The following is a 121,896-nucleotide window of genomic DNA, read 5'->3' on the forward strand; positions in this document are numbered from 1 at the left end:
AAAACATCCTTATAGGGAGAGAAAATCAAGCCGTTCAATTCCTGTTGCCACAGCAATTCTCTGCCAAATAGAAACACCCACAGCTTTCAGTGTGATGCAGCACTCAAGTCACAACTTTTCTTGGATTTGCAGGCACATATGGCTGCTGTTTTTCATGATGTGAATTGACTGAATCGGGGAAAAAAGAGATAAACAATTCAAACAAATATTTTTTTCCTAATATAGTTTTCTATGCTGTGCCAAGCAAATATGAACTTTTCATATAAGTGTAAAACTGTAAGAACTGTAAGAGAGGGCTACTCTCTGAGAGAACAAAGGAAATCAACATTTGAACCAACTCTTGTGCACCATTCGAGACGCAAGTCTCACCTCAGAATCATTCTAATCTACATCTCTTTCCCTCTCCCCCACTCTCTCTCTCTCTCATGCTGAGATTTCCTGAAATTCATCCAAAATATAAATATACATGTCTCAGTGCGACTAGTACAAATGTCAGGTTAAAGTTCTTAATAGTTTCGAAATATCTTGCACACAGAAGGGTGTGACTTGCCGGCAAATGGCCTCCTGTTCTAAAAAGGTGTAACCTCTGAATGCAAATTTCCATTGTTAGCACATGTTTCCATGTGAAAGAGGTGCTGTCTATATAATGAAATGCAGGAATCGGGGTGTTTTGTAACTCAAAATTAGCCTGTGAATGCTGAGAGTCGCCGATATATCATTAAAACCTTTTCATTTATGGAGTCAGATGAAAAAACAAGATATGTATTTCATTTAATCAAAATTACTTTGCCACACGGAAAGACAGTAACACGCAGAGACCTTCCCCGCTGATCGGATGCCTCCATTGGGCTGATTGAGCGCGGCCTTACAGTAAGCATGTGGACATACAAAATAATACCACTCCTGAAGCACTAAAAGAAAGTTAGTGAAGTGTAAAGGAACGCTCACACTACACTTTTTCTTCCATTGACTTCAGACGCAACGGAATGCAAGAAACAGGAAACGCAAGCTCATCCGAATTTCATTGGATTCCAAATTTTCAAGTTTGGTGAACTCTGCCCGGCGAATTCATATCACACAAAGACACGTGGCCATGAGAACACTGATATATCCCGCGTGACTTCTTAGCTGAATTAAAAGAATGCAAATTTGAAATCTGCAGCATTGCATAAAGTTCAGTAGACTGGATTACATTGTGGTTGTAGCTCTTTATTGTCATTGATGGTTCCATGAATAACCTTTAATGGAAACTTTCCATTCCACAAAAGGTTCTATATAATGGAAAAAAGGTTCTTTAGATTTGAAAATGTTTTGAAAACGCCTCGGGTTATGACTGTAACCCTTGTTCCCTGAGAAGGTAACGAGACACTGCGTCGATGACAACACTTTGGGGAACGTCGCCCACACGGCCGCATTAACAATAGGGCTAGGCGGGGCCCATGATTGGCTGTGGAGCAGATTGACTACTTGCCTTACCACGCCCCCCACAAATTAGCCCTGTTATTCAGTGGCGCTTTGCCGTATATTCCATGCATTATCATGGAATCATTATCATTAATATTATAGTGACCGTTCGCAAAGACCCGCCTTTTTTAGTTACTGTGTGACAAGCCAGGCGGCTCTCACGAGTCACGCACATCATGTTCTCACTCACGCAGTGAAAAATACATCGCGGGGCAAAGACTAACGTTACAATGAGTGACTACGCGCCGACATACAAGCTCAGAGCAGCTTACTGTTGATATGAAACAAAGTCTCAACTTTCAAATATTGTCATTTAAGTAATTTAAACAATACCGTTTTTCAAGTTCAAGTCCACTGACGTTAATCTACTGACAGTTTTGTTGTCGGACAAAATTGCGTATTCGGCGTTATGATTGGTCTGGTCGCTTGTCAATCAAACCCCCGTGGGCAGCAGGGCATGGTGAATTGAAACGTCACGTTTTAATTTGATATAGGCTACCATTCAAATACATTTATTCTATATTTAACTTGTGAACGACCGACCTGCTGCTGCACAGGCCTATCAGATGATGGCTGCCTGCGCCTTATTAGAATATACGCAATCATTCGCCTCCACTCTTCACTTCATTCTAGACTATTCTTAAAATTGTCACGCATTATCTTCGTCTAAGATAGCATAGATAAAAATGTCATCTTTTAAAAAAAACATGTGCGAGTGGGGCTCAAAAAAGGAATGTTTTAAAAGCTAAACAGCAGAGGAAACATGAGCAAAACAGGAACCAATTTTCGGTAAGTTTGATTATTAACTTGATGGATGTATGATATTGTTTTTTGTGTTTGATCAAACTCCATATTCGCCTAAAGGGCTGGCGATAATATATCCGGTAGAAATATGTAAATTTTGCTGCGCCATCATGATGTAAGTTTATAATTTAAACGCGTTTTTAAGCATTGTGGTTTAGATACAAATTATTTTAAACTGCTCAGGCACAGCAAGCAGCGGGAGAGAATTCATTTTGTAAATGCTCGTTTTGAGACCATGGTGAACTTGAGACGGTTTTGCACAGCGGCAGCGCACTTGAGTTCCGACCCTGAGGTCTTAAAGTGACAGAAGCTGCTAATAAAGCTGCTGTCGCCATTTGTGTCAATAATGTTAATCAAACATCAGAAAGAAAGTAATTTACTGCCCTTGATTGAATCACTTTTGTAAAATAAATAAGAATGAATGTTGAATTTATAGTGAAAACTATGTATTGTATATTTGATTACTTTATACAATATAATATTATTCAGTGCTTTAAGTTTTTCAAGTAGGTCGATTTCTTATGTGCCTTTGTTCTATTGTTATTTGTGACTCTTGTCATCAGTAAGCTTGAGATTATTTTCTTAAGCTACTATTATTTTTTGTGATATTGAAATTGGTCACAAGAATTATGAAATTTTAGTTTAGAAAAATTTTGGGTTTTTTTTTCTCTCTATCTGTAGTTGGTGACCTAAAGTGGTGGGGGGGCCCTGCAGTAACTCATAGCCCCGGGGCCCAGTGAGCTCTTAATGCGGCCCTGGTCGCCCAGCGTAGCGCCTCTGAAGCATGAATGAAACTAAGCCAATCGTGATTGGTGTTGCGTCATGACGTAACGTGTGACGGCATACACGGAAGCCACAAAGGGACGCCGGCACACAACAGCATTAGCTTCTGTGATGAAGCAAGTTGCTCCCAGGCAGGGGAAGGCATGGCGAAGGAACACAGTTTCTCGTTCCCTTCTCAGGGAACAAGGGTTACAGTCGTAACCATTCGGCACTTTGGGGAACGAGTACCCAATAAGCCACAACGAGCCCTGCCTGTCCCAGTGTGAAGCTGCGCACAGGCACACTTAGGATGAGAGCACTAGAGTACCTGGCGTAGAAGGGATGTCCAGACTGTAAAATTTAATAAAAGGATGGCTCTAGAGGACTCCATGCCTCTGGTTGAATGAGGCCTCACGGCCAAAGGTGAAGGCAAACTGCGCACCTGATAGGCCATAGATATATCCTGAACGATCCAGTTGCTGATGGTCTGTTGGATGCGGGAAGCCCCTTCTTGGGCGACCCGAAACACACCAGCAACTGGTCTGACTTCCGCCATGAAGAGGACCTATGAACATAAATCTTGAGAGCTCTGACAGGGCAGAGTAAATTAAGTCTTTCTTCAACCGCCGTCACGTGAGGTGGAGGATGAAAAGCCTGCAGAACCGTAGGCCGTGACACATTAGATGGCACTTTAGGCACATAGCCTGGGATGCAAGATAGCCTTAATATCGCCTGGAGCAAACTCCAGGCACCCATGAGATATAGAGAGCGCCTGAAGATCTCCTACTCTCCTCGGAGAAGTAATGGCTAATAAAAAAGCTACTTTGAGGGAAAGGTTCTTGGCCTCAGCCGACTCCAGAGGTTCGAAGGGGGCATCGACCAGCCCTTCGAGAACCACCGCTAGGTCCCATGTGGGAACTCTGGTACGAGCCGCAGGTCTCATCCTCCAAGCACGGAGGAAACATACGACCAGCTGATGTCTCCCCAGAGCCCATCACCTAGAGGAGTGTGGAAAGCCGCAATGGCAGCCACGTACACCTTGAGTGTGGACGGGGTAAGACCAGCCGAGAAGCGATCTTGGAGGAATTCCAGCACTGAAGCCACCGGGCAGTTAACTGGGTCCACCTCACGCTCTGTGAAACGGTGAAATCATTACATTTTAGGCCGTACAATTTCCATGTGGAGGGAGCTCTAGAGCTGAGTATGGTCTCGACTACTCCTACTGACAGGCCAGCCTCTCAGTACTGTGCCCCCTCAGGGGCCAAACCCACAGTTTCCATAGCTCTGGCCGAGGGTGAAATATTAAGCCCTCTGCCTGCGTCAGCAGGTCCCTCCTGATGGGAATCTCCCATGGAGGGCCGTCCAGGTGCGATATTATGTCTGAGAACCATACTCGGGCCGGCCACAACAGGGCTACTAGCAGTAGACTTACCCTGTCGCGACGGACCCTCTCTAGAACTCTCGGGAGCAGAGGGATCGGGGGAAATGCGTACAGACGCAGCCTCGGCCACGTCTGCACCACGGAAACCGAACTGCAGTCTGTACCCCTTTTGAATGGTGTGCAGGACCCAAGGAGAAATATTCGTTAGATTTTTCCAAGGATCTAAATATTTTTCCAAAGGAACCAACCTCTCGAGGCTGGTGTCGGGTATCGTTATAGATCCGTTCTCGACCCCCTGAAGCGGCTTTCCGGCAGGGCCAGATCGAAAACGTTTCTCGGTGTGCGGACACGGACGCTGCCTGACTGCAAGCATGTGGGGCAGACAGTGCAGCATGCGTTCGCTGGAAACCGATGTGTCCCGAGGCGCACTCGGCGGCGGGATACCAGCATTGTTTTCTTGTGGGCTCCGCGAAGGAGACGACCTCGATAACTCCGTCGCTGGTTGGGCAGCCCAAAGAGATCCTACATTTGTTAGGACCTCTTCCCCGAAGCCTTTTTCGCCTGCAGGATGGCCCTCAGGTCGCCCTGCTTTTTCTAAGGCTTCAGTTGAGAGCGACGCTCTCCTTTTGGGCCTGTCTGTAGGCAGAGGAGCTGGTGGATGGCTGCGGCTGCCCACTGGGGGAAGACTTCTTAGACTTAGAGCAGCGAGGTAAATACAGCTTAAAGGCTGCAGACTGTTTTTTCGCCTCCTAAAACCTGTCGACGACAGCGACCGAACAGGCCAGAAGGTGAAATCGGTTTAGCCAGGAGAAACAGATTTAGCCATAAATGTCTCTCCTTAAATGACCACCATAGCCGCCATGGAACGGCTGATAGCGCGGGCCGTTTCTTTGGTGACTCGGAGAGACAAGTCTGCAGCCTTGCGCAACTCCGCAATTTCTTCGGGAGTTGGTCCCTCGCCCTCATATATGTCTTTAAAGGAACACTCCGACTTTTTGGGACTTTAGCCTATTCACCTTATCCCCCAGAGTTAGATAAGTCCATACATACCCTTTTCATCTCCGTGCGTGCTATAAGTCTGTTTGACGAACCCACCGCGAGCCTAGCTTAGCACAAAGACTGGATGTAAATGGTTGCAGCTAGCATACTAATCCAAATAAGTGACAAAATAACGCAAACATTTTCCTATTTACATGTTGTGATTTGTATAGTCACAGAGTGTACAAAAAACAAAGTCACATGAGACACAGACATATTTTAACCGTATAAAAACTGGGAACTATATTCTCTGAAGGCGAAGCACTGCTACATGGGCGGAGTGATAACCGCAGCACCTGAGACGCGCCCTGGTGAGTTCATTCAGAGTTTGGATACGGTACGTCTCAGGTGCTGCGGTTATCACTCCGCCCAAGTAGCAGTGCTTCGCCTTCAGATAATATAGTTCCCAGTATTTATACGGTTAAAATAAAATATGTCTTTCGTCTGCGCTTCCTACCATTCACGTGGTCAACTGTTGTTTAGACGGGCCACGGCACGAGAGACAACCTCCACCAGCTCCTCATATGCGGGAACATGGAGTGGCAAGTCTTCTCCAAAATCCCTGCCTTGATGCTGAACACGTCTAGTTCCCCGGAAGCAGACAGCTCCGCACGAGGCGGAAGAATATCGGAACTGGCAGAGGATTCCTGAGAAAGTGCCTCAGCAGTCTCAGGATCCCCTGCCAGATTCTTTTGCGAGCCCCATGATGAGCGCCGCCGTGGCCCCTCGAGAGCTGCCTGCGTGTGCTGCGCACCCAAACAGACACAGACTGCACCCGTGATGAAACGAGGGCAGGGATGCACACACCGCTTGTAGCTCTGACTCGCCATTATATATATACTGTATATATGTGCTTTTGCAACTGACAGACAACACCAAATAAGACACACACGACATAGAGCGCTTGCTGAAGAACAGAAAGCTAACGCTGTTGCGTGCGGGCGTCCCATTGTACTGTATCTTCTGTGTATGCCGTCACAATTTACCTCATGACGCAACACCAATCACGATTGGCTTAGTTTCATTCATGCTTCAGAGGCGCCACGCTGTGTGACGTTCCCCAAAGTGTCGTTATTGACGCAGTGCAAGTTCCCTTGAAAGGGAACAGCTTTTTAGCTGCTCACTAAAAAGTTCTTTGGGGAACCAAAAATGGTTCTTCTGTGGCATAGCTATAAAAGCCGCATTTCAGAATTTTTATTTTTAAGAGTGCATTACAGTATATGAAACGTCTCAGGTTACGTATGTAACCCTGGTTCCCTGAGAGGGAACGAGACGCTGCGTTTGAGACGCGGTGGGAACGCTCTGCGTGATTGCGTCATGAAGCACGTGTAAAATCAGTCCAATGGAAGCCCGATACGTCATGGGTGACGTCATAGACCAGGAAACTATAAAGCACCCTTGAAAACAGACCGCGACAGCTTCTGAAAAAGTCTGAAGGAAGTCGATCAGGGCATGCAGGAAGTATGGCAGGCAAACGCAGCGTCTCGTTCCCTCTCAGGGAACCAGGGTTACATACGTAACCTGAGACGTTCCCTTTCAAAGGAACTTCGAGCTGCGTTTGAGACACGGTGGGAACCCCATACCCACTACACCATAGTGACAAATGCCCGTTCTGTGTGAAGTCCTTGCGCACACTAAGAAGCAAGCAACCTCGCCCCAGGAGTGGAGAGGTCAAGGTCATAAAACCTGACAAATGTATGTGGAGAGGACCAACCTGCCGCATTACAAATGTCAAGAAGGGAAACACCTGAAATTAAGGCCGTAGAGGCCGCCATACTCCTTGTAGAATGGGCCCGTACAGCCATAGGTGAAGGCTGACCGGCCGCTTCATAAGCCAATGATATAGCCTCGACTATCCATTTGCTCATAACCTGTTTAGATGCAGGGCACCCTCTTCTGAGTGACCCAAAACATACAAATAACTGCTCTGACTTACGCCACAGGGCAGCTCTGTGAACGTAGGCATCCAATGCCCGAACTGGACATAACAGGTTCAGTTGTTCCTGATCTGGGGTATTAAAAGGTGGAGGATAAAAGGCCTGCAACACTATTGGGCCCCCAACATTAACTGGGACCTTAGGAATATAACCCGGTCTAGGGTATAGAAATGCTTTCACCATACCAGGTGCAAATTCCAGACATGACGGAGCAACCGACAGGGCATGCAAATCTCCAATTCTCTTGATAGATGAAATAGCAAGGAGAAATAAAGCTTTCAAAGTGAGGAATTTTTCTGAAACCTCTACAAAAAGCTTGAAGGGAGCCAGAGCCAGACCCTCAAGTACAATGGCTAAATCCCAAGCCGGTGGTCTAGAGTGCAGTGCAGGTCTCAACCTCAATGTACCACAGAGAAAACGAGTAATCAGAGGATCTCTCCCAATAGAAGTACCCCCCAGAGGGGTATGATAGGCCGAAATAGCCGCCACATAAACTTTTAAGGTGGAAGGAGATAATCCAGCAGAGAAACGGTCTTGCAGAAAATCGAGAACTGAACCAACAGGGGAAGTTAACAGGATCTAACTGACGCTCACCACACCAGGTGGAGAATAATTTCCATTTCAGTGCATACAGTCTTCTCGTGGAAGGAGCTCTGGAATGGAGAATGTGTCAACGACCTCAGTCGAGAGACTGGATTCTATGAGCCTGGCCCCCTCAGAGGCCAGGCCCACAGTTTCCACAACTCCGGTCGAGGGTGAAATATCGTGCCCCCTGCCTGGGACAGCAGGTCCCTCCTGAACGGAATCTCCATGGGAGAGCCGTCCAGAAGAGACAAAGTCCGAGAACCAAACTCGAGTCGGCCAGTATGGGGCTACTAGTAGCAGATGAGCCCCTTCCCGGCGAACCCTCTCCAGAACCTCCGAGAGCATAGATATCGGGGGAAATGCGTACAGGTGCAGCCTCGGCCACACCTGCACCATCGCATCCAGTCCGAGAAGAGCTGGCTGCGTGAGGGGGAACCATATAGAGCAATGCGTTGTACAAACGATGTGAAAGGTCGACTTGACTTTAGTTAGACCAAAGTTCTCCCTAAGAAGCTCCACCACCTCGGGGTGAAGTCTCCAATCCCCTGGGCCTCAGCCCCTGCCTCAACAGGATATCTGCTCTGATATACGAGACCATCAGTGTGTTGTCCGCCATTCGCCGAGCAACCACTCATGATCGCCCCCACTTGTGAGGGAAGCATCCGTCGATAGCAATATGCGTCGACAAGAAGCCCCCAACACTGGGCCTGGGCGAGGAACCAAGGTTCTTCCACATGACCGAAGCACGAAGGCATAGCCGCGTGACCTTGATCATGCGAAAACGTATTTCCCCTCGGAGAAAACCCCTTGGTCCTGAGCCACCACTGCAGGGGTCTCATGAACAGAAGGCCAAAAGTAATACGTTGGACGCAACTGCCATGAGACCCACCCGTCTGAAACTGTTTCACAGTGAGTGACTGGCCTAGATATACCCCATTACGGCTGTAAGAATTGCTACACCTAGAAAAGTGGTCCTCGGAGCACACTCTTCTTGGCGTTGAGAGGCAACCCCAACATCCTTAATGAGACAGAACGACATCTCGATGCCGAACTGCCATAAACTCAGATTGAGCTAGGAACAACCAATCATTGATGTAGTATAATACGCGAATGCCCTGGAGTCTCAGAAGAGCCAGAGCTGCATCCACGCATACTGTAAAGGTGTGGGGTAATAAACCTAGGCCGAATGGAAGAACCCGATAATGGTATGCTTCGCCCCCGAAAGCAAACCTCGGGAACCCCCCTCATCCTTTTTCGGAAACAATGAAGTAATGGCTGTCTGCTGGGAGGAGGAACCCCTTCTACAGCTCCTTTTGCAGAAGTGACAGTACTTCCTGCTCCATAACCAAAGCCTGCTCGGGGTCCACCAATGAGAGGAGGACCCCTAGAAATCTGGGCGAACGAGAACCAAACTGAATTCTGAAACCCTTTTCTATAGTGTGCAGGACCCACTGAGAAATATGTGGCAGTAGTTTCCACGCTGCCAGAAATTTACTAGGGGAACCAGTCTCTCAAGACTGGCCTCTGGATTTGTTTGAACAGTCACTACGGCGCCCTGAAGCGGCGAACCGGCAGGGAACAACCGAACTGACCATTCTACGACCCTCCTCGGAGGATCGTATGGGGATGCTGACACCTCGGTGCCCTGAACGGCGAACCGGCAGGGAACAACCGAACTGGCAGCGCTGCAACCCTCCTCAGAGAGTTGCACCCCAGAGGAAAAACGATTTCTCAAAACCGTCCCTTGGTTGAACAGTCACTACGGTGCCCTGAAGCGGCGAACCGGCAGGGAACAACCGAACTGACCACTCTACGATCCTCCTCGGAGGATCGTATGGGGACGCTGGCACCTCGGTGCCCTGAACGGCGAACCGGCAGGGAACAACCGAACTGGCAGCGCTGCGACCCTCCTCAGAGAGCCGCACCCCAGAGGTCGCCGAGGAGAAACGATTTCTCAAAACCGTCCCTGCCCCGGAGGAGACCTCAGAAGCCTGATAGCCTCGTTTTCTTGCGACAGGACTTCTTGTCTAAGCTTTATTAGAGATGATGACAGTCCTCAGATCTTGCCTACCTCTAACTAGCTTGGTTCCTACGACCCTCCTCGGAGGATCGTTGAAAAAAGCAGGCACTTCGGCGCCCTGAAACGGCGAACCGGCAGGGAAACCGAACTGACTGCTCTTCTTTTTTCTTATTTGAAGGCTCGTTTGGGGACACTGACACCTTGGTGCCCTGAAACGGCGAACCGACAGGGAAACCGAACTGGCAGTACTGCGACCCTCCTCAGAGAGTCGCACCCCAAAGGGCGCTGAGGAGAAACGATTTCTCAAAACCGTCCCTACCCCAGAGGGGACCACCCTTAGAAGCCTGATCGCCTCGGCGTCAGGGCTTCTTCTTTGTCAAAGCTATTTTAGAGATAAAACAGTCCTCAGATCTTGCATGTCTCTAACTGGCTAGACTGCGACCGCCACCCAGGTACCCCTCAATTGCGGAGGAGCCCGAATGGCGACGCTCTGTTTTGCACTTTGTGCTGAGAGGAGCTTAATAGGCCATCTCAGGAACATAAGATTGGTGAGGAAGAAACCTCTGGAACGCCGCTGAATGGTTTATTTCTTAGTTTTCTTGAAAGCGGAGCGTCCAGAAGAACAGACATAATTATATCTTTATTTTCCTTTATCTTTATATCAGAAAAAACGTATATATATATATATACATATATATCACTCTGCGGCCACCAGCAGGAAACAACCGAACTGGCAGCGCTGCGACCCTCCTCAGAGAGTCGCCCCTCACATTCATCCATGTCCTTATATACTCTACCCACCAGCGCTGCCTAATAAAAATGTATTCATTATTAAGATGGCTGGTGGGTAACGTCGGGGTTAATAACGATAACGCCGACTCGGGAGAGAGAAAGCTCGCAAGCGTCTCTTTAACCCGAGGCAATGTCATACTATGATACTTAATACCCAAACATTACTATAGTCAGACATCTGGGGATTAAACACATAAAATACAAACCGGTTTATTCCACGATCTCGACACCTCAGTGTGGAGATAGGGAAAAACCACAGTCCCCGACGAGGAGGCTGAGATACAGAGTTTTCCTGTTTTAAGATACAGTTCATCTAACAAACTCTTCTTTATTTTCAATCTCATAATGTTCAGCTGGCCAGTAAATATTTAACTGGCAACAGCACTAGATAAAACCTCCTTTTTTTCTTTAAAAAAGCTCCTCTTTATTCAACAGAGTTATGAGCTGGAAAATGTATTCATTGAAAACTCAAACATCTGCCTTTTTTATAAAGATTTGTATTTGTTTTGTTCTCTTTCTTTTTAAACAAAACACTAACGATACCAATTCCTCGGAACTGGAAATCGCAGCACACTAGATCTGGCATGTGAAAGCTGAGAAAGGGCGGAGCCCGTCCCAACCCCCGCTGTCAGATCCGTTTTCGAACCCCGAAATACGAGCCGTCTCCGAGCCTCGGCAACAGAGAGACCCGCTCGGGGAACGCGAACCGAACCGTCCTCCTCGAAGAACGCCCGGCGGGAGCGGAGCGTCCTCACGGACAGCTTCTCGCAATGCACAGTCAGATCCCTCGAGAAATGACTGTTGCATGCTCCACTCCCAAACAGCAACAAAAAGCTGATGTGTGTCCCCACCCGTGATGTAACGAGGGCAGGGAACAACACAACGTCTATAATATTGCTTTGCTCGCCATAATGATAGATAGTGATATATATATTGGGCTTGACAAACAACAATAAATAGACAAGGACAGAATCACAGAGAGCGCTTGCTGAAGACAACAGAAGCTGTCGCGGTCTGTTTTCAAGGGTGCTTTATAGTTTCCTGGTCTATGACGTCACCCATGACGTATCGGGCTTCCATTGGACTGATTTTACACGTGCTTCACGCAGCTCGAAGTTCCCTTGAAAGGGAACTATGTTTTGTAAAAAAAAAAAAAAAGATGCTGCATAGTGTGACATCAAATTATGACCATTACAGTGTTGGTAGAATTTTGCAAGCTTAAATTCTAGTTTAATCGCAGTTTAAGATTTATTTAATCTGGCACTTTTCCCAACAGTAAAATGAACGAGAGCAAAGCGTTCCATTTGCTTTTACAATGAATGGAGGGACACAAATAAATTATGTATGCAGTTTTATTATTTCAAAGCCATTATGCATTATGGCCTGGCTTCTCAGACAGGGCTTAGATTAAGACAGGATTAGGCCTTAGTTCACTTACTACATTTTAGTAGCTTTTATAAACATGCCTTAAAAAACATGACTGGTGTGCATCTTGAGACAAAACAATGGCACTGACATATTTTAAGATTTCCAATAATATGAGACTGTGCAACAGTTTTTACTGAATAAATAAAAATATACATGCACACCTATACTGTACATGGGCCTTTGTTAACTGATGAGATTTGAGTATTTGAGCATTAACATTTCTTAAACCTTGTCTACTGAAATTATTTTTCTTACTATATTCAGTATTTAGTTCAATTATGTATATTTCCATTATTTATTTAAAAACTATTGGATTTTCATTTAAGTCTTGGTCTTAGTTTTGGACTTTGGGCCTGAAATCTTCTGAAGTGATGTTTTTGAGTTAACAAGGCCCTTTTCTACATGTTAGCTAAATAATGCAGAACTTTAACAAAGATTATTTTAAGAGAACAAGCAATGTTATCGAGAAAACCCAGCCTCTTTCAATTAACATATCTCTGATTTACATATGTCTAAACTCATTATGGTTATTTGGTTACTTTCGGTACTAATTCCAATATATGCCTATATTTTACAGCTAAAAATTAATGTGAGGATTGCTTATGAAGGAAGGTCTTACAAACTAAATTGTCACTGTATTTATTTTTTCTGATATTATCACATACTTTATTGCATGATATATAAAGTATGTTTTGATATTGTTCAGAATTGCCTCGTAATGTCCAAAGAGTACAGCTAAACTTTCTGTATGTCCAGGTTTTGCTCCAGGTTTAAAAGTTTGGGTTAAAATGCCCAGAGCGGCATAAACCCACAGGGATATTTACAGTCATCTGCCAGCTTTAAGAGCTTTCTTTCGGGTCTCATTCCGTCTGACAGATGCTCTTTTAATTCCTGTGGCTCTATCTCCCCAGAACAGAGCGAATCCTTCTGCTGCAGTCAGCGGCTTTGGCACCTCATTTACACTTTGAACCCCCTGCAGTAAGTCTCGACAGGTCTCCGTCCCGTCCGCTCAGATAACTCTGTCTTCCAAGCTATTGTCTACTAACTGATTGCAAATCCTCTGCAGGATATAAGCAAAACACTCTTCGGTCCCAAGCACTATATCTTCATGCAATAATTGAGAGAATGTTAAATTAAACATAAATGTCCCAAATTATAAAACAAAACAAATAAAACAATTGACTCAAACACAACTACCCAATATACAATAGTGGTCAAAAGTGATGTCTGGCCCAGGAAAATTGATTTAGCATTTTTTTTTTTAAAATTAGCACCGCAAGTAACATCCAGCTTATGTTATTAAGCTTATATTATTGTAATATTCTATGTCAATACTGCAGTGTGCAACAAGCAATGCTATCTCACAACCACTTTGTACGTATTTTACGAGGTGGCTAATCCGTACGAATTCATAACATTTTTGCTAAATCTTACATATTTTACGAGTTGCCTAATTCGTATGAATTCGTACAAATGACTTACCCCTTACCCCGCCCCTAAACCTGACCATCACTGGGGTTTGTACAAATTAGCCACCTCGTAAAATATGTACGAATTGCCGTGAGATCAGGTTAGCAACAAGTGTCTCATACAGAGTAATGTTATAACATAACTTTCAACACACTCAAACATATTGATTGTTTTGACCAAGTAAAACAGCGCTGCGTTACCCCATAATTGTAATTCGTCAGATAAAGTGACCTATTTAAGTAGTAATTCAGCACTTGTGGTAAACAACAAAACAAAAGTAGCAGCAGGGGCCGACTGCGCCATGTACTGTAAGCGTAATAAAAACAGCAACGTAAAATGTCCCAGACTCTCGCCCCACCCTGCTTCATACCGCAGCAATGTTAAAAAAAATTATACATTAGCTCATTCATGATCATTATTTCTGCCTGAGTCCCGTCAGATTGCTTTCCTTCGGCTGTGGAGGTGAAGATGACAACTCCCCATGATTCCACGTTCGTTCACAGCGTCATCAAGCTATCGTCCTTTGTTATCGTTTTGAATAAGCGACTTCTAACAGCGAAACTTACATACTGTGCCTTTAAGTGAACTTTTTGAAAGTAAATAGGCATACATGACCTTTCAAAAGTTTAGAATCACTATAATATGCTTCCAACAGAAATAAATACTTCTCTTGATCCAAAATAGCATTTGTCTGATCAAAAAAACTGTGCATATTATTATTACTGTTTGATATAAATGTAAAATACAAAGGTTTTATTATTTATTTCCCCGTGATGGCCCCATTTTCAGCAACATTGCTGCAAAATAACATTGTGTTACATAATCATTGAGAAAATCATTCTCTTGTGCTAATTTATTTCTCGTGAGACCTTTTGTATTGTCTAAACACAGCTGTGCTTTAATGAAGTGTTGAAATTGCAATACAAAGCCCCTTTAATCTGCTGAAGTACTGAGTACATTTTGCATTTCAAAAGTTCGATTTTGGTTTAATAAAAAATGGACAAAAAACACCAAACAAATTTCTGTCATTCATCGATGAATTGTTCTTTTAAGAAATGAAGGCTATTTCCATATGCAAGTAGCATAGTGTCTTTGAGGAAGAAAGCAAACTGAATTTTATCAGAACAGCAAAAGAAATCAGATGCACACTTGTAAGAAGACAAATACATCAGAGTCTCTAGTTTGAGAAACAGATGCTCCACAGGCAGCTTCACTGAATAGAACACTCAATAAGTAGAAAAGGGTTGGATGGGTTTGAAGATATGACATTTTTTGTATGTTTCAGTGTGTGTTTTTTTTGTCCATTCAATTACAGTCAGTGGTGTCCAATGTTTGGCCCCCACCTTTTATTAAAGGGATAGTTCACTTTGAAATTAATTTTTGGTATGTTTTAGCTTACCTCAAGGGCATCCAAGATGTAGGTGTCTTTGTTTCCGCAGTAGTTTCAATTTTGATATTTTTAGGTCAAACCGTTCTTGTCTGTCAGTCATATAATGCAGGTCTATGGTCATCACCTCAAAGAGCATGCACAGAGAAGTCCAAATTAAACATGATTTAATGACTCGTAAATGTAAGTACACATTGATGGCCTAAGACACGAAACAAACGGTTTGTGTGAGAAAACGAACAGTATTTATATCGTTTTTACCTCTTGTAACCACAGCCACGTCCAAGTGATCTGAGGGCGTGGGCGCTTCGGTCTGCGCAAGCGCCGGAAAGTGCCGGAAGTTTCCGATCAAATTGATGCAATTAAGGTCATAATCGTGGTAAAACATGTGGCGTATGCTGATTTTAATCGCAATAAAGATGTAAAGACTTTAATCGCATCTATTCCACTGTGACCAAAGAATGCACGTGCTTGTGGCTTAAAAAATAGCGGTAGGCTATTTAAAGGTGCTATATGTATTTTTTAGCGGGCTCTATCGGTGATGTTTCAGATTGCAACCAATTTTTACAAGAGCGCTCGTGCTCTTGCGCGTGCTCGAACACAAGAGCGAGCACTCATGGTACACGGCCACACTGAGACTTTCAACACACCGGAGAAAGCATCCCACAACATGCTGGAAACTCATGTAAACTCCCACTGCAACGTTACAATAATAGGCTACTTTTATCAGCTTGACGTTGAACTAATGCTCCATGCTCGTACCATGATAACGTTACATTTGTGGTGTTATCTAGCATAAGGCATTTCACTAACTATCACAATCAACAATGTCAACATAGGTGAATGTATAATATGATAACGAAAACGGCTAGTGAACTAGACTGAACAATTTCAGTGTAACAGTAAGATCGTAGGAAGTAACATTACTGTACTGAACGTGTCTGGAAATGTGTATTATAAACAATATGATAGTAGTGGGATGAGTGGCGTTAGACAGTAGATCTAGTACATAAAATAAAAGTTACATCCTAAAGCACCTACTTTTTGTTATCCTGGAACAGTCTTTTGTATTCATTTCATGTCTCATATATGTTGTAGTTTACCTTGCTATTTCATTACAGTTTACCATTATTTCAGCATATCTGAAAACTTGTAATTTATCATAATAAAAATAGCGGAGGTCTCTCCATAATTCAAATGCTTTGCCGATGTTGATCCTTGTTTTCGTCCTAAGTCGATCCGATTCACGTTTGGCCTGACGAGCTTAAGCAGATACATTTTTGTTTTGTTTTGTATATTTATGTGGAGTTTGTGTTGGAGTGTGTGTTGTGCTGGAGGCAGGTCGTTTTTTGGTGTTATCAGACTCCATGTCGTTCGCTGCAGTGCCGTCGCATAGATTGTATATAAAAAGGAAAGAGGCTCGGGAGCGCGCATGCACGTCACATCCGATGGATTTCGCAGAAAAACCGACCCGGAGACTTCACATAGAAATAGGAATACTGGCCTTCAGAGGTAGTAGCAAAACCCGACAAGTTGATCATTGTAATGTGTGATTACAACCCCTTCACACACAGGTAATAAAAAAGGATTCATTTTAGAAGAAAAGTTACATATAGCACCTTTAAGTTATCACATTTTGTGGTGCTGAAGAAACTGAGTTAATGTTGGCAAAGTTGTGCGACATGTAGGCTAATGTATATCGATGGTCGAAAACATTGAAATTAAGATATTTTAAGCTCGTCACAGAAAAAAAAAATCAATACATCTATAGAAAATGTTTTTAATTTGACACAAGTTAATTAAAACAGTGGCAAGTAACACACATACTGTATGCGAGTTCATTATTTGTGCTGTGCATTAGGGTGTGTGAATAATGGTGGTAAAAATAACCACAATTAGCGAATAATCAGACAAATGCAAATTGCATGTAAACAGGAGTGAAGAGGTTTGCTCTTGTTATAAACACATCTTACTGGGATCCTTACTCTGTTTATCGAAAATAATCACATTATTGATGCACATGTCACTAATTGTATGTTATCTGTTTCAGTGACACTCTAGAGCACTAAAGTAATTTGACATGACACAACCCATCTCATTAGAAAACATAACTATTTTACAAGTTGGCAATTTCAAAGACTTTTGTATGATTTGATGATCCATACTAAAATAATAAAAACTATGCATTAAGCTCCACCCCTAAATCTAACCCTCAGTGGGGGAAAAAAGCGAAACTGAAGAACAAACTGGTGTGACGTCATTTTGAACAAAATCAGGCCAAAAACAGAGTCCAGTAGCCTGGCATGCCAGACCTACATCAAGATGTTAGGTCTGGGAACTCATCATTGACAGGGCTCAATCTGATGGGCGGGATAAACGGTTGTCTTTCAAATTCTCTCAGCACGCAATTGGATAGCGCTACAACCAATCAGAGCAACGAAGAAGGGGACGTAGTCAGCGGAGCAAGTTGATATATTAAACTTTTACCGTATCCAGTCCATAGCTGTCAACATTGAACATTGAAAATAAGGGAGATTTCCAGGAATCCATCCCCAAAATAAGGGATTTTGTTTGTTTTTTACACGACCCACAAACTTTAAAAATAAAACACTAATCATTAAAAGTCTAAAGAGTTTATAACTAGCCTATGTGTGAGAGAGAAAGAGACAGTATGTGTGTGTGTGTGTGTGTGTGTGTGTGTGTGTGTGTGTGTGTGTGTGTGTGTGTGTGTGTGTGTGTGTGTGTGTGTGAGAGAAAGAGTCATTAAAACATTTTTTTGTCATTAAAATAATAATATCATAGAGAATGTTTAAATACTAATATCAGCTTACGAGGGAAACGGAGGCGGACTAGTGGTGCTTCGGAGTGCTGGAGATGATTCGGAGGTCCTTTACCGATCAGAGCGCGCGCTGACACGGAGTAAATAAAGCCTTACTCGACGCGTCCGCACGAGTGCGGCAAAAATGACAAGTTGATCGTTTCGCCACAGCTTTTTTGTAACAGCGCGCGTGGCGCCGCATCCGAGGATGAATGACTTCAAACCGAATATGTCCGAGCTTGCTCTGACCGTCGCAACTCTGCCGTCATTGTGTTAAGCCCGCCCACCAACTCTATACACGATGTGATTGGCCTGACCAGTTTTTGTTTTTTCCAGCTAAAACGTCTATGGAGAGTTGCTAGACCACACTGGCAGCGAAATGATTTTTGCTGCCGCTAGGGTGCGTCTAGATTTCTAGGCTAAGAGTCCAGTGTTTGTTTTGGAAGATCGAAACAGCTTGTCAAAGCGAATTTTCCAGAGCTGTTCGATCTGGCTGGTAAACACAATCGAACTACCATTGGTCCGTGACGATTACGTAACAGGTGGATATGGCTCTGAGGCTCATGCCTTCTTTGATGTGGAACTCTTCTCCGTTTCATTTCTTCTGTTCAGTCCGTCGAGGTCAGGCGTGAAAACGTGAATACAACGGAGAGCTGCTTTAGAGTAGAAATTGAAATTGGAATTGGAATTGGAATTGAAAGCAACACTGACACTGTGTTTCATGTTTAACCCTTAAATGCATGAATGTTTCGCCAATCATTATTACATATTCGGGTCTTCAGCAACCTGGATCTATATCTAACACGGATGGATCTCTACCTGTCATGAGAGTATAAAACTCTCCTGATATTAGAGTAACAATTACAGAAGAATAAAATAAAGCATATTTTGTTACCTTTTGGAGCTTGGAAGGGTTCAGTTTGAGCAGATGTTTTATACCATCATTGTAACGAAGCAGGCAGGAATGAAGCGGAGAGATGAATCCAATTGCAAGCACATTTAATAATAAAACAAACAAAAGAAACTCAGACTAGGAACACAGAAAAAAGCAACCATTACAACATTAAGAACTCACAAGGACTGAACTAAAACACAGGGCTTAAATACAGAGGACCGGGTGAGTAAAACAAGACACAGCTGGGCAATTAACTAAGAACACAGGTGGAAAACATGAACACAAACGAGGAGCGGGAAAACTAGAAAGGACTAAACCAAATACACAAGATTGGGGGGAACACAAGACAGACAGGAACAAGACATGAACCCACATCGTGACATAGCCCCCCCCCCTATGGGCGGCTCCCGACGCCCATCAAAACAAATAAAATAGTTCAGGAGGGTGGTGACGCGGAGGTGGTCCCGGGGGAGGGATGGAGGGCCAGGCCCGCACAGGGGAACGGGACCAGGACATAGTCATGGTGGACCTGGGCCATGGAGCGTGGGCAGACCAGGCTGTGCAGGCGACCAGGGTGGAGCAGGCAGTTCAGGCGGCCACGGTGGAGAAGACCCTTCGGGCGGCCAGGGCGGTGAAGACCCTTCGGGCGGCCACGGTGGAGAAGACCCTTCGGGCGGCCAGGGCGGTGAAGACCCTTCGGGCGGCCAGGGCGGTGAAGACCCTTCGGGCGGCCACGGCGGTGAAGACCCCTCGGGCGGCCACGGCGGTGAAGACCCTTCGGGCGGCCACGGCGGAGTAGACCCTTCGGGCGGCCATGGCGGTGCGGCCTTCACGGTCCCATCCAGGGTCCTACTGCACCCCCCCAAAATTTTCTTAGGGGCAGCCATGGGGTCATCAACAGGAACAGACACCGGCGCAGGATCAGCAGGCTCTGGCGCAGGATCAGCGGGCTCTGGCCCAGGATCAGCGGGCTCTGGCGCAGGATCAGCGGGCTCTGGCGCAGGATCAGCGGGCTCTGGCGCAGGATCAGCGGGCTCTGGCGCAGGATCAGCGGGCTCTGGCGCAGGACCAGCGGGCTCTGGCGCAGGATCAGCGGGCTCTGGCGCAGGATCAGCGGGCTCTGGCGCAGGATCAGCGGGCTCTGGCGCAGGATCAGCGGGCTCTGGCGCAGGATCAGCGGACACTGGCTCCAGTGTGTGCGCAGCCCACCCACACCACATGGCTGTGGCCATAATGGCCAGTGTTGCCGTCACATACGTGGCGTGAACGGTCTCTGACTGGGAAGTTGTGACGTGAACAGTCTCTGGCTGGGCAGTCGTGACGTGAACAGTCTCTGGCTGGGCAGTCGTGACGTGAACAGTCTCTGGCTGGGCAGACGTGACGTGAACAGTCTCTGGCTGGGCAGACGTGACGTGAACAGTCTCTGGCTGGGCAGACGTGACGTGAACAGTCTCTGGCTGGGCAGTCGTGACGTGAACAGTCTCTGGCTGGGCAGACGTGACGTGAACAGTCTCTGGCTGGGCAGACGTGACGTGAACAGTCTCTGGCTGGGCAGACGTGACGTGAACAGTCTCTGGCTGGGAAGACGTGACGTGAACAGTCTCTGGCTGGGAAGACGTGACGTGAACAGTCTCTGGCTGGGAAGACGTGACGTGAACAGTCTCTGGCTGGGCAGACGTGACGTGAAGCTCTGGCTGGACGTGGCTGACGTGAAGCTCTGGCTGGACGTGGCTGACGTGAAGCTCTGGCTGGACGTGGCTGACGTGAAGCTCTGGCTGGACGTGGCTGACGTGAAGCTCTGGCTGGACGTGGCTGACGTGAAGCTCTGGCTGGACGTGGCTGACGTGAAGCTCTGGCTGGACGTGGCTGACGTGAAGCTCTGGGCTGGACGGAACCAGCGGCGAATGGGGCCCTGGGCTAGACATCACCAACCCAGGGTCGAAGAGTGGCCAGCGTGGAGAGTGGTGTCGGGGCTCCTCTCGACCACCTCCTCTACTGAGTCCTCCACGTGTACCACGAAACTTGACCAACCGGGTCCCCTCAAAAGAGTGGCCTCTCCTCCGCTCGGTGGCTGGAGAAGAGACACTGGCGAACATGCTGCTGGATTCAGTGTTGGTGAGTTCTTCTGTAACGAAGCAGGCAGGAATGAAGCGGAGAGATGAATCCAATTGCAAGCACATTTAATAATAAAACAAACAAAAGAAACTCAGACTAGGAACACAGAAAAAAGCAACCATTACAACATTAAGAACTCACAAGGACTGAACTAAAACACAGGGCTTAAATACAGAGGACCGGGTGAGTGAAACAAGACACAGCTGGGCAATTAACTAAGAACACAGGTGGAAAACATGAACACAAACGAGGAGCGGGAAAACTAGAAAGGACTAAACCAAATACACAATAATGGGGGGAGCCTATGGCCAACTTTTCCACATTGTGCAAAAAGATGCATGCAGTCAGGGAACGCCTGTGCCATCTATGCTCCCATAATGATGCACATAACATGTTTCGGCGAAGAGGGCTCTGAGCTTGACAGGACCAGCGGCGAAGAGGGCTCTGAGCTGGACAGGACCAGCGGCGAAGACGGCTCTGGACTGGACAGGACCAGCGGCGAAGAGGGCTCTGGACTGGACAGGACCAGTGGCGAAGAGGGCTCTGAGCTGGACAGGACCAGCGGCGAAGAGGGCTCTGAGGTGGACAGGACCAGCGGCGAAGAGGGCTCTGAGCTGGACAGGACCAGCGGCGAAGAGGGCTCTGAGCTGGACAGGACCAGCGGCGAAGAGGGCTCTGAGCTGGACAGGACCAGCGGCGAAGAGGGCTCTGAGCTGGACAGGACCAGCGGCGAAGACGGCTCTGGACTGGACAGGACCAGCGGCGAAGAGGGCTCTGGACTGGACAGGAGCAGTGGCGAAGAGGGCTCTGAGCTGGACAGGACCAGCGGCGAAGAGGGCTCTGAGCTGGACAGGACCAGCGGCGAAGAGGGCTCTGAGCTGGACAGGACCAGCGGCGAAGAGGGCTCTGAGCTGGACAGGACCAGCGGCGAAGAGGGCTCTGAGCTGGACAGGACCAGCGGCGAAGAGGGCTCTGAGCTGGACAGGACCAGTGGCGAAGAGGGCTCTGAGCTGGACAGGACCAGCGGCGAAGACGGCTCTGAGCTGGACAGGACCAGCGGCGAAGACGGCTCTGAGCTGGACAGGACCAGCGGCGAAGACGGCTCTGAGCTGGACAGGACCAGCGGCGAAGACGGCTCTGGACTGGACAGGACCAGCGGCGAAGACGGCTCTGGGCTGGACAGGACCAGTGGCGAAGAGGGCTCTGAGCTGGACAGGACCAGCGGCGAAGAGGACTTTGAGCTGGACAGGACCAGCGGCGAAGAGGGCTCTGAGCTGGACAGGACCAGCGGCGAAGAGGACTTTGAGCTGGACAGGACCAGCGGCGAAGAGGACTTTGAGCTGGACAGGACCAGCGGCGAAGAGGACTTTGAGCTGGACAGGACCAGCGGCGAAGAGGGCTTGGTACTGGAAGGAACTAGCGGCGAAGGCTCGGCTGGGCTGGACGGAACCAGCGGTAAAGGCTTTGTGGGACAAGACCCAGGCATGAGGGTCTTCTTGGCCATCCGCGTCGACATGAGCGGTGGGTCCATCACACTGGACATTAGTCTTGGGCGCCCCGAGACCGATCCGGTGATTGGCCTGATGGCTGGCGTGGCTTGAAGAGATTCTGCAAGGGTGGTCTCCTCTTCGGGGCTGTCGCAGAGCCCAACGGTGAACGGAGACCCATTATGAGACAGCACCCACTCGACGAATGCCTCGAAGTTCTCTCGAGGTCCCACACCGGGCAGGCGTGCCTTTGTCTCTACATTGAGGCCAGTATGAAAAAAAACACTCAATGAGAGATCGGGGAAGGAGGTTAGGCACGCCAGGTCGAGATAAGCCGTGGTGTGGGCCTCGAGAGATAGCTGGCCCTGTTCCAGCAAGATCAGCTGCACTGCCGCATCCATCGTTGTTTTTGGGTCGGTTCTTCTGTTACGGATGGTGTATGGCTGGAAGCACGAGGAGACGAGGATACCAGGAAAACAGGATTTAATGAACTAAATCTCAGGAGCATAAACACACACTACTATATAAACGCACCATATACAAACGAGAACCGACAAGGAGTGAAGGAGAACACAGGGTTTACATACACAGAGAACAGATGGGGGAACAAGACACAGCTGGGGCAAATGAACTAGACACAGGTGAATAAACTAAACACTAACGAGGAGCGGGAAACTGGAAACAGGACTGAACCAAATACACAAAGAACGGGGGAAACACAGGACATACATGTAACATTAGTAAGACACATGATAAATATTATTTTAGCTGTATAATACTGTATCAGCCTTGTATTGATTAATTCAGCTTTAAGTGTTTTTCAGTGTAAATCTGTGGGAAAGTATTTGTGAACAACCAAACAGTTATTCAGTGTGATAACCGAATGGGATACTTCAGCAGACTTGCAGTCTAGCTTACGGTGACCATCATGTATTGTGGCTGTAAGTTACATCAAGCAACAAATTCTGGCCCACATTCACGCTCAACTATAGACATGAAAATGTAGATTCAAAATAGATGCATAGATGCATATTCAAATAGATGCATGCAGCAAATGGCACCATGAATAACCAGCTCCAGTGGGTTGATCATCACTAAAAGCTTTTCAGAAATGCCTCATGTGATATTATACGCCTTGTTCAGAAGTAGAGAGAGAATGGCATGCGTCCTCAAAACGTCTTTCTGCTGCCCACATGTCTGGTTCTCTCTCCCACTGCTTGATAAAACTGAAGCTCAGTGGTTATAGAGACTGAAAAGAATAGAAACTCTAGTACAAGCGACAATCAGTCAGTTGAATCTAAATGCTAGCCCAATTTCTCATCCGACCTTCGTGTGACTTTAGAAAAACTCAACAAGATGGACAGTATTTATGTATAGCATCTACCAGCAGTGGTTAACTGGGTCATGCTGACCTGTCAAACGTTGACCCCTTGATCTGATTTGCAGTATTTTTGCTTACCCAAAACAATTCTTTGTAAAAGGACAGGTTCAGAATTGTTATGCCACAGTCTGTTAATGTTGCAAGTATGATGTTCAATGAGCCGTCTTGAGCAGAGGTGGCAGGTTTCTTAACCTTGTGATTTAGGTCACCGTGATTTAGGTCACAGTCAACTCACTGAAGCGGTTTTCATCCGAGTAGGCTCTCTCCGCCATAGGACCTGCAAAGTTTTTTCTCTGGTGTGTGTGTGTGTGTGTGTGTGTGTGTGTGTGTGGCCTGGTAAACCCTACGTTATGGGGACAAAATGTCCCCACAAAGATGGCAATATCCGAAATCCTTGTTCGTGTGGGGACATTTTTTGGTCCCCATGAGGAAATCAGCTTATAAATCATACTAAGTGATGTTGTTTGAAAATGTAAAAATGCAGAATGTTTCCTGTGATGGGTAGGTTTAGGGATAGGGTTAGTGTAAGGGAATAGAATATACAGTCTGTACAGTATAAAAATCATTATGTCTATGGAAAGTCCCCATAAAACATGAAAACACAACGTGTGTGTGTGTGTGTGTGTGTGTGTGTGTGTGTGTGTGTGTGTGTGTGTGTGTGTGTGTGTGTGTGTGTGTGTGTGTGTGTGTGTGTGTGTGTTATGAGGCGCCGGAGTGGACAAAAGCGAAGCGAACGGCGCGAGCGCGCTCAATGCGCGAGAGAGACCGAGTGTGTCCGAGAGCGCGCTCAACAGTTGCGCAAGAGAGACCGAGGGTGTCCGAGCATTAGCTATATAGTTTGTTTATGAATAAATGACACATTTCAGCATTAGACAGCATTATCTATAGCCTATTGGTATCATCTGCAACATTAATTAATTGACATGGTTATACAAATAAAATCTAAAAAATAACCTACAGGGAACGTTCTTTTTAGGTTATAAAATAAAACCCGAAAATAACCTGCAGGGAACATTCCCAGAAAACATCTTTGTTTGACCGGTTGTAAACACGTGCGGCAAGAATTAGGCTTAAATAAAATCTGATGATGACGTTTGCTAAAAATAAACCCCCAAAATATTATATTTTAGTATTATATATTTTTTTTTTGGTACATTGTTCAGTATTATATTGAGAGAGCGCTTGTTAAACTGTTTACTTTTGTGAGGAAGAAAATACTTAGGCTTCAGTATGTCTACTAGTTGTGAAGTTGTGTAACAGTTTTATCATTTAATATGCACAAAGAGTATGTATATTTTTTATTATTATTTATTCATTTTTGGTACATTTCTTAAGAAGCATAATTTATTTTTAAACTTATTTGTTGGCCAGTTGTGGTCTGTGCGATATTAAAGGAGAACTCCGGCGCAAAATGAACCTTTGGTCTAATTACACATTGTTACCTAGTCAACCGTTATCTGAGATTTGTTTGCATGATTATCGAATGTAAATAGTTTTATCTCTAAAAACAGTTTAGCCTATAATGCTAGTATAACGCTAGTATATTGGGCATAGTGTAATGACAAATAAAAATCTTTTGTTAATACCACTAACAAGGCTCAAAATAGCCCCACACTAACACGGTAGCATAATGAGGGTCCCTACCTTCAAACCGAAGCATTGAGAACTTTATCAGTGTCCAGACAGTTTAATAAGAAGATATTTTAAACATACAGTCAACTTCGCGTATACAGACAGGAGCCATCTTTGAAATACAGTCTTTACCAGTCGATCTACGAACGCCGATCCAAGTGCGCTGGTGAGAATGTGAACGAGCTATGAGTTGGGATAAGGTGAGCGAGAACAGCAGGCTTGGATCGGCGTTCGTAGATCGACTGGTAAAGACTGTATTTCAAAGATGGCTCCTGTCTGTATACGCGAAGTTGACTGTATGTTTAAAATATCTTCTTATTAAACTGTCTGGACACTGACAAAGTTCTCAATGCTTCGGTTTGAAGGTAGGGACCCTCATTATGCTACCGTGTTAGTGTGGGGCTATTTTGAGCCTTGTTAGTGGTATTAACAAGCGATTTTTATTTGTCATTACACTATGCCCAATATACTAGCGTTATACCTGCTTTATAGGCTAAACTGTTTTTAGAGATAAAACTATTTACATTCGATAATCATGAAAACAAATCTCAGATAACGGTTGACTAGGTAACAATGTGTAATTAGACCAAAGGTTCATTTTGCGCCGGAGTTCTCCTTTAAGTATTAACCATCTATAATGTTTTATTGTTCTACTATAGTAATGCTAATATTTAGAATATTATATTGAATTTAATAGTCGTCTCTCAAATTGTCCCACAGCAACATTAAAATAGAATAAAATATTATTATAAAACATTGAACACTAATCTACACTATTAAGTGTCCATTTCATTAATTTAACATATTTAATACTGGGGGCATCCAAATTATTTGACATAGGCCTATTTGAATTTTTTTTTTTAAGTAACGCAATAGTTACTTTCTCTGGTAATTAGTTACTTTTATAATGATGTAACTCAGTTACTAACTCAGTTACTATTTGTGAGAAGTAACTAGTAACTATAACTAATTACTTTTTTTAAGTAACATGCTCAACACTGTGCATACGTCATCTCCTTCATCGCTATGATTGGTTTTAGGTCTATTCGCGACATCCGTTGGTGACGCCCCTCTGGAAATGATTTGTCTATGACGCTTTGCCAGACCATAACTCAGTTACAACTGAGAATGGTCTGGTTTTAACCAGGCTAATCCCCACCCCTAAACCTAACCCTACCCATAAGTTATCCCTAAAATCATATGGAAATGATAGTTGAATAACACATATGTAGAAGCACTTAACCATGGTTACAAGACTTAACCTTACATAAACTGTAAACTTGTCCCTCAAATCTGATTGGTTGATTGGAACGTTGTTCCAGGATCAACAAAGATGTTTCACTTGGTGACATCACGTTTACCTTGTGCTTTAAGAGCAGCGTGTGTTCAGAGACAGATTCATAGTGACTCAATTTTAAGAGTCAGCCTCCCATAAGGTACGGTGTGTCTCTACAGCAGTGCTTTAAGTGGGCCGGTACGCACCGGTACTCAGTACCGCCACTTCCAAAGCTCTTGAGCGTACCGCCACCTCTCCGTGCGCCCAGAACGTGCTTTTAGCTTACCGGTACGCTCATTTGCACATCTGTTTTAATCCTTTGGCTGCGCTGCCGCTTTTCAGAGCTCCCTTCACAATGCAAGCCTCCTAATTTGTCCCACCGAGAGCAGAGACTACATTACCCATACACCCTTGAGTTTTACAAGTGAAAAGCGCTTGCGTCGCTTTTGCCGCTGTCAGTGTTAGCTGCTCGGTTAAAATACAAATAGAGCATCACAGTGCGTGCCGTGTAACTGTCTGGTTAAACCCCGCGAAGGTCCGTGAAGACTGAAGATTGTGTAATGACGCAGGGCTAGCTCATTGGTCGCACGTCAGAGGCGTCCGCGCCATTGGATGTGCAGTTGCCGCAGTACAGCCTATGAGCGAGCCAGATGTTCAATGTGTTTTACATATAAGCTTCATTAAATCAGAAAAAGAGTTTCCCTGCACATTCACTATATAAAATTCACTGGAGGAAAAAGTTCGCGTGGCCGTCGTCAGATTTGGAAGTCGCTCAAAAGGCTCTTTCGCGGTTGTGGCTTCAGTCGACTTCAGTGAGGCGCGGTGGTTTATGGGATGAGTAGTTCCTTCGCTCGGAAATGAAAATATGTACACAGTCTTGTACCTTTGATTTTATTTGGATTTTCTCTTCGTTTTTTCACTCGAAATGATATGTTGTATGCTTATGAGTTCAGCCGTAGCTGGTTATCCTCAGACATGCTCTAAAACTCTTTAGATACGGTTTTTCCAAAACGTCAATGGGAGAAATGAATGGGAAATTTACTTCCGGCACCGAAGCTCTCTCGGGCTGTGGGCGGGACTGTGATGCTCTATACCCCAGACAATAACATTTAATTTTGTAACAGAATAAAAGTTTTTTTTTTTTTACAAATGTAATTTTACTCTGTTTATTAATGTTTTTACTCAACATTTGTGCAGTTTTTGGAGGATTTATGATATCTTTTAAATTTCTATAAATAAATAAATATTTATTTAAATAGGCTTTTTACAAAAAAAACCCAGCATTTTATGTCAAATTCACTTTATAAAAGACCCAGATTTCTAACTTTCATTCATGGAGATAACATGGATAATTTTACATGGTTTAATGTAAGATTTTTGGCCATTTTTTGGAAAATGCAGTTTTAAAATAAAATAAAAATCACTTTAACCACTGGATGGCTATAGAGCTTCACTATAGCTATTTGCTATTTGACTAATCAAAATAGTTTTTCCAGTTGGATTCATATCCACATTTTGTACATTTTATTTATGTTCAGTAGCTCTTTCTACTGTAGCTCTTTCTAGGGGTATTTTTTCAATACCATTTTGCACATTTTATTTATGTTCAGTAGCTCTTTCTAGCTAAAGCAAATCCACAAACTAATAAAAGGATTTATTATTTTTTATAAGGTCGTCTGTTGACTGCTGTTTATATAAAACCCCTTCAATATAGTTGTTGTTACCTCAGGGGAGGAGGGGAGTCAGCAAAAAAAAAAAAAAAAAAATAATAATAATAGAGTACCGCCACCTCTTTTGGGCCACTTAAAGCACTGCTCTACAGTAATGTTTTTCTTATCAGAGAATGCTCATCAAACCGTATGTTGAACGGACCTCACTCCAGCCACTTTTGTGGTTCCTCCATCGAATGATCATTAAATATTCATGATTACATACAAAGGCCCAAGACAAGTTATTGCGGCAGAGTAGGTGTACAGAACATAAAATATTTAAATATGAGTTATTAACACAACCTTTACAATGATTTCAATAGCTACATATTTTCAAGAAATCTGTTCATGAACAACAGAACAGTATCCTGAGCTAGTATAGTATTCTTGGAAAGCCATTTGACCAATCAGATTAAAGGAAACTAACTGGATCTGTTGTATAAATTCTCCTAATGATTAGTTCTAAAGACAAGTCTCATAGCTTATTAATCTTCACAGATAGACAAGATATAATATTGAGAATGACTAATGTTAAATGTTCATTTGTCAATAAGAATAAATAGTCACACTGTATAAGGTGTGTTTAACTGCTATACGTACATAAATAATTTAAATAAAAAAGTACTTATTGTGTTCATGCTGTATTGCAAAACACTTGTGCTGCTATTGAGGTGGGATATGGGTAAGTTTAAGGACAGGTTTGGTAGTTTTGGTAGGTTTAAGGGTGGGTTAACGGGTAAACAGTTACAAATGCAAAACATAAAGCCATATGTACAAGCAATAAGTGCATTGTATTAAATGATTAATTCAAATGTTAGTACATAGTAGTTAAAAACCCTTGCTAACATGCAAGCGAACTGTAAACCTCTCACCAACCAATGGTTAACTTTAGCTCTTTATGTCCATCCTTTTTAATTTTATCCTCTTAATTAAAACACAAAGTTCTGGTTTATCCTCTTATGCAAATTTTCCTTCTTTAAATTACACACAAATCAGTTCAAAATGTACTGCAAGAGCAAAGAGCCACACAATTTTGAGCATGACTAAACATCTTTACAACAAGAACATCACGCTATTTCTGCTTCCGTATAGGCTGTTTGTCGACATACAATGCAATACTGTAAAGAAATTTGTCAGATAATGTGGAAAAAACCCATGTCCACAGTAAAGACATTTCATGTGGGTATTTTAGTGTCAGACAGAGGACTGAATCATTTATAGGTGGTATTGTAAGACCATAAAGGCAGTGTTTCAATGTTGTTGAAAAGGTAAATGCTTTTTGACAGAGAGAGCTTTGCGGGGAAGATTGTACAAAACCCCATTACTGCGTTTTAATGGGTGACAGTGGTGCAATTAACTGCATTTTATTCTACCTCAACATTACAAGCAGTGAATCCCCACGTCTCTGATCCTATTAAAACTGCTGGAGTGCAGTAGATTTATACACAGCCGGCCAATCTGTTATTAATCTTTTTGATTAAATCTCAGCTTTGCTGTTTTTCTTTCCCTCCTCTGATCATTGTGGCATTTCTCCAATATACCAAAAAAATATTCAGTAACTGTTTTGAACCCAAAGGTTGCTAGTCAAAGTGTAGAAAACTAGACCACAACTTAAAAAAATGGTGACATAGGCAACTCTAGCAATGCTAAAACTGAAAGGGAGAGCATTTTGAACGAGTCAGCATTCTGAAGACAATAAAAACCCACATTACGGTTCTTTAATCATATCAGAATTATCATTTGATTATTTGTCTTGTCTGTTTTATGTTCAATCTTGCCATTTTGTTTTTTCTGTTTTATTTTCTACTCGCCCATTTACCTTGCGAACCACATCTATGTTGTCAAATAAAACGAAATATAAAATGATCAAAAGTTGTGCTTTGCATCAAATGCAAATGATCGTGTTTATTGACGCCTTCATGCATTTTTAATGAATGTTCTCTGCAAGCGCTGCATGAAATATATCAGAAAGCCTGCGTGTATTCAACACTCACACCTCATTGTAGGCTACTATCGTAGCAGAACGTTTTCCTCCCTCATTAGTGTCTGAGACGCTTTGAAGTAAACTCTTTTTCTTGTATAATGACTGATCGTCAGATCTCATTAGGTCCTGTATAGAGTGACCGCATTAAAATGGATTATTGGCTTTTCCATCCAGCCCCTTGCTGTTGAGTACTTTTAATTAGCCCAACGCATTTCGCCAACTTTCGTATTTGTTCATTTGCTTGCAGTTTCTCTGTGAAAATCTGCTACAAAATACCTAAAAGGCTTCTATTAAAAAAGAGAGAGAGATTTAGAGCCGGATTTGCTAAACAGGGCAAATTTGCGTGAAGCGCAATTCCAAAAAAGCACTGATGAGTGGAAAGTTTTGCGCAATATCTAGTGACGACGTGCAAATTTAAAAACACAGACGCAGCCGGATCATTTCCATAATGACCAACGCAATCTACCAAGAGCAGAACAAATTAGCTGGTTTAAGACATGCTTTTTTTTTTGGGCCGGTATATAATACCAGTAAATTGACTAGCGCAAACCTTAGTAAATCACCTTGTGTGATTTATTTAAATACTCTCCTCCCATAAGGAAACTCATACAAATGCATTTGCAATAAGGTCAGCCGCAGAAATAACCCTGTACGCATTTTCAGAGCTAATTTTTCACTTTAGTAAATCCTGACAGTAGAGTAGTTTTTTAACGCCAAAAGAGGGTTTGCGCTGGCCATAGACAGTATAAGAAGTGGACAGAGCCATATCATTGGAACTCAGTTGAGACAGTTCAAGCCCATTTTTAGCGATTTTTGAGCACTTCCGTTCCTGACGCGCAGACTCAAACTAAGCTTGATGATGTGAGCAAGCTGTCTGACAGACGTTAATCTTCTAGTAGCTGTGCGTGAAAATTGCCAACGTTAATCTTGCAGAGACGGGGAACTTGAGCAAAGAGTTCTTTGGCGTGAGTGAGCAGGAGTAAGGCCCTGTCCACACGGACACGGGTATTTTTATAACCGTGACTTTTTTTACGCGGTCTGGCCGTTCATCCACACGAAAACGCACTGAAACCGAACATTTTTGAAAACCTCTGCCAGGGTGAGGATTTTCAGAAACGCCGGTTACAGTGTTGTCGTGTAGACAGTGAAACCGGGGTTTTTGCCTTGCGACGTCAGAGTGTGCGCCGTTATCCGCTGTGTTTGACGTCAGATTTGCGCTTCTGATTGGCCAACGTGGCTTTACGGTTAAGGGTTATATCGCCGCCTGCTGACGTGGCATGCTCTTGACCGCGCTTGATAGCGTCTTTTTGCGTTTTCATGTAGACAGAGACCGAGCATGTGTGGACGGGATTTTTTTTTAAACGCTGTAGGAAAAACTCCGGTTATAAAAATACCCGTGTCCGTGTGGACAAGGCCTAAGTATTCTGATTAATTATTAATTTGTATAGTATTTATTTTAAAATGTGCTTCTCCCTTGACGGGACGTCCCCCCGATTGCCTGCCAGCTTCTCCTCCTGTCTGTACGGTAATTTCTGTACAGCGCGACAGAGAGTCGAGTGGTTATGACGCAATCGTTAGCCTATTTTTACAAAAACTGTTTCTACGGGGCCATAATGTAACATAGAAGGTAATGGAGCCCTTTATACATTGTCGTGTTTCTTTAGAAATAAATAATGGACAAATGGAGTCTTTAAACGCCTCAGATGTAAAGTTATTCGCTGTCAAAGTGACGCCAAAATGAATGGGAGTCAATGGAAATGCTAACGCAAGTGAAGTTCTGCAACAAGATGGCGGCACCCGGCCGGCTTCAACTTCCGGTCGATGGATTACCCCCTTGGCGCTGGCGCAACCTTTTAGTTAATCTGGCCCTTTCTTTAACTTGGGCTCATTTTTAAAAGACAGGGCAAACAAATGTTTAAAGGTTTAAACTAAGCATTTGTTTCACCAGTACTTCTTCATTCCAGCTTTAAAGGACTTTATACTGACACCTACTGGCCTGGATGTGCTTCACACAAAACTGTTTGTTAATCATTGATTTTGTCAATTTATGTCTGTTTTTCTCCATCTCATACCACATGGAGGAAATGGACATTCTTGGATTCAATCCCAACAAATGTTTGCACATATGACTGTGCTGGTGTGCGGCTTGTTCAAGGCTCATGGTTAGCATGACGTAGTTAGCGCCGTACATGTATCATTTTATTTTCACTATTCTTTTCTTTGTGTATTTGTAAACCTTTTCAAAAGAAAACGGTTATTTTATGTGATTTCAGAATTTGAAAAGATTGAAAGATATACAACATGTGCCTGTTTATGATAATGTGTAGTACTGTAGTACCTCATGAATACTGAATGAGCGATAAATAGGAGAAGGAAGTAGAGGTTCTCACTCCATTACCCAGTCGTGCTATGTAAGCTTATTAACATCGTTCGGCTCTCATTATTTCTTTCATGGCTGAGAGTTTCCTTGTTCCTACTGATGCCACAGCGTTTGCTCTGATTGGCTTGCTGACATGTGTGATCGCACAGTCACTATCTAAAGCGTTGTACCAGGAAGTAATGACTTCTAACAGGCGTCTTTGCATAATTGCCTTTCTAGTGAGACAAATGAAATTTCAGTCTAATGTGAGAACAGGACCAGCAGAAGAACAGTGGACGTGGATGTTTCTGTAAGTAAATCTCTTGACTCTGTTCTAAAACCTTGTGAACTTGTGATCATTTTAAGACGTTATACTGTAGTGATCCTTCTACAATACCAAATTACCACATTGCCATGTCTTTTCAGAGGAAGCAATGCATTTAAACAACCCTAGAGGAAAAGAAGACTTAATTGTATTGCATGTGTACTTGTAGAGTACTTAAAATCTTAAAAGTATATTGTTAAAAAAACTCTACTGGCAGATAATATAATGTGAATTAAATAAAAAGCCACATAAGTGTACTTAAAGAGAGTATACTTTCATGACTATGTTTCTTAACACACTAGAGTACACTTTGAAAAAGTGCCATGAAACAGAAGGATTCACACATGTAAAGTAATCAACAGGTTTATTTGCAGAAGTATGTGATCGCAACGATGGAAGGAGGTGAGTAACTGATGAAGTGTTCAGGATGGATATCTGGATGAGTAATGGTCTTATCTGTTGCAGGTTCTGAAATGAAGATGGGGGCAGATGACTGAAGACGGATAAAGGAAGCAGATGACTGAAGACAAATCTTACTGGTAGGTAAGGAGTCAGGTAAGGAGTCAGGTAAGGAGCCAGGTAAGGAGCCAGGTAAGGAGCCAGGTAAGGAGTCAGGTAAGGAGCCAGGTAAGGAGCCAGGTAAGGAGTCAGGTAAGGAGCCAGGTAAGGAGTCAGGGAGTCAGGTAAGGAGCCAGGTAAGGAGTCAGGTAAGGAGCCAGGTAAGGAGTCAGGTAAGGAGTCAGGTAAGGAGTCAGGTAAGGAGCCAGGTAAGGAGTCAGGTAAGGAGTCAGGTAAGGAGCCAGGTAAGGAGCCAGGTAAGGAGTCAGGTAAGGACCCAGGTAAGGAGCCAGGTAAGGAGTCAGGTAAGGAGCCAGGTAAGGAGTCAGCTAAGGAGTCAGGTAAGGAGTCAGGTAAGGAGCCAGGTAAGGAGCCAGGTAAGGAGTCAGGTAAGGAGCCAGGTAAGGAGCCAGGTAAGGAGCCAGGTAAGGAGTCAGGTAAGGAGTCAGGTAAGGAGCCAGGTAAGGAGCCAGGCAAGGAGCCAGGCAAGGAGTCAGGTAAGGAGTCAGGTAAGGAGTCAGGTAAGGAGCCAGGTAAGGAGCCAGGTAAGGAGTCAGGTAAGGAGCCAGGTAAGGAGCCAGGTAAGGAGCCAGGTAAGGAGCAAGGTAAGGAGCCAGGTAAGGAGCCAGGTAAGGAGCCAGGTAAGGAGCCAGGTAAGGAGCCAGGTAAGGAGCCAGGTAAGGAGTCAGGTAAGGAGTCAGGTAAGGAGTCAGGTAAGGAGCCAGGTAAGGAGCCAGGTAAGGAGCCAGGTAAGGAGCCAGGTAAGGAGCCAGGTAAGTGTTCTTTGAGGGAACGACAAGACCAGACAATGGTGAACTGCAGTGGGAAGAGATATATAGTGCTGGATGATGATCAGGGAAGATTGGTGACAGGTGACAGTGATCTCTGTGATTGGGAAGTGCATGCAGGTGAGGGCCAGGGAGGATGATGGGAAATGTAGTGAGGAGGTGGTGACTACCTGGTGACCGTGACAGATAGTTGATAGATGGCAGTGCTGTGTCTTCTGGTATCAGTACTTAAAGTACACCTTTCAATGATGACTGGTGAATATCACCTGTGTCCATAATGACTAGATGCTTACTTTCATAACGGTCACACATTACAAAAAATGTGGTTGTGAGTCTTAACATTTTAAGACAGTCATGTGGTTGTTATTCTTGTTTATAACTCTGTGTTTGAACCTAACCACATTGTACTGTCAACCATATTCTGCAGCACATATTTTTCTCACTGAACTTGACAACTTGACAGTTTTGTTTGAGAGTAGTTCTCTTAAAAATCTGCTGTTTATTAACAAAGCAGCCCAAACTTGAAATATGACACCTGTCATATTTTACCTCCCCGTGAACCATGCCTTTATTATTATTAAAACCTCTATAGCGTGTGTCCTCCACCTTATTGTACACTCGGTGTGACGGCATCACTGCTCTCTGGAATAATTGGTAGATCAAACCTTGTCTTCTGTGAGCCCTGGTGTTTTTATTTACAATCGGATTTCATTCCTTATTAAGGCTTTGAGAGCTGCTGCATCCAAATCTAATGGGGTTTGGGTCAGGGTTAGGGTCTAAATTTATGCTCGATGAGTGAAAACAGTGTTTGTGTTGACCCAAGAGAGGGTCACTGCATTGGTTGAGGATCACCTACTGAGGTACTTCCTAAAACATTTTAACTACACCTTTATGCGTGGTAACGATAACCTCCTGTACCCAATGCTCACATAAGACTTTCACAGCATTGATTTATAGAGGATGGTCTATGCGTTCACCTCGAGTTCCCTCAACCTTGGTGCTTTCTTTTTAGACAGACTGAGAGCAGTGAAAGTAGAAGGTATGCTAACTTCAAGGACTTTTATGTTTTGTGACATCGTTTTAGAGCTAAACTTTACCCTGTATTTCAGTAAAATAGTTAAGCAAACAGTCCAGCCATATTTTAGTTTCGTCCTTGTGGTCCAAAAAACTGTGCTTTTGTCATTTCATGTCCCTTTTATCAGATCTAACAGGAATAGTTAATCAAGCTAACAAGTATTATGAACAGGATAATGAAGGTTAAAGATTGAATGAAGATTTAGTTAAGCATCACTACTGCTAATACTTAGCATAGAATTATTAAACTTCCATGCACTGTTTGTTCTAGCGAGTGTTGTTGGGAAAGCTAAAATGTAGCAACCTAAGCGACAAGTTACTTTGTAAACAATAGCTAAGCTAAGCTAAAAGCTACACTTCAGAGAAAATAGCTAAACTAAACTACTCAAGGGTTCAAAAGTTTGGGGTCAGAAAATGTTTTTGAAAGTCTCTTATGCTCACAAAGGCTGCATTTATTTGATAAAAAAAAACTGCAATATTGGAGGGATGTTGTTTTCTGGAAACCGTTATCGTTTTTTTAAGGGTTCTTTGATTAATAGAAAGTTTAATTTAATTAAATAAATAAAAGTATCAAATCCTTAAGAAATCTTACTGACTTGACTGTACATAGAAAAAGTAATTTGCTACATTGAAGTCACTTGTGTGATGTATTAAAAACAGATAGTGGCATTTTGTTCAAATACCTCAGATATAATGTTATACCTCTTCTCCAAAAGAGTTTCAAAGTATTCTGAATGATTTGCTTGAGTGAGTGAGTCATTTATGTTGGAAACACTCCAACTCCAACAGTTCAACTGATTAATTAAAACAAAATGAATCAAAAGTGAGTCATGCATTGCCGTATCAGACATTGTTTGTTCAAAAGATTCAAAACAGCTGGCAGACTTGTTGAATAGAGATGTGATTACATTACTAAGCTATTGAACTTAAGAGTTTCACCTGACAGAGTAACACAGGCAAACCAAATCCCATAGACTTTGTGACCGAGAGGTCTTACACTTTTTCCTCCAGAAAAAAAAAAATGATCTCAATTCTAAACACGCCTGCAGCAGCAACTGAGCACAGCAGATCACCAAAAGAACTAGGAATGGATATATATATATATATATATATATATATATATATATATATATATATATATATATATATATATATATATATATATTTATAATATTAGAAAAACACAAGGGTCAACAAAGTAGAGTTGTATGTCAACTATGAAACACCTCAGTCATGTATAATTCAAGTGCACTGACCTCAGATGCTCACTATGGTTCACTGTGGGCTCTACCGGTGTGTCACATGTTGAATCTGATAGCCTTGGACAAAATGGTTCATTTCTGACAAGGCCAAGGTCTGCTGATGGGGTGAGGAGGGGGGTAATCTTTTGTTGTTGTTTAGTGGGTTTCATTGCTCTACAGAGAAAGCAATTTTAGAAAGGATAAAAGAATAATCCAGCACGAAGCAGGGATTATCGCTGTGAATGACTTTATTTCAGCACTAAGCATTGGGTGCTTTTCAAGTGCTTTAGCCATGGAGTCATCTGATTATAGCTGGATGCATATTTAATCTTACAGAGCTTTGAATGGAATAACGGCAATTCACCTGCACAATCTGCATGAGATCAGATACTCGCATGGCCTGAATAACTGAATTTGGCTGAGAACTTCACGAGACACATCATTTTGCATTCCAAGAAATTATTTTCTTAATCAGTAGTCTGTTCTTGGTTTGTCATCTTTACATATGTGTAGAACAAGATAAATGTACTTGATGCAAAATGTTATAAATAAGTCTTATTTTTAGAGAATATATCTCTTTTTATTTCAAGTTTATCCAACTTTACTTGTTACGTCATTGGCAAATTGTTTGTTATTCTAAGTATAAACCTCATTTTGTTTGAGTTATAGTTAAAAATGGCAAAAAGGTAAGAAGAATAAACTTTCATTCAATATATATTCTTTGAAATATAGCCTATATACACACCATCCATTTTATTAGGTACACCTGTTCAACTGCTAATCGCAAATATCTAATCTAAATATCTAACAACTCAATGCATTTAGGTCAAGACAATATGCTGAAGTTCAAGCTGAGCATCAGATTGGGAAAAAAGGTGATTTTAGTGACTTATTTAAAGGGGTCATATAATGGCATTTTTGTACAAGTTAATATGAATCTTTAGGGTCTAAATGAAAACTTTATAATATACTTTTATTAAAAAATTCTCATTAGTATTGCAAGAAAACACTAATTTTACCTGGTCAAAAACAGCTCTGTTTTCAGCACGCCGTTTCAGTACATATGCCTTTAAATGATAATGAGCTTTGCTGACTCCGCCCCTCTGTTCTGCAGGCGTTTTGACACAACGCACTTGGAGTGTTGCCTTGAAAACAGTTGAGGGTATATTTTGGAGAAAGAATGGTAGCGGGAGTCTCTAAGAACACATCTGTGCAACCGTATCTGTGCAAGTCGGACCTGGAACAAGATGACGGCCCCGAAGAAGTTCGACAATTAAGGCTTGAACAGGACGTTTCTGAATGGTCGGTTAATGTAATGTCACTTCTTTGATCTATCTTTGTATGTACTTGCAGGGTAGAGTAGTGAGATACGAATGCTATGCGTTTACTGATGTATACGTTAGTTCGTTGACAGATTGATGTTACAAAATCTGGAGTTGCAGCAAGGACACGAATAGTTGCTACCTATTCTTTTTTCATGAGCAGCTTCTTAGCAAATCCAGCTTTATACTGACTCTCGTTTATAAAGCAGTCTGGTGAGAAATGATTTGCGCAAACATGAACGCATTGACGTTGCTCGTGGGGAATATTACCTTCGAAAACAAATCCCAGCCACTGCGTCTTCAGCGGTTCGGATTTAGGAACATTAAAATGACTGTGTTCATTATTACACCCAAGAACAGAACACCACAATCGTTTAAAGCCATTCTGCTCCAGCGTATCAACAATGACAGACTATGATGACAGCTCGCTCAGGGCGGGTCTGTGTTGAAACGCTGCTGTCAATCAACAATTGTGGGAGGGGCGTCTGATTTAGTGACGTCACAAAATCGAACGGCTCAATTTGAGGCAGGGGAAAACATATAAGGAGATTAAAACAAAAACATTGGATGGATTTTTATCATTATATGATGGTTGTGTACAGGCACTGCAAACACACATTTCAGTACAATCAACTTGTAAAAGTCCATGTACCATTATATGACCATTCATATTTAATGTGGGATGGTTGTTGGTGTCGAGGCTGGTCTAAGTATTTCAGAAACTGCTGATCTACTGGGATTTTCACGCACAACCGTCTATAGGGTTTATAGAGAATGGTCCGAAAAAGATAAAATATCCAGTGAGCGGCAGTTCTGTGGCAGAAAATGCCTTGTTGATGCCAGAGGTCAGAGGAGAATGACCAGACTGGTTCCAGCTGATAGAAAGACAACAGTAACAGATAACAGATAACCACTCGTAAAAACCGAGGTCTTCAGAAGAGCATCTCTGAACGCAGAAGAGCATCTCTGAACGCACATCACGCCAAACCTTGAAGCAGATACAGGGCCACAGCAGCAGAAGACACACCGGTGACACTCCTGTCAGATGAGAACAGGAAACTGAGGCTACAATTCACAGGGGCATAGTATAGGTCATAAACCCCGCCTCCCCATGTTATTCAACGGGACGTGAGACCAACTAAATAATTAAATTACACTTCACATATCTTTTTTCTAAAGATAGTTTCTGTCATTTACTGTAGTTTCTATCACGTTGATGTAATTTCAAGTGTTTGTTTTTAAAATAAGTTTGTTTTTAGTTAGTTATTTGATGCTATAAAAACGGTGCTGTGACATCATGATTGACAGCTGTGATTGACAGCTTCTCTGTGTGAAGTAGTCACTGAAGCACCAACTGACTTTTTTTCATAATGTTGACTATGTGGCCAGTGGTTGTACTTACCTTATTTTAACGAGGTACTGCAATCAGCAGACATCATTGGAGAGGAACGGAGCAGACAAGGCCACTTAAGAAAAGTGCAGGGCGTGTGCTTGCGATTGATTCAACGAGCGCGAGGGCGGGGCCTTGATTTCGCGGCTTTACTTCCTGCTCACGACTGCGCATGACTGGTCCCGAAAACGCTACTGTGCAGACTCAAGTTCCAATATGTCAGCGCCATATCGGGACACTGGCGGCTTCAGTTCTCTCCAATGGACAAGAGCGAAGGGGCGTCGTCCATCTTTTTTTACAGTCTATGGTGCTATCTGGTTCCCTTCACCATTCTCCATTCCTGTAAGACAAAAGAGACGGTTACCATCATCATTCTCCATATTCAAGACTGTGCACTTCTACTCACCCGATCATCCCGTGTTCACCCTGTATTCCCTGTATTCCCTAATAAAACTTTTCTGGATTCAGTTAACCTCTGTTTAAGTGTATATTTCCTGACAGAAGGCCAGCAACTGAAAGTGATATCCAGACTTACCAGCAGACCTATTTCACAAACCCTCTCTCAAGAGGGCCGCCCGATAGAGTATGTCCAGGAGTTTGAGCTCGCCCATCTGGTGCCCTGGAGCGATGGCACTTTGAAGTCTTTTTTTCTGGGTTGGACTCTGACCATCTCTTTCGCCAGGTAATGTGGTCCAAGTATCTCCTTAGTACTAGTTGAGCATCGGTTAAACGCCACAACCTACCTGAGAATTGTTGCTGACCATGTCCATCACTTTATGACCACAGTGTACCATCTTGTGATAATGTGCCATGTCACAAACCTCAAATCATCTCAAACTGGTTTCTTGAATCTGATGAGTTCACTAAAATGGTGGAACAGGAGATTCACATCATGGATGTACAGCCGTTAAATCTGCAGTAACTGATGCATGTCATGGACAAATCTCTGAGGAATGTTTCCAGCACCTTGTTGAATCTGTTCCACGTATAATAAAAACAATTCTGAAGGCAACCGGTACTAGCAAGGATAAAGTGGCTGGTAAGTGTGTGATGTATGTTTGTGTATATATACACACACACACACACACACACACACATATATATATATATATACATACTGTATATATATATGTGTGTGTGTGTGTGTGTATATATATATATTTGTGTGTGTGTGTGTGTATTTAATACTGTGTATATATTATAATTAATGTACTAATCTATTATTGTAGTGTGCTCTGTTCTTGGATTTCTTTAATATGTTTCTCTGCTTTTTTTTACTTAATCTGAAGCTGTGACACACTCCAGCCTGACCGTAGAAAGCAAAGGGTGGATTTACTGTTGACAGCTTCCTCCTCCAATATCCACCATACCCAGTTTGTTAGAGAAATGAGTCACCTCTAAAGGTAACAAGAACATTGCAAAATTGCCCAGGACATTTCTATGAAATTGGGATTTAAGGTGAAAGTAAAGTCATTTCTGTGTTGTTTTTCTAAATAAGTAAGGGTCATAGCAGATACCTCGTCTTATTTCAGTTGTCATAAACATCATTAAATTGCTATAAAGTAAAAGTCTAAGACCATGTAGTAGGCAGAGGATACAATGACAGCTTGACACAGAAAATCCAGTATTTGTGCACGGAAACACGGAATAATTTTTCATCCTGGACTCAAAATGTAATTGAATGTGACATATTTGTTTTTGCATTTTACTTAGCCCCATTTATGTTATATAATATTGTATAGCTCTATATTATATTGCATAACCTATACCTAGGTCTCCAAGCTTTATCAAGCCAAGGACCCTTTGGTGTATAGGCATAACATATAGTATAAATTGAGTGCTGAATTTTAAGCCTGTGTATTTTATGATGACATTAACAATGTACATCAGTAATTATTATTTTACTGTATATACTGTCCATCTTATTTTCATTTTACTTAAAGTGCCCATATTATGCTTTTTGGACATTACCTTTATAGTAGTGTGTAATATACTGTAGCTGTTTGTGAATGTAAAAAGTCTGCAAAGTTTCAGTGATCAAAGTGCATGATAAATGGAGTTATTGTCTGAAGTGCCTGAAACGAGTCGTCAGTAATTCCAGTCTTTCTTCCTACACGAACTTACGTAGGTTTGTAACACATTTGCTTAATGCCAGCCTAAGGTCTACTTTGACCCTCAAATGCTGTAGTGTCCATCTGGCTATAGAAGACCAATCACAGCCGCCTGAGCCATCTGATCAATCACGGCAGAGTAGGCCAATCACAGCAGACTCGGTCATCTGACCAATTAGAGCAGAGTAGACCAATCACAGCAGACTGGGCCATCTGACCAATCAGAGCAGAGTAGGCCAATCACAGCAGACTGGGCCATCTGACCAATCAGAGCAGAGTAGACCAATCACAGCAGACTGGGCCGTATGGCCAATCAGAGCAGAGTAGACCAATCACAGCAGACTGGGCCATCTGACCAATCAGAGCAGAGAAGACCAATCACAGCAGACTGGGCCATCTGAACAATCAGAGCAGAGTAGACCAATCACAGCAGACTGGGCCATCTGACCAATCAGAGCAGAGTAGACCAATCACAGCAGACTGGGCCATCTAACCAATCAGAGCAGAGTAGGCCAATCACAGCAGACTCGGTCATCTGACCAATAAGAGCAGAGTAGACCAATCACAGCAGACTGGGCCGACTGGGCCATCTGACCAATCAGAGCAGAGTAGGCCAATCAGAGCAGAGTAGGCCAATCACAGCAGACTGAGCCATCTGATCAATCACGGCAGAGTAGGCCAATCACAGCAGACTCGGTCATCTGACCAATCAGAGCAGAGTAGACCAATCACAGCAGACTGGGTCATCTGACCAATCAGAGCAGAGTAGACCAATCACAGCAGACTGGGCCATCTGACCAATCAGAGCAGAGTAGACCAATCACAGCAGACTGGACCATCTGGCCAATCAGAGCAGAGTAGACCAATCACAGCAGACTGGGCCATCTGATCAATCACGGCAGAGTAGGCCAATCACAGCAGACTCGGTCATCTGACCAATCAGAGCAGAGTAGACCAATCACAGCAGACTGGGTCATCTGACCAATCAGAGCAGAGTAGACCAATCACAGCAGACTGGGCCATCTGACCAATCAGAGCAGAGTAGACCAATCACAGCAGACTGGACCATCTGGCCAATCAGAGCAGAGTAGACCAATCACAGCAGACTGGGCCATCTGGCCAATCAGAGCAGAGTAGACCAATCACAGCAGACTGGGCCATCTGACCAATCAGAGCAGAGTAGACCAATCACAGCAGACTGGGCCATCTGACCAATCAGAGCAGAGTAGACCAATCACAGCAGACTGGGCCATCTGGCCAATCAGAGCAGAGTAGACCAATCACAGCAGACTGGGCCATCTGGCCAATCAGAGCAGAGTAGACCAATCACAGCAGACTGGGCCATCTAACCAATCAGAGCAGAGTAGACTCTCATCAAGGAGGGGTTTAGGTAGAATCCTTTATCCAACCGTTTCAGAGACTGTGTGAAAAATGATGCTGCAATGTATATTATGAGAGGATTATTATTATTATTTTTTACCTTTGATGCAAGTAAATCTAGTGTAGGTGACCAACAAAACATTTACATTTAGTCATTTAGCAGACGCCTTTGTCCAAAGGAACCTCTAAAATAGTGGCACTTTTATATATTTCAATGTGGGAGGGACAATGAAACATTTAGCCGAACTTTAGCTTCAATATTGTAGCTTTGGTTTAAATGATTCGTTTTTAAATGTATATTTTTTTTTTTTACACCATCTTTGTAGACTTCTGATGTATACAATATTACAAAAGTCTATCTGGTTTTGCACTTTGGAATCTTAACCCTCGGGGGTCTGAGGTGTTTTCTGGGCCCTGGAGGTGTTCTGACACGCCTTGACATTTGTGCTCATTTCTGTTACTTGTAACATTTTCATGGCTAAAGTCTAGGCCAAAGAACTTGAATGTCAATTTACTGTCCACTTCATTGACTCTTGGCCAGTGTGTTTTATATGTAGTGATCCTGATCAGGTGACCCTCTTGTACATGTCCTAGTCCTTTTCAGCCTTGTGGTACATGTTTATATTAATCAGGATGTGCTTGAGGACTGGTTATAATTGTAGAGGTTGTGCCCTCGAAACCTCTGTCTGTCGTTTAATTGGTGCAACGCTGTATTGTGGAGACGCACATTGTACAAGGTCAAAGGTCAAGGTCACCGCTTATTACAAATTCCTTGAAAAGCCTTTATCTTAACTCCCCTACAGTTCCATAGAAACAGTTTACCTGAATTTCTGATGCATTTTTTTTCAGTTGTCCTGGAATCAGAATGTTAAATATTAATTATAATAATAATAGAAATATAATCTCAATATAAGATCATTATATAGAATAGATGTAAAAACAAAATGTTTAATAGACGTTTTTATTGTTCTACAGTATGTGTTTCTGTGGTGAAACCTGAAAAAACATTTCATAGTATTGTGCATGAATACAAAATATAGCAAATGAGAGGGCAACCATATTTCTCAGGCCTGAAGATATCATAAAGATGAACATTTTGCACAGAAAATTCTATTCAAAAACTCCTGAGTCTTTAGTATAAGCAACATTTTCAAAATGAAAAAAAGAGAGAAAAGAAAACAACAAAAACATTATCTACAGGTATGTACAGTGCAAGAACAGAAGAGCATTTCTACAGTGGAATCTCTCAACTAATTAAAAAAAAAGAAGCAAAAAAACTCCTCTCATATTTCAGCAGAAGGGCTTTTTCTCTCGGTAATAATAAATATGTTAGCAGGATTTGAAGTTGGATTGACATTACGTTGGATTGCGGCCCGGACATAATATATTATTAGAAACATAGATGATACAAGAAGAAGGGTTTGTATAAAATCCCATTTTGGAGGCGAAACAGAATTTAAAAAAAGGAAAAGATTTGCTGAATACACCAAAAGTACATTGACGATCATTCTTGAATCTTAAGAGTTTCAAGAAGCTAAAAAGGCAATCTTAGCACGTTACTGATAACATAAACTCCCTTATGGCAGTAGCTTAAATGTGCAAAATCATATTTTAGCATATTAATACTATATAAAAATATGCCATCTAACCACTCAATGTTGACCTTTCTCTAAGATTTTTTTCCCCGCATGGCAGCGCCAATGTCAGTTTTAATCAAATACATTGTTAAACAGAAATATGTTTTTGTAGATACACTGAAGAGTCATAACATAATTGTTTTGTTGAATTGTGTGAGAGGTGTGCAGAGAGGTTACGTAATTGCCCACACAAGCGAACATGTAACTGAAAATTGTGCTGTCAAGACATCAGTTTTGTGACAGGCCATGAATTATTTATTATTCTTCAGCAGGAAAAGTGAAAAACGTTACCTAATCCGACCGCAAACGTGTAATCCCCATTAATTCTAAGGTGCACAAACCTGCTTGTTTTGTTGTTGGGTAAACCTGCAAATAATGTTTCAGGTCACACTTTATATTAAGGATCTTTTATGTAACTACCATGTACTTACATAAAAAATAATAATACTTATTGTGTTCATGTTGTATTGCAAAACACTAGTGGTGCTATTGAGGTGGGATACAGTTAAGGTTTGGGACAGGTTTGGTGGTATGGTTAGGTTTAAGTGTGAGTTAAGGTGTAAGGCAAGGCTCAACAGTGTCATTATAGATGTAGTTACAGAAATTAAAGGGACAGTTCACCCAAAAATGAAAATTCTGTCATCATTTACTCACCCTCATGTTGTTCCAAACCTGTATGAGTTTCTTTCTTCTGTTGAACACAAAAGAAGTTGGTAATCAAACAGTTGACCGCACCCATTGACTTCTATAGTAGGAAAAAAAAATACTATGAATGTCAATGGCTACCGTCAACTGTCTGGTTACCAACATTCTCTAAAATATCTTTAGTGTTCAACCGAAGAAACTCATACAGGTTTGGAACAACATTAAGGTTAGTAAATGATGACAGAATTCGAATTTTTGGGTGAACTATAACTTTAAGATGTAATTACATGCAGGTATTTCTTAAATATAAATACAATGCAACATCATGTAGTATGTACGCAATAAGTGCATTGTATCAAATGATTAATTTGAATGTTAGTACATAAAGACACTTAATATAAAGTGGGACCATGTTTTATAAAACCAAAAGTGATCTGTTTAAACAACTAGCTCGCCCAATAATGTACATTCTGTCTTCATTTACTCACCGTTATGGAAATTACTTTCTTTCTTTCTTTTTGTCTCTCTGTCTATTGATGTCAAACCTAGTGTGACATTACTTGATGTGCCATATTTGAATATGCGCAAATGGGATTGAGATTTGATAATAATGACTTCGACTCATAGCTATATTCAAAGTCTTCCATGATACGGAATTTATGTTCGGAGTTTTACAGCCCCTGATTGCCATTTATTTTTATTGTATGGAAAAAGAGCTACTTGAACATTCTGCTAAACGTCTCCGAAAGTCATAACTTGAGTTTGAGTTTGAAACAACATAGCGATGAGTAAATAATGGCATCATTTTCATGTTGTGCAGAATTATAACCTGCCATCACCCTTCATATTAATACTGTAAAGAAGTGACCATTCGTGCAAGAGCAAACATTTAAAAAACATCCAAGGCACATCATACAAACAATCTTTTCTTTCTCCCTGTCAAATTGTTTAAAAGTTCATAAGACTGAACCAACATTAGGAAGTCCCAGGGGCGTGTCCGTTCACCTCCATGGACGCCCTGCGCTTGTGTCCCGAGTACTCGCCGATGAACGACCCGTCTTCGTTGAACTCGCAGTCCTCATCGTCTGACATCACAGAGCTGTCCTCACTGCTATCGTCCTCGCTGATGTCTCTGAGCAATTGCTGGCTGCTTTTTAGCGGCTTCTCATCATTGTCACTGTCAAACACCAAGAAAAACGAGTCAAATTCAGCTCAGAGTGACTAAGAAGATGATCCTAGTCAAGGCTGGCAGAAGGAGGGGTGTTGGGGAAGGATGCAATCACCGCTTTCTGCTAATTACTAATTGCAAAGACTTCAAGGCCTGATGGAAATTCTCGAAATTAAATGGAGAGAAAATCACAGAGCACCGGACACACCAGCCAATGAGAGGACTGACTTAAGAGACGCTTTTGTGTGCCTGTAGACAAACAGCCTGTCAGGTTACTTTAGTCCCTTAGGAATGATGGGACAAACCGAAATTAGCTGCCAATTTGAGAACAGGCGCACTGCCAGCAAGCAGGTGTCTGTAAGGAGACGGGGGGTCACCTCGTAAGCTCCCAATTACTATGAGATGCCACAACATCTCGGATAGTGATCAAATAAATCCAGACAGAAAATTTATTAGGATAAACTGACATTTGTCCTCTTTTCATTTTCGAAATAATAGTCCTGCTGAGGGACTGCGTCATCCTTTGCTGATTAATTGGTGCAGATAAAGACTCAAATAATTGTCTCATAATCTGTTGGCGCGCAGGCACAAAGACACACACAACGCACACGCAATAAAAATAAATAAATAAAATTACATTTCTGAATAAAATACATAAAAAACAGTAACATTGTGAAATATCACAATATGAAATAACTCTTTCTGTAATCTATTCCTGTGATCAAAGCTTATTTTTCAGCATCATTACTCCAGTCTTCACTCTTCAGTGTCACATGATCCTTCAGAAATCAGTATAATATGATGATTTGATGCTCAAGAAACATTTCTCATTATTATTAATGTTGAAAACAGTTGGGCTGCTTAATATTTTTGTGGAAAACATGATAAACCGTTAAAAGTGCCGATTTTGTCCTGTCCCTGGCTTCCCTATTTAACGTATCCCGGTAAATTCCACATCCTTTTAGGGATTTTAACATCTTTTTTTCTTTTCTTTCTCCCAACTCAGCTGCTTCTCCTCGTTCGTCTTGCTGCATGTTTACATTCGCGAAACTGTCAACATGGCCGCCACGTCCCAGAATGCAACGCGGCGCCCAAGCCCTATAACAACCCATTCAAATATATTTGACGACGGTTTTTATTCATATCAAAGAGACACAGTAACTTATAGCAGTAAATAACTATAATGTCAACTCAATTTTTCTCCCAGTTCACCGGCCACTTACTTTCATGTTTTTCGGGAGAAACTGGTGAATTCACGCGCTGTAATAAATCCAACAGACAGAAATCTCTGAACTGCGGTCCAAATACGGCGCCCATCTCACATTACAGATCAAGATAATTTATAAAGTTTTTTTAAAACGACAAAAACTCACTTACACATATTTGAGAATCGGAATAGAAGATAGTTCATGACATGGTAAGCAAGTTTGTTAATATTTAGAAATAAAAGCGCTAAATAAATCTGTCATACAGCGCTATTTTGGCTGTGGTGAATCACGTGCCAAGCATGACGCGTCACCATGGAAACGGGACACACGATGTTTAGCCGATGCCGTCTAAACATCGGACGATGATATCGTCCATCGGCAAGACCCTATTGCTTACCATCTAATCTACCCAGACCTTAATATGTGGCCTTGTTAAGAGATATTCATTTCGCCTACTACCACTATACTGTATATTTTCATTCAGCATTTCTCTTTCAATAACTACTGACAGATTAGTTTAAATTGATCCCTCCTTTATCTGTCCACCTCTTTTATCTATAATATATTAGTATCCCAGAATTCAATGCACTATATCATATTTCATTTCATCAAATGAACATCATCAATGGCGTAACGTGATAAACCAGCTCTCCTATTCTCAAAAGTGTAATAAATCAGTGGCCTCCTTGTGCAAGCCTGAGTAATGCAGTTTTGAAAGCCTCCGAGGCTCCCGTCATTCTCCACAGCTGGTATGGGACGCACTTCCCTATCTGGTTACTTCAGTTAGCAGATGTTCGAGTGTGTCTGGTGCTGTAACTCCCCAAACAAGGGTAGCGTTCAGATCAGACTCTGAGCCTCTGCTGAAGCTGCATTTCTTTCCTGAGGGAGAAATAAAATGGGTATCTCTGTGTCTAAGTGTAATGAGATGGAAACACATTTACGGATTCGAGATCCTCCATATGCAATTAATACAAGCTAACTGCGCACAACCCCCTTTTGCTCGCCTCTGGTCTTTTATCCACACAGGTTTTTAATGTGCTACTTGTTTGTCACCTGGTTGTGACACAGTGTCATGGGCTCATGGCTATGATTGGTTAATGTTCCAATAATAAATGCACACATTTTATAGGGTTTCCACAATTTCTTACCAACGTATTTTCAGTCATTTCTGATTATTGATGTTCAAAAGTTTGGGATCAGTAAGATTTTAATTAAGTCTTTTGTGCTCACCAAGGCTACATTTATTTGATCAAATTACATTATTACACTATTTAATATTAGTAAAATATTATTTTGTATTTTAATAAAATTTAAATGTAATTTATTCCTGTGATGCAAAACTGAATTTTCAGCATCATTACTCCAGTCTTCAGTGTCACACGATCCTTCAGAAATCATTCTCATATGCTGATTTGCTGCTCAAGAAACATTTCTTATTATTATCAATGTGGAATTTTGTGGAAATCGTTATTTTCTTTTTAGGATTCTTTGATGAATAGAAACTTCAAAAAGAACTGCATTTATTTGAAATAGTACAAACTTTTAAATTGTTGCAAAATAATCTGTTAATTCTGATCATTTTGTCCTGGCTAGATAAAAGCATTAATTTAAAAAATATATTGCTGACTCTAAACAGTAATGTGTATATATATATATATATATATATATATATATAAATGATTATCCCTAGTAAGCAAATGTCTCCAGTAAAATTCTTAAAGAGCAATATTTCACTTATGTAATATTTTTCATCTAATGAAAACCAATACAAAATATATATACATATTCACTTTGCCATGATTTTTCTTTTTTAATTGTATTTATTTCCATGACCTTATCAGGTCATGAAAATATTATTTTTTAGAAATTTTAGAATGTGAAAATTCCCAGACATTAATAGCTATTTTCTATAACTGAGGTAACCTTTTAAAGTTGTACTATCAGCTACACACAATACGACAACTATAATCACACACAACTACACTTTTGCACAAAACAAAGCTGCCGTTCACTACCTGTGTGTGTAGGCTAGTGAGAGCAATGCTTTCCGTGTGGCTCCAAGTAAATGCCATGCATGTAGGGTTTGTTTGCAGGAGATAAAGGCGTTAAGAAAGGATGTTACAGCAGGAGCTCAGTGAGATGAAGAACTTGTGTCGAGATCTAGAACAAAACTAGTGTGGCTCTCTGACCTGTACTCGCAGGGGGTTTCTTCTCCCATGCCGTGAGATTCCAGATCAGCAGGAGACTCCTCCTTTTCCTTCACTGCCAAGAAAACAATCAGAAAGATTATGCATTCCATAATAAGGAGAGTGCTTTGCTTACTGATATTTCTCAGTTGCTTTTGAAACTTCCTGCCTTGATATCATTTCAAAAAGGATATTGTTGTTACTCACAGGAGATCATATTGACATCCACTTGTTTTCTTTGCAAATGCTGAGTTAACATGCAATACCTCACGAAATTGGGAGAATATTTTCTATTTTGCTGCATGGAAGCACATCAAGGACACTGACTTCTGTGTAAAATGAACTTGAATGTAAGATATAGCCTTACTGGTAAAAGCATTTATTCTTTTCAGCTTGGTAAGCTATATATAATAAAATATATTGTAAAGTAGTATATAACAGCCACAATGAAAGATCAAGGTGTTTAAAGATGCCTTAGGCTCAATTGCATACACTCCATAAGGGTTCTTATGCAGTTTTATAATAATTAATTCAGGATGTAAATCTTGAATCCATTAAAAACCTTTCATATTGGTTAAATATACGGTATGTGGAACAAAAAAAGCTGAAGACCACAGTAGGAGCCGATGAGGACAGGCCAGTAAAGCTCACTGATCTCAACATATCCGTCTGACGAAGCAAGTAATAAGTCTGTGGGTTGGTGCGACAGAGCCACACAAAAGCACAAAGCTAAGGTATAGACGCTTTGACTACAGACTACTGTGAGCTTGGACAGGGTCTTGGAAGCTCTGTGTGACCTCTAAAGCTGTTTGTGTCTTACCTGCATACTTGCCGCCTTTGTTCTTGAGCACAAAACAGCCGATGAGGACAAGGAGAGTTAGTAAAGCCACCGCACACATCATCCCCACAAACCACTCCTGGGATCCCGCCGCTTGTTTACTAGACACTGCAAGGACAAAAGAGAGTTTGTTTTTGGGAAAATGTCATTCATGAGCACAATCACACTGATGCCAACTTGAAAACATTGACAAAAACTGTCTTGTTGGGTTAGAAGATAAAAAACAATCATATCCCCAAATGGCATTTTAAAATACGGTTCCTGCGGCAACTTCTGATGTGGGTTGTCAAATGAGAACAATCAGAACACAAAGTCGAGCATTTGTGGAGCATATACATTTTTTATTACTTGTTTGTTTTTTGTGACAGTGGAAAAATATTTAAGTTAATTTCCACATTTTTTATGAATTTTTGGAACGCTTATGAAAATGTCCAACCTACTTTCTGAATTAAATGAGCTGTTTTTGCTGCTGCCTCGCAGCCTTCCTTCTTCTGGTGTTGCGAATAACATTATCTACGTTCTCCCCTTCGTATTAAATTTGCAGTTTCAGCAAATACAGAGTAGGCATCATTGACGAGTAAAGGTCGGACGTCATGTGTCCAAATGTATTCATCTGTCTGACATCAGAAAGTTGTGGATGTACAGGTCCTTCTCAAAAAATTTGCATATTGTGATAAAGTTCATTATTTTCCATAATGTAATGATAAAAATTAAACCTTCATATATTTAAGATTCATTGCACACCAACTGAAATATTTCAGGTTTTTTATTGTTTTAATACTGATGATTTTGGCATACAGCTCATGAAAACCCCAAATTCCTGTCTCCAAAAATTAGCATATCATGAAAAGTGTCTCTAAACGAGCTATTAACCTAATCATCTGAATCAACTAATTAACTCTAAACACCTGCAAAAGATTCCTGAGGCTTTTAAAAACTCCCAGCCTGTTTCATTACTCAAAACCGCAATCATGGGTAAGACTGCCGACCTGACGGCTGTCCAGAAGGCCATCATTGACACCCTTAAAGCAAGAGGGTAAGACAGAAAGAAATTTCTGAACAAATAGGCTGTTCCCAGAGTGCTGTATCAAGGCACCTCAGTGGGAAGTCTGTGGGAAGGAAAAAGTGTGGCAAAAAACGCTGCACAACGAGAAGAGGTGACCGGACCCTGAGGAAGATTGTGGAGAAGGACCGATTCCAGACCTTGGGGGACCTGCGGAAGCAGTGGACTGAGTCTGGAGTAGAAACATCCAGAGCCACCGTGCACAGGCGTGTGCAGGAAATGGCTACAGGTGCCGCATTCCCCAGGTCAAGCCACTTTTGAACCAGAAACAGCGGCAGAAGCGCCTGACCTGGGCTACAGAGAAGCAGCACTGGACTGTTGCTCAAATTTTGCATGTCATTCGGAAATAAAGGTGCCAGAGTCTGGAGGAAGACTGGGGAGAAGGAAATGCCAAAATGCCTGAAGTCCAGTGTCAAGTACCCACAGTCAGTGATGGTCTGGGGTGCCATGTCAGCTGCTGGTGTTGGTGCACTGTGTTTTATCAAGGGCAGGGTCAATGCAGCTAGCTTTCAGGAGATTTTGGAGCACTTCATGCTTCCATCTGCTGAAAAGCTTTATGGAGATGAAGATTTCATTTTTCAGCACGACCTGGCACCTGCTCACAGTGCCAAAACCACTGGTAAATGGTTTACTGACCATGGTATTACTGTGCTCAATTGGCCTGCCAGCTCTCCTGACCTGAACCCCATAGAGAATCTGTGGGATATTGTGAAGAGAAAGTTGAGAGATGCAAGACCCAACACTCTGGATGAGCTTAAGGCCGCTATCGAAGCATCCTGGGCCTCCATAACACCTCAGCAGTGCCACAGGCTGATTGCCTCCATGCCACGCCGCATTGAAGCAGTCATTTCTGCAAAAGGATTCCCGACCAAGTATTGACTATTGAGTGCATAACTGAACATAATTATTTGAAGGTTGACTTTTTTTGTTTGTATTAAAAACACTTCTTTTATTGGTCGGATGAAATATGCACATTTTTTTAGACAGGAATTTTGGGTTTTCATGAGCTGTATGCCAAAATCATCAGTATTAAAACAATAAAAGACCTGAAATATTTCAGTTGGTGTGCAATGAATCTAAAATATATGAAAGTTTAATTTTTATCATTACATTATGGAAAATAATGACCTTTATCACAATATGCTAATTTTTTGAGAAGGACCTGTAGAGAACAAGCTGTTTTACAGCCTAGTATCAAAAAAGGTAGTTTATTCTGGAGTGGAACTTTCAAACATTTCTTTCATAGTAAAATGAAGATGGATTCCTCATGGTAAGACCTCATCAGAGGATCTCAACTCTGGCCCTCTAGGTCCACTAGCTCCAACCGCTGATCAAACTCACCGTTTGTTTAGGTGTGTTTAATTAGGGTTGGAGCAAAACTTCATTATTGTTTAATTAATGTATATTCCATTTTTGTGTAACTTGTCATCCCATGATGGTGTTTTGTACTTTGTTGTAAAGCTACTTGTAATGAACTCTAATTCATTGTGTCTCTTTTACTGCCTGTAAGGTGGTTTTAGCATATTATACAGGTTAAGGTGGTTAGCCAGCATATAATACAGCTACAAAACACAAGAGTAGGATGTAATATTAAAGACCTATTATGCCTTTTTATAAAGTCTTGATTTTGTTTTGGGGCTCTACTTAAATAGGTTCTCTTACGAGAGTATCTCTCGTACTGCGTAATAGCTTATGCTAGGGGAAAACCACTTTTCCACGAGATATTGAAGCCAAAAATTATCCTTAATTTGTTTATTAATGTAAAACGCTTTGCATCAGCAAGCAGACACAGGCGATACAGCTCGCGCGCCTATTGGCTGCTCTTGCGGCAAATGCAGCAGCCTATCGAGAGAGACTCTGCGTGACGTAATGACCAATGGGGGCAACTCGCACCCATATCGTCACGTCCCGCCAGAAAGGGCGTGGTCTCACTCTATAAATATGCTCGTTAGGCTGGTACAAGCTGATTTTCATCTCTTCAGCGAAGCACACGCATCGCTGGATCCGGAGTGAAAAGCCGCGCCGTCGAAGCAAGCTTTTCAGCGGGACGAGCTTTGGAGTCGCTGGCCTCGCGCCTTCAACTGCCGTACCTGCTGCGCTTTCCGGCGTTCTATATCCTTTTATATCACTTTGTATCCTTACTCTGCTGAGAGTGTTTGCTCGCTTACTTGACGCGACTCACACTTCTCATCACAAAAGAGCTGCGTCTTTTTAAAGATGCCATCCTGTGGCTCGTGCCACGCCCCACTCAGCGACGGGGACCGTCACGTCATCTGTGTGTCCTGCCTGGGTGAGGATAACGCGGCCATCGCGCTCGCTGACGGCGGATACCCTCATTGCGAGCTTTTGCCTATGGTGACTCTGAGGACTCGCCTGGCATCATTCTCCGAGCCTTCACCACAGCCCGCCGTGGTGCCACGCCGCAAGAAGCGCCGCGCCCAGCGCGCTCCCGAGCTCTCTCCAGCCCGCCAAAGCTCGCCGGTTCGCCCGCCAGCTTCGCCGGCTTCGCTCGAGTCGCTCACTGACGGACAACGGCCGCCGCCTGCCGCCGCGTCCGTCCACGAGTTCGACGAACCCACCGAGGCTTGTTCTCTTCTGGCATCTGATAGCGAGGATTGGGCGAGCTCCGTGGACCTCCCCTCCGCTAGCGTTTCCTGCCGAACCACTGGTAAGAGAGCCGGCATTGAAACTGAGCTGATGCGTCTGCTCTCTCAGGACGTGGAAAGCATCGGCCTCGACTGGGAGGCGCCCGCGCGAGTCGTCAGGGGGCCAGCATCAAGACCGCGAGCCCTAAAACCGCGCCTAGCTTTCTTTACGTTATAAGAAATCTACCCCGCCCCCCATGGGCGTGCGTCACCGGCAAATGAGAAAAGAGTGTGTTTTAGTCCCCGCCGAGGCCGGACTAATCTCCATTTCTCAAACATTTCTCAGCTCCTAGTTTGAGCGGCTGAAAATGTCATTATTGCAGCAATGAGCCTGTTGTATAACACGCACACCTGCATACAAACGCAGACACACACAAAACTGTGATGACGCTCTCTTATCTGCTTGCGCTAATGTAGTTCTCCCTGTGGCCCGGTGGCAGAACCTGAAGCCTTCGCGCGAGAGACCCGTGTTCGATCCCGGCTCTCGCAGCAGATAAAAATTTAGTCTCGCCGCGGCCAGACTTCCACCGAAACTTTTCGCTCGTTCAGTTCCAGAAAATGCGACTGTTCCAGTGTATTTTGCAGTAAACAAGCTGGTTCCACGGCCCGCTTGCCTGCACATAAAGGCCGTTTCCACGGCGACCCAGAAAAATCATGTAATCATTGTATTTCTGGTTTTCCGGCCACAGCCGATGGTGTTATAAGTGTAATAAAATGCTCACAGCCCAGTGTTCATTTCTACACACAAACACAGCCCGCCACGGTACAGGGCTCGCACAAATGAAATCGACGCATGTCAATTGTGCATTAAATGTAGTGAATGTGCCCACAACCCAGTGCCCACAAACACTACCACGGTTTCTGTAAAACGAAACCAACACAAGTCTTCCTAGCCTCCTAGGAAATCGACGGTGTTTCAGTCTCGCCGTGGCCAGACTTCCACTGAAATTTTCGCTCGTTCAGTTCCAGAAAATGTGACTGTTCCAGTGTATTTTGCAGTAAGCAAGCCAGTACCATGCCCGCTTGCCTGCACACAAATGCTGTTCCCACGGCGACCCAGATAAATCACATAAACGGTGTATTTTCTGGTATTCCGGCCACAGCCGATGGTGTTATGAGTGTATTGAAAATGCCCACAACCCAGGGCTCATTTCTACACACAAACACAGCCCGCAAAGTTGCAGGGCTCGCACAAACAAAATCGCCTCATGTCGATTGTGCACTAAATGTAGTGAATGTGCCTACGTCTCAGTGCCCACAAACACTACACACCACATGTCCCACGGGTTCTGTAAAAACGAAACCAACACGCATTCAGTCAGCTCAGGCCGACGGTGTTTTTCAGTGCAGTAAATGTGCCCGCTGTCCTGCGCCCACATTCACTCACAGACATGCTAAGCCCCACGGGGCTCACCCCGCTCTCTCTCCCTCAGCAAACTGCTCTAAGGGTTTTGAGCGCGGCCAGGCTGCCCGCCGCGATCGGCGCGCCCCCCGCCTCACACACTGTAAACACAGTGTCTGCGTTACAGCACGCCGGAGCTCCCTTGCCGTCACTATGTCTCGGCCAGAGCCCAGATCTCATTCTACCCCTAGCTATTCACGCGAAAGTGTGGGCACAGCTTCCTGGGGTATCAGAATGGGTGCTGAACACTATAAAAAGAGGCTATTCGCTACAGTTCGCTCGACGTCCCCGCCGTTATACGGGCGCGCGTCGAGACGACGGTGAAAACGAAGTATCTCATCTACTTCGAGCCTAGATAGCGAAACTACTGAGCAAAGGTACTATAGAACCTTTATCTCAAGCTCAGAGCAAAGGGGGCCTACACAGCAGATATTTTCTGGTACCGAAAAAAGATGGAGGTCTCAGACCCATTTTAGATGTGCGACAGCTGAACAGAGCGCTTGTGAAACGCCAGTTCAGAATGCTTACGACCAGGAAAATCCTCGCGCAAGTGCGCCACGGGGACTGGTTTATGTCAATAGATCTGAAAGACGCCTATTTCCAAATACAAATAGCGTCCCATCACAGGCGATTCTTGAGATTCGCTTTCGAGGGCCAGGCATATCAATACACAGTCCTGCCGTTCGGCCTGTCCCTAGCACCTCGTACATTCACGAAGTGCATGGACGCGGCGCTCGCACCCCTGAGACTTCAGGGCATGCGAGTCCTGAACTACTTGGACGATTGGCCGATTCTAGCTCGATCACGATCGGAGCTCATAGAACACAGGGCCGCATTACTCGAGCACCTCGAGGAGCTGGGCCTCACAGTCAATTGGGCGAAGAGCTCACTGTCTCCCAGTCAGAAAATGTCCTTTCTGAGAACAGTGTTAGACTCGCTATCCATGACGGCACGCCTGTCACCAGAGCGCGGACTAAATATTCAGCGCGTCGCGAAATCCTTCCGCCACGGCTCGATAGTTCCGCTCAAAAGGTTTCAGGAAATGCTGGGGCTGATGGCCTCAGCGGCCTCTGTACTCCAGTTGGGCTTGCTTCGCATGCGCCCACTGCAGATGTGGCTGAAAGCGCGGGTTCCACCCAGGGCATGGACAGCGGGTCTGTTTCGCCTCAGGGTCGACCTACAGTGTGTTTCAGCTCTGGAACCTTGGAAAATAACCGACTGGTATCAGTCAGGTGTGAGTCTGGGGACCGCTTCGAGTGTGAAGGTGGTGTCTACGGACGCCTCCACCTCGGGGTGGGGAGCGCTGCTCGAGGGCAGACCGCTAGCTGGCCTGTGGTCAGAACGGGAAAAGCTCCTTCACATAAACTGCTTGGAGAAGATAGCAGTCGACAAAGCGCTACAGCGTTTTTGTCCCCAGGTAACAGGCCACCACGTCTTGGTCCGGTCGGACAACATGTCAGTGGTGGCATACATAAATCGCCAGGGCGGCGTAGGGGTCACGAAACCTTCACAGGCACACGGAACGCCTCCTGGTCTGGGCTCAGCACAACCTGCTCTCACTGAGAGCAGCGCACGTGCCTGGTCACCTGAATGTGGGACCAGACAGACTGTCCAGGAACAATGTTCCAGCAGGGGAGTGGTCGCTGCACCCGCAGACGGTCCAGCTGCTGTGGAAAACATTCGGCAGAGCACAGGTGGACCTATTCGCGTCCCACGAAAACGCTCATTGCCCGAAGTTTTTCTCAAAAAGCAAGGACGCGCTGGCTCATATTTGGCCCCGCTGCCCCCTATATGCTTTTCCTCCTGTCTCGCTCCTGCCTCAGGTGTTGGAACGAATCAGGGAAAACGGATGCCCAGTGCTGCTCGTAGCTTCGCTCTGGACAAACCAGACGTGGTTCCCTGCCCTGATGCAGCTGACCAGCACTGCCCCATGGCCTGTACCATTGAGGAGAGACCTCCTCTCTCAGGCGGAGGGCTCGATTTGGCACCCTCGCCCGGAGCTGTGGTCCCTGCACGCATGGGCCATCAACGGGTACCCGCTAGCCTCCCAGAAGGAGTGTTAAACACGATCGCGCAGGCTAGAGCTCCGTCTACCAGGCGGCTCTACTCCTCGAAATGGTCTGTTTTCTCTGCATGGTGTCAAGCCCAGAGTTTTTCACCTGTGGAATGCGGGGTTTCGGAAGTGCTTTCCTTCCTTCAAGGGCTACTGGATAAGGGCAGGACCCCATCCACGCTCAAAGTATATGTGGCGGCCATAGCAACGTTTGCAAAACCGGTGTCTGGCCAGTCGCTGGGGAAGAACGACTTAGTCGTGCGTTTCCTTAGGGGAGCTCGGAGGCTAAACCCTCCCAGGCCCCCTTCAGTCCCGACGTGGGACCTTTCCACGGTCCTGGAGGCCATGAAAGGCGCCCCGTTCGAGCCAATCCAGCTGGTGGACATGAAACACCTGTCGTTCAAAACAGTGTTTCTCATGGCTCTCGCTTCAGTGAAGCGCATAGGGGACTTGCAGGCGCTTTCAGTAAGCGCGTCATGTATGGAGTTTGGGCCTAATGACTCGAAGGTCATTCTCAAACCTAAGCACGGGTATGTGCCGAAATCCCTCAATACACCGTTTAGGGCCCAGGTAATTTCCCTGTCCGCCCTTCCGGTTCTCAATGAGGAGGAGGACGCGAGTCTCCTTTGCCCCGTCAGGGCATTAAGAGCTTATGTGTCGCGCTCGTCTGTTTTCAGACAGACTGAGCAGCTTTTCGTTTTGTTTGGCGGGCGCTCCAAGGGACTTGCCGCCTCAAAACAGAGCCTATCCAGATAGATAGTGGATGCCATTGCACTCGATTACACTGCAAAGGGCCTGCAGTGCCCCTTGGGTGTCAGAGCGCACTCCACGAGAGGCGTGGCCTCTTCGTGGGCATGGTCTAGCGGGGTTTCCCTGCAAGATTTCTGTACGGCCGCGGGATGGGCCTCGCCGTCTACATTTATGAAATACTATAACCTGGAGGTACCCGCCTTACAAGCTAAGCTTTTGGCGGTCAAAAAATTCAGTGCTATCTGCCCCGCTGTGCGGCCCAGATGCTGAGTTTACTGCAGCCCCATGAGTGTTGACACACGTATGGCCACCCAGATCAGGCTGAAAGCTTTCACCCTGGCTGCGCGTTTTATTGTCATATGATAGCCCCGCTGGGTGCTATTTTATAAGGAATGACGCTTCCAGCCTCTCTTCCTCCACTCTATGTGAGTTTATGGTGATTATGCACTATATGAGCCCTGGGCTTCGGCCCCTGGGACTTTGGTGTTGGATCCCTGTACGCACGGCGTGTTGCATTGTGTTCCCCTAGCGTAAGCTATTACGCAGTACGAGAGATACTCTCGTAAGAGAACGTACTCGGTTACTAACGTAACCTCGGTTCTCTCTAGAGAGGGAACGAGTACTGCGTATCTTGCCGTGCTTGGAATACGCTCTGGTTCGCTTCGGCGATGAAAACCAGCTTGTACCAGCCTAACGAGCATATTTATAGAGTGAGAGCACGCCCTTTCTGGCGGGACGTGACGATATGGGCGCGAGTTGCCCCCATTGGTCATTACGTCACGCAGAGTCTCTCTCGATAGGCTGCTGCATTTGCCGCAAGAGCAGCCAATAGGCGTTCGAGCTGTATCGCCTGTGTCTACTTGCTGCTGCAAAGCGTTTTACATTAATAAAAAATTAAGGATAATTTTTGGCTTCAATATCTCGTGGAAAAGAGGTTTTCCCCTAGCGTAAGCTATTACGCAGTACTCGTTCCCTCTCTAAAGAGAACCGAGGTTACGTTAGTAACCGAGTACGTTTTCCTGCTTCAATGTAAAAAAAAAAAAAAAAAAAATCACATATTTGACATTGTTGCAGCACCTCTCTTTCCAGTCTGTCAGTAACGCTCTGTTTAGTTCCTGTCCGCTCCTTCTGAAAAGTGCAGTGTGCTCTGATTGGTCGCCTGGATCAGTGTGTTGTGATTGGTCACCTGTTTTGAGCATGTTTAGGAAAACTCACGCCCCTTACCATAACTGCGTTAGATCCGGGCTGGAAAAAAACAGCGTCTCTTGAACATGGTGACAACATACTACTAACACAACTCAACCAGGCCTCGTCCCCTTTTTTTTCTTTTTTTTTTCTTCATATGTCTTGGGCAAAAATTATTTAAATGAGGAAAATTTTGACATGTGAGGCATTTCAGGGAGTACAGAAACAGTGTTACTGAAATAGAGAATAACTCCCTTTTGAGTGACTTTGTGGTTTGTAACTTTGCAGACCTTTTTCATGCTCAAACAACAACATTACACACTGCAGAAAGTTGAAAATGTACTTTTAACATTTTATCAGTTAATGAAATACACTTTTTTTTACTGTAAATTTAAGTTCAGTCCTGCATGGCAACCACAGCTGCTGGTATAAATTACACAAATATATATTACAGTCCATTTTAAAAACCTATAAAGTATAATATATTTTTTAAAAATCGCTTGCTCAAAGGAATGGGAGAACTTTCTTTGAATGTCCTCAGTGCTAATGCACCCACAGAAAGACTATCACATGCTATACTATGTCAGTGATACCTCTAATGCTGTTCTACAGGCTAAATTCTCTAACTTCTCACCTTTCCTAGTCTTGAAAACCTCTTCAAAAATGCTAGGGCCATCAACCCCGTGTGAAGCTTGCAGCCGGACTGTGTACACAGTTCCTGGGCTGAGCCCTTCAACGATGTGGAAACCTTTAGATGTATTTAAAGCCTCTGAAAGCTGCCAGATACCATCACCTGAAGGAACAACCGCATAACCAGATAGCGTTAGGCCACAACCCAGCAGAAAGAGGTGATATCTATGATAGTGAAAAGCCACACTTTGAAAGGTTAGAAAAGTAGAGAGTAAAATTGATACTAGGGCTGCAAATAAAAACCCATAAAGAAAATAGTCAAGAATGAATTTCATTATCGGTTAGTCTGGATTTTCTGGCATCATTGAGAGGCTCTTCGCCGAAACGTTACTCACATTATATTCGTAATGCGCTCATTTACTTATTAGTAAGCGAGTGGTTGAATGTCACTGTCATCATAAAAACTTTTAAAATTGAATTATTAGTACAGAGCACAATAAAGAGCAATCACTGGCTCTTAGACCAAATTTGTTGTTGTACATCGAATTCACTTTTTAAATGGAGATCTCTGGGATTAGTCATTTTCTTCCAGGACATTATCCGTTATTCGAGAGATTTTCTTTTCCTGCAGTACACAGCACACAGCTCTTTTAACCATAATTAATTCATTTTAAAAAATATTACATTCATTTCAATTGGTTAATCAAACATTACTGGAAAAAAACATGGAATTACGGAACAATTATTACTTTTGGTTCTTCACTGTAAACTGCTGCTTTCAAACTGAGAGTTTTGTTTTTTCTGTACTTTAAATCGTACATTTATATTTGCACATATCGTACATTATACAGACTTTGTACACTGATCTGTACATTGATCAAAATGTTGATATCCATTTAATATAAGAAATAACGAACAGATTAACTGATCATCAAAATCGTTCTTAGTTGCAACCCTAGATGATACTTTCTAAAATGCACTATAAATACGTCTACAATTGTAAACACTGAATCCTGACAAAGCAGATTGAGGAGTGACATTCTTACGGTGATTCATTATTGCAACATAGAGCTGTGAATCAGACCGTTCTCCACTGGTTCTCCAGCTGATTCTTGCAGAGGTGTCACTTACAAAGGTGGATATGTTGAGAACAACTGAGAGAAATACACAAAGAAGATATAGAACAAAAGACAGGAAAAACTCTCAAAAGGTTAGTTCCTGCGAAAGAAACCCAGTATACCCATTACCAAAGGATTGTTTAATAGAAATTATACAGAAATGCTTCCTCTAAAGGAAACATTGTTAAAGTCAACATGAAACGGTCAATTTGAAAGAATTAAAAAGAGAAATAAGTAAATAAATTAGTAATACCATATTTTTTAGAGAGAGTAATTAGTACAGTAATCTTAATTACACTGTGTTAAGATGTAATTAGTAGCTATAGTAATTAAAAAAGATTTTAGAGTAACTTACCCAACACTGCACATAACATTTCAGAGAGAAACTGGATAGTGGATATTTATTTAAGATAAAATTGTAGGGCAGGACTTTTATCCGAACTAACTGATCTCTATTTTAAGAGACTGGTGATGTCAATCATACAAGTATTATATTATATTATATTTTATTATATTATTTAAATAACATAATTCATTATAATACAAACATCTTTCTTTGTAATAACATGCACTGACAAATCTTTCTCAATAAGACCAGGAACATGTAAATACAGTCAATTTTGATTTCATGTTGACTTTAAATGTAAATTTCACTCAAGTATGGAAATGTTGAAGGTATGAAAATGATGGTTAACTGTATATAGATGAATGGATGAATACCTAAGGTAGGAAATATGGCATTGACAGAAGGAGTGTCTGTGTTAGGTGAGGTGAAAGAGAAAGGTTGCCCTGCAAGAGAGAGAGAGTTCAGACCACATGCATGTGAAATGTGAATAATTAAATGCAACTAATAATACAATCGTGTATAAGCAAAATAGCTAAATAAATGGGCCTATCAAGGTAAAAGTCCTGTTTTTTGGGGGGGGGTTTGTGTATTTGGACTATGAGTAAACAGATGGTCTTTACAAAATGAACACTGTTGAATGATGTGTTCCTGTCAGCAGCCAGACTGGTATTGTCAGCATTGAGAAAGACAGCTGTCTTTAGCAGGGGTTCAGGGACAGTACTACTGCCTCACAGAGCAGCTCTTAAAAAGACAAAGCAAACGCCAACAGCAACCAAGCTAGCTGTCAATAAGTGTTTTTTTTTTTTTATGGAATAGTATGCTAAATTTAGCAGAATATACAGAATTATTTCCTATATTAATTATGGAGTTATGCAGGGACTTTTGATACAACAATAATACTAATTTAACAACAACAGCTGTTTATTTATTTACATTATAACATTATAACATTTTATAAAATTAGTACAACTAAAGGTACTATGATTAATGTTAAGACTAGAATGTTTTCCCATGCTGTTATCAGTTAATGTAACTAATAACATAGTTATTTTAGACATAATAATGTATGGGTTAAATATACTAATTAAGTTTTCAGGTTACAAAAACAGCTACAAATCTGTTGGTACATACTCAACTCGGATGATGTCACTTCAGATGTTGACAGTTCATCTTAAAAAGACAGTACAGATAAAAAACTATAAATGTATAAATAGATAAATTATCATTTTCTAGAAATTCAAGCTGCTTTGACTATTTGACAGAGAAGCAGACTTCGCAAAACGTGCTCGGTTACTAATGTAACCTCGGTTCCCTGAGATAACGGGAACAAGTTCTGCGTCGCTAGACACAAAACTCCTTTTTCTCCTGAAGATCACTGAAGATTATAGAATAATGGAGCTGCGCGAACCAACGGGCGGGGCCATCCCTCTATATAAGGGTGCATTTAATACGTCTGAAACAACGAACGCCAAGCCGTGCAGCGTGAAAGCGTGGCCGGTGACGCAGTACTCGTTCCCGTTATCTCAGGGAACCAAGGTTACGTTAGTAACTGAGTACGTTCCCTTACGATACGGTTCACTCGTACTGCGTCGCTCGATGCAATGGCAACCCATTCCAAGCGTGTCGTGCTTAGATCTGCAGAACAAAGACACTGTAAAAGCCTGACTCGCTGTGGGTCGGAGGAACCGTTTCTACAGCTCCTTTCGCTACAGCTTTCCGTAGCGAGACTTAGCCCCTCCTTTTCCTTCCTGAAGGATCAGGGTGGCTTGGCGCAGGATCCAGCGTTATCTTAGGCTGGGGACCTTGGCGCTTCAGAGCGGGAATGCTGTCAAGACTCAGGCTCTGGTTGGGCTGAGCGGTCAGAGGCGTAGGCTTCGCGGGCTGCTGAGTCAGCACATTCTTTTGGCAACTGGAAGCAGCTGCAGAACTGGAGCACTTGGGCAGGAACAACAACGCATAGCCTGCAACGTCTTCTGTGCAGCGGTGAAGTGCTCGGTGAAACCGTCCACCGCAGGGCCGAAGAGGCTGGTGGGAGACACTGGGGAGTCGAGGAAAGTAGCCTTGTCTGCGTCGTTGATCTCCGTCAGATTCAGCCATAAGTGGCGCTCCAACACCACAAAACTGGCCATTTCTCTGCCGATAGCCTGGGCTGTTGCTTTCGTGGCGCACAGGGCCAAGTCCTTAAGTCCTTTCGCGGCGCACAGGGCCAAGTCCTTAAGTCCTTTCGTGGCGCACAGGGCCAAGTCCTTAAGTCCTTTCGTGGTGCGCAGCTCCTTAAACGCCGCAGGGTCAGGGCTGGACTCGTCCATGGAATAGAGCAGCTTCTCCTGAAAGACCTGTAGGACCACCATTGTGTGAAGGGTGGAGCCTGCTTGTCCAGCCGAGTTGTAGGCATGTCCAGCGAGAGCTGAGGTGGTCCTACAGGGCTTGGACGGATGGATGACCTTCGCTTTCCATCCGATCGATGTGGGCGGGCAGAGGTGCACGGCCACAGCTTCGTCCAACAGAAGTAGCTTCTCGTACTCCTTTTCCTCAGCGCAGTCAATATATGGTGAGGGTGGAGGAGGAAGAAGTACGAAGGCGTAGCGAGTAGGGGTTACGCCACGACTTGGTGAGCTCGTCATGGACCTCCGAGAAGAACGGTTCTGCTCTCTGACGAGGGGCCTGCTGGCACCCCGGCAGGAACCATACATCCAAGCGGCTACGTGGGGTAGACCACTCTAGTCCATGCTCCTTGACTGCTTTTGAGAGGACATGGATTAACTCAGCGCCCAGCTCTAGTGCCGCTCGAAACCTTAGATGCGCGTCTGAAGCCGCTAATGACATGCTGTCATCAGGAAGATCCTCATCAGATCCCCCGAACGAGACCAGGCCGCTCGCGCCAGAAGAGCTCACTCGTGCCCGACTGTCCTTTGGCTCCGCTATTTCTTCCTCCAAGGTTCCTGGGAGGAAGGGAACGGGAGAGCGTAAGGGGCGGAGCCACTCTCTGAAAAGAAAGCGATCCGAGAGAGGCAAGACTCAAGCTCTCGCAATGAGAGCAGCTTCTGCGTGGGATTTCCATAGACAGGCAACACAGTCATCATAGGCTTGTGCAGTTCCAAGGCGTTATTCTAGAATCTTCAGTAATCGGGAGAAAAATGAGTTCCCTTTGGGTCTAGCGACGCAGTACGAGTGAACCGTATCGCAAGGGAACTGACATTATATCTCCTTCAGTGGTTTCAAAATCACTTCAAGTTTTATGTCACATAAGCTGTCATGTTTGACTGATAACTTTAAAATATATATATTTATCTGCATTTAAAGGTCTCCAAAAATGCAGATGTCATGGCAGGACACTGCAAAGGTTACATTGTATAAAAAGCAATTACTAGGGGTGGGGGGAAAATCGATTCACATATGAATCGCGATTCTATCTTCTAACGAAAGTCTAACTAAGTTGCAAAATGCTACAAACTACAGTATGTGATACATACAGCTCTCTGTCGAAGTCTCAGCTGAGACTGTAGAAACTTCGGGAAGTGAATTTTCAGGCATAGTAACTAGTTCATGAGAAACAAAAGTTGGTTGATAAGAAGACAGATGAGTTTAAACAAACCCATGGAGTATGAGAATATGCAATTCGTAACAAAATTGTGGCCTAGAAATTGTGGCAGAGAAATGCAATGATGATGATACAAAATCAGTTATACAGTAAGTAAAAACACATCTAGAGGCAAATATGTTTTACTAAGGCACCTCATTGATCGGTCAATGCATTGGTCACTAGACTGTAGACATTATTCCACCCTTTCGCTCATCTGAGGACTTAAGCAATAATCTTATCATTCTCCTTTATGCAACAAGATCTTGCCAACAGCAACTTCTGTAGTTCCATAACTGCTGCTTAATCACTTTCGAACACCTTGCGGCTGTGCTAATTAGAACACAACTAACTTTTCTTGTATCAGATGTTTGTCTCTCAGCATGGGCACTTCAATTTAGATTCTGACACCAGATCCATTATAACTCCTGGGACTCTGCTTACAGTTGCTTCCGGGCACACTTACATGCTTCAGGGACGGTGCTTCCTTCCTCACTGATGGCTGACCCACAGCCCACCTGCGTACACGCTCTCAGGTAGAACTTATACCAGTTGTCTTCCTGTAGATCATGCAAGACCCAATCTGTAGTATCTGGTGCACTGATGTTCACAGAGATCAGCTTACCCACAGTCTCATTAACTAGAAGAAGAACAGAAAAAAAATGTTTGAGGTCAGTAACATTTTGAATTCATCAAGGATGCACTAAATTGATCGAAATTACATACATTTATAATGTTACAAAAGATTTCTATTCTAAATAAATTCATAAATCTCTCTTTTCTATCTATGCAGCCTTTTTTATTCCCGTCCTGACCTTGACCAGCTCAGTACTGCATGCCATGAGAATTTGCTTTAGCCCTCCTCCCCACCTGTCTAGATCTAGTCCACCAAGAAAAATCCTTAAAGTGCCCCTATTATGCAGTGTGTAATATACTGTAGCTGTCTGTGAAAGTAAACGTTCTGCAAAGTTATAAAGTTGAAAGAGCGCGATAAATAAAGTTATTGTCTCCCAAAAAAAGAATAGACTCTGAACCGTCTAAATGTGTCGTCAGGAATTCCAGTTTCACTTCCGTGACCGGCATACGTAACACGGTAACACATTTGCATAATCTCCGCTTATGGCCTTCATTGGCTGTCCGTGAACAACGTCTACTTTGACCCACCCTCAAACACTATAGCTGGTTCGTGTTGTGTACATGACGAGAAGATGCTGTTTTCTGCTCTGCAAAAGTAAATTCTCTTCAAAAACACTTCCAAAGGATGAGGATTTTAAGAGTCAGTGGTTAAAAGTACCAACAGCAATACAACCTTGCTTCTCAAATCTCTATGAGGTCTAAATGGGATTTGCAAAATGCTTATCCATTAAAGATGGGACAGTACACACTTTATTTGGACCAACTTGCTCCTCAGAATCACAACCATATTAAAAGCATATTTTCTACCGGGTGTTCAAAATACGTAGTTTTGTGTTTTATATTGTGCAAGTTTCCGGCTAACCGGCTAACTTACGTTATTACTGTCTTGCCGAAATACTTCTGCTAAGCAGCTGTGGGTGACTATTAGGGGTGTCACGATTCTCCAAATCCTCGATTCGATTAAATTTTCGATTCTAAGGTCACGGTTCGATTCGATTCTCGATTTTTACATTTATTTTTTTTAAACCCGAAACCGGCCAATCAGGATGCTCTCCGTCTTACATGCGCTTCATGAGGCACACACACGCAAGGTCTCTCGCTCTCTCCCTCTCTGCCGTGCGTGCAATACGGTTTGAAGCACAGTTTTTTCTGCGCGCTCTTGCTCGCTCACTCTAGATTCCGGGAGATTTTAACTAATTTGCGTGCATCAGTGAGCCGCATCAGGAACTTCCGCGAGACTTGGGATGTCTGCAAACTGTGGCTTTTTTGAAGCGCGAACGTTGTCAACATAACTCACTGGAAATCCAAAAAACTTCCACACCTGCGAAAGTTCTGTCGATGGGTCTCCTGCATCTGCAGTTGCCATGCTATCTTTTGAATGGCTGTAGCTAAGTTAGAGGAGGTTGACCATAGACTCGCAGAACTTCAACACACATGTTTTTTTCCGCTTGGCACGCCGACCGGACGTGACATGGGGGCGTGGCAGCATCGACGATTCCATTTTTTAATTCGAAGTTCGAGATTGTGAATTAATTTCGGTCGATTTCGATTTAATCGAAATCGTGACACCCTTTAGTGACTATTACCTAAAACTGTGTCTATTTATGTAGATTGTCTGATGTTCTTACTACTTTGAGTAATGATAAAGGATTGAGCAAGATTTGTTTAATGTTACATCAATCATTCACGTTAGAGCTCGGCTAACGTATGCGCTGTTATTGATACAGTTCCCGCATGTGCATCGCAATAAATTTGAAATATCACATCGGTTTGTTGTTGGTCATACACTTGTTAATGCTATGAGAATAAAACATCTCATAATGTAAACTGAGTAGCGTGTTACTGAGAAACGTCCTGCTCGTGTCGTCCTTGGGATGGAGGTTCGGGTTGAACAACTAGTTCTTCCAATGTTTCATCATCGGACTCGCGCTCGGATTGATATGGTAAAATCGACACCATCGTAACTGTACAGTCTCTGAGCTTCTATGAAACTTCAGAAATTCAAGTATGGTAATGTTCATTTTGTTTCCGACACGTGCTGAAAGCGGTAGACCAATCACAACAGACTGGTCCGTCTGGCCAATCAGAGCAGAATAGGCTCACGGAAAGGAGGGATTTAGAGAGACTGAATTGGTCGTTTGAGAATCATTGAAAAATGTGCAATGTATATTATGAGAAAATGAAAGTATTTTGTGACGTTTGAAGCATGTTGTAGGAGACCTTCAAAACAAAATTAGGAACCTTTAAAATAGCATATTAGGGACACTTTAATATAAGTTGTAATAACATTTCACAATATTACTGTTTTTGACTGTTTTAAATAAATAAATACAGCCTTGGTGAACTTCTTTTAAAACATGTAAATGTTTTGACCCCAAACTTAGCAGTATAAAGATCTAGTACAGTTAAGCAACATAGTTTATATAAAATGAACTGAGACAGATAATGTAACCGGAGATAAATCTGCGAGTGTCAAACCTGTCTGGTATTGCAGCAAGTATCCCGTGAGAAACCCATTGGTTACGAGTGGAGGCGCCCACACCAACTTGATGGAGTCTTTCTGAAAGTTTGTGGCTTTCAGGTCGTAAGGTTTCTTAGGAACTGTGGGAAGATGTCAGGCACCACTGGTCAGTATGTACATTAAACTTGGAAACTCATTAAAAACTTTCTATGTAAATTATTCTTCTAATGTTTAGCAGTATTTTGGACCGTGTGTGAACAACAAAGTGTGCAAAATTCAACTGAATCCACACAAGAACTTAGCAAACACTCAAACCACTGAATTTTAAACATGTCTACTGTCAAAGAGTTCTTGCCTCCCTGTGGAGTTGTGAAAGAGATGGGACTGCTGCTGGGCCCATTCCCTCTTCGGTTAAAGACGTTGACAGTCAGGTTATATTTAGAGAATGGCTTTAGTCCCGGCACTATGGTGTGACTCCTGTTTCCAGGGATGTTGAGAGACTGTCTCTCTGAGGGAATACTCTCAGAGGTCAACAGACTTTTAGTTCGCCACCAGTGCACCTGGGAGCAAAAGACAGGACGAAGAGGGTGTTGATGAGATATATACGAAACAAAGAGTGCAAAGAGAGGCAGAAAGAGAGAAAAGGTCTATTCATTGTTATAAACAGCTTGTTTGTTGCTCATTGATCAGCACCACAGGGCCCTTGAGCTGGAAGGGTCAGGAACTCACAGTGTATCCTCCAAGATGGCCCCTCAGGGCGGTTTGAGGCACTGGTGACCAGCTGACCCTCAGCAGTGTAGAGTTCAACACCTCCACAGACACATCCTCAGGAGGCGCCAAGGGCACTAGAATTGGTAACAGAACGTGTATCTTTTTAAGGCTAAACAAGAGGGTAACATCTCACAAATTCACACATACACAACAGTTTCCAGAAGCAACTAAAGCCACAGAGGGGAAAATAAATGGACTGTAATTGGATGACACATTAGACACACTTTTTCCAGGAAAAGTGCACATGCTAACACAAAGCTATCCGCAGAGAAACGAGGGTACATGGGAAAAGCTCTTTCAGAGATGCAAACTCATATGGGGCGATAAAAGGTCTTAATTTGGCAGCAGGTATATAGGCTGCTGTCACTTTAAGACCTGACGCACCGATCTATTAAACTGTTACACATGAGTGTTCTTTCTCAGCATAACTGACTATGTTTACGTGAATACTCGCCAAGACAGGCATTTTGACATTCTTTTGTGTGTATTTGACTGTTTAAGCGTTGAGAGGCGGCTTTTTTGTGCACGCACTTTGGGTGCGAGTACAAAATCTGCCGGACTAAGTGAAATTATGCGAAATTAAAGCCCTATGACAACAACAATATTCATACGGAGCAAATGAAACGAGGGGAGGCGGGTTTTTGTGTCAACACGAAGAGATGAGAGAGCGAGAAAGCGCAGCTGGTATCGTGTATTTTACGGAAAATTTATTGGAAGAGTTTCAGATATTTCACTGTCGATGTGTATAGAAAAATCTATATTTTTAACAACACTACATTGCACTTAGTTTGTTTTAGATGCCTTTTTAAAAGACTTCAAATGAAAAATGTATATTACATATAAAATTCAACCCGCCAAAGTGGCTAGTATGAGTGACTCATTACAAATTTGAGAAGATATGATTGCATTTGCAGTGATGGGGTTCTTATGGAGCAGTATTTCTGAGCAGTTCTGTGGCTTTTCAAAACTCATCGGTTCTACATGAATCACACTATTTTGGATTCAAAAACGACATCATTTTAGCGGAAAGTTGACAAGTTTGCATCCCTGCACTTTGGAACAGGAATTACAGGGATAACCTTTTTGATGCAGGAATAACATGGACAAAATCAGCCCAACCTGTTGCATTATCCTCTAGACAATGCCAAATGTCGACTATAGAGACAAGGGCATGAAAAATATGAAAATTGAATAAAACAAAAGATAATCACATAAGTGTTTGGCAAAGAATATGTCTGATCCCTAAAAGCACAATGTAAAAGCTCAGCAGAAATGACTGATCCTGGTAAAGAGTGGATTAAACCACTCTCCCAACTAATCTCCTATCTTAAGTGTTTATTATTGGCTAATCGTGGCAGTGTCACACGACTGTGAGAGGAATGCATTAATGAGCTGTTACACTCACAGTCTTCCCCGGAATAACCAGTCACCACTCTGGGTTCTGGTGCCCACCCGTGGTGGTTAAAGGCCTGGATCTTGACCTCGTAGGGGACGAACGTTGGGGTGTCTCGCACCACAAATGAGTGTCTCTTCACCATCTGTTCTTTCCAACTGTCCTCGACACCCAGGAGCCTGTAGCTCAGTTTGTATTCCAGACCGGGACCGTTGTGCTCCACAGGCAAGAGCGGCTGGTGATTAAAGGGAAAAGTGGGTCAGTGCACTGCAAACATTACTGAGCATTTGGAAAGAGTGGAAGGGTGCAAGAGACATTTGCTGATGGGTTTGCGAAATTTGGCGTGGGATAGTTTCTGGGGTGCCTCGCTTGGCTTTCCTTCAGAATTGCAATCTGACTCATAAATACGTGAATGGAGATTTGCTCATATACTTGACTGCCAGTGCAAATTAAGTCGCTATGGCTTTAAAACTACGAGACACCAGACTTCATAGGAGCTTCTTTTTGTGTGAGGGTGTTTGCCTTTTTCTTGCTTCAAGCCATGCATATATGCATTCAAATTATTTGCTGTATGCATTTTATTACCTCCCAGCTGATGTCCATCTGATGTGGCAGGTGACCCTCAATCTTAATGTTTTCTGGGTTCCTGTCAGGAGCTGTACAAATGTGAATATGAATTATTTAACATCTGTCTCAGTCAATAATACCATTGCCCTCTAACACTGCCAAAGTGTATCATACATAATGACGAGCACACAGTCATTGATAGTTCGAGACAGCGCTCGCTTAAAAGAGCATTAAAATTGATGGAGCTTTTATAGACATCTGTATAATTTTCTCAGGGTAAATCCCCACAAAGACGCCGAGACAGGCACTTCAAACAAGTCCAAGGTCAACCAAGGACAGCCAAGATGGAATGGAAACATGTTACAAAAGCAAGTCTCAAAGGATCACAGGTCTCCCTACCACAAGGAGGTGTCTTATATCTTTCGGATGGCATGCTGGGATGACTTCTCCCTATAGCATTGACAGCGATGACTCTGAACTGGTAGTTAATGTGGCCGTAGATCGTCAAGGGGGCTGAGAACTGGCTGCTAGCCACTCGTAGAAGCTCCTTCCACGTCCCGGGTTCCCAGTGGTTCTCTTCATACTGGATGATGAACTCTGATCACAGGAACAGAGCACAGCTGTCATTGAATATGCAAAGCGCATGCTCTCAATACACTGTGGTGCAGCCCCAGTGGGAGCCCCCTTGAAATATCGTAGAGCAATGTATGAGTATGAGCAACGTCCATGAAAATTACTTCAGAGAAATTTGCTTAAAGCAAAAGCCTACTTCAGAAGCACAGAAAATGTGTATCATTACACATGAAAGGGTACGCCAATGGAAACGTTTTGCATTTGTTCTGTAACCCTGACATCACAGTACATTTTTTTAGATGAGTTTTACCTGTTATGGGACTGTTATGATCACCAGCAGCCGCCCAGTTGAGCCTCACACTGCGGTCTTTCAGATCAGAGAGCGTCAGTTGAACCGGTGGATCAGGGACATCTGTCACATTTCAGACACAAGACTATAAACAAGCTTCATATCAAAATAACTATATCTGAAGACCTTTAGGAAGAGAAGCAGAATCGCTTCAAGAAATAACTGGTGTAATAATGATCACAAAAACAACGCATCTTTTCCACTATGTTTTGTGTTTTCTCTGTTTGTGGAGATTGCTGCACCTCTATTTGAATATCATTTTTCCAAGCAGGTCTATTATTGTGGTGGTATTAAAGTAATATATAAACATAACAACACAATCTAGCTGTCATTCAGTCTAGTCTCAAAAGGTCCTTCAATCGTACCTAACACAGTTATGTATGCAGAAGCTGTATCCTGGTCCAGTGATGTTCGAACAATGCAGGTGTATTTCCCTTGACCACTGTTGCTCACATTGACAATCTGGAGAACTCCATCATCTGCGAAATATCTGCAAATAACCCAAAATAGGTTCACAATGTAATCAAAATAATATTCATGTAAAATAATAGTTTTAGCTGTAATTAAAATTTCATCAGGGTCACAATTATTCCATTCATGTAGTAGTTCCAACTTCCAAGTCTCTGAATTTCCTTTACAATGAATCTTACATTGTTTCAGGAGCCAATATCTTGTATGGCTATGAAATGAAATAAGCAATGTGCATTCCAGGATTATTTATTGCATATTTCTATGTTGGCAGCAATAGTCAATGGTAAAACAAAAGGCATGAAACAATGATTTGATATGTCAAAATGTCACACTTTAGTTTGGGGAGCACATATTCACTAGTAAGGTAGTTGTAGTGGTTACGTTTAGGGGATGTAGAATGGTCATGCAGAATAAGGCATTAATATGTGCTTTATAAGTACTAATAAAGATAAAATATTCTAGTAATATACAAGCTAATAAGCAACTAGTGAGAATTGGTCCCCAAACTAAAATGTTAGGCTACCATATTTTCCTTAAACCTTGAATCTTAAAATTATTATAAAAAAATAAATAAATAAAAAGGTTTAAATATATTTTCTCAAGGTAAACTGTATATATTTTGTATTAATATTATGATTATAAATATAATTTATAAATAGTCATTCATTTTTTAGGGAGTCACACCACGTCACATTTTACAACCTGAACTATCCTTGTTTGTTTTTTATCATTAAAGGTCAAATTATCTTATATTTTAAGAGACTTATTGACTTTGAATCACACGAAGGTCAGCAAATAAACCTCAAAGCAAAATTCAAAGCAATCAATTCCCACAAAATACAAATGTTCAGCCAGACCAGAAGTGGCTGAAGTAGAAATAGAAACCAGGCATCCGTCAAACGAAACAGCCACTTATAATTTAGACGTCTCCATTGATTATAATGGAAGCGATCCAGTTTGTCGCAGGACGGTGTAGACACGGTTGGCAGAGGCGGCTCTGTGGCTTTCTAAATGTTGTCATGACAATCAATGCCCAGCTCTGTTCTGTTCGCTGTGTGTTTTTGTCTACAATTTCTTTAATTACTAAAAAATCATTTGCGGTTCGGGTGGAACTAATCTGGGGTGTGGATTTGAATCACAGCCTGCTAATTGGTGACCCGAGGTAAAAATTAAACATAATTTGTCTTGAAGCAAATAAAACAAAACTTGGCACAGTATTACACTGCATTTACACAGAAGATCCTGCTGGGCATCCTTTTCTAGGCTAGTAGAAAGAGGTTAAAGCTCCTGCTCATTACCTGGAGTACCTTTTGATTTTCAAGAGAGACATTTCTCCCATAAATGCGCTCTATTACTGATAAAAGCATACAATTACATCTAGCTCCGCTCTGTTACACGACTACAAAGTGTAAGCACTTAATCCACGATTCCAGCACTGATAAAACTATAAATACAATTCAAAAATGTCATGGCTCATGCTAATCCTTCCTGTTTTGACTGCGCAACACTTTCCGAAACGAGGATTTGCTTAAATGGAGAATGGCTTCAATGAATTCTACTCCGGGGAAAACAGGTCACCCACTTTTCTGAGAAGTTGGAGAGGATATTTATCCCATCCTTCATCCACAAGATCTCCAGCTGTCTTCTGAGGGTGGGGTCGCACTCCACCTGGCACTCCAGCTCGGCCATAGATCCTCTTATGACCTTTATGTCTTGAGGAGGTTCTACGATCCTAGTTGAATCTATCAACAGCAGACCTTTAGTTTCAGTAATGACCAGCAAACAGAAAGCTTTTTTTTTGTTTGTTTGATTAAGAAAGGTGGCTAACCTTTGATGAAAAGTTCAGTGGTGATGCTGGCGGTGCCCTCAGAGTTGCTTGCCGAACATTTGTACTGGCCCATATCTTCCATCTCCACTTTGTGAATCTGCAGGGAGCCATTCTTCAGGAGAGAATATCTCTCTCCATCTACAGAGCCCTCTGGGTCTTCTCTTCTCCTACAAAACAAACATTGAACTCTTCACAGTTCTTCTGAAATAGGGGCCCATGGGAAGGGCCTTTGCTGAAATGACTACAGATGCTCTGTTGATAAAGCCGAATCCAATGTAGCCTATTTTTTATTTTTTTAACACGACTTTCAAAATTGACCAAAGGTTTTTGAAAGGAAACTTTTCAAAGAAGAAAAGAGCATAAATATGAGTGCAAAAGGAGGGTCCCCTGGAGAGAACAGACATTTCAAAAGGGCTATAGATCTTGCAGTGTCTATTCTCAATATATTGTCCCTTTTTCCTTCACTTAGTTCACTTGACCCTATTGGGTCTGCAGTGCGATCATTTACCCATAATCTGAGAAAAACCCTGCAAAAATACTTTTGCATCTAACAAAATCTTAATTGAGAAGTTGTTTATATATATATATATATATATATATATATATATATACTGTATATATAATTATAGACCTTGATTAATTAACTGGTTGATTGATTGGTCTTGAATGCTTGCTTGATTGATTTGATAGATTGACTGGTTGATTGATTGATTGATTGATTGATTGGTTGATTGGTTGATTGACTGATTGACTGATTGACTGATTGGTTGATTGGTTGATTGGTTGATTGGTTGATTGACTGATTGACTGATTGACTGATTGATTGATTGGTTGATTGGTTGATTGACTGATTGACTGATTGACTGATTGGTTGATTGGTTGATTAGTTGATTGGTTGATTGGTTGATTGACTGATTGACTGATTGACTGATTGACTGATTGGTTGATTGGTTGATTGGTTGATTGACTGATTGACTGATTGGTTGATTGGTTGATTGGTTGATTGACTGATTGACTGATTGATTGATTGGTTGATTGGTTGATTGGTTGATTGACTGATTGACTGATTGGTTGATTGCAGTGAAGACCGGTTTAGGTCAGCAAGAATGTCTAATATTAGGACTAATTAAAAAGCAGTTTTTTTTCCAGCAGGGTTTGCAGTTATATTGCATTTATTAAAATAGAATGTATATTGAAATTGGGTGTGGCAATCATTATCATTAAGTGATGGAAATGTTAGCCACTTCTACTTTTTGGTACCTGTTTCTATAAGTCCCATGCCCTATTTGCATCAATTTGATTTAAATAATCATATTTTCCAAAAGTAATAAATTCAAACTCATTAAAATCAGCATAAAACTGTTGAAACCGTGAAAAAAAAAAAATTTGACTAAATAATTTGAAAAAATATGAACATGGTTTAAATATGGCTAGCTGTTGATTATATACATTTTACAATTAGATTTATTTATGATAAATATATAAACCTTGTTACTGTGCATATACAATTTCATGTGACTGGCAAAAAATGGCATCATATTAAGTTTATAAGCAGGGTTCCTATGCAGTTTGGAATATGGAAAAGGATGGGGAAAAAGCAGAGTATGGAAAAATCTTAGCATTTCCAGACAACTGTCCCTATTTAGTTTTCCGTGTGCATGCAACAAGATTTCAGTGTGCTCCTCATTACAGATATATAAACCAAGAGACAAACAAAATGTAGCACCACTCGTCACAGTTGGTTAGGACACAAACGTCAAAGAACAAAAAATAGACAATTCATTTGTGGCTTATCATGTTAGGGGGACACAGTGTCAGAATCACAACGCTTGATAACAAACTCACCAGTTAAGGGCGGCAGGTGGTGAGCTAAACACTTTGCAGTCCATAATCACACTCTTGCCTAACATGGTTGCGTACTCCAGATAATTCTGCGTCAGAATCAAAGGAGGATGATCTGAGAGAAAGCCAGACCATTAGTCAAAAGTTCACACAGACAAACATCAAACAGCCAGTGTGGCATATGGCCGAGGCGCACCAAACCGAGGCACACTCCTGAAATTAAACTGTAAAAAAATCTATTAGCATATAAAAGTGCTGTCTTCTTCTGCCAGAGCTACAAACTGAAAGCAGAGACCGAAGTACTTCATACACACACACAAACACTCATGCACACGTTTTATGTTTGTCTTCTACGTCAATTACGAATGAACAGCTGCCGAAACCCTTAAGCCATTACACGTCAGCAAGAGAATCATATCATAATCAAAGCCCAGAAAACTTCAATGAGGACCACAATCTTCTCTTCTGGCGCTATGAATAATTGATACATGTAAATGATATGGGTTGTACCTGACCTATCATCGCATTCTAAACATAGCAATACGATTTTCATAGTTTGCAGTTAAGTGAAGTACTCACTCATGACAAGCACGTTCGTATTGGCAAGTATGGTCCCATGTTTGTTGGAGGCTTCACACTGGTACACTGCAGTGTCTCTCTCCTCCGCTCTGAGAATGATTATTCCGTCATCAAGCACTCTGTGACTGGTAGAAGGGAAATCTGGGGGGAAACAAACTTGAATTGGCACTCTACCATTCAAAGGTTTGGGGTTTGTACGGTGTTTTAATGTTTTTGAAAGACGCCTATTTTGCTCAGCAAGGCTCCATTTTCTTGAACAAAAATACTCTAATATTCTGAAATGTTATTACAATTTAAAATGTAATTTATTCCTGTGATGGCAAAGCTGAATTTTCAGTGTCTACGGTGTCACGTGATCCTTCAGAAATCATTCTAATATGCTGATTATGCTGCTCAAGAAACATTTATTATTATTATCAATGTTGAAAGCAGTTAATATTTTTGTGGAAACTTGTGGAGATTTTTTTCTTTACATTCTTTACAACATCTATTTGTAATTGAAATGGTTTGTAACATAAATGTCTTCCCAATGTCTCAAAATGTATTTGAAATGCATTTATTTTATGCTAAGTATACTACAAATACATTTACATATTTATGTACTTAATATAAATACCCTGCAATTGTACTTTTGGTATACTAAATTGGTATACTTAAAGTCTGCTAAATTGGACCTACTAATTTGGTACAGAATATAACAGTGCTAAGGTCCAACTAAAGAGATACTTAAGTTTATTTGATTGTGATAAAGTGGAAACTATTGCAAGTATGCTTTAAGTACACTTTAAATATTTTGCATTTAAAGACTACAATTATACAGAGATCATACTATCCTTACTAAAACACATTTTAGGCTTAATATTAAGAAATATGAATTGTGCAATAAAGAAGTACTCCAAATAAAGTAGACTAATATCTGTAAGTCTCAAGCAATAATATGCCAGTAAATATGTTATGGATTTGTTATATACACTTAGTATGAAATAAATGTATTTTAAATAAATAAGTGTTCATTTCTTTCTTTTTTTAATCGTACTGACCCCAACTATAAAACAATGGTTTGATATTTCTTTGCTTTTGTGCTTCATAAAGGTTTACATTTTGCTGAAAAACCACCAAATAGTGCAAATATTCTATTCAGACATTTTGACAAAATGCCTTGCTATTGCTATTTCGGGGATTAATAACAGTGGAAATGTTCAATAGCCAAGACTTGAAAGTATGTGTCTATTCCACTCTGAGAAATATCTTAAATAGTAAAAAGCGATACAACTAGTAAACATAATTTCATATCATTATATCAACAATAAACTTGTGAAGTATATATTTGGAAGATACATCGTTGACTTTTGCTGTATGTTATACTGATCTATTGACTGTTATTTTACAAGAGCATGTAAATTGTGCATAAATACAAAAGTGGCCACATTTTCACTGCTGTTTAGTCTAAATGATGAGAAGAAAAAAAAGAACAACAGACTGTTCACACAGCCCGTAATTGCATTGCATTTGGCAGTGGCTTTGAGCCGACAAATTCAGTCAAATGGGCATGATAAGGGTGGGGGGGTTTAACACACCATCAAGGGGCTGGCCGTTTCTCTTCCAGGTGATTGTGGGTTGTGGTTTTCCCGTAGCAGAACACTTGATGTGGATGTCAGATCCAATCTCTGCTAACTGACTCTTCACTTGCTCCTCCTGCCAGCTGGGCGGCTCTGAGACACACAACATATGAATACGGATTAAAACAACTTCCTACTTAGAGCAATACTGCCCCCCTGTGTTTGGAAGTGACATGATTTCACAATTTTCTTTAGTGTTGATGATCTTATGTGATCAACCAGATTGTGTGTGTGTGTGTGTGTGTGTGTGTGTGTGTGTGTGTGTGTGTGTGTGTGTGTGTGTGTGTGTGTGTGTGTGTGTGTGTGTGTGTGTGTGTGTGTGTGTGTGTGTGTGTGTGTGTGTGTGTGTGTGTGTGTGTGTGTGTGTGTACTTGTACAACTATCTTTGTGAGGACCAGTTTGAGTTTTAGACCATTGGAGTGAGGACAAAGAGAGTAAAGTGAGGACATTTTGGCCGGTCCTCACTTTCTGAGACCCCTTTAAAGGCCTGTTTGAGGGTCAAGACTTGGTTTTAGGGATAAGGTTATAATTAGGTTAAGGGTAGGTTTAGGGTAAGGGTTCGGGTTGTGATGAGTAAGGTTAGGGTAAGCGGCTAGAGATTGCATTGTGTCAATGAATGTCCTCATAAAGATAGATGTACAAGAGTGTGTGTGTGTGTGTGTGTGTGTGTGTGTGTGTGTGTGTGTGTGTGTGTGTGTGTGTGTGTGTGTGTGTGTGTGTGTGTGTGTGTGTGTGTGTGTGTGTGTGTGTGTGTGTGTGTGTGTGTGTGTGTGTGTGTGTTACTGCATTAAATAAATTGGTTTTATGATTGATAACGAACTAAAACAAATATGAAATGATAAGAAAATATAAAAATAGCATATAATGAAAAAGTATAAATACACATATAAATAATATATACCACATTTCATATCAACTGCATATATTTAAACAGACTATTTAAATATATATATTTATAGACTCTTTAGTTTTTTGTGATTACTGGATAATGAAATTTAAAATAATTGTACACTGTAAAAATGTATATTATATGAATTTATTAATTCATTTATATTATATTAATTTATATGATCAATAAGTTGTGACAAAATGTTTTTTTTTTACATTGAATTAACTCATAAAAAAAGTTTAAAATGTCTTAAGTTATACAAGATTCAACTCATTTAAGTCAGTTTAAGCCAATTTGAAGTTTTAATTAGTGATTTAAACATCCAAGTTGATAGTACTTAAAAAAATTAAGGCAGCAACTTTATTTTTTTTGCAAGTGAACCAGAGCAATTTCTGGCTACTGGAAATCCCAATTTTAAAATTCTCAGGCATTTTCAAATTTTCTAGAATATTTGTTTTTATCAAACAGATTTACTGACTAGATTAACTGAGAATCATCAAATACCTGAATAAAATACAGGCTTAAGACCTTGTAAATGTTAACATACCTTCCACAACAACGTTGAAATGATGCACAGCTTCACCAAGATCATTCTTGGCTTTGCACGTGTATTTCCCTTCATCCAGTTCTGTGACATTTGCCATAGTCAGAACCTTTCCAAAGTTTTTGATATGCGAGCGCTTCGGTAAATTATCCCGTACCCATTCTACCTTTGGTGTAGGCCTGAGAAAAGTCCAAAATAAATTGCTGTCACTCTCTCTTGTCAGTGGAAATGCTTTGCTGCTGTGGTGTGTTTGTAAGCACTAAGTGGCCATAGAGAAGGGAACTCACAGTCCTTCTGCGATACACTCCAGCTCCAGCTCTTCTCCTTTTTTTAGGTGTGTCGTCGAATGACTGGAGGGCACCAAAATGTTCGGCTTCCTCTCCTGAACTGAATGGGGACAAATTATGGTAAATAGCCTTGACATGGACATAAAAAAGAAACCTACCTTTATGTCTGAATAAGAAAAATGGGCCAAAGAGGTAAGAAAAATAAACATGATGCAAGATATATTCTCAGAAAACATGCCATTATTTTTTGCAAAGATATTCTTAGAAAAGTGCATATCTCAAACTGAAGAGAACTCTAGAACACACAGTCTGAACTATAGAAATAGCTGACAAACTAGCAAGTGCCGAAGCCTTATCCTAAACTTCTTGCGGCACAAAAGAAAAGCCCTATAAAAAGATAAATGAACATTTTTGAATATTTGACATTTTACAAAATAGTTGACTTTCTAATTTGTGACTTACCACTCATGATGCCATCATCCCCTTGGCTTACTATAAGAAAAGAAGAAAAAAAAAAAGAAAAGTGTTTGCATTTTCAGCACATTCAAATGTTAATGAATAGCACAAGAGCCCAAAGAAACACACGGGTGCATGCAAATACAAAGTAGTAAGGATGGGTCAGAGTGCTCGTCCAACTACTGAATAGAATAATTAGGTTTAGACTTTTTTAGTGTTCATATTTTTAGCTGTGCTAAACACACTGCATTAACGTCTTTATTTCTCAGTGGATATTAAATGAAAAAAGTGTAGGGCGGGACTTGATTTTATCCATCTCTGGTTGGATTGTAAAAAGTGGTTGGAAGAGCAGTTAAGATGGAGATGCAAGTTTGTCCAACAATTACTGTTATATTAGCATGCTGACGATACACTAAAACCAAGTGCATCTATAATTTCCATTCACTTCAAAGAATCGCCAAGGCGTTTTCAGACCTGTAGATCGTTTGCGCTGTACCTAAACAGGGGCTTAATTTGTTAAAATGTTGCAGTTTTTTCTTGGTTGGATTCGCTTTCTATTCATGAATACATATAATTGTATAAAAATACATATAATTGTTTTCACTAAAATATCAATCTGATTTCATTGATAATAATAATGTGTGCGGATCTCTTTTGTCTTATTTTTGATTTCCTTTTGGATCTACGCACCGCGAGAAGACATCACTCATCAGTTTGAGACTAATGTTTGGCGCTACGCCTTTCCATCCTCTTGTTACTGATAATAATGAGAAATGTTTCTTGAGCATCAAATCATCAAATTAGACTGATTTCTGAAGGATCATGTGATACTGAAGACTGGAGTAACGATGCTGAAAATGCATCTTCGATCACAGGAATAAATACATTTCAAATTATATTCGAATATAAAACAGTTATTTTCATTTGTAATAATATTTCACAAAATGACTGTTTTTACTGTATTTTTGATCAAGTAAATGCAGCCTTTCATGGTGAGCACAAGAGACTTCTTTCAAAGACATTAACAAATAATACCGACCCCATACTGTATACACACAATAGCATAAAACTCATTTCTATTTAGTTTTCTTTAAACCATATCACGCTACTTGTACTCCCTACGGAGATTCTTGGCACGTACTTGGCTTGACCTTCAGGACCATGCGGGGTTTCTGAACAATTGTGCGTATCCTGGAAAAGGAGGCAAAGCAGCAGTAGTCATCATGGCTGTCAGACAGCAGTGTATTTGAGAAGTACAGATTCCCATTGAGGCCCATGGACACCCTCTCATTCTGTTCAATGTGCCGAAGATCTGAGAACAATACAGAGAGGATTGTTAGATTAACGTGAGCAACAGGACATCTGAGAGGGCAACCATCCAAACCGCCCAGAAATAGTCCCATCTGACAGACCGCACAGCAGATAACAGGCATCATGGGTAGAGCTTTGAATGCTCAGATATTCTATCAACTGTAGGTGGCTCAACATGATTAAGACACCTCGTCAGCACGTGTACAGTAATAACACTGCAAAAAAACATGTTTGTGCTTGTTTTTTAGTATAAATATCGAAACTAACATTAAAAATGTTCAATTTACTTGAGAAGCAAACACACAATAAGTTTCCTTCAAAGAAATTGAATGAAAGTTAGAGAGGTTCGTGCTTTAAAAAATGGCAAATGTATACACACACACACACACACACACAAAAAGTTGCATTGATGCATATTGTTTGGCTTTAACCCTCTGGGGTCCTTCATTTCAGAATCACACTCAGGACCTTCGGGTCCAAATGGGCCGGAAGGGTGGGATTCATATTTATTAAAAGAAAATCATCTTCTTTTTTTTTTTCTTTTTTTTATAATATTTTTTCTTTTCTTTTTTGGTGTTTTGAGATAATTTTATGATTTATAATTAATGTTTATGCAATAAATATGTCCCATTTTCCCCCCATTGAATATAATAGAAAATTATTTTTAAAAAATATATATTTTTTATATTTTTTTTAAAGCTGTATTTCATTTTAGAGTCAAGCCTAGACCTCATGACATTTTTTTTAAATGAGATGGATGCCATCTGGTGGCCAAACTGAGCATTTTAAAAATGCAAAACACATATGTAATCTGAATTTATTAGTTTGTTTATGTATAAAAGTGTGTTTGTGTGTATGTGTGTGGATGTGTCTGTTTTGCACTCTTGATGTTTTATAGATTCACCCCTTCACTGTTGTGTGCTTTTTTCTGGATCGTGGCTGATTTGTAGACACAAAAAAACTCGGTATTTTCACATTTTTGCCAATTTGCCATTCATTTCCTATGCGGGTCCATTTGAACCCGAAGGTCCTGAGTGTGACCATTTTTTTTACAACCACTTAGATTATTCAAATCCTGTCCCCAATTTGTTTGGGTGTTCATATACCAAGTACCAACAAAGTCACCAAATTTCAGACCATTCCGATGAAGCTATGATAAAAAATAAAATAAAATAAAAAACATTTAAATGCTTCGGGTCCATTTGGGCCGAAGGACCCCAGAGGGTTAATATTTGTATTGTGTGGTAACCGTTTTATAAAAGTAATAAGGTACTCTAACAACGCCCCTCAGCCGTGGCTTATTCACGATACACCACAGCCTCGAGTACCTTATTGCTTACTTAAAGTTTGTTTATTAAAGACATTTTTGTTTACTTATATATGATCATTTTGTCATGCGTTCAATTGCGACCAGTTGAGATTGACTAATCTACTCTTTTACTGGCTTGACTGAAATGATGAAATTCTTCAAATGTCACATACGTGTCTCATGCTTCCAGTAAGTATTAATTAACAGCGTTCTTCACCATTTACAACATGAACCATAACATGTTTATCATCAAAAGCCTATTATTATTGCAGGTGTTTATGAACTCCAGTCTGGCGCCAGACAAACGCTAGTTATTTATACAGTTGGTTGAAATACCTGCACCTGTTTACTGTATTCTGTGGCCAAGGAGTTGATTGACATATCAGAAACAATAAGGTTTGCTGTAACAGCTGATGAGATTTGAAGAAGTAATATTGAAACTAACAAGAAATTCACAATTTGACTAACTTGATGTGCAGGAAACGGTTTCTTTAAAGTATCTTGAATTACCTTTGGTCATCCAGTACAGCTGCCATGGTGGAATCCCTTGTGGCGGGTTACACTCCAAAACCACTGATTCGCCCTCTGTGACCACCACTGGTTCTGTCTTCACTTTGGAAAACTTGGGTACCACTGTGATCAACCACAGAAACAAAAACAAATAAAATTGCATTTAAATTCTTAGCAGTCGCTTACCAAATTGTACGACAGGCAGCCAACTGAAACTATTGATCAAGATCAAAAACAAGTTGAGCAACTGATATGCTCAACGGGACACATGGAATATGCAAATTTCCTGGAACAGATTCAAGGAAATTCTAAATACTAGAATTTCTGGAATTCTACTTTTCATTTCATGATTATCAGCTAAGATAATGTGTGAGGCGGGATGTTTATGCGCAGTGACTTACCAGGCACAATCAATTCTGCTTCCTCTGATATTGCAGTTCCGAGCTTGTTTGAGGCATAACATCTGTACTTTCCCCGGTATTTCACTTTATCTTTATTGTTCGGTATCATAAAAGTCCCACTACTTTCTTCTTTAATGAGCCGAGGGTCTTTATGTGGGTCGAAATCCATGCCGTCTTTTGTCCAGCGGTACCTGTTCATTTAAAATCACACAACAGGGAACTTTCAGCAACACATAATACTTTTTTTCCACCTATTAGACATGGACAAAAAAAAGTAGATTGTTTCATCAAAATGAAAGAAAGGCTCTTAGTATAGTTGGTGCATTTCTTATACTGTCATTTAAGAAATGATTCAAGTGTCCTGTTTCAACCCTTTTTTTTCTGTTTACCTCCTTTCTGTTAAAATAAGTTTCCCTATATTTGTTGAAGAGAATCAAACACATAGAATTAATTTACATTTTCACATTTTGCACAAAGAAATGGTTAAGTTTAAATTTTATTTGGATATTTCTCCAGTTTAGCTGTCTGCACAGACATCCTTAAAGGGATAGTTCACTCAAAAATGAAAATTCTGTCATCATTTACTCACTCTCATGTCATTCATGTCCTTTAGGTTTTTATTCACATATAAACATTGATGAGCGAACGTACATAGTGCACTCATTTGGTAAATGGAAACATGTTTGACCAAACCCACAAGAACCAATGAGGTTCATTCTTGCGTGTCACAACAGCACGTTTGAGCTTCTGCTAGATCCATATGGATTTATTTTACAATCTCTTTATGAACGTTTTGATGTGACAGAGTTTTGGGTGAACAGACTTTCAATGGATGGACAGAAATCTGATGTCAACATGAGGGTGAGCAAATTGACATCATTTTCGGGGGAATTAACCCATTAAAAGCAGGACATCTCACTCACGTAGGTCTTGGGTTGCCTTTGGCTTCACACTTGAACAGGATGTTCTCATCATATGGCAAGGCAATGAGAGAGCCTGAGGTCTGAGCAGTGATGGTCGGCAGCTGCTCCACTACAGGAAACAGGTCACAGGATAAAAGAGCTGTTGAGATGCTCATTTATGCTAAAAGCAAGCTTCTTTCTGGAAGGGTTTACTAGATAATAACATGTAATGGTGTTGAATAATAACCATAGCCTCAAGTTGAACTGTTGCACTGATAAGAACAAACGTACGGAAGCAATTTGACTGTCCTTGTGCTTACCTTGAGGAGGGAAATAAAGACCAAAGGTAGTGGAGAAGAAGGCCGACAGGAGCCTGACACTAAGGCTCCTGAGCCCCTTCATCCCAGCCAGCAGATGTGGACAAAGGTGAAGGAAACGCTGAAAACACTCTTGGGAAGTTGTTCTTTTAGCAAGAGCTCTTCACTGACTCCTCCAAGGAAAAGATCTAAAGACACATAAAAGACTACAAGAGTCAGAACAGAGAACAAATTGTAATAAGTTCTTCTACAGCGAAACTGAGAGGAGATTTGAAGAGCTGTGTTCACTTTGAACCAGTCGTCTAAAGTGTTTTACAATATTTTGGATAAATAGCATGCAGAGCCGATCAGGCCTATACAGTACGCACACTATGCAAGTTGCGTAGGGCCCCGCAAATTACTCAAGACCCCGCCTCCCCCTCGTGTCAAAACGCGTCAATCAAAGTTTACAACATTGATGAGATAATTAAGCGGAACTATTCTTCTGGTCACGAAAAGAGAGAGAAGAAAACACCACGAGAGTGAATTGAGGGAACGGCAATCAGGTCGACTTGTGTTCTCTCCTCTCCAAGTTTGTTGTCAGCAGAGAACAGTAAAGTTAAGTTGATGCGCATCTCTCACTACCGTCTTTTTTTTATTTATCCTTTTTAAGGGATCCTTTTTTTATCACCTCAAAAGCGAGATAATGTTGATTGAAATCATCAACAAAGCCTGCATTTAAAGCCAGGAACTTTTTTTTTTTGGTCCTATGTAGTATTTTAATAAAAAATACATTAAACATGCAATTCATGAATACAATGATTTAAATATACTACTTCTATGCTGAGCATGTTTTTAATTTCTGTATTAAAACCAATTAGGATTTTTTGGGGGGGCATAAAGTCAAAAAATGCCAGGCTGACACAACATGATATCTTAATTAATGAAGAAAATGACCCATTAAAAGAATGAAATATTTTAAAAGAAACCCTCATTAATACTTTATAATTTTTCTAAGAAAAAAAAAAGAGTATATTTTAACAAAACTGCTTCACTGTCAATAATATTTTTTAAATAATTGTCCTCAAAATCATGTGGTGTGACCAATAAAGTCATGTGCAGGGTGTCAGGGTTAATAATTCTCCTAATATATGACAAAACGTGTCCTTTTAATGACAAGATGAGGTTAGTTCAGGTTGTAAAATGTCATGTGGTGCAGACAGTCACTTGCTTCGTTCCTGAATGAATCAGATAAATGACTCAATGACTGACTCATTGCCATGGACCCTTTTTGCATTTCAGCTGAACAGGAGATGACAGCAAATATAATTTTTGTATTTCCATTTGCTCCAAAAGCAAAAAGGTCAGAAGAGAAAGATGTCAAATTTAACAATGTCAAACAATGCCCATCTTAGCAAGTATCCTCATAAACATAGTCAGTTATGTCTTAAGTGAACGTAAACAGTTGAGAAAGAAAACATGTGTATCAGTATATTGGATCCATATAGGTCTTAAAGGGACAGCAGCCTAATATTCCTGCTGTCTGTCTGTGTTTTTAATTTTAACGGAGGCTAGCTAGACCCTCCGTCCTCCTCATCCGCGCACTAATCCCCCAAACCCCGCCCCCAAGTCCTTGTCGGTGATTGGCTGGAACTGTTTGTCATGTTTCGTGGAGCAGGTTGGCCCAGTTTGTTTTTGTTGCTGTTTGTGGAGCCTGGGCTGTCTACAGAGATCGCGTCTTTACAGTGTGTTCAGGGGACAGGCAGCCAGCGGTTAGTGAGGAGATATTTGCTGTATGTGACAAAAAAAATTTTGGCCTAAAAAACACGTGACATCGCTTAGAGCACCTTAAATAAGGATTAATGTTTCATGACTGGTCAACAATATTATTGGCAAAATCCATTGGCAGGTGTGGCAAAAAGTTACTTTTAGGCCCTGGTAACGTGTATTACATAATATATGTTATTACTCCTATCCACCAATAAGCTGGTGTCTGGCGCAATATGGCTGCCGTCGCATCATCCAGGTGGATGCTGCACATTGGTGGTGGTTGAGGAGATCCCCCCCTTCTATGTAAAGCACTTTGAGTGCCGAGAAAAGCGCTATATAAATGTAATTAATTATTATTATTATTACCTTTTACTGGTTTACACTATGACATTGTCAGAGTCATTAAATATAAACTTCTCTTGAAAATTGTATAAAGGGTTTAAAATGAAATAACATTTATTAGCTTTAGTGGCACATTCAGAAAATGTGACCTTTTCAGCAAATGCAAAGTCAAAACACAAGGTTGCAAGGCTCGAATGAAAGACACCAGCTGAGAAAAGTTGTTTATTTCGCGGACTCGTGTGCGTTGTTTGCCTTCACGCCTCCGTGAAGGCTGATGAACCGTAAGCACGCTTGCGCCGCAGGCTCATTCCACACATAATCGTTCACACTCACAAGATCAAGCCGCCTCCACAAATTACCAGCATCAACCCAGATTAACTCTCCTCATCCAGTAGTGGCCAGAGGTGATAGATTCTCTTACTTTTGCCCCTGGCTCATAATTTGGAGGTCTTCCCCTGTGTCACGAAGAGCAACTCAAAAAGCCAAGACAGACTCAAGGAATCCGCACACTATTTGCACTGACAACAGCGATGCCCTGCACTGCTGAGATTTTTACACACAAAAAAGAGTTATATAGTATGTTATGAAAATATTAATTTAGTGATCTGGTTTAAAAACATTTTAAATGTTGCGAATTTCGGCAGCTATAATGAGCTATAAACCCTGAAATCCCATATATTTTCAGAAAGCCTGTACCGAGAAGGGGATTTGTTGAGTGCTTCAATTACACTGGTGACTCATTTCTGAAATTTTTTAAATGATAGCTCCAAGATATAAATTGTACTGCACTAAAAGCAAAAAAAAAAATACATGATTGTTCCGAAAATCAAGTAGTAAATGTATCTCAAAAGTATATTGCATCTGCAAGTGCCTTTATAATTACATTTCTTCTTATTGTATTATGTTTTTTTTTTTTTTAAACATATCAATCTTCAATAAAAGGAAATCTATTTTAACATACTCAATATATGTAAGGACAAGCGGGGGGAAATCAACATTTTTAGCTCTGTTGTAGCTTGTCAATAGCAAACCTTTGACCTGCAAATCTCTAGCCTAAAGATATGTAGTCTGGTGAACTCCGCAGACCCTAACAAGTGCCGGATGCTTCTTAAGACAACATGGAGTAAACTTCTGACCCCATTCACTCCCATAACACCATTAAACCACCGAAAGCGTTAATTCCTATCATCTGCAACAGCACCTCTAACTGAACCGAATACATCCACATCAAATCATACTGTAATTATTTGCAGATCTATTTTCGAAATGAACAAATTAAAAACATGTGCAGCAAGTTAATCAAATAATGAGCCTGCGTAAGACAAACTCGCTGAAGCACATGACTGGATACTTCATCCATTAATCCCGGAGGCTGGATATAGAGAAAGATATCCATGACTAACATCAGAGAAAACTGCTGAGGCTTACGGTTACACCTTTCTCATTTGCTTCACTGTCACACGACTGCACACTTTAATCCATTAAACAAACAGCCAACTAAACAGAACATGGAAACTCTGTACTTACTTAGTCACACTCACACACACATGCAGTCAAGACAGTAATTCCCAGAGGTAGCAGTGATAGTATTAAACTGAGCATCCAAACTCTCAGCATGCTCCTCAAATTCCGACACACACACACACACACACACAGAGAGAGAGAGAGAGAGAGAGAGAGAGAGAGAGAGAGAGAGAGAGAGAGAGAGAGAGAGAGAGTCCGAAAACATGCCCCAGCACTTCAGTAAAGCACTAAAGGGGATTCAGTGAAGAGACATATGTCGGCAAAGCCTCTCACCGGGATACAAGGCTTTCTAAACCTTTGACAAAGATTCAAATAAAGCCTGATCCGCCGAGCTATTCACAAACCATTAAAGAATGGTCCGGGAAGTGCTGGAATTCCTGCCTGCACAACTCAACGCATCAGAACAGCATTGATATGAAAACACAGCAGTCTGAGGAGACTTCGACACGGAGATGTTTGACTGAAAACAAACCTTGGAATCATTTCATTGTCCTATAATCATTTGTAAACAGGAAATAGTGGTTTGATGAGCAGTCAAGAAGGAAACTGCTTTGATTTGTGATAGTATGCAGTGTGTCAACAGTGAAAATCCTCTTTGTATAATGGATTCAATCCTATTGTCTTAACTCCTAATGCTGTCTTATAGGGTCGGCAGACGCACGGAGATTACATCATGCCGAGACAAAACTATTGTTTGTTGATTAAACAGCATGTGTTGAAAGTCACAATCATATAAGGTTCTTTTATGTTTATGTTTAATTTGATGACTAACGAGTGCTGCATAATGATTTTTGAAGTGCTTTGTGTCATTTTGTGGTCTGTTTGACCCACCTGCTGTAATGCTTTCTACCACCATATGGCATGCATGTAGAAAGTACAAACAAAGTGAAGAACACACTCACTGACAGTATGTCTCGGTACAGCTGAACATATATAATGCAACAACACATGATCCCAGACTGTGAACTATCCACACAAAGCAAGCAAAGTGTACACACAGTGGACTTTATATGAAATATTACACTTTGCATTTAAGGTGTACACCACAATGTGAACATTACATTGAAAACTGCACCTTACAACTAGCAGATAAAGTTATTGTAGTATCAAGAAGGATTGTGTGATATTGCTTTTATACGAGTTCAATAAACAAAACGTTAATATTGAGTAATTTACTGTCTGTTTTAGATATAACATTGGCAGCAGAACCACTGCAACACACAGCAGTGTCCCGTTCCTGAGGAATTCAGTGTTTTTTAACAAATTGGTTGAGTAAATGATTCAAATGACTCGCTCATAAAGAGACACTTGTAACCTGTACATAGATTCACTGAAAAAAAAAATCGCACTAAATAAACACCAATGTAGCATAATAATGGATGGATGGATGGATGGACAAACTGTTGTAAAATAACAACTTTTCATTCAGAAATTGCAAGTACATTTCATGGATGGATGGCTGGATAAATTGGTGTAGAAACAATTTTAATTCAGAAATTGCTAAATTTCACAAGTAATCTTGAAGTTTTGACAAACTGAAATGGCATTTTCTTGTAAAATTTACTCTAATAATCTTTGTTTTATTTACAACTAAATATCATTAGATAGATACTTAGTTCTGTCAGGACCACTATCGTCAAATACGGTTGACCATTAGCATGTAGTTTGGATTGGCGGTATGGTTCTGTTCTGGGCGAGAACTCCCTGCGCATCCATGCAGCCTAGCATAGATAAGAGCAGGAGAGCAGCAATAACCCCCAATGGGGTAACAGAACAGAACCAACATGAATGTATTGCAGATATCATTAATTCAAGATTTTAAAGTACTACATAATTCGAGAATTTATTCTGATTCAAGGGGAATCAGATTGCCATACTGACTGGGCGAGAGGAGGAGCTGGGGATGGAGGAGGGTAATGAGCTCCTGAGAAACGCCATAGCAGCTGATAATACTGAAGAGCTTATATACAGGTCCTTCTCAAAAAATTAGCATATTGTGATAAAGTTCATTATTTTCCATAATGTAATGATAAAAATTAAACTTTCACATATTTTAGATTCATTGCACACCAACTGAAATATTTCAGGTCTTTTATTGTTTTAATACTGATGATTTTGGCATACAGCTCATGAAAACCCCAAATTCCTGTCTCAAAAAATTAGCATATCATGAAAAGGGTCTCTAAGCGAGCTATTAACCTAATCATCTGAATCAACTAATTAACTCTAAACACCTGCAAAAGATTGAATGAAATTGAATGATTGAATGAGCCTGTTTCATTACTCAAAACCGCAATCATGGGTAAGACTGCCGACCTGACTGCTGTCCAGAAGGCCATCATTGACACCCTCAAGCAAGAGGGTAAGACAGAAAGAAATTTCTGAACAAATAGGCTGTTCCCAGAGTGCTGTATCAAGGCACCTCAGTGGGAAGTCTGTGGGAAGGAAAAAGTGTGGCAAAAGTGGACTGACTCTAGAGTAGAAACATCCAGAGCCACCGTGCACAGGCGTGTGCAGGAAATGGGCTACAGGTGCCGCATTCCCCAGGTCAAGCCACTTTTGAACCAGAAACAGCGGCAGAAGCGCCTGACCTGGGCTACAGAGAAGCAGCACTGGACTGTTGCTCAGTTTTGCATGTCATTCGGAAATCAAGGTGCCAGAGTCTGGAGGAAGACTGGGGAGAAGGAAATGCCAAAATGCCTGAAGTCCAGTGTCAAGTACCCACAGTCAGTGATGGTCTGGGGTGCCATGTCAGCTGCCGGTGTTGGTGCACTGTGTTTTATCAAGGGCAGGGTCAATGCAGCTAGCTATCAGAAGATTTTGGAGCACTTCATGCTTCCATCTGCTGAAAAGCTTTATGGAGATGAAGATTTCATTTTTCTGCACGACCTGGCACCTGCTCACAGTGCCAAAACCACTGGTAAATGGTTTACTGACCATGGTATTACTGTGCTCAATTGGCCTGCCAACTCTCCTGACCTGAACCTCATAGAGAATCTGTGGGATATTGTGAAGAGAAAGTTGAGAGACGCAAGACCCAACACTCTGGATGAGCTTAAGGCCGCTATCGAAGCATCCTGGGCCTCCATAACACCTCAGCAGTGCCACAGGCTGATTGCCTCCATGCCACGCCGCATTGAAGCAGTCATTTCTGCAAAAGGATTCCCGACCAAGTATTGACTATTGAGTGCATAACTGAACATAATTATTTGAAGGTTGACTTTTTTTTTTGTATTAAAAACACTTCTTTTATTGGTCGGATGAAATATGCTAATTTTTTGAGACAGGAATTTGGGGTTTTCATGAGCTGTATGCCAAAATCATCAGTATTAAAACAATGAAAGACCTGAAATATTTCAGTTGGTGTGCAATGAATCTAAAATATATGAAAGTTTAATTTTTATCATTACATTATGGAAAATAATTAACTTTATCACAATATGCTAATTTTTTGAGAAGGACCTGTATGTATACAGTGATAGGCGTCGTATTCCTATGTAGACGTGGATCAACTGAGAGCCAGCTGATGCGAAACTTGATTAACTTGACCTGCCAGAACTGATGCTACACTTAATATAGATATATCCAACCTCAAACCGTTTTTGTCTCCTACATGGCAGATACAGAGCAGATGTTCAAGATTTTCAAAAGATGGATCATATTAAGTTCATGAATTAAGACATGTCTTTCATTTCATTAAGTGGCCAGAAATATTGTGCCAGGACACTGTCTCTGAATTCCAAAGAATCCAATCTTCACAGCATAGTGTCCCTGCAAATAAAGCCTATCCTGCTGTGACGGCTGCCTTTTGACCTTTGTCTACAGCAAACATGCTCATTAATTCATCATGATTCACAAACCGAACTCTTTTTCTTTGCGCCGGAGCTTTTACAACATCAGCTAAATATTTAGACTACACTAACAAAGCTTTAAAAATGCCAGAGAGGAAGCAAAGACAATCCAAGCAGCCTGGAAAGACAACTAATAAGCACTCATCCACGGTGGAAGCCACAACATAAAGGCACCTGTTATTATAGAAGCAGGTATGTCGACTCACTGATGGCCTGTACGTAAGACTTACACCTGTCACATATAAAAATAATTACACAAGGTTCGTCATGTTGGCTGGTTTTGCGTGTGAAAAGTTTGAGGCTTTTGGACAAGTTGCAACCCATGTAAGTATTCTCTCTCGCTCTCTCTCTCTCTCTCTCTCATTTGCTTTCTTTCTGTCTCTCACTAATATATATGGACATAAGCCACAGTTAATGTACACTATGCATCAAAAGTTTGGGGTCGGTACGATTTTTTTAATGTTCTTATTCTCATCCAGGCTGAATTTATTTGATCAAAAAAAAAATTTGATTAAAGAAAAACATTTTAAAAATAACTGTTTTCCATATTATTTTAATATATTTTAGAATGTACTTTAGAGATGGAAAGCTGAATTTTCAGCATCATTACTCCAGTCTTCAGTGTCACATGATCCTTCAGAAATCATTCTAATATGATGATTTGATGCTCAAGATACATGTATTATTATTATTCTCAATGTTGAAAACAGTTGTGCTGCTTAAAGGGGTCATATAATGCCATTTTTGTACAAGCTAATATGATTCTTTAGGGTCTAAATTAAAAGTTTGTAATATACTTTAATTAAAAATTCTCATTAGTATTGTAAGAAAACACTTATTTTACCTGGTCAAAAACAGCTCTGTTTTCAGCACGCCGTTTCAGTGCATATGACTTTAAATGATCATGAGCTTTGCTGACTCCGCCCCTCTGTCCTATGCGTACACCAGAGCTCTGGCGTACACCATTTGTAACTCAATAACCATAACGCGTTGTTCAGTATAAACGTGGGATTATGAATTATATTGAGAACGTCATACATAGAAAACATGCCGTAATGTACCCTGAGTGTAAACCTTAGACGCATTCATTGTGAAGCGTGCAGCTAGCGATTTGCAAAGATTAATATATTAATATAAAGTTTAATAAAACGTTACACTCACTTCCGTTCTTCGGGAGATTCAGCAGGAACACGAATATCTGGTAGCAGCTACCGATCCATTTTTCATGAGCAGCAGCTTAGCAAATCCAGCTTTATACTGTTCCTCGTCTATAAAGCAGTCTGGTGAGAAATGATTCGCGCAAACATGAACGCATTGACGTTGCTCGTGGGAACTCAGCCACTGCGTCTTCAGCGGTTCGGATTTAGGAACATTAAAATGACTGCTGTGTTCGTTATTACACCCAAGAACAGAACACCACAATCGCTTAGACGCCATTCTGCTCATAGACAGTGCTCCAGCATATCAACAATGAGCGCGCCGGTCCGCGCAGACTATGATTGACAGCTCTCTCATGCAGCTGATCTCACCCGCGAGGGCGGGTCTGTGTTGAGACGCTCCTGTCAATCAACAATCGTGGGAGGGGCTTCCGAGCGTGTGACGTCACACGGTCGAACGGCTCGATTTGAGGCAGGGGAAAACATATAAGGAGAATAAAACAAAACCACTGGATGGATTTTTATCATTATATGATGGTTGTGTACAGACACTGCCAACACACATTTCAGTACAATCAACTTGTAAAAGTGCATGCACCATTATATGACCCCTTTAATATTTATGTGGACACCATTATAAATTCTTTTAACAATCTTTGATGAATAGAATGTTCAAAAGAACGGCATTTAAATAGAAATCTTTGGTAACGTTATAAATGTCTTCACTGTCACTCTTGATCAATTTAATGCATTCTTGCTGAATAAAAGCATTCATTTATTTTGTAAAAAACCATAGACCCCAAACCTTTGAATGGTAGTGTGTGGATGTCATTGTATTAAAACAAAATACCAAACCAAGTGCTTTTCATTTTAAAGAAATATGGGCACACTTTTCAATCAAAAAACAATGCACAAAATTTGTTATATGATTTAAATGCTAAAAAAAATAGACCTACTGTTTAAGAGGAAGACAATTTTTTTTTTTTACTTTATGAACGTGAATAATTATTGTATCATACAATACAATACATATTGTATTTATAGCACATTTAAAACAACTGCCGTTGACCAAACTGCTTACCAGTATACAAAAAAAGCAAATTGATCATTTTCAATTTCATAGTTAATATTTTAAACACCTGTGTAAACAGATTTCATACATCCACTAAACATCCTATTGAGACCCAATGTCTAACAAAATAAATAAAAAATAGCTGAGAAAAGGGAAGTAAGCATCATTTGTTTGCATCATTTGTTTGCAGATGTACACACATTTTGTAAACTACATTTTTAAGTGTAGAGTACATATTCAAATACCTTTGAGGCTACTGTATACACACAAATGCAAACAAATCAAAAAGTAATTAGCAGACCTTGAAGATATTGTTCGTCAAATGTCAAAGCGAATCAGTCACAAATCCTGCGTGCAGCTTCAAACTTTAACAGTATTTCTCCTGAGGCACAGAGGTGTCGAAATGCACGCACACACGTATGTATGTACATGAACATGCGATTAGCATGTTGAAACATGCAAATGATTTCTATATGTTAGCTTCCGAACATTTTTTGGTTAACCTTTAACATTCTTTTGGCCTCTGTATAATCGGCATGTTTTTGTCTGCTGTCAAAATTCCAAAGTTACATTGATAGACCATATTATAGCATACAATACTATAACAGAAAAAAAACTAAAATACATAGTTTCTGTATAGTAAGCAATAAAATTAAATAAAATAACAAATTCTATGAACTGCATTAAAGACAGAAACTCTTACCTTCGGACACTCTTCTACTCTCACGATACTGTCCCTATCACCTGCACCAATACATTGAGATCAAACAAGCTTGAAATCCACTCACTGGAACACAAACACTCATGTACATTATTTCAGACATCTGACAACTCACGGAAACCTAGAACCAGTAATACCAGAAGTAGGGAGGTGACTTGAGGGCTACGCAAACACGGAGGCATGGCAAGTCAATGTGAAGCGTGTGGCTACCTATCCCTGTTTATAGAAAGCCCATTTCAAAAGAATACCATGTGATCACAAAGCTCTATAGTGAGTTACAGAATAGAGAAGCTTTTAGAATACAAAAGTCCATTTCATTCATTTTCATGAAGTCTGACATGACCAATGCAACTTCATGAAAAGACATTAATTGCTTTCTCCATCTCATAATACTTATAATGGAGTTAATGGTTTAAAGTCGGGATGGGAGACCAGACATCCCAGTTTCATGAGGTGTGTCCCGTCAATTGGCTAAAAAAAAAAATCAATATTTCCCAGATGTTAGGCACACATATAATACTGCAGAAAACACAGCCAAAAAATATAGTTCAGTCATGAAACTCTCAGGCTGATCAGTCCTTTACATGCAATCTGCAAGCAATTACATCATTACCACATGGCACAAGCTAATTGGCCTCTGCTGATCCTGCAGCCAATGAGATTACTTGCTCAACACAGTCTGGTTCAGCGTTTTCTGTAGGTGTTTGTAATCAGAGTCCCTCTGAAACCCTCCACCTCCCCAGCTCCACTTGCCCACATCTGCTATGGGATTTATATCAGCATATCTTACATTCTCAAGCATTTTAATATAATTAAAATAATTGAATTACATTTTTTTTTTTATTACTCCCCTGGGAAATACCTTAAAATAATATTACAAAAAAATTTTGGTAAAAAAAGTGAAATTCACGCTTGCATACCAAGAAAAAAAAAAACTACTCATACATTGTAGCAGAGAGGAGATTGTTTGGAAGAAAGATAGCACCACAGGCTAGATCACTCGATGAGCGACACAGCTGATCGTGTCTTAAACATATGCATGGAAAAACATAATGCAGATGCCAGCATGGTTGAGTGACATGCTTTCATCCTAAACCATGAACAAAACAATTTGAGATAAAAGACGACATGATTCACGATCCTACAATAAATGCGGGTTCACTTGAATGATAAACACAGGGTGTGACTCGTGTTTTTTGTGTGTTGAATTATTGGCTGCAGAGAGTTATCAGAACTAAAAATGTTGAGACATTTAGAAGCCATTCACAAAATGTATTTCTGGATACTGAATCAAAACCTTCATAATCCCACTGTGCCACATTACAGATCCAATAGCACAATAAAAACGGCCTGTATGATTTATCTGTATTAGTATGTGTTATTTTACTTTATTTTATGTTTACTTTATTTCAAGGATAGCCCCTTGAGATGTACCATCTCATTTTCGAGGGGGTCCTTACAATAATGACAAACAAAACAAGATGATACAGAGTAAAATATTAAAGATAATTCCAAACACATAAGTACAAAGACACACACACACACTCACACACCCACGCGCAGTCCAACAATGCTCCCCGCGAAACTAGCCCCCCACCCCCTCACCAGCCAATAATGCACAAATTATACACGGACAAGGTATGATTAAAAAAATATATAATAATAATAATAATACAATAAAATAATAGAAAAATAATAAATAAATAAGTAAATAAATCCCTCTGCAATATTCCATATGGCCAGACCTGCTACAGCACATCTTTCCGTTCACATACAGTTTAGTCAACACAGCACTTTTCACTGCAAAATTCTGAAAAATGCATCAAACGTTTCCATCAGTATTCAGTTATTTAGGATGGCAGGATGGAGAGAGAGATGTTGGGGTGAGAGAGAGAGAGATAGCTCTTAATCTGTGCCTCACAGCAACGCAGTAAAAGTTTGGAAGTATCTGGGACAGACAGGAAGAGAGTGAAGGAACCTCCCATTCATCTCGCTACCATTCAGGAACATCCGTCAGCACTCTCGCACACCTTGTCTGCTTTAATCATTTTAATAATACACTGCCAGAAAAGAGAAAACTCTCTTATGCAACTTTGTGCCACTGCAATTGCCACACTATTTTACAACCCTGGAGTAAAGCAAAGGATAGTCTTGTTTTATACATAAACTAAATGAATGGAATATAAAAAAAATCTTACTGCAAAATATGTCATTTATTGATATTTAGACCTTTTCTATGGAAGCAAATAAGAGACATAACTATTTGAAATTTAACAGCCACTGAATACTTAGTTTTGAAATATTTTATTTTGAAAAACATTTATCTGAATTTATTTGCTCTGAGTTCCCCCCTTTGAAATTATTTTACTTTGGGAACCATGTATCTGAATGTATTTGTTTCGAATTTACCTCTTTGAAATTTAAATATGATTTAAATGTTAAAAACCTGAATTCCGGTGAATATTTTTCAATGCTGACAAATTCAGATAAAAAAAAAATAAAAAAAATCAACTTACAGAATTTCAGATAAAATAGATTCAGGTTGATCAAATTTGATTGCTCAAATTTAGATCTCAAATTTCAAGTTCATATTTTTCAAAGAAGACATCAGTCTAATTCGACTGCTCAAATTCAGATCGAAAAATTCAAGTTAAATATTCACATGGTAACATCCGGGCTACCCAGGGGTGCGTTTCCCGAAAGCATCGTTAGCCAACTATGGTCGCAAGTTGGTCGCAAATCCCATTGAACTCTATTGGTAATGACGGAACTTGCGACCATAGTTGGCTAACGATGCTTTCAGGAAACGCACCCCAGGATAGGAAAAACCATAAACATAATAAATACATAGACGCCCTATTGGCCGCTGGAGCTTACGTCAACGACGCCGCCATATTGCGGAGGGCAACTTTCTCATACTTCTCATAACGAGAATTGAGAAAAATGCCTGTTTCGTGTGCTGTTTGGGGCTGTACAAATCGCCACACAATTGAAAACAGGTCTCGAGGAATTACCTTTCCCAAGCAAGACTGAACATTTGTTTCTGGTTGTATTTGGTCATGATATAATTAGTAATAGTAACGTTCCGAGGAGAAAGGCCACGAAATTTAAAAATACTACTGTTACTACTGTACACTGTAAAAAAACTTAACTCATTATTTTGTGTTATCTTTTTGCATGGGTTTTTTTTTAGTTTAACTAACTTATTTCGATAAGTTGAGGACAAGAAAACTTAAAATTTCTCGTTGTCTGGACAATCTAGTTATCTCTACACAAAAAAATAAGTTGAAATAACTAAATTGCTAAAATATATTTTACAGTGTAATTGTGTCACGAAATGTAGTTTTAATAGTTTTTCAGTCGACAATGTAGTTGTTTAAAGCACATATCTGTGGCTTATTTATAAATATATTTAAAAATGTAAAAATTTGATCTGACATTGTTGTGAGATCCAGGCGATAAGCAGGCGCTCAGCGCTCATGTACCCCGCCTGGAACAGCCTTATACCTCGGCTAGTGCTTCTGACGTTTGCCATAATTTAAACTATAATTTGAACAAAATATGAAACATTATAATATTGATCATTAAACTGACAGTTAACAAAAAAGATTTGTGTGTAATTCACAAATGAGTTATCAAATTTGATTCAAGCGTAACAGTTCATCGTGCTATTTGATGGATTGTCTTGTATTTTTGTCGTTGTTCGTGAGCATGAGATGTTAATTTTGTCAATGCATATTTATGTTCTGTTCACACTAATGACAGACATGCGTTAATTAGAAACAAGAATGCGAACGGTAAAAGCAGAAATATCAGATTTGGCTTGAGGTTATGAAACCTGACTCATTAAAAGAACTTAGTTTCCCTTCTTCATTTAATGGGTCTGTACTGTCTGTATGCACAAAACAAGAATACGACTGAGCAATGAATGTTTTATCTGGATCAGGAGGCCATGATCAGATCTCTCTATGAACATTTGGTTCATTTCTTATAGTTAAAGAAGTGTGGAAGGTGAATGTGCCCTTCTTAGGAACGTCCAGGATTAATTTCCAGAGAAGCTTATCCAATGTTGTCAAACTGACGGACAGCTGCTGTGTCTCAGATACACTAGAGATAAAAAGGAATTTGATGGTATTTTTGCACTCAAAGCTCCTTGTTCCAAGATGGAACCAAGATCATCAGCTGTAAAAATCTGGATTGAGTGTTCTGCCCCAACTTGCTGAGCATTTCATGTTGATTTACCCCAAACATTTTTTTTCAATTATAATCTTCACAACAAGTTGTGACAGAACCCCACAGCAGATAAACAGGAAACCACAGCCTGTCAATCAAATTCACTCAAGACTCAAGAGTTTAAACAAGATGCATCTCCAACACTGAAGAGAATGATTAATTCAGTTCATAAAATATTTGAATATGGTATGCAGCTCTAACCATGGAATGGTTCCCCCACCCCCCAATAACAGCAAAAAACAACAAAAATCACGTTTAATTCACTGCATTTCTTGACGTTTCTTTGAAACTATTTGTATATTTACTATCAAATTCTGAGTGAAAATTGTTTCAAAGTGTATTTTAAATAATAATAATAATAATTTCTGCTCTAATTAAAGGAAAGCTTCTTTAATGATTTGGTATATTTAAACATTTAGAATCCAACATGATTTGACTGAATCATTATAAATTAAATATTAAAATCATTAATACCATGCATTCTTTTTCTTGGTCTCGCTGTAGAATATAACTTGTTTTTTTCTGAAACAATTGTGTTTTTTATGCAAATGTATAATTCTATTTCATTCTATGAACACTATGAACAACACAAATGAATAAATAACTGGAATAATATTATATATAATCATATGATAATAATATAACTGATGCTGCATTATCTATACAAGTCCCAAAAAGAGGAAATGTCAGTTTCATTGTGGTTCAGAATTGTCAAATTAATTGTTAACCAATAATATGGACTCAATAAACAGTAACTTCCAGAAAAACCTTGAAAAAAAAACATGTCTTGAGAAATAAATCTAATGACTGAAAAATAGCATATTGTTGGCTACTGCCCTTGTAACGTAATCTCTTGCAGATTCTCTGAATAACATGAAAGAGAAGGAAAATTATATGTTTTACAAACAAGAAATTCACATTCCAAGGCATGAAAATTAAATTTCACTTCATTTAATTAACTTTAATCAACATTTAATCGTCCTTCTCCCATTTTCCATCTCAGAATTTTGGGAAGGCTGTCCCTCCCTTGCCTCCCCTGACGAGCTGCCATTGCCATTTGGCAGTTAAATGCTGAATAAATACTAAAGAAGTGACTTCTCTACTATAACACAGCAACTACTAAAAAAAACGGCACCAATATAACCTCCAAGACCATAAAAAATAGAGCTGCATTTTCTTGTCAGCGCCAAATGCATTTAGGCACCTGTTTACCAGGGCCACTAGGGCCAGTCTATGTCAGGGCCTTGTTGGCCACTGTTAGCTTGTAGGCTGCCTGCACTAATGGCTCTCTGTGTGAGGAATTACACCATGCCATGACATGGGAACTCCTTGAAAATGTGTCGGGAACCAGTCGCATTAGCATTTTGGAGACGCATGAATGAGTGTGTTTGTTCTAGTCTGTGAGGTTTGCTGAAAGACCCCATTAACAGCAGGTCTAGAAGGACTGCAGTGTGCCAGGTCAGACCGAAAGTGAACAGAGAGAGAGGGAGAGAAAAGAAAGAAAACAAAGCAAGATAAACAGAGAGGGAGAAGCTAATGAAGGTGTAAAGTTAAGATAATCACTTAAAATAGTCAGAAACGTCAGTAGTGTATTTTAACCCAACTATTAAAGTGATAAAATGATACTCACATGAGATGAAGACTTAGTATATATATACATTTGATAATGTGATTAAAATGTTCATCAAATGCATCAACTGCTAGATTCAAATCTGCATTTGTGCTTTGGATGGTGCTGAGACGGACGCTCTCACTTGTCATGCATCACAACTATTCAGTGTTTACTCTAATATTAGAATATTGTAGGTCGTCTACAAAATGAATAATGCCCCAAAGTTGTTATCTTTTGGTTCATTTCTTTATAGTTTTGATGCTAAATATGTCACACAGCCTAGGCAATTCATGCAGAACCATTGAGTTTTCATGTACGGGTGGATTGGGGAATCAGTCTAAAATATTACAAAATATTTTACGCTCTTGGCTCCTCCCTGTTCTGACTGTTCTGCCTGCACCTGACAGATTACGCTCCTCTCCTGTTCCACGTCCTCCTCCAGAGCCCCCTTCCTCCCTCAGTTTGACTGCTACAACATGAGGACACGCCTTCCCGTAGGGGAACTGAACTGTAGCGTGTTCTGTTTTGGTTTCATTCTAGGCCCTGTTTCCTTTGTTCTCATTTTCCCGCCGCTAGTTTGTTTCTATGGTTACTGATTTGAATTGCACACCTGTTTCAGTTTCTGTTGATTACTTTCCCATGTGTATTTAAGCCCTCAATTCATTCGGTTCTTTGTTCTGTGTCATCTTTAAGTTAAACATAGTTATTTAGCTAAACTTTCTCTTGTTATCTGTGTGTTCTTTTGTTGGACAAAAGGGGAATAACTTAATAATAATTGAATAATTGTGTTTTGTAATATAAACACACTGACCATGTAACATATCCTGCAGCGAATTATAAACAGTAGAGTGTCATTCTTGTTTGTTTGGTGTTTTTTAGGCCGTTGTTTTAGTAAACAATAAGGTACGAGAGGCTGTGCTGTATGGTGAATAAGTCATAGCTGAAGGGCGTTGTTATTAGGCACGACGCGAAGCCTAAAACCCCTTCAGCCGTGACTTATTCACCATACAGCACTAGCCTCGTGCTTTTATAAAACGGTTACCACACAATACAAATATTAAACCCGAAAAATATGCATCTATGCAACTTTCATGAAGTGAAATCACTAAAAGCCTTCCTTCCACTGGAAAAAATAGTCCCTGACCGTAAACAGCAACAGAAGTCACATACATTATTTCCTCATTAGATGGCGGCAAAGGCTTTATTTATGAGTTAGTCAGTCAGTAGAGAAGACTTTTATATTGAAAAGATTCAAACTTGTGAACACAGAAAAGGAAGACGCAACTGACAAATGACTAGGGCACGGGAAAACCCAAGGGGTTAAAATGTTAAAAAGACAAGATATCGCAGTGGACATTCAAACGGTTAAGGGCGTGGCCACTTGAGTGACAGGTGGATTGCCGCTGCTGTCCATCTGCGACATGTTATTAATATAAGAGTTTGTTACAGGTCTGAGATCAGAGGGTGGAATTTGACACTGAAATAAGTTGAGAGCCACCTTTGCAGCGATGACTGTTTTCTCATTACCAGATAAACCAATATTACCTGGAACCCAGCAGAAAAAGATTTTCCTTGCGTAAAAGATCTAATTTAGCTAATATAATTATAATTATGAGATGATCAGTCTCCACAGATTCAAGTACCTGAAGGCAGGATTTTGGAGTCAGTGAAGATTAAGAAATTTTGTTCTTGTCCATTTTCTATATTTTCCACAGCCAGGAGTAAAGTGTCAGGGTCTTGCTCTGGCAGCTTTGTCTGTGTTGTCTTTGTTTCATATCTCTATGTTTGTGTTGTGCTTGAACATATGGTTGTGTTTGTGTTGGCCATGTGCTCCTCTGTTCCTGCCTCCTTGTTTCCCTGTACCACGCCCTCTTGTCTAGTTGAGTCCTCGTTTGTCTGAGTGTTGTCACCTGTTCCTCATGTTCTCTGCTCCCTTGTTTCAGTCCTCGTTTACGTGAGTGTTCACCTGTTCCTTGTCTAAGTGTTCTCACCTGTTACTCTTGTTAACTCCCTTTATGTGTGTGCTCTTTCCCTCATGTGTTGCCAGTTCGTTAGATGTTGTACTACTGTGTACTTCTGTGCTACATAGTTTGTTTCTTGTGACTAAAGTCTACAGTGTTTTATTTGTAGAAGTATTTTGTTCTTTAGTTCTGCCATCGGTCCTGTCTGTCTTGTCTTCTGTGTCTCTAGTTCCAGTCCTGCTAGCAGAGTGTCCCTGACTGCTTACACTCTTGGCTTTGGAGGAAGCCTGGTGCTGAGCCTGAGATCCCTGAGTGCCTTGCTGGAGTACTTACAAGTTCCTGTCTGGCTACTGCTAGTATTCTGAGGTCTCATTCTGCTCTGCCATTTCTACTCTCCAGCTTCCAGTCATCTTGCTAGTTACAAGTGCTGCTCGGCTAGTTACTACGGCTGTCATTGTGTCTCATCCCTGCCTATTGTTTGGACTGTTCACCTCTCCCAACACATCCTGTCTTCTGTCTACTGTTTGTCAATAAAACCTGTTAACACTCGTTCTGCATTTGAGTCCTCCATCATAGACCCGTGACAGAACGAACTGGCCAGTTCAGGACTCAGCAGAATGAGCATCAAGATCCTGCCACCTGCTAACATCCAGGAGAGAATGTCTCGTCATCGTGGTCTCACTGCGCTTCGCCAGGATGGCTTTGAGGTGGGGGGTTTTGCCCAATTCTTTTGGACCATGTCTGTGGGGCTAGATTATAATGACGCTGCTCTCAAGGACATTTTTAACTCCTGCTTGGATGACCCCCTGCCTGCATGGGAGATGGATTCTCTCAGGATTCTGGATTTCTGGGGTTTCTCTAGGTACCTTGGTAATCGCTGTAAGTGGGGAATGCCGCCCAGTCCACCGGAATCTGCTTTCAACAACCACCCTGCTCTTCCTCGCCTGTCTCGTCACATTTATGATCCTCCTCTGGCTTCCACTAAGAAACTAAGATTCAGACGGAATAGGACAGTTCAGTCCACCACAGCTACCCCAGAGTCAGTCAAACCAATCACCATCATCTCTCAGGCATCCAGGTCAGTCACGTCATTTTCTGTTATTCAAGACCCAGTCAAGTCAACCGCTGTCATCTCTCAGACAATTAAGGCAGTTCCAGCCACCTCTGAGTCTGCTGACTTAACCTCTGTTTTCCCAGTAACTACCCAGAGTGTTCCTGTTACTTCTGAGTCTGCTAGGTCTGTTTCAGTCACTGCTGAGTCGACAGTCACTGCTATTCTGCCTGGTTTGGCTGAGTTAGCTGTAGATACTACAGAGGCTGTCCAGCACACAGTATCAGCCCGTCGAAGGAGGAGGAAGAGAAAGGCCTGTGCAGAACAGTCTACAATTCTCCATTCTCAAGCTCCAGGTCCAGTGGTTCCTGAGGTATCAATTCCAGTAGAACCATTTTCTAAGCCATTGACTAGTAATGTCATTCCCTCAGAGACAATTTCTCCCAGTCCTGTCATGTTCACAGAGGTCATTCCCAAGCTGCCTGTTGTCATTGCCGCAGAGGCCTTCTCTGAATGTCTTACAAGTCTTGTCAAGTCCCTAGACATTTCTGCCAAGCCTGTCAAGACGGCAGAATGCGAGCCCGCTGCTGTGAAGGCGGCCCACGAGCCCGCTGCTGTGAAGGCGGCCCACGAGCCCGCTGCTGTGAAGGCGGCCCACGAGCCCGCTGCTGTGAAGGCGGCCCCCGAGCCCGCTGCTGTGAAGGCGGCCCCCGAGCCCGCTGCTGTGAAGGCGGCCCCCGAGCCCGCTGCTGTGAAGGCGGCCCCCGAGCCCGCTGCTGTGAAGGCGGTCCCCGAGCCCGCTGCTGTGAAGGCGGTCCCCGAGCCCGCTGCTGTGAAGGCGGTCCCCGAGCCCGCTGCTGTGAAGGCGGTCCCCGAGCCCGCTGCTGTGAAGGCGGTCCCCGAGCCCGCTGCTGTGAAGGCGGTCCCCGAGCCCGCTGCTGTGAAGGCGGTCCCCGAGCCCGCTGCTGTGAAGGCGGTCCCCGAGCCCGCTGCTGTGAAGGCGGTCCCCGAGCCCGCTGCTGTGAAGGCGGTCCCCGAGCCCGCTGCTGTGAAGGCGGTCCCCGAGCCCGCTGAGGTGAGCGTTGCTCCAGAGAGCGCAGTCCCAGAGCACGCTAATGAGTCAGTCTCCGAGCAAGCCAGCGCTGCCCAGGAGGGCGCTCACGAGTCCGTCCCAGAGCACGTCAGTGCAGCCCAGGAGGGCACTCCTGAGTCAGTCCCTGTACCTGATTCCAAGACCTTCACCAATCCTGCTAGTCATGTCTTTGCCCCCAAGTCTGTCAAGCCCAGTTGGAAGTCCAGACCAGTTAGGCCAGTTCCTGTGTCCAAGAGTACCTCCTATCAAGTTCCCATTCCTCCCGTCTCACCCTCTGCGTTTCCTGGTTATGGTTCCCCTAAGCCGGCACCTCCTTTGTCAGCCTTGAACTTTTTACCCGGTTCTGTTCCCACCCGCCCCATCCCTCCCTCTGTGTTTCCTGGTCAGTTTGGGACTTCTATGTTTATGCCCCACCCGCCTCCCCAGTTGTTGCCTCCTTGGACTTCTATGCCTGTTTTGGACGCCTGGAGGCGTCCATTAGATGGGGGGTACTGTCAGGGTCTTGCTCTGGCAGCTTTGTCTGTGTTGTCTTTGTTTCATATCTCTATGTTTGTGTTGTGCTTGAACATATGGTTGTGTTTGTGTTGGCCATGTGCTCCTCTGTTCCTGCCTCCTTGTTTCCCTGTACCACGCCCTCTTGTCTAGTTGAGTCCTCGTTTGTCTGAGTGTTGTCACCTGTTCCTCATGTTCTCTGCTCCCTTGTTTCAGTCCTCGTTTACGTGACTGTTCACCTGTTCCTTGTCTAAGTGTTCTCACCTGTTACTCTTGTTAACTCCCTTTATGTGTGTGCTCTTTCCCTCATGTGTTGCCAGTTCGTTAGATGTTGTACTACTGTGTACTTCTGTGCTACATAGTTTGTTTCTTGTGACTAAAGTCTACAGTGTTTTATTTGTAGAAGTATTTTGTTCTTTAGTTCTGCCATCGGTCCTGTCTGTCTTGTCTTCTGTGTCTCTAGTTCCAGTCCTGCTAGCAGAGTGTCCCTGACTGCTTACACTCTTGGCTTTGGAGGAAGCCTGGTGCTGAGCCTGAGATCCCTGAGTGCCTTGCTGGAGTACTTACAAGTTCCTGTCTGGCTACTGCTAGTATTCTGAGGTCTCATTCTGCTCTGCCATTTCTACTCTCCAGCTTCCAGTCATCTTGCTAGTTACAAGTGCTGCTCGGCTAGTTACTACGGCTGTCATTGTGTCTCATCCCTGCCTATTGTTTGGACTGTTCACCTCTCCCAACACATCCTGTCTTCTGTCTACTGTTTGTCAATAAAACCTGTTAACACTCGTTCTGCATTTGAGTCCTCCATCATAGACCCGTGACATAAAGCACAAGCTTCAGCTAAAGAACTGTGTGAAGAGTTTTAAAAGAGAGACTTAAGTTTTGAGAAATGTGTCCTATCGATTGTAAAAAATAAAATAATAATAAACTGTAAACAAAGACAATTACGGACAATTTGAGATAGAAACACAGGGCAATAAATACCAGAGCAAACGAGAAACCAAACAAGACATAGGTGAAAAACATAATCAGTAACCATAGAAACAATCAGAGAAACAGGAACTGAACACATGCAAAACAGAAACTAAACCAAACCTTGACAGACACTCAACTTTTTAGAATACACTGCAGTTTGTTATATTGATCCATGTTTACATTACATACAGTACAAAATTAAGTTTATCCTTTTGTATAAAGAAATTGAAAGACGAACACCTTTGTAGTTTTTTTTTTATAGATTTAGAATATATTTCAATATGTTATTACTCGTATCAATATGGTATTACTAAATGTAGCAAATTCTGTCTTATTCAGTTTTGTATTATGTTTTAACTTAGGTTTCATAGTTTTGAAAAGATCATGTAAAGATCGATGTGAAAATTGGCCTGTAGATACATAGAGTTTTGGTGGAGGTTGTAAAAGATATAGTTATTGAATGATAAATGATCCATAGACTGCTGTTGTGATCACTGTGTGAAGAGTTTTAAAAAGTGACTTAAAGCTGCAGTAGGGAGTTTTGAGAAAACGTTGACTTAGCCTGAAAATTTGAACAAGCACAACTTACAGGTCCCACCCCCTTGCTCTCTGCTGCGCTACAGCCCTCCCTCCACAGCTCGTCCTCCACAGCGGAGCCTGTCGTGAACGCGCAGGCTAGTAAACAGGGCCACCGATAACAGCGGATAAAAAGTTATATGGCACATTCACTAATAGGGAATAAACGTCAACAATATGCTTTACATTGACTATGGCCTGCCCATACTTTGACTACAAACTTGGTCCTCAAATCATTATGTATTTTGCAATAGCCTACATGTAACTTTATAACGTTGCACTCTTTCTATAAGTTATAAATAGCTAGTAAGATAACGTTAATATAACGGTAACTAACGTTACAGTATGCAAGTAATTATTCTAGCGATATATAATGCTAGATAAGGTGTGCTAGTACATTATTTCAGCAACATGACAAGCCAGTGAATTAGCAGGTTTCAATTGTTGCTTAGCAGAGTGTGTGACATTTTATCTACATGTTATGCGGCTAGAGTTTTGACACCGAGTCAATGGGCTCTGTGTAATTCTTTCTTTTTCGCTTGTTTATCGTCATCAGTCTTTTTCCTTTTACCTCTTTGTTTTATGAGCAGGTATCACTCGAGAATTGGCAGTTTAGGTTGTTTCTCCGTCATAAGCACAGCTGCAGCACGCCGGCAATCTTGAGTTTGAACGACGGCTCGCGCTGTGCAAGAGAGGGGTGTGATCAGCGCGTACACGAGCGTGATTGACACTGCTAAGACATTCCTCCTGGCTCTGATTGGTTGTTTCTGACCGGGAGCGTGTATTTCTTGCAAATGGCAATAGGACCACTGGGAGGAGCCAGAGGAGCTTGATTTTTACACAGATTATCTGTCTCATATTCTACTGTCAGGACATAATGACAGTTTTAGCAAATACATTTTTTCAAAAGTTACCTACAGCAGCTTTAAGTATTGAAAATTGGTCCTAGCAATTGTTAAAAAAAAAAAAAAAAAAAAAAAAAAACTGTTATGAATGAAGCTTGAACATTGCTCACCACTACACCTGGAATCTTCCTTTTATTTTATCACAGAAACTTGCTTTTGAATAACAGCTCAGTGATAATTCTGCTCAGACAATGGAAGAACATGTGTTACACACTTTAACTCAAAAAGTATTTTATACCTTTGTCTCAATACTCTGAACGCACGAGTGTGTCGGCGTGTATCTGCACGCATTGTATATGCAAAGGGTGTGTGTCTGCGTGCGTGCATCAGGCTCTGTGGGAGAGAATGAGAGTGGTGAGTAATCAGAAATCCCTAAGGCTTTACAGCAATGTTATCATTTTTGCCACATGTAACAGCTTGTTGAGGAAAACACCCAGCCCAGCAACCATATTCCCAAACAACATCCACACTTCACCTAAAGAGGACACTTAATCTTCAGAGAGGCAAGGACTGTGCAGAAATTAATCCACACTTATTGTGTTCGCATAAATGCAGCGGTATGATTCAAAATCAAATATACAGAGTTTATTATTATATCATTTTAAATACAAAATACATTCTACATTAAATTCCACATTACAAAATTAAATCAAGAGATTTTTAAGTTATATTCAGTTTTTATTTATGAAGGTGATAAAAAAGGTGCGTATTTAAGATGCGGAATCTTCTTTTAATGAGCAGCTGAACTATGAAAAGGCCCAATGTTTTGATAACTCCGGCCTTTGTCTGCCTTGAGGATATATTTATTTCAATGCCTGAAAATTTCAATGACTGAAAAGAGCTTTAGACAGGAAGTTGTTTTTAACATTTTGTGGTACATGAATAGGAAAAGATTTACTGATCATTTGAAGTCGAATGAGTACGGCATTGAGCATGTGATATTAATGAATTTCATGCATAGCATATTGAAGTGTATGTCTAAATGTATAAGGTTTAACAAAAAGGGGGGGAAATGATTTAGACAAAAATCTGACTAGATGAGCCATGTTCGAAGTCAAATAGACTACCATTCAGAAGAGAAAGTATAACTATTTTCTGCTTTAGTACAGTATATTGTAAAATGTAATTTATTCCTCTGATGAGTTTTCAGCATCATTAATCCAGTCTTCAGTGTCACGTGATCCTTCAGAAATCATTCTAATGTTGATTTGCTTTTTGGTTTTACTTTTTTTTATTGAAAGCTTTTGCAACATTATAAATGTTTCACTGTTACTTTTGATCAATTGAATGCATATGGTCCTTGCTGAATAAAAGTATTATATTTTATGGTAACACTTTAGAATACGGTTCCTTCGTTAATGAATAACTACACAAGAACCAATGATTAACACAATATTAACAATCTAGTAACTATTATTAACTAACAAGAAACTCTGATTAACGAACTAGTAAGTAATAGCGCACAGATGAAAGTGGTGCACTATTAACTAATCAATAACTACTATTTTTTAATGCTTCCCAGAGAACTACTGAAAAAGTTTCATAATTCATGCAAAACTAATCAATAACCAATGCAGGAAAAATGACTAGCACTACATTAACATTTTAACTGCTACTGTAAACAATACACAAGGTTGTTTACATCATTAATATGTAATAGCATAGCAGACTTATGATTTGGGAAAGCTGTTAATAATTGGCCTATGCTGTCTATTTATCAACTGAATATTTTAAAGTTGTCGGGACCTTACTTGTCCTGTGGCCAATTTTCCGGCATTCCTCTGGACTGGCATTGAATCACTCGAGTCATGGTGAGTACTGGGACATATTGAGTCATCAGCCATCCAAATACCATATACAGTGATTTTATCATTTAACCATACCTCCCAAAAAAATATGTTTTTATGTATGTCTCCTAGCTCATATATAATGTGTGTGTGTGTGTGTGTGTGTGTGTGTGTGTGTGTGTGTGTGTGTGTGTGTGTGTGTGTGTGTGTGTGTGTGTGTGTGTGTGTGTGTGTGTGTGTGTGTGTGTGTGTGTGTGTGTGTGTGTGTGTGTGTGTGCATATCTTGTGAGTGATTAGAAGATTCTACACTTTATTGGCTTTTCATTAGTAACTACTGTAAGAATCATGGAAAACAAACTAGTAATGACTCAAGTGTTACTACATACTTCTAAAGAAATTTTCTAAAAGTATACCATTTAAAAGTTCACCAAAAATCTCAAACGCTTGAATTTACTTTTGTGTTTGGTTGCACAAATCATGACTAGATCATGTAGAAACACTTGAGTCATTACTAGTTAGTTCCCATGATCTTCACTTTAGAATACGGATCCAAATAATTAGTAATTCCCATAGAAGTATGTAGTAACACTTGAGTCATTACTAGTTTGTTACCATGATTCTTACAGTAGTTACTAATGAAAAGCCAATAAAGTGTAGAATCTTCTAATCACTCACAAGATATGCACACACACATACACACACACATATTATATATATGAGCTAGGAGACATACAAAAAAACATATTTTTTTGGGAGGTAGGTTAAATAATAAAATAACTGTATATGGTATTTGGATGGCTGATGACTCAATATGTTCCAGTACTCACCATGACTCGAGTGATTTAATGCCAGTCCAGAGGAATGCCGGAAAATTGGCCACATGACAAGTAAGGTCCCAACAACTGCCTTTAAAAATCCATTTCTTTAAAATATTCAGTTGATAAATAGACAGCATAGGCCAATTATTAACAGCTTTCCCAAATCATAAGTCTGCTATGCTATTACATATTAATAATGTAAACAACCTTGTGTATTGTTTACAGTAGCAGTTAAAATGTTAATGTAGTGCTAGTCATTTGTCCTGCATTGGTTATTGATTAGTTTTGCATGAATTATGAAAATGTTCAGTAGTTCTCTGGGAAGCATTAAAAAAAATAGTAGTTATTGATTAGTTAATAGTGCACCACTTTCATCTGTGCGCTATTACTTACTAATTCGTTAATCAGTGTTTCTTGTTAGTTAATAATAGTTACTAGATTGTTAATATTGTGTTACTCATTGGTTCTTGTGTAGTTATTCATTAACGAAGGAACCGTATTCTAAAGTGTTACCTATTTTATCTTTAAAAAAATCTTACCATATCTGTTTGAACATCAGCTGAATGATATTTTAATGTGGCTGAAAAATGTATTTATTTGGCTTTGCATTGTGCTAAAGAACAACACTTAATCGTGGTAAAAGCACGGTAAACAATTGTTCTCCTGCTTCATTTTAGATATGCCTATTTTGCTTGGAATTTTAAGCAATATAACATGTAAAAACATTTAATAACTGCTTCTGCTTATCCCTGTTATCCGACAGGAAAGTGAATACAGGTGATGAGGGGCTGTGAGCGACACACACTTCAGGAGGTGCTAGTGAGATTAGATTGAGAAGAGGGACCCCAGAGAGGAGCCTCATTAACATATGAATCTTATTCAGCTTGATAGAAAAGAAACAGATCTGGGGAACAGACCCAAAATGATTTTTTTTTTAAAGAATCATGAAAGAAAAAAAAATCTAAGCAACATTTGGCTCCCTTCACACACTGTAACATCAATGCAGTGTGAAACTTTCTTGATCTAATATAAATCATGTCACACCTCAAATAACCTGCACTAACCTGTAAAAACATCTCACAGTAGCAGCCATGTTCCTCATACTTTTCCTGTTCTGTGATGACTGACATTTTTGTTGCTCCCATTGGGCAATATGTAAGATAAACAGCATCTGAATCCACAGTCTTTCATTTGAACCAGAGTGTGACTGTCAAATTATTGTTTCTGTACCCTCAATGGATTTGACTGAGTCATATGAATCACGCCAAAGATGAGAGGAGGAGGAGGATGTCTGTGGGACAAATGGAAAACATATTTACTTCATGTTCCAGTGTAAGAGGAACATTGTCAATATGGGTAGGTGGGTGGCTGGGGAAAGGGGATTATTTTGAGACTGTCATGAGTGGCCTCAGAGGGAAGTGTGAGCGAGAAAGGTTATTCTATATCGGGACACACAGTGAGAGCTCTGTTGAGCCGTGTGAGATGGGCTGAATTGGACTGAAGTACACTACAAGTGCCAGCAAACCATGTCTACAGTATGTGCACTTTGGAGGAATGTGTGCCATTGTGCCTGTCAATGGGGAGGACGTTTTTCAAGTGGGTTACAAAGAGTGTACAGGGCGTTGGGAGTGGGTGTCTATTGTATGAGTGTGTATTTGTATATTGCGTGCATGTTTCGAGCCCAGATCTTTCTTGTCCTCTCGCTCAATGGGTGGCATCGTTATAGAATATTGTTTCCTCTCCTCAGAAGTGCCATGGAAAGCCGCGGAAACCATGCGAGATGGTAATTACATTAGCTGCGGTCAGCGGGAGAAGTCACGACCCCATTTCCATCAACTCACTTTGATGACAGAACATCAATGTAACACTTACTCCAAGGAGTTTGATAGTAAACATGACTGTTGGTACACTAAAAGTGAAATGTACGATAAATCCAGGGTGATGTTATTAGTATTCGTAGGAGTTTGTATGTAACGTTTACATGGATAGACATTGAAAACTATGATTAGGTCATGATGATCGACTAGTATTGGCCTTTTCACTCACTGTTTTTTGAGCATCCCGCCGTCAAATTAAAAATAGTTCAAACTAGTCTTGAACTAGTCTAGTGCTAGACCCATATACAGTATTCGTCAGCCCTCGTGATGGGACAATATTTGGCCATTTTTGCAATTGCTACTAACATTGGTCGATTACCGATTAACAGAAGAGTTTTATCTCCCAACTCCCTGCCAAGTTCTACTGACAATAGATAGAAAACAAATATGTAACTTTTTGTAAGTGTAATGTCAGTTTTCATTTCATTTCATCAGGTTTGTGTGCAAATCAAATTGTAATTACATTTTAATTATATAAATCAGCATTATATCAGCTGTCAGACACCCTAGGTATCACAACCCACGCAGACTAATTTTGAAATTTGACATTTGTTTAAAATGATGTTGCTTCTTACACGATTCGTAACACATTCAAAGTGAAATGTACAGTGAGTGGCACTAAAAGCACCTCCAGTTTGATCTGAAACAGATAAATGTGAATCTGGCTACATTTTATTATGTTTGTTATTGTTGTTGAGCAAACGAATCATAGAAGTTCAGAAATGAAATGCCCAGTGTTTGGCGCTAAAAGGTTAATACTGTGCGTCCCCCAAGGGTCCATATTGGGCCCCATGCTGTTTTCTCATACATGTTTCCCTTGGGGTCCATTTTCAAAAATTTTCCTTCCATTGTTATGCGGATGATGTACAAATCTATTTGCCTGTCAAAACAAATGACAAAGTCTCAATTTAGCCATTGCTTAAGTATAAACAAACTGGGTGTGCATTTTTTTTTTATCTTATCTAGTTGAATCTTGTATAACTTGAATTTGAAATTGGTTGAATTATTCTGATGAGTTAAAATAATGATAATATTTTTGACAATGTGGATGTAACGCTTAGTTCAAGGAAGATGGTGATTCAATAACATAAGATTAAATAACTCTCAGATTAAACAGCCAATATGCAAGACAGCGTGCTGACACAAACAATACCAGACCACAACTGAATGACAAGGAGGAACTTAAATACACTGTGATGGTGAGACAAAATAACGAACAGCTGTAATGATTAGTGTTAGTGTCCATGGTAACTGATGAGTGGCAGGAAACTAGAACAAAGGAACACATGTGACTAACGAAAACAAACAGAACATAATGGTGACAGTGGAACACAAAAGGAAATTTTTTGGCCCACTGATCTATATGACTAGATTGCTCATCATGACATCATAAAAAGTGAAGCCACTGCGCCGCCATATTGGTTTCCCCTAGTATTCCCTGACATTCTATTGAATTAATAGGAAATCATCAGATTTGTATGAGAAAACATGACCTAACAAGTCAGCTTTTTTATATCGGTCATATCATCCATATCAATGTTATATATCATCATATCGTCACTCCAGCCCTAAAACTTGTATAGTTTTTTTGTCAGTGTTTTTAAAAATTATGCAGAATATACGAGTTGTCAATAGAATATATAACAATACAATATTTGGTGTATAATTTTACCCCAAAATTCAGCATATTGACACAAAATGAGAACTGCAAATCCACCGTCCGCTGTCTGGAGTCCAGTTGTTTCTGTGAATTGCAGCGATTGCATTTGCTTCCCTGTTCTGTAGCTTTCGGCAGTCTGTAAAAATATACCTCAGATTTCTTGTCATATCTATTTATATAGTCGATCTCAAAGCTCTTTCCCATTTTAGATGTGTTTTGTGTGTTTTTTGCGGCATTCACACTAAAAACCAATGTTGCCACTCAGTCTTTTTGCCACTCAGTGGGCGTAACCGCAGTCACTCGAGGCGACGGTGACGTCACGCGCATACCCTCTATAAGGTATTGTATGTATTGTAATCGTTAATGCATATTCAAATCAATTTCTGATAAAAATCCCATGTATGTTCATGCTTAATATTTCCTGCATAATTACATACATAAATAAATCTATTTCACGTTAGTTCAGTTACCTGTGTGTCGGTAGTGTGCCGTAGACACACCCATCTTAACTATTTCGATATATCGATTATTCTGCTAAAAAAAGATCATAAGCATTACAGAAAATGTTCGAAGTATCAATTAATGTACATACATATATCTGAAAAACGATTCATGTGCGACTGATCCGCTGCAAATCGGGTGATTTTAGGGCAATGTTTGGCTGTAAGTCAATGATGCCCTCTGTCGGTAGAGAATCGTAAGATGGCCCCTGGAACACTTCAAGAGGCTTCAATGAGCCAATTGAGCAATCCAGTCATTTATATGGATCCGTGTTTTGGCCATGACTTGAAAGTTAATGGGTCCAATGTTGTTTTGGACCCCATTGACTTTCATTGATAAAAAACAGTTGAGACATTCTTCAAAATGTCTGAAGAAGAAAGTCAGACTGCAGGTTTTGGAACAACATGAGTGTAAGGGACATCTGAATATTCATGTTTGTGTGAAGTACTCCTTTAATTAAATATTATATAGTTCTTATTTGATCAGTCATATTAAATAATACTTCTGACTTGTATTCAATTTAGAATTTACCACCTGAAGCACATTTTAGGTTGACAACCAAAACATTTTTTACATGTGAAAATAGAAAATGCAGATTAAAAGAAACTCAGAAATAAAGATGGGATTCCATTTTTCTCATCTCAAATCTCGTTTCATTCTCAAATGTTATTTAGGGGTTTGCTGTGCTGCATGCATAAAAAGGAGAACTGCTACAGTGTATTTGTACTTGAGCATGTTTGTGGTGTTCATGTAAAGCTTATGTCTGATATTAGGGTCTCAGCAGGGTATTTGAGTCTCTCTGGATTTGCCAATTACCCGCTCCCAGTCAAGTTGGGTCACAATGAAAGAGGTTCGACCTATTTCTCTGTGAAAAGCTGTAGCAGCCTGAATAGACAGACTTCAGAGAACAAACTATAGCCCCTGCCCTGAGCGACCTCTTCTTTCTCGTGTGCCTGAGAAGAGCCCAAACGTACACAATACACATGCTTTGCTCCGCCATCCAGCCTGGTTAACACACTAAATAAAGTTAAATTAAATTATTCCACTATTTCACTGAATTATTGCAGAGGAGTAAAAGGCCAAAAACTTGCCACCATTGGTAACTTGTAAATTATTTGCAAGTTTTTTTTATAGTATTTAATTGTATTTCAATATTGCAGTATTATTTCAATATTATTATTCCAAATGTAACATTCTGCTATTTCTGCCTAACTGGTACAGAAATAAAGAAAAGACTGAGGTGTTTTGCAATTATACTTCAAATAACTTTGTGCACTGGCATGATTCTTTTTGTAAAAGTAATTAATTAGGATTAACAAATGTAGTTTTCTCGAGATATGATTTAACATGCCATTAGTTAACTCATGCCCATCATGTGTGTGATGGATGAGAGTTAGAGTGACACACTTTGAAATCAAGAATTGTGTGACAAATTGCAAATCCTTTGCATTATTCATTGTTAAATAAACGTGCCTTACCTGATTTCAGTCGATGTTAAGCTCCAGATGGCTCCTGTCACAAGAGATGAACAGGGTGACACCAACACGCAAACTTTTCCACGCACTCCGTGACTGAGCGCGTCACCCTCCTCCCTAATCAAGCGGTGAGCGCGCGCCACATCTACGTGCACTGGCAGGAACGCGAACTAGAACGACCACTAGTTAACACGAGAATGAGGATTTTATTTCTATCTTAAAAGGGGGACCCTTAAAACTTTAATTAGTGTCCATGCTACAATTATTACATAAAAATGCAATCACACACGTGTAAGAGTTTAGCTGGTCATATTTATAGGCAACTGTAATTCCAGGCATTAGGCTACGGAGGCATTTTCGCACATTTCACAGATCATAACTGTGTTTCATTACCTTATATATCGTTCATATAAATACCTTAATAAGGTTTTTGAAGTAGGCCTACTTACCACCATACAATTAGGCCTATATGTAGCCTATATTCTTCATACTATTCTGTGGTAATATACAGTTACAGTTAGCATTTTACATGTAGGCTATTATGCATTACTCGCTTTTTAATTGCTAATGGAACAGCTTGTAGCGAAACTTAAAGCTGCTGTCCGTAACTTTTTTGGGTTAAAAATTATCCAAAATAATAATAATAAAAAAAAACATAACCAGCCAGTGTTAAAAAATATCTGCTTGCTTTTGCCCGATTCAAAACGGTTAGCTTGTAATAATGATTTTAATTCCAGTGGTACTGGTGGATTTCCGCGGGAAATTCGAGCATGTCTTTGCGTCATTACGTCACATCTGTACACATAAAGAAGGCGTCCCGGTCGGCTATATTGCGTGAGGATGTTGGAGGTGGACATTTTTAGCCTTTTCTCACAGCATTAAATAATTAAACTTATGGCGGATCCAGAAAGGTTCAAACGACAATCACCAGTGACAACTGGACATTCACCACTTGTAAAACCCCAAATAATTCGGACTTCGGAGTGGGTAGAGAAAAAAGAGACTGCAACTGGCCCACGCGAAAACAAGGATAAACATCGGTTCAAAACGGACGCAGAGACGGCTTTTTTTCTTTTAGGACAGGTAAGACATTTCAATAGTTCAATCGTGTAACAGTAGCACACTTGTTCGCTTAATTCACACAGTTACGGAGTTTCCTGTCTTTATTCGTTTAGCTATTATGGTAAATATTTTGTGCTAGCTATGAGAGGGAGCAATTCACCTCTACTCCAAGCAAACCAAACCGGCCTCCTCCGAAATTATATATAGTTTTAAATATGCATCGGATTACAGATAAGTGTTTTTTTTTGTTTTGTTTTTTTTTTCTCAAAGAAAACCAGTAAAGAAACATTAATTTATTGGTATGACAATTAGAAATTAGACTGCACAGAAATAGAAACTGAACTACAGGGTAATCATAATACACATTAAAAAAATGTAGTCACAATGCTGATGTTGATAATTTGAGAACAAAGTATAATTTGAAAGGTTTGACGCGATCTTTATATTTAATCAGCACGATTTACTGCAAGGCTTTCCCCCCTTAGTTGATGTGGATGTTACTTACTTGTTCAGATGACATTTTCCGATGAAAATTCGTATGTTGTCATGGTCATACTGTAGGCCTACTTCCAAAAGTAGAATGTGTGATTCTGAATGCCAGTTTCCACATCGGTGCGGTGACTGACAGACTCGCAGTCTCAAAACATTGTGTTCATCCGCGCTGTTTCATGCCGATGTGCAACTCACGCAAAGTTAATAATTCCGCGAATAACTGCAATTACAGATTTCAAACAGAGATGGCGACAAAGAGGAAAAATGCCGGACTGCAGCTTTAAAAAGACTAGACCTGACTTTCTATATGTCGACTCGGGACGTTTTTGCCAGGAAAATCAAAAGGATGTGACGTTTACGCGCTTCCGAGAGCATCTTACGTTTTATAACACATGGTTCAGGATAATACCGAAAGACCTATTCTGTAATATCTGTATCATGCAAAGAAAAGGGATAATTCAAAAATATAGTCTCACATAGCCAGATCTATCTCGAATATGGCCTACTTTGCTACTGTGTAATTTTAATTAGTCTCACCTAGCTGTCGTCGGGATGCCGGTTAATTGCTTAAACAAATTCACATCACTATGATCAGATGCTTTCCTAAATGCAGTTTTCTCACTGCTGTCATTTTTGTTGTGTGTTTATTTTGTTATTGAGCGGAAATTAAGCGAGCAGTAGGCTACTTACATTCATCGTATTGCAGCAGCATGGACGGCGCCGGGATGTTTCTTAATAGTATCGCTCGCTGCAAAGGTATTTCCAACTTCTTTTACTTCTGAGCAAAAAAAATGAGAGAGAAAAAAACTTTGTTGTGACTCGTGAGTACATGGGGCATTGAATCACGTCCAGTCTTTTTTTAACGTGTGTGATATGCACAAGTGTCAGCACGAGCAAGTTCCTGGCTGCAGTTCACTTAATGACCGCTGGAGTCGCTAATAACAAGTGTTTCTGAATTCTACATGCCCCTAACAAGGTTAGTTCACCCAAAAATGAAAATTATGTCATTAATGACTCACCCTCATTTCTGTCCCTCCATTGAAAATGTATGTACGGTATACTGTCCTTGTCCAGAAATTAAATAAAGACATCATCAAAGTAGTCCATGTGACATCAGTGGGTTAGTTAGAATTTTTTGAAGCATCGAAAATACATTTTGGTCCAAAAATAACAAAAACTACGACTTTATTCAGCATTGTATTCTCTTCCGGTTCTGTTGTCAAGCCACGTTCAGTGACGCTGCTGACGTGTTATCTAGTGAGCCCGAGCTTCGTTTACAGTCTGAGGGAGACGCACAGAACTGGAAGACAATACAATGCTGAATAAAGTCGTAGTTTTTGTTATTTTTGGACCAAAATGTATTTTCGATGCTTCAAAAAATGATAACTAACCCACTGATGTCACATGGACGACTTTGATGATGTCTTTATTTCCTTTCTGGACAAGGACAGTATACCGTACATACATTTTCAATGGAGGGACAGAAAGCTCTCGGACTAAATCTAAAATATCCGAAGATGAACGGAGGTCTTAGGGGCTTGGGACGACATGAGGGTGAGTCATTAATGACATAATTTTCATTTTTGGGTGAACTAACCCTTTAACATTACAAAAAATGTTTACAGTGAAGTGTGTGGCAGACTGGCAGTACATTATTTATTTATGTTTGTTTTTTATTCTATTTTTGTCTTTACATTTCCTTATATTCTATATTGTTTCCTATTTTACAGCACTTTGGGTCAACTTTTGGTGTTTTAAATGTGCTTTATAAATAAACTTGGCTTGGTTTGACACGATATCCTCCAAAACTTGCAATCTAAGCAGTGGAGACCACTCCAGCACTTAAACTGGGGTACTCTCTCAGTTAGTTCCACTCATTTCCACAGCTTTTCAAACTCATTATTACTGTAGCTGCAGCCATGTCAGGTCCCTCTGAGTGCTCACTTAAAGCCATTTAAACCAAGTCTATTTAAACTGCAGGGTCCGCGGGACACCAACGAGTGCACGGCTGCAAAGTGCTTATCCTTCTGGCTCAGAATTCAGAGGCCTTAATATGTGTGTACACCTATGTTAGGGATTTTCTGCTCACTTTTGGAGACAGGGGTTGGAGGTGCTGTTCACCGTTCACGAGATGTGTAATTTACTTTGCTTACCCAAGCTGAACATAAACTAGCAGAGGTCAACACTAAGAGGGTTTCCGAGTAGGCCATATTTCTTAGTATTATCTTCCCCGAATTACCTTTAAAAGTGAATATGAATGACCTTAGAGTGTCAGGAATCACTAATCAGAGTTAAAATGAACTCTACTATACTTAACATGCTGTAATTGCTTTTTAATCTTGGTTCAGGAGGGCAGTTAATGTCCAGCCATGCACGTAATTGGTCCTTCTGCTTTCTCTTAGTTATTACATGCAATTGCTGGATAGCTCTGTTTGAATCCTATTACAAAAATGTTGTCATGATTCATAATGTGCGATTACAATACTGGGTGATATAATACTTCAGTATAACCCTAAATTCATTCATGCAAAGTGCTTCCTCATATTTTGTAAGTATTGATTGAAAGCTGAAAGTTATTGTGAAATCTCATTTTGGATACATGCTGATTATAGTTTTGTTGAATGAATCTATTGCTGGTGCATTTTTACATTTCGTTGTGTTTTAAAAATACAAAACATATGGTAATGGTGTTTATTTTCATGATACACTGCAGTTATTTAAGTGACTTAGTAATCAGCCTTATTTATTTAATTATATTTATATTTTTTGTGCATGACCCCTCAGGATCTTATGAAGCCCTTAAAGGGACATAATAGACAGACAGACAGACAAACGGATGGATGGATGGACAGATAGATGGATGGATGGATGGATGGATGGATGGATGGATGGATGGATGGATGGATGGATGGATGGATGGATGGATGGATGGATGGATGGATGGATGGATGGATGGACGGATAGATAGATAGATGGATGGATGGATGGATGGATGGACGGATGGATGGATGGATGGATGGATGGATAGATAGATAGATAGTTCTCTCACAAAAGAAAAAAACTTTGGTTTCTTTTGCACTCAATCAATCAATAAGATAAATAAGAAGAGAAAAGTAATAAATGGAAAAAAAAATACACGATTGGCTTGGACAATTCACTTTCTTCAAAGCATTGCTAGTGAAGAAAATGCCCCCTTATCCCACCCACCTACAAAAAAATTCTACCCCTGTAATTATGGATAATGCAAATGTGCTCCTCTCTTTTGTGTTTTGTATACGGCAGGCTGGGGTTCAGACCCCCTCTTTGCGGATTACGCTGTGGAAAGACAGTTTTGCATTAGAAGGATCAGAGTGCACACGAGGGACGTTCTGAAACCCCATTCACTGCCTAGGACACTATTGTCCTAAAAGATGCCTTTTTTGTTGTCATGGTGATGTTGACTCTGTGGAATGCTCAAAGTCACTTAATGAGCTGCGCCGTTGGTCTCATTCCATTGTAAATCACGTCTGATGTGTGTATTTTAAGCTGCCA

At 41.1% G+C, this 121,896-nt stretch overlaps 2 protein-coding genes across 6 annotated transcripts; both read right to left on the minus strand.

Annotated features, from left to right (window-relative positions):
• Positions 1-45,638: 45,638 nt before the first annotated feature.
• On the minus strand, positions 45,639-80,661 carry chl1a (cell adhesion molecule L1-like a). 4 transcript variants are annotated; one of them, XM_056237675.1, is made up of 25 exons: positions 80,639-80,661; positions 80,177-80,276; positions 79,893-80,068; positions 78,415-78,549; positions 76,838-76,978; positions 76,262-76,373; positions 74,417-74,583; positions 74,171-74,330; positions 72,483-72,607; positions 72,079-72,180; positions 71,595-71,792; positions 71,214-71,284; positions 70,641-70,863; positions 69,194-69,309; positions 68,820-69,024; positions 68,482-68,604; positions 65,834-66,007; positions 65,261-65,326; positions 62,919-62,957; positions 62,162-62,230; positions 61,370-61,477; positions 60,328-60,486; positions 50,578-50,703; positions 49,761-49,833; positions 45,639-46,372 (listed from the first exon to the last, which is right to left on the minus strand). In XM_056237675.1, the coding sequence occupies exons 1-25, from the start codon at positions 80,643-80,645 to the stop codon at positions 46,171-46,173; spliced, it is 3,177 nt and encodes a 1,058-aa protein (XP_056093650.1). In that variant the 5' UTR covers positions 80,646-80,661; the 3' UTR covers positions 45,639-46,170. The 4 variants fall into 4 exon arrangements, with proteins under 4 accessions (XP_056093650.1, XP_056093651.1, XP_056093652.1 ...); XM_056237676.1 differs by lacking the exon at positions 62,162-62,230; XM_056237677.1 differs by lacking the exons at positions 62,162-62,230; positions 62,919-62,957; positions 65,261-65,326.
• Positions 80,662-81,735: 1,074 nt separating this feature from the next.
• On the minus strand, positions 81,736-116,908 carry LOC130072537 (neural cell adhesion molecule L1-like protein). Of its 2 annotated transcripts, none has more exons than XM_056237680.1 (6): positions 116,815-116,908; positions 85,386-85,570; positions 85,087-85,195; positions 84,164-84,354; positions 83,763-83,885; positions 81,736-81,944 (listed from the first exon to the last, which is right to left on the minus strand). In XM_056237680.1, the coding sequence occupies exons 2-6, from the start codon at positions 85,465-85,467 to the stop codon at positions 81,751-81,753; spliced, it is 699 nt and encodes a 232-aa protein (XP_056093655.1). In that variant the 5' UTR covers positions 85,468-85,570; positions 116,815-116,908; the 3' UTR covers positions 81,736-81,750. The 2 variants fall into 2 exon arrangements, with proteins under 2 accessions (XP_056093655.1, XP_056093654.1); XM_056237679.1 differs by lacking the exon at positions 116,815-116,908 and adding an exon at positions 95,781-95,968.
• Between the last annotated feature and the right edge of the window lie 4,988 nt (positions 116,909-121,896).

This window comes from Rhinichthys klamathensis, unplaced genomic scaffold, assembly GCF_029890125.1.
Source record: "Rhinichthys klamathensis goyatoka isolate OS25496 unplaced genomic scaffold, OSU_Roscu_1.1 h1tg000492l_1, whole genome shotgun sequence".
NCBI classification, from domain to species: domain Eukaryota; kingdom Metazoa; phylum Chordata; class Actinopteri; order Cypriniformes; family Leuciscidae; genus Rhinichthys; species Rhinichthys klamathensis.

Excerpts from the sequence above, each read along its gene's own strand:
- chl1a (XM_056237675.1), bottom strand. Across the intron at positions 74,584-76,261 it reads CCACCTGCCGCCCTTAACTG|GAGAAGAGAAGACCCAGAGG; the intron begins GTGAGTTTGTTA and ends TTTGTTTTGTAG. Across the intron at positions 60,487-61,369 it reads TGTTGCAATAATGAATCACC|GTGATGGTATCTGGCAGCTT; the intron begins GTAAGAATGTCA and ends TTGTTCCTTCAG.
- LOC130072537 (XM_056237680.1), bottom strand. The coding sequence starts at position 85,467 with ATGAAGGGGCTCAGGAGCCTTAGTGTCAGGCTCCTGTCGGCCTTCTTC. Across the intron at positions 85,196-85,385 it reads TCTTTATTTCCCTCCTCAAG|TGGAGCAGCTGCCGACCATC; the intron begins GTAAGCACAAGG and ends TGTTTCCTGTAG. Across the intron at positions 84,355-85,086 it reads AAAGGCAACCCAAGACCTAC|GTACCGCTGGACAAAAGACG; the intron begins GTGAGTGAGATG and ends TTAAATGAACAG.